Raw genomic sequence first — 144179 nt, 5'->3', positions numbered from 1 at the left:
TATGAGCTCTTTGTGATCTACTTGTATTCCAAGCACCCCGCAGAAGAACTCCATGTACATGGTAGATTTCAATGAATATCACTGAATAAATGATGTGGAATAACTGAACATGACTTTAACAGTGTTTCCATGAATTCATTCATTATCATTTTTTGTACAAATATTTGAGTGCCTACTATGTGCAGAAGAATATCGTGCTATATGGAAATAACAACACAAATGGTGTTTTTTGTTATCTGGAGTGATATATGAATTTAGAATGAGTCAGTATTTCCACTTCTGAGCTTACCCCTTCGGTATAACTCCCACTCTCACCCTCAAGATGTATATTTTAATTTTTTTTGACAAAGTGGAACGAATTACATTGCACATATTTGACTAGGGCTTCAATGTTAATTGAAAGTAATGGTGCAGGGTGCCTGGGCAGCTCAGTGGTTGAATGTCTGCCTTTGGCTCAGGTCATGATCCCGGGGTCCTAGAATTGAGTCCTGCATCAAGCTCCCTGCAGAGAGCCACCTTCTCCCTCTACCTATGTCTTTTCCTCTCTCTGTTGTCTTTCATATTAAATAAATAAATAAATAAATAAATAAATAAATATCAAAAAATAAAAAAAATAAAAGTAACAATGTAGCACCTCCCACCCTGACCTCCTCAGCCCATGGACACCGTTTATTTTATCCAACAATTGATTGGCAGACAGTGAGTTGTTCCTCACCTACCACGGATCAGGCCATCACTGTGCTTAGTGCTTGAGATAGAGCAGAAAACAAGGCAGGTACTATTGCTGATCTTGGACATGTTGCAGTCTAGTGGAAGAAGCAAGTGTTTTACAAATAATTATTTAATTACTATTGTAATTAATATTACAAGAGAGAATAGAATACCCTGAGAACATAAAATATAGAACTGGTCTTATAAAGGAGGTCAAGGTCTTTATGCTATTTCCTGTACTGGGAGGGTTCTTCCCACTGTCATTTGTCCGGTTTAACTTTCAGGTCTTGGCCTAACTGCCACTTTTCAGAAGACTTCTTAAAGTTTCTCCCCAAAATCACCTCAGGCTCATATAAATCAGATTTTTTTTTAAATTTTTCTCTCACGTAGAATTCTGTATACCTTCACACTAGTTGTCATATTTGTGTTATATGTGATCATATGTAATTATTCATTGTTTTTATTACTCACTGGATTATAAGCTCCATGAAAGTGCAAGCCTTATCTCTTATGTTCACATACTCTGTGTTTAACACAGTGCCTGTGCTAGGCATGTGCTCAGTAAACACATACCTATTGCATGAAGGAATAAATAAATAAATGACTGAATTTATGAATGAATGAATGAACTGCTATATAAGATAGGTTCTGAACAAAAATGTGTTGGAAGTAGCCAGGTAGAGAATGGGGCAAGACTCTTCCAGATACAGAAGTCCTTGAATTGCAAGAAAGAGAATTGATGATTTTTGAAGCAATTCCTAAAGATTGGAAGACAGGGGTAAAGAGGAGAGGAGACAAAAATGAGATAGGGGGAGTCAGAACATACCTCATCTTCCAAGGCCTTTTAAGCCCTGGCATGGTGTTTATAGTATATATATTATATATGCAATGTATAATTATATGTATATGCATATATATGATACTTTATTATTATTAAACTATATCATAGCCTCCCACAGAGAAGGAAAACTTCATTCTTCTATATCCCCAAAAGTCAAATGAGTACTTTTAATTCAATAATTTGGAATAGTGTTTTAAAAAGCAGATTGCTACCAGGGACTATAGAGTAGGCAAAATGATTTAGTAAAGAAAAAAACATGGTACACAGTGCATTCAAATTCAGTAAGATCGTCCGTGTGCCTGAAAAGCCTGGTGGGAAATAGCTGTATAATGAGAGGCCAGCGGCTCCTACCCTTCCCCTAGTTTGCTAGAGAAGTGTGGCTTTGTGGTTTTTTGCGTGTGTGTTTTCCCTCATGATTATCCCAAATCAGGAATACTGTTAACAAATAGTAATGATAAACTGGAAATAGAATTTCCCACCTAAGTCTTCACCTAACCAGTTAGCCTCTTTTTCAGAGGGCTTGAATGTATAGTTACATGCATAGCTATACAATTACTTTCAAATACAGATGATATTTGAGATTACATTTTATTGTGTCTAGACCCTGATGTTCAAACTCAGAAAATTATACTTTGGAGTCTAAGTGACTCAGTGAATCAATGATGTTTACAAACACAAACGCATTGGAGTTTGGCCTTAGGCAGGAAATATGCTGTGTTTACACCATCAGCTGCAACTGTGAATGGAGAAATAAACAAAGAAAGGTGATATAAACAAAAGGATTGGCATTTTAGGTTTTCTTCTTTGTACAAGTCAGCTTATGAGCAAGTTCTCATAGGTCATTTTGTTAAGCTGTGAACTTTGTGTTTTTCCTTCTTAAATCAGTCAGAGAATAGGAAGCTTTCTGTTTGGTGACCTCTTGCAAAGAAGCAAACCCCTGGACATCTTGAAGCATCTCTCATTTCATTAGATCCAGTCAGACAAAGGTATGTGTACTCTCAGTGACCTCGCTATCGAGTCTTGTGCCTCCTGGAGCAGTGCTGAAGTACATTTTTTTTCTGGAACGAGGTCCTGCAGATTACAGACTCTCAACACATTCATTGAATATGTCAAAGATCCCTGATATTTTCAGGGCATTACCTTCTTGGTTGTAAATAGTTATTACCCCTGAGGGAAGATATTAGTTGTTCTCAGACCCTGGAACACTCCCAGTTTGTGGTATAATAATAGCTAATACCAACTAGCATTCATAAGAGGCTTGTTTGATCATAGTACTTTTAATATGTGAAATCATTTGTTTCTCACAAAAAACTTTAAAAGTAAGTATAACTGAGGAAACTGAGTCACAGACAGATCATTCACATTCACACAGCTGTGAATCATGGAGGAGCTGGAATCTGGACACAGGCAATGTGACTCAAGGGTTCTCCATCTTAGTGTCTCTGCTATGTTGTTACTTGATGGGGTGAGATATAGCTTTTTACATGACATGCTGATGAACATTTTTTCTCTTATATTCATGTTTAATTATATTAGAAAAATGCAATTTGTACATCAAAGTCACAATTTCATGGATCTTTATTGCTCAGAATAGAGTTACATTTTAAAATGTGAATCTGTTTATATTGATTTTAATATAAATATTTTTATAGTGCAAGTAGCACATAGATTTAAAAAAATCTGTGGCAAAACAAATGACTGAAAATTGTGTAATATGACCCAAATCTACTGACGTACAGGGACCCAGAGAGAATCTGTTTGATTAGGAGCAGTACACACTACACACTACATGGAAGAATCTATGATTTTCTATACTTTGCGGTGCTGGAATTTAGCATATTCTTGTCACTGGGCTTCATGCTCTGTTATTCTTCAACATAATGGCAACCACAGAGGAGATGCATGTTTTACTAAATGTAAGAAAAGTAAAAAAAACTTTCTCGGATGATACAGCTTTCTAATTTTCTACAAGAAAAACATTCATCCTTAGGTTTTTAATATTTCCAGTAACATTGCAATTTGATGAACAACTTATAAATTGAATTATAGATTGTGATGACTGGATACCCTTTGAGGGTAGGGAGACTGGCTTATAAAGCTTTGTACCCCACACCTCACAGAAAGCTTGCAGACTGAGTTGAGTACATGACTTCCTTTTAAAATCTGGCAGTACATTGAATTATTTCTTCTTAACCCAGCTACCATCCCACCACATGAAATATTAAATTCCCTCAGATCCCTATTCCTCCTTCTTTATTGTTTTCTTCCACATTTTTACCAAAGTGTTCCTAATTATGGCAAGTCTTTCCCTAAGTACAGAGCTAATGTCCACTAGTAATAAAATAATTATTTCTTTCCTTTTCTTGCTGTAATTGTCACTATGTAGTGAGTAAATTAAAGGAAAAAAAGAGTTGTTAAAATTTAGATTGTCGGGCTTACTAAAAAGCAGAATGATCTTTTCTGGCTAGAAGAACCGAGTCTGATTTTGAGTCTGCAATATGTCTTATCTGAAAATGGCCCCCAACTGTACCATCGGCATTCATTGGCCAACTCATGTTCCTATTACACTTCCAGAGCTTTGCTTCAAGTTTTCTTCTCCATGAAGCTTAAACATTGGATAAGACTAGTGACTCAGATTGAGCTAGAAGAGCTCTTTGGAGAAGTGCCTGGAAGCTCCTTCCAAAGATTCTCCTCAAATGATGGTCAAGGAATCAGAAATATCTCTGTTACAGATTTATTTCTCCACTTTATGCAATTATGTTTTCCAAAATTCTCTGTCAAAGTAAAAGTGATGCAAGTAACTATACAATCATTCAGATAATACTAATATTTGACTAGGAAGACCTTGATATTTGTGTTGGCCGATGAATGTAAGCCCTTAAGGAAACTGCAAGTTCTTTTAAAAATTATATTTTCTAATCTAAACAAATTTATTTTAGATAGCTAAACTACTTCTAAACAAACAGATAATAATCTTGTTGCCCTTAGTAATTTTCAATATTTGATGTAAACCTTTCTAAACTTATATATGCATTTATCTGTATATTATTGATATTTTTTTCACCTAACAATGTATTTTGAACATCTTGCAGTGACACTTAGTATTATGTTATATTATTTTGTTTCTTGACTATTCCATGTATAATCAGGTCCTCTTTTTGAAATTTAGGTTGTTCCTTATTTTTGCTATGATAAACTACATTGCATTAAGTTCCTTATAATTAACTCTGAATATTATGACAATTTCTTTAGAATAAACTAGAATTGATTATCTACCATTCTGCTACCCTCCAAAATGTTCGTGTTAGGCATAGTAATTTACGAAGAGTGGCAGACCTGGTGGGACTTTAGAATGAATAGAGTCACTGGCAGAGATATATGAAATGATATGAATGATAAACTGCCTTTTTGATGGTTTTATCAAAGAATTTCTTGTCCTTTATAGAGTAGTGTACAGAGTTGAAATTTGCTAACTCTGCTGGACAGTGCTTTCTTTTTAGTGTTCTTTTGACTATTCCACAGTCATTAGTCCATACCCTCCCATTGGACTGTAATCAACTTATGGCCAAAGGTTATTACCAAATAAAGACAATATTTCCAAAAAGGAAACAACATCAGATCTTTTAAGTTAGAATGTTATCTTTACTAGTACTCACAATCAGAAGCTTTTTAAAATCTGAGGCTGCTATATATCAGGAAATTGAATGATTTTTGTCTGCTATTGACCCTTCATTTGGCATGGTGCTAATTTCTAATAATCATTATTACCTTAAAAGGAAGACTAATGTTCTGTGATGGAAAAACACATGCAAAAATAAGTAACATGACTTACATTTTTAAAAAGGGCTTTTGCTTCAACAAATATTTTTGTGACGAGCTGTCATCAGGATATATAATATTTCTGCAAAATGATATAAATCACCAAGAGACCCAAATTAGTGAATGCAAATAGCTCTTTCTTGTGCATTAACAATAACTTGTTAGAAATCTCAAGCCATGGTGCTGACCAATTCTTTGAAATCAAATTAATATAACACTCTGTGCACAATAGGTTTTTAAACACTGTTGAAGAGCTCATCACAGCTGCCCTGATGGGTCAGTCTCAATTTAAGGTGTATGAAATTCCTAGGGGAATTGAGAATCTTAAAGGAATCTAAGACATTGGCTCAAAACTTGCAACCGTATGCCACATCCTTTAATGCAACTTGTTGGCATTGTCTATCTTTATTTTTGAGAGAAAAGTGCTGGGAAGCAATGTGTTTGCAACATAGTCCCAAGGTACAGGTTCAGTTCAATAATTCAAATCTATGAACGAAAAGCAGAGCTCTTTCTTAGTACATTAATTATACTTTCACTAGTCTTTAAAATGGAGGAGTTATGTAGACTTCTTTTCTTAATTCAACAATTTTCTAAGAGGTCACTGAGAGCTTTGTCTTTCCCACAGTATTTTTGAGGGAAAATGTGTTTTAATAAGTAAAATTATTTCTCAAGAGCTTGAGGACTTGACACTGATAGACCAGAGCTGAAGATGCTCAGCACTGCCGAAACCTTTTGCATTAGTTCATATCCTCAGGAGTTTTGGACTGTCAGTGCTGAAGGGTTTGAAATTGGGAAATATATTACTCAAGTTTGCCCATTAAAATATTGGAGGAAAAAAGTACCAAGTTGCAGCCAGCATGACATACAGTATGTGACACTGGAAAAATGCTATGAATTTCAGGTGTTGTCTGAGCATAGAATCATGTGATGTGACAAGTGCAGGCAATATATATACACATATACATATATATATGTATATGTATATATATATATATGTATATATATGAACAGCTGATTTAACAGGAAGAGAAAATTCCTTGGAAAAGCATTAGTGCATAAATTGTTCCTGCCCTGAACTCCAGGCTATTAATTCTTTGATGCCAAGAGTCAAGTTTTGTCAGAAATAGAATATGCTCTGACACTCTCTGCCAAACGGAGAGACACCAAAAAATGACATTAAGTGATATTCATGTTCTAACCAACTTACTAAAGGCTATTCAGAATCATTGTTGGCATGGGACTTTCCTGTTTAAAGTTCAGCAAACTTCATTGTTACAGGCATGTACTTTGCTATTTTGACTATTCATCATCATTTATATTGGAACAAATCATTCTAACATGGTATCCTATTTGGTATTACAAATAGAAAAAAAAAAACCCTAAGCATCCAGAGAGGACAATGATGATAATGGTAATTTCACTTGAGAATAGTTGTAGAATCGGGGAGAATAATAATCCTATTCAAACAGATTCAGTGACTTTTTAATTCACTTAATGTAGAAAGTCATTTAAAAATAACACAAAGCACAGTATCTATTGCCAGGAATCTTGCAGCAGTTCATAAATACCAGGCTCAATTTCCTCCTGTATGTCAGAAAAGGGTAAAGAGCTACTCCACGCCTCTCTTGTATTGTCTTTTAATATCCAGTTGCCTTTGGGCTCTATGAGAAAATCACTAACAGACCAACACCCAGCAAGAAGCCTATACAATTGAGTAGGTGTTCACATATCTTTAAATATTTCCTGAAAGATAAAGCAAAGGTGACACAAGAGATCTAAGAACACACAGTTCTATCCCTAAGAGCATTCTCTGGGAGATTATCTTCTCTTTTATTTATGGACAAAACAAATGTCTTTTCCTTCTGCAATATCCCTAGGAAAGAGTTCCCTTGTTGAATATCGAGTTCCTTACATTTGCAAAGTTCTATAATATTTATAAAGAATGTTCATACATGTTATCTCATTTGATCTTCACAACAATTAAATAGGAAGAGTAGATAATAATACCTCAACCAGAACCCATGTCTCCTGATTCCCAGGGTAGGACTTTCCATCTCACCTCCAAACTTGAAGTCAGAGAATGGGGAAGGTTGTTTCAAATGTCATGGTAGTGCTTCATGGTTGTACTCATCAGACAGTATAATTCAAATTGTCTGCTATCCAGCTCCTGTCAAAAGCCTGGCTGAGATAGTAGGAGAATGGATTTCTGGAGATCAATTTGGCAGAATGTGACAAAAGGTTTAAAAATGCTCCAACACTTTGACATAGCAATTCCACTTCTAGTAATTTATCATAAGTGTGTGCAAAGATATATGTACAATGATGATAAGTACCTAACTATAACAGAGGGAAATTTAAACCTAAAAATCTAAAATTAAGAAACCGATTAAAACACTGTGATATATACCCATGTGGTGGAATATGAGAACTAAAGATTTTGTATGATGCTATTAATTGATTAGAGATAGTGCTTCATATATTTGTAAATGAAAAATCAGACATAAAAATAGCATATATGATATGATAGTATTTTTGTAAATAAAAATGTGCATTTTATGCATAAAAAGTATTAGCTACAAATATGCAACAAGGTGTAAACAGTTATCTCCAGGTGGTAGGGTTAGAGGTGGTTTATTTACCTTTTTATTTATTTGTTTCTGTGTGTGTGTGTGTGTGTGTGTGTGTGTGTGTTCCCACTGGGCATGTGTTACATCTATAATTAAGGTTCATATGTCTATACAAAAAGAAGGCTAAGAGAAGTGATGTTCTTAGCCACAGAAGATGTTCTTAGAAACATGCTGTCTAGCCATTTCTTTAATTCATAGTTCAAACCTTCTGTTAAATTGGAGCACATAAGTTATTAAAAAAATTTAATTTAATTGTGGAAAAGAATTTGTCTTTTAAGTTTGGACTGTTTCCATCTAGGTTCCAGAATATAAAGGGAAGTTGTAGAAACCCATTTTAATTCTTTTTTCCTTTCCAGGTGTGCCAAGAAGATGTACACAACATCTAAAAATAGATCTCAGTACCTATAATTGATCTTGTGGTTAACATACTTTGTTTCTCTTCATCTTTTTTTTTTAATTTCAATTTGTGTAGCATTATTAGATATATACCTTTAATTTTAATCCTTCATATTATTTTTGAAAAAGGTGGTATGAATTATGAAATAAATAATACATCCCAAAGTGAATTAAAGGACCATTCTTTTTACTATCCAAACAAAAAATTGAGAAACAATGCCTAGTTATGTGGCTATTGTGATACAGTGGAAATTTTAGAGGAAAGAAATTAAAGAAATTTAAACTTATTTAAAACGACTGGGACACTGGATGTTATCTCTAGGACACCAGACAAATTGCGGTTTCTCTGGATCTGTGACTTTACCTGAGAAATTTCTATAATAATACGTAGGAGTGGAAGCTGCTGTTGTCTCACCCCTAAGAGCTATTTCTAACCTTTGCCCTTATCTTACCTCCCCCTCAGATGCTATAAAAAGTTAACTGCTCACCTTCCAGTCTCCTTTGTGGCTGGGTGTAGCCATGTGACTGGAATGTCTCTTGGAAGGATTTTTTTCTCCTTTAAGGAGTACTTTACTAAAAGAAGTGAACTCTGCTTGCTACCTTCCCTTCCCAGCATCTATACCAACTATCTGTTCCTGCTTTGTTTTGCCTGGAGCTATGAGAAACATTTTGCAAATACAAAATGAAAGTGTAAGAACATGCCTGGAATGGTGGAGGGAAAAGATGGAAGGAGTTAAGCTCTTGATGGCATCACTGAGCCATGGATGCAATGCCAGCAACTGACTACCTCTGGACTTACTCCTAGAAAGGAATAAACCCCTACTTGATTAAACAGCTGCCATCTAGGCTCTATGTTACCTGGAACTGAATGATCCTAACAGCTAATATCATAGAGTTGTTGTGAGAATTAAATTAAGTAAAATAATGTATGTGCAGTTGCTTTATATACTGTAAATGACTCTACAGATCCGTTGTTATTTAGAGAGGTAATAAAGAAGAGTGGGGGGCAGCCTGGGTGGCTTAGCGGTTTAGCGCCTGCCTTTGGCCCAAGGCGTGATCCTGGAGACCCGGGATCGAGTCCCACATCGGGCTCCCTGCATGGAGCCTGCTTCTCCCTCTGCCTGTGTCTCTGCCTCTCTCTCTGTCTTTCTGTGTCTCTCATGAATAAATAAATAAATAAAATCTTAAAAAAAAAAAAAGAACAGTGGGAAAAGCCCTGGATTTGGACTCAGACAGATTGAGATTTGAATCCCTCGTCTACTTATTAGACTTTATTCACAGGAAAATAACCTAACTCTGTGTGTCACCTCTAAAATGGAAATGCTTGGTATCTCAGAAGGTCATTGGGAAAGCTCTTTGTACAGAGCTTGATACATCTTCCTCAATAAATGTTGGTTTGAGAGAAAAATTAGCAAATGGCAGTGATGTGTGCCAATGAAAAGACTTCCTTTCTCTGTCCCTTGAAATTTATATCGCAATGCAAAGTTTGGGACACTAAGAGATACTTCAGGTTACTCTTTAATCAAAGTAGTAGAAAGAGTTTTATTATCTTGCTAAGTGTGATAAAAGCCGGGCACCATTCAAAGAACCTCACATATATTGACTAATTTAATCTTCACAGAACTCCTCTATGTTATCTTTTCCTTTATTATACAGATGAGGAAAATGCAGTACAAAGAGGTTAAGAAATTCACCCCTGATTACAAACCTAATAAGTGCAGGAATCAGGATTCAAACTCAGGCAGTCTGACTCCAGAACCTGTGCTCTTAAATACTATGTTAAATCTTTTGATAAAATTATTAAGCACATTGCACTGAGCCCTCTGTCTGAATGTGGAAAACTTTGACTCTAAGTGATCCCTGCTTGCAGGTCAGTATTGTACATACAAAAAAAGAGAGTGTAGACCTGCTTCCCGTAGTTGAGCTTTTGGAAAAATATCGGGGGCCATTCCATCCAGGAAATAGAGTAGCATTTCAGTTTCTAGTGCATTGAAATGTCAGAAGGCTCAAAATCCCCTGGGGTTTCATTACATTAGGACTTGCTGGGCAAAAGTCCAAATCCAGCCTTTCTTATTGGGCTTTTAAATAAAAGGATAAACTACTCCCTAAATAGATAGAGAAGCAATAGGGGGAACCCAGAGTAGAAGTTCTAGAATTTGTCTATTAGGCTGTTCATTCTTCTTTCTTATAAGCTTGTAGGTAACTTTAATGGAGAAGACTTGTCGGCATTTTGGCCTCCTCTCCTAGGGAAAGAATGATATCTATTATTGTCCTTTATTCCTATAAAATGAAAATTTCTTTATAGAGATAGGAGTAGTATGAAACTTAAGTTTCCATTAGGATGGCCACAAAATTCCCCAGGGTAAGCAGGCTTCTTAGCTAGGCATAAATCTATGTAAAGTTTTAAGAATCAGAGTAATTAAGGGCTTACTTGAAATGGATGTGATAGTGTCACTCTCCTTCTATTTTGTCTTCCTGCGTTGCAGAAGCTAGGAAATTAAAATATATCATTTCCAGACTTTCTAACTGCTAAAGTTCTGGATGTGAATCAGATTTTGCCAATTAGATACACTTGCATGCTATTGAGAAGGTGAAAATAAGGAAGGGATAATCATCATGCCACTTGATTCATTCTACTGGCTAGTGTGATAATGTATATCGAGGGAGCTGGCAGTGAGACATGTGTGTTCTCACTGCCTGTCCTGGGGACGGATGGCCTTGCAGGTTTCTGGGACTAACTTGAACAGTGAAAACAAAGTAGACTTTGCAGGCTTCATGATTAGGCATAAGGAGGGCCAGATTTAGTCTTCAGTTTTTGTACAGAATGAACCAAACTCAGATGTTTCTACAGGAAAATGTAAGTGTAAGGGCTTGTGGTCTTGCATTGTGCAAAGTAAGGCATATGGCACATAATTCAGCTACAAGGATCTGAGTTGAGATGTTTCAGTAAGGAGATAGATGGAAGCCATGACAGATATTCCAAGTGGTCTACAGAGCCTTCGAGAACCAAGGTACCATATCAAGAGGGAATACAGATGGACCCTAGCTAACTGCAAAAAGAAAAAATGGATCACAGACACAACCCCAGCAAGCTGTAGCATCAGAAGTTGGAGAAGTCCTGAGATAGTGATAGTGCTAGTTTGCCACAGCAGGCATCTAGCCCATGTGGAAACACAGACTGGGCTGCCCTGGCTGACATGAGTGAGGTTACAAAGCATACTGTGGGGCACAGAGCTCCAGATCACTTCTCTTCCACCACTGTGTGCTGTGCATGTCACTCATATCCCAGAAGAGCAGACGAGGGCACTGGAAAACTAGAAGACTGGACATTTTAACCTAAAATGTTTGAGTACTACCTACAGGGAAGATACTTTGTTATCTGCATAAAGGGGGAAGAGTTCTGAGCAGGGAAAGCACAGCAATATTTCAGCTTTCCCTGTTAAGATATGATGATATAGTTTTATTTTTTTTTAAGCCGATGGAATATTCAGGCCCCATTTATTCAGATTTACGTACAAAGACAATAAAGTTGGATCTTCATTGATTTTTTTAAATAAATCTGTGACATGATTCACATGGACAACATGCATAATCAACAGCTCACTGTATATTTCTTAGATGCCCACGCCACCCCCACCATAATCATTGCAGGTGAAGGATTATTGTAAGAGGGCATCTGTGGTTCATTGGCTTGCCTGGAGTGGGTAAACACTAAATGCACATTTTGTCAGCTAACATAACACTCATTCCCTCAGCTTAGTTTCTTTCTTAGCCTCCCAGGTTGGCAGAGTGCAATCTCCTTTTCTCATTATTTATTTTTTAAGAGTTTGTGTAATGCAAATAGATGTGTCTTTTTTCTTAAGGTAACAGTTATTTTTCAGACCAAAAAAAATTTTTTTACCTACTGAGTACAGCAAAACTTGCTAATCCTTTTGCTGCATAACTGTGCTTTAAAATATATATCTTTGTCCTACTTTTTAAAAAATTCAGATAAATACTTATTTCCCAATAGTCAACATATGAATTGTCATTAATGCCATAACTTGTTTTTTGGGGAAGATGGTCACATGTCACTAAAGTTCAAGTTTTCCTTAAGGAAGAATGGGACTTCTATGAGATGGAAGGGCTGAGGGTTGCATTCTCACTTGTTTATTCCTATTTAGTTTATTTCCATTGTTTGGAGTTTATGTGTGTTGGGATTAGTGGATTTGTGGGTTATAATCTCTTAAAGAAAGATTTTTTTACAATGCTTTTTAATAAAACACAAAGTGACCGTGAAGTTTTTTGTTCACCTTGTGCCTTTTGTGAAGCTTCTTCTCAGTCCTTCACTATTTGGGACTGACACAATGATTCTGAGAAATGAAGCCCATCTCCAGCGGGGTATAGGAGCAAACACAACTGGGAATGCAAAGCCATTTCTGACATTAAGAGCAATGAGAGGGCAGCCCAGGTGGCTCAGCGGTTTAGCGCCGCCTTCAGCCCAGGGCCTGATCCTGGAGACCAGGGATTGAGTCCCAGGTCGGGCTCCCTGCATGGAGACTGCTTCTCCCTCTGCCTGTGTCTCTGCCTCTCTTTCTCTCTGTGTCTCTCATGAATAAATAAATAAAAATCTTAAAATAAAAAAAAACAACAAAAAGAAAAGGACAAAAAGAAACCAAAAATATAAATAAATATCAGGATTTTTTACTTTCAACTATCTATCCAGCTATGACAACCATTAAAAACTGTTATCAAAAAAATTGAATTCAGAACTGTATTCTTGAATTCCTGTATCACAAGGATTTAAAGCAAAATTTTTTTTAAAAATGAAGTATGTATTATCACAGTATGATCACAAAAATACTATTTTTGTGACATTTATGAAATTGAAATTCAGGTTTTTGTAAAACAAAATAATTACTTGATAATAATGTTTACTTTCATCTTTATCACATGATTTTAGTTTTATTTTGAATGTGTACACAATGTGCATAAATACTACTATAGTAATAAATGTATGTCATTTATAATTATACAAGTCAACATATATATTAAATATGTGTGAAACATTTTTTTGCTGATAGGGATATGTAATAATAAAAAAACTTTAGAAATGGTTGATATCAATACCTAGAACAAGATGATAAGTGCTACAATAGGCAAGAGGAATAAACAAAGAAGACTTAATTGAAGCCTCAGTGCAGACCAATTAGACTCTGCTCTGAATTTTGGGAAAGATCAGAGAAGGAGATCTTTGAACAAAAGTTCCAAAAAGATGAGAGTGGAATAGCATTTTTAGGGTTTTCTATGTAAGTAAAATATATATTTCTAAATGTACTATAAGGTATAGTAGTGTATGCTATATATAACATAATATATAACATACATATGTATATATATGATATAATGGTACGTTTTTAGACCTAGTACTAATCATATGTGATTGTTTTTATTTTGTAGCATTTACTTTATACTTTGGAGCCTATATTTTAGGTCACAGTTTTTTAGTCATGAAAAAATATCATAGGCCACTAGTCTGTAAAGCCAAATGGACACAAAAGCCTGTAGGCAGAAATAAATTGTAAAGCAACTTGCATCATATAGACTTATGCTGAATATTTTTAAGGAGCAATCAAAGAGATTTAAATAATAGAGAAACATTTTGAAGTTTGTGTTCAGAAGTTTCTGATGGCATGTGAAGTGGCCCATTGGCATATTGGTATAAGGTAACCCATGAGAAAGCTATTAAACTGTTATTCTTAAATTTCCTAATATTCAGAGTATTTTTATTCTATTTTCATTGACTTGTTTTTGTTTGCTTTCTCCACTAGACTGCAAACTTTATATAGTTAGGGACAAACTACATTCATTTTGTCTTTAGTTGTATCCTAGTATAGATCATAGATTCTGGCACCATTGAGTCCCCATGAAGGGACTCAATCAGTATTTGGAGAATAAGTGGATAAGATGGAGAAGGGAGGATGTTTGAGAAACATTTAGGAAATGTAAACTTGTAGATTGTATTTGAGGTCTTTAAGACATTTCTGTTCCTTCTCGCCCAGTCAAGGCCATCAATCATAAGGTAAAAAAACAGGCCATTTTCTATTTCTGTGTCCTGCTTGAGAAGATTTCTATGTAATGTGTGTGTGTGTGTGTGTGTGTGTGTGTGTGTGTGTGTGTGATGCTCAATGTGATGGTCAAAGACTGAAAGACCGTCTTGAAGTTTTGTGACCTTAAGCATGTCCCTTGGCTTCTCAGATTCCTTACCAGTAAAGTAAGATAATAACCATCACTTCAGTGGGGTGTTCTTGAAGAAGATGAAATGCAATTGCATATAGAAAGATTCTTAGCAGATTGTTTGTAGGACATAATTATTAGCTTTAGCTCACCACTGTTCTCTCCAAAGTACATTTAGAACTGTTCTAGATATGGGTTTTTTTTTTTTTTTTTTTTTTTTTGCCCAACTATGATACTTTGGAGAACACAAACTCCTAAACTGGAAAGGACATTGGAACCCAAAGCATAACTGTGATGGTGTGGTCTAGAATATATGGCTATCCTACAGATAAAGGATAATCAATTCAAAAGAACTTCTTCTTATCTAAATTAAGGATACTATGAGTCATCCTATTGATTAGAAAAAAACTGAAAAATCTTTTATGGGTATACCTTATTGAAAATATAATGTGCCAAATATGGAAAAAGGAGACTTTGTGGAGTTATTAATGTTGCAAAAAGAGTAATATATTTAATTTGTTCTTCATAGTAATTGTTACAATTTGTAATTCATATGAATTTGCTTGTGCACCGTGTTTGTTTTCATGGGTCAGGAAGCCCCATGAACACAGGGAGCATGTCCATGTCATTTATCACCGCCAGCTCTATCTACCACAGGTCCTGGTATATAGCAGCATAACCCCAGATAAAAATATAAGGCAAGTGAATAGAAAGAGTCACTATAAGGCTTTTACAAACAGTAATTCTGTCACCTATTGGCTTTGCGATCTTGTGAAATTTCTTAAACTTCCTCAGTCTAATTTTATTCATCTGAAAAATGGAGATAAATGGCCCATCAAGCTCTTGTAGGATTAAATGAAAATAATGTTCAAAACATGTATCCCTAGTGCAGCCACATAGTATGTGTTCAATAAATGTTACCTATAGTAGGACCTGTCTGGGTAAGTCCAATAGAAACCAAAGGAAAGAAATTTACAAAGCATTTATATTAGCAAGGACTTTTCAGGAACATATAGACAACATTGGACAATTGCCTCACTTAGAGTTTGAATTCTGACTTGCTGCTTTTGTACTAGTGACTTTTCTGTAGACTATTCATCAGAGATAAATTACCTTAGACTTTAGTAGGGGCCTCCATAGTAATGGGGATCAATAGATGGGGGTGGCCAGAGGCGTTAGTGCCTGGGCCAATTTAATGGGTCTTGGAAAGAGTTGTATTAAAAGCTTTTAGGGGAAAGCTCCCTGTTGCTGCTTTTTGTACTCTGTCTAGAACCTTAATGAATGCTGCCATAAAAGAGTGTTTTATCTCTGCGTTATGAGCCCAGGTTTGACTGTTTGTGTTCTCAGAAGGATTTTAGCTGTCTTGGGATAAGATTTTATGAAGGGAAGAAAAACTCATATGGAAATATGATTTTTATGATGAGTACTAATCTGAAGAAATTAACGGCTATCACTGGCATTAAATCCCCAAATCAGAGATTTTGGATTGATTAAAAATACACACCATTCAAGCAACAGAATTTCACACCAGATTCTGATAGTATAATTATCTTTATAATATTGTAACATTTTGGGCTGAAGTATGGATTTGTTCTCTAGGATACTAAAAAGAGCTTTGGGATAACAACATAAAATCCTAATAAAGTGTTTTCTTCAAGGTCACTTATATCTTTTAAATCCTAAAGCTAACCCTTTATAATGATCTGTTTCATTGTTGAATATTGATTTAAATTTTTAAAATATGAAGGCAATATTGTACCAAGCATTAATCAACATAACTTGCCTGACTTCTAGAGTGGGATGATGTTCTAAAATAGCAGAGCAGAAGGCACTTCCTTTACATGTATATAAGCTTTCCCTGTCACATATATACTATATAATTTGCTTCTTGAGGATTTTTCTGTCTTGTTTTAGATTTTTTTCTGGGTTGTTTTTGTGACTGTATTTATATATGGAGCCAGCACTTTAGCAGAGATCATTTAGAGCCTCTTTTGATACCCACTTATGATGGAGCTTAGTAAGTCTGGGAAAGGAAGTATAGTATTGAATGCACTGAAAATGTTCCCATTCTTTCCTCTCCTATGAGTTGTTTCAAAAAGCATAAACTGAAGAGCCATTAGCAGAGGCAATGCAGTTAAATTCCTTGGTTGAAATGGATTATAGGGGGATGGTTTATGGGGATATTACTGATAAATTGAAATTCTTCTTAAACTTAGACAAAAATTTTATTTCTATTTGATTTTATTTATAGCCTGTACAATCTAAGTCTTATAAATACATAATTTCTGAAATATTTGATCCACTTTTTAGAATGTCACAATAGTAATGCATTTTAAAACAGTGATTCATTACATTGTTCTTAAAATTATCACGGTCCTCTAGAAATTTGACTATATAACTTCATCACTTAAAAATTTGTTTACTCATTAATTTTATTTGGTTATTGACTTTTATTGGTTATTTATTTTGAGCTTTGATTAAGACCATAAAAATGAATAAAACAATGATTGCTTCTGATAACTCATAGTAGGTGTGGTGAAGAGAAGGTCACTGTAATAGAGAACAGTACCAAAGACTGCTAAATAGTTTGTGTAGCTTCAAGCTACTAGTTTATTGGACTGACTGGATATGTGATTTTTAAAAAGGCAATCTTCATTTTTGTTTTCTGATTATAGACTTACATATCTATTTAGGAAATTCACATAGTATTTTTGTGTATAAGCTTTATCTTATTCACATAAAGTTATAATCTGTAACTGTTTTTACATATTTGGGTACATCTTACTGATTGATTTTTTTCACTTAACACTCTACTGTAAATATTTTTTCATTTCAGTATTTATTATGCTATAATTTTATTTTTAATAACGTTTCACTCCTCCATTACATATATATTATCTATATAATTTATCTATATAATTTATCTTTTTTGCCCATTCTTCACAATTGATTATTTAAGAATTTTTAATATAAATATGAATATTTCGATGAAAATTTTATAATAAATCTGAATACTTTCTTAAGAAGAAATACTGGAGGGATCCCCGGGTGGCGCAGCGGTTTAGCGCCTGCCTTTGGCCCAGGGCACGATCCTGGAGACCCAGGATCGAGTCCCACGTTGGGCTCCCGGCATGGAGCCTGCTTCTCCCTCTGCCTGTGTCTTGCCTCTCTCTCTCTCTGTGTGACTATCATAAATAAATAAAAATTTAAAAAAAATTTAAAAAAAGAAGAAATACTGGAAGTGGGAATACTGAAAATGTTGGTTATAAGTATGTTTTTATTTTAGAAAGAGCAATATCTCAAATGCTCTTCAGAAATTATGCATTATACAAGGTGCCTATGTTTTTTATACTTCACTATCCTTTTTAGTGTTTACTATTTTTGATGAGTGTGAACAAATAACATTTTATTTGGTTAATAATAAGATAGAATTTTCTATTTTTATTTATTATTTGTACTGTTAGTCATTTGTACTCATTAATGCCCTTTTCCTATGTCCTTATTTAATTTGTAAGGTCTCAGAATTATATTTCACAAAATGATTGACTATATTAGCTTTATAAACTTGCCATTTGATATTCAGAATTAAACAAACAAATAAAATGGCTGAACCTATCAAGCATGCAAGAAAGGGAAACCCCATTCACTAGGAGCACAGAAGTAGGTGAGAGACCAAGCAGTGGTCATGTCAGCTAATGATATAGCAGGCCAGATGTAATGGAGATGGTGTACAGGGTACTGTATTGTCACCTACCTTGACTTCTGCTTCCCGTGGCAAGGCTGGTTGTGAATGACTATAATTGAGCTAGCCTTTGTTTTAACTTTGGGTGACATAAAAATCTCTGAGAATTCAAAATCTACAACCTGTGTCTCCAATTACTTGGTGCCCAATTTTACACTATTCAGGTACTTCAAGAAACCCCATGCTGAGAAATAAACATAGAAATTAGTCTCTGGTCATTGACACATCTCTGGTGTCTGTTGGAAGCAAACACAGAGCTCTCTGGAGAGAGATTCCAGAAGCTGAGATGCATGGAATTCCCATAATAGCAACATGCTTTATATAAGATAAGGTAATATAAAAAAAAATACAACACACAAGATGAAACAATTCTTCAGCATAAGATTTAGACAAAAAAGAGAATTAACAAACACCTGCAAATCTTGAGAACATAAAACAGGACTATTAAAGAGATTATAGAATAACTGTATTTAACACTTATGTGATGAAATATAGAAAACAAGATGATAGAAAATGGAATTAAAACAAATAGATGCAGTTTTGAAATACATATTCTAAAAATAGAAAAACATAGTCATTGTAGTTTAAAACTTAATGAATGGCCTTAAAAGGAGATCAGATGTCTCCAGTATGAGAGAATAAGTGAACTGGAAGGGAAATGTGTGTGTGTGTGTGTGTTTTGGGAGGGGGTGTTATGGAATACCACAATGTAGCACAGAGGGACAAAGAGATAGGGAATATGGAAGAATACTTTCAATATCTGTTAATAATACTCCAAGAAGAAGTAAAAAGGATGACTAAGAATTTTCCAGAATGATAAACATCATATATCCCCAAGCCTAAAATGCACAATTTCCAGAAATAATAACAATGATGATAAAATGGTATATCATGCTTAGATGTCATAATTAAGTGAATAACATCAAAGACAAAGAGAAATTTTGATATCAGAAGAATGTTAATTAATTAGAAAGGTGCAAAAATTAGACTAAAAATAGGCCTTCAACCTCAACCACAGAGGCTGGAAAATAGTAAAGTTACAACTTCAAAGTACTAAAGTGAGAAAAACTATCAACATAGAGCCTAAAATTAAATAATCTGCCCTTCAAGAATAAATTCAAAATGACATTTTAGGGAAACAAAGACAAAGCGCCATGCACAGGACTTAGTAGATAAATTATAAAGTACAGTTCTGACTAAGAAAGAGCTTGAACCCTCAAGGAAGAGAGTAAGAATCAAGGGGCAATGATGAGCAAAGTACTGATAAACATGTAGACAAATCTAAGTTGATATCTACTGTATAAATAATAATGATAATACCTCATTTAGGTAGTTACAAATGCGAAAGATCTAAATAATAGGCAACAATTACATAAAAGATGGCAATGAAGAAGATTTTTATTCTAGGGAAGTATGTGAAGGATTAATATTATATCCAACAATATCAAATATATAATGTTAAAAATTTAAGATAAATGGCTGAAAAATATTAGAAGTAGAATGAAAAGTAAAATGGGAGAAAGGATTAAGGAAATGTCATTAATCCAAAAAATTTCAGGAAAGGAAACAAAAAAGCATAGAGAAACTATTGTAAATAAAATCACAGCATAATATAAACTTATATCTAAATATCGCAATCACCCTGATAAATACGAAACCTACTAGTTAAAATAATAAGACTGGCAGGTTGTATTTGTACATGCATATATACAATTATTTGTTATTAACAAGGGATACAATTAAAATATAGTGACTGGAAAGACTGTAAAAGCATGGAAAAAGATTGATAGGGGAAATGTTAATTAGAACAAAGCAGGTGTGGCCATATAAACAAAACAGAAAGAATGAGAATCCAACTCTTTAATAGGAATAAAGAAGTGGGTCACTGAAATATAAATTAATTCATCAGAAAGATGCAACAGTACTAAGCCTATAGGCTTGGCCGCAATATATATAGCCTCAAATATAGAGCATAGATATTCCCTAAATGTTTTTTCAAGGACGCTCATATATGTCCATTAGATTAAGCTTGTTAGTTATGAAAGAAGGAAGGAAGAAAAAAAAAGAGGAAAGCAAATCAAGCATTGAAAGCAATATCTGGTAGCACCCTTCGGTTTCCAACCATGCATATGTTTATTATTTTTTGTCTTGACTAGTCTCAGACATATTCTCCTGACAAACTGTAAGATTATTTTGTTAGGTTCCATATTAAATATTGAGATTATGACTGGAATTACATAACCTGAAACTAATTTGGGGGAAGAATTGATATTTTTCCATGATTAATTGAATTTTCCATTAAGTAACATATTTCAGTATTTATTCGAGTTTTATTTGTGTCTCTTTTTTCTCACTATTTCTAAAAATTTCCCTGAATCTTAATATTTTTCTTAATTCTTTTACTTTTTTTGTTCTGTTAATTTTTTATTGTTTCTTATGATTGATTGTAACAAGAGAAAGCTATTGATTCATATATTTACTCTGTGTCTGGTGACTAATTTCCAATTACTTTTCAGGTAACACTGATGGTTTTTCTAGTTAGGCTGTAATATCATTTGGAAATAGAATGATTCTACTTTATTCTTCCCTACTGTTATATTTTATCTACATTTCCCTTTAATGACACAGTGTTGGGAAATTTTAGAACACTCATAAGCATTGGTAGTATAACGGGCATCCTTCTTGAATAACTAACTTCTTTTTACATTGATGTCAGCTATTGGTCTGAAATATTTATCATTATACTGGGAAATTAATGTTCAATTCATAGCCTACAAAATATTTTTGATAAAACAGGAATAAGTTAATTAAAGTTTCTGATGTTTGCTCACATTTTCTAATTTTGATTTTGAAGATATGGCCAATCAACCTGCTGCTCTGTCCCTCTTCCCAGATCCTAGCATAACATAGAAATGTCTTCTTTTCTCTGTTCTTTAACAAAGGAGATACTATATCTGGTGTGTCCTCTCAATGCTAAAACAATTTAAGTCCATCAACTTAAAGAGAAAAATTTGGTTAGTTATTGATGAACATTCTCAGTTACTGACTCCTTTGTTTTTGTTTTTGTTTTTGTTTTTGATTGTTGGTTACAAAACATAGTATGTGTTTAAAGGGACAAGTAATGGTTTGGGGAAATCATTATTTTAGCAAGTGTTTCAAAATATTTATTATGTGTTACATACTATGCTAGGCTATGCTAGGCACTATGAGGAGCACATACATAAAACACTAAATTGTGAAATGATAGTGAAAATTCTCAGGCTTACTTTGTTTGGCATAATAATCAAAAAGCAGATAGAAGAAAACAAAAACCACATCACTTGCACTGAATTGGACTAAAAATCCTCCTAGCTTTCCTTTAAAATGTGTTTTCTTTATATACTGCACTTGGATTATGAAGGTCTTGTTCCTTATGCAGAGAAAAACAGCAGAGATGATAATTCCAAATATAGCATTGAGTGTCTACTATTTTCTAGAACAAAAAGAATAATACATGAAAATTTTATACAGTGAATTATCTATCTCCTGCTATCATGTCAGTTTCCTGATTTATAAATGTCATTGCTGCTTTTCTGTATAGTAAGGCACGCCTGGCTTTTCTGTGCTTGATTGGTTAATTCATTGTTAAAATACTCCAAGAGGACTGAGTTATGATAAACAGTCTGGAGAGTCTGGTCACTCTCAATGTAATGTCATCCAGTAATGTGAGGAGGATCTCTCCACTTTCTCTCAAACACGTAAAAATTGTTCCTTATTAAAGAATATATTTCCAAGTAAGATATTGAATTAGCATAATAGAATTGTAGAATTATAAGCCATAGTAATGGTCATCATCTTCAACTCCTTCATTTTGAGATGTGGAAACTGAGGTTCAAGGAGGTGAAATAATATCCCTAGGGTGATAGGGATAGAAAGAAGTTTCCCTGAAATTGAAACATCTCCCTCACTGCCTGTCCAGTACTTTTTCCATCACAGCACACTGCAGAATTTAGAGGCAGGCTGTCAACTTTTAACTTAAATTATTATTTCATTATTATTAACATTGTTTTTTAGTTTTCTGTGTCTCTGTACATAACATTCCATTCTGGTGAAACCTGTATAAAATAAGGTTAGGTAAATTACTAGAGAGTACCCAAGCCACTTAAACTTTGTGAAGTGAGAATTTATCTCAGACCTGAATCTATTGAATTTGACAGATGCTTTAAATTTATATTAAAAATTTGGAGAGAGAGTGAAGATATGAGAGACAGAAGGAAGAAAGGAAAGAGGGGAGGGAGGAGGAAGGAAGGGAGAAAAGAAGAGGAAACCTAGCATTATTAGGGAATGGACATTTAGTATAATATTTTACCTCAGAAATCATTAGCGGTTCCTCTAAAACATCCAATAGGGCCCTGTCAAGCCATATTTACTTTAAAATTCATATTTTAATAATTTTGGATTTTTAAAATTTTATTTCTAATTTAGTGTGTTCTCTTTTGTTAGGACATTGCCAATCTGTCTTCATTCTCCTGATATTCATCTATATACTTTCTTGCTTTAAATTCCTATTATTTTCCTGTTAATAATTTTTTTACTTCAAATAAATTTTTTGTCTTGATCTTGACGAATTATTTAAAAATATAAGCATGTTATTAAAATATTCTGGGCTTTTTACACACACATAAATAACTATGTGAGGTGATGAATGTGTTAATTAACCTGATTGTGGTAGTCATTTCTGGACATGTCAAATCATCATGTTGTATACTTTAGATATGGACAATTTTCTTGTCAATTGTACTTCAATAAAGGTGGGAAAAATATAAAAAAATATTCTGCATTTTTTCAAAAAATTTATTCATTTACTTGAGAGAGAGAGAGGGAGAGCACAAGTGGGGAAAGCAGAGAGAGAGAATATCCAAGCAGACTCTCACAGAGCATGGAGCCCTTGGTGGGGCTCGATCCCACAAAGACATGAGGTCAGGACCTGAGCTGAAATTAAGAGTCAGACGTTCAGCTGACTGAGCCACCTGGGTGCCCTTAAAATATTCTGGATTTTTTATGAAATCTGCCGGCATTTATTTATGTAAATGGATCTTGAGTGGTTGAGTATAGATTAGCAGCTTTATTTAATTTTATTTTATTTTATTTTATTTTATTTTATTTTATTTTATTTTTTTGATTAACAGCTTTAAAGGTAAAATATATTTTCTCTCTTTTACTTTCTGTAGAATCTTAGCTGGAAAAGTGTCAGATGGAAACTTTTGGGTTTTCCCTTATGTAGGATAAACCTGTAAAGGAAGTTTAATAAAAGCAGATACTTTTACCTATTCCACAATCTGGAATGAGGTATATCACATAGTAGGAGCTTAAGAAATACTTGTTAAATTAATGAAAAAGAGCATTTGCATATATATTTGTCCCTTCTCAGCTCCGTTCTCCATGCAAAAGCTTGAAGCATAAGTGAGAAGCTGAAGTTCATGCTAAGCCGTGGACATTTGGGCATGAGAGTGAAAAGTTGGGAGAAGCCTGAATCTCAGAGCCACAGAATAGCTCTCCATGGCCTTCAAAGTCTTTCTGACTTTCTTTTTCTTAACATTCAATGTTTTATTGGTTTTAAGGTACAATGTAGTGATTCGACAAGTCCGTATTTATCCAGTGTTCAACATGACAAGTGAACTCCTTAGTTTTCATCACCTATTTAACCCACCCCCTCTCTCTTTCTCCCTCTCTCTTTTTCCCTTTGCTTGTTTTGTTTATTAAGTTCCACATGAGTTATATCATATAGTATTTGTCTTTGACTGACTTATTTCATTTAGCATTATACTCTCTAGCCATTATACTCTCATGTCATTGAAAATGGCAAGATTTCATTATTTTTTATGGCTGAATGATATTCCATTATATATATTTATATAAATTTATACACACACACACACACACACACACACCACATCTTCATTATCCATTCATCAATTGATGGGCACTTGGGCTGCTTCCATAATTTGGCTATTATAAATTTTGCTGCTGTAAACCCAGGAGTGCATGTATCCTTTTAATTTAGTGTTTTTGTATTCTTTGAGTACATACCCAGTAGTGTGGTTGCTGGATCATAGGTAGTTCTATTTTTAATTTTTAATTTTTGAGAAACCTCTATGTTGTTTTCCAGAGTGGCTGCACTAGTTTGCATTCCCACCAATAGTGTACAAGTATTCCTGTCTCTCCACATCCTTACTAACACCTATTCTTTCTTGTATTGTTGATTTTACCCATTCTGACAGGTGTGAGGTGATAGCTCATTGTAGTTTTGATTTGCATTTCTCTGATGGTAAGTGATGATGAACATCTTTTCATGTGTCATATGTCTGTTGACCATCTGTATGTCTTCTTTGGAGGAATGTCCATTCATGTTTTCTGCCCAGTTTTTAATTGGATTATTTGTCTTTTTGGGTGTTGAGTTTTATAAGTTCTTTGTATATTAACCCTTGATCATTGTCATTTGCAAATATATCCCCATTCTGTAGGTTGTCTTTTAGTTTGTTAATTGCTTCCTTTGCTGTGCAGAAGCTTTTTATTTTGATGTAGTACCATTAGTTTATTTTTTTTCTTTTGTTTCCCTTGTGTCAGGAGATATATCTAGAAAAAACTTGCTACAGCTGATGTCAGAGAAATTATTGCCTGTGTTCTCTTATAGAATTTTTATGATTTCAGGTCTCACATTTAGGTCTTTAATCCATTTTTAATTTATTTTTGTGTATGGTGTAAGAAAGTGGTTCAGTTTGCATGTAGCTCTCCAGTTTTCCCCCCACACCATTTGTTGAAGGGATTATTTTTGCCCCTTGGATATTCTTTCTACTTTGTCAAAGCTCAATTAACCATATATTTGTGGGTTTAGTTCTGGGTTTTATATTCTGTTTCATTGATAGTAGTTATTCTTCAGGACTAACCTAATTTGAGATTTTTCTTGCTTCTTGAGGTAGGCCTATATTGCTATAAACTTTCCTCTTAGAACTGCTTTTGCTTCATCCTAAAGACTTTAGACCATTGAGTTTTCACTTTCATTTGTTTCACTTTCCATGTTTCCATTCTAAGTTCTTCTTTGATTTCCTGGTTGATCCATTCACTGTTTAGTAACAGGTTATTTAATTTCTCTGTATTTGTGTTTTTTCCAGATTTTTTCATGTGTTTGACTTCTAGGTTCATTGTCTTGTGGTCAGAAAAATTGTATGGTATGACTTCAATCGTTTTGAATTTGTTGAGGCTTGCTTTGTGACCTAATATGTGATCTCTTCTGGAGAATGTTCTATATGTGCTCGTAAAGAATGGGTATTCTGCTATGTTAGGATGGGATGTTCTGAATACATCTGTTAAATCCATTTGTTCCAGTGTGCCATTCAAAGCCATTGTTTCCTTGTTGATTTTTTGCCTAGATGATCTGTCCATTGATATAAGTGGGATATTTAAATCCCTTACCATTATTACATTATCATCAATTAATTCCTTTATTTTTGTTATGGATTGTTGTATATATTTGGATGTTCCTAATGTTGGGTGCATAAATATTTAAAATTGTTATATCTTCTTTTTGGGTTGTCCCCTTTATTAGTATATAGTGCCCTTCTTTGTCTCTTGTTCCAGTCTTTGTTTAAAAATCTTCTGTCTGATATCAGTATTGCTACTTTGGTTATTTTTGACGTGCATTTACATGATGGATGTTTCTACATTCTTTCACTGAATCTGTAGATGTTTTTAGATCTAAAATGAGTCTCTTGCAGGCCATATATAGATGGATCTTATTTTTTTAAATCCTTTCTATCATTCTATATCTTTTGATTAGAGCATTTAGTCCATTTACATTCAAGTCCATTATTGATAGAAATGCATTTATTATCATTTTAAATTTTGTGTTTTTTTTAAGATTTTATTTATTCATAAGAGACAGAGAGAGAAAAACAGAGACACAGGCAGAGAAAGAATTTGAGCCACGAGACAGTTCCACATCCATGCTCTTCCTTTGGTCAGAAATGAGTTTGATTACACCTGATGAAACTTGTCAATTTTATATTTTCCATATATTTCCAATATTTACATATATTTTATATATTTCTTTCATACATCTTTACATGTATGGATGTATGGGAAGACATCTAGCCCCTCCAACCCCTATTTTTACTTTGGAAACATAACATACTCAGATTGGACTATAGCTAATATTATCTTTGGGATATAAAGATTATATGATTTTAGTTCAATATGTTGCATTGACAACATATGAGATATATTAGTTTAATGATAAAGCATTTCATATAAAGGTGAAAGGCCATTCACATTATCAAACCTTGATTTGTTGTATCAATGGCCACTAGATTCCAGAATGAATGAATAACTTTTTAGCAAGTAATTTAGTGAAAACGACTATGGCCTAACTAAAGAACTGAAAACAACCAATATTACATTCAACAAATTTCACTGAAGCTAGGATGACTAAACTTGTAGATTGAAAAATTCTGTAGACCTAGAGTATTTGGATTTCACCCAGTCACTGGGCAAGCTAATGGAAAAGAGTAAGTAGCAATGAAATAGTAGTATAGAATGGGTGAGGTCACACATATAAGTGAGCTATATCTAAACTATTGATTAGCAGATTAATATAAATCAGAACCAATACCATTGCTTTGTAGTCACATTCCATATACACTTCCACACTGTTCTAATTAGTACAGAAAATAAAAAATTATCTTACACGAGTGATGTTACAAGATTCATAATGTGAGTCCAACTTATGGTTAGAGATGATTTTGTTCTGAAAACATTTTATATTTTTAACTTTAGCATGATGAATAAATAATCTTTTATAGCACATGTCTTCTGAAACAGCAACTTGTATTAAGAGAAAATAATATTTTCCTAAAAAATTTGATGGCAAATTATAAAAAGTAGATTAGAATTCTTTCCTCCTTATAAATTCCACTATTCTTAAAGGTGTAGGTAGCATGATTGCTGACATTGAACACTGGCGACCTGATACCATGTATACATTTTGCCTCTTGAATGTCTTGCTAAGGAAACATATAGAGTAGGTGTACAGGTTGGAAATCATATGAGCTTTTCCTAATTGCTAAAGCTGGTGAATGGCATGTTTCTATAGGGGCTGAAAGAGGGTTGGGCTGTTGCAGACTGATGAATCTTGCTTAGTCTGTTTTGTTTTAGCGACAGGCAGAGAGAGCAACACCGGAGACCTTGAACATTGTCAGCATTGTATAGCACAGGGCAGGCAATTGTCATAATATTTCCAGCTGTCACTGAGAGACTAAGCCAGATTTAGGGATAAACGATCATAATCATAGTCTTATATTTATTCCAGCCCCTTCATTATTAGTTCTGGATATGGCATGTTTATCTCTTAAATTAAGAATGATTTGTTCCCATGTAGTGCCTATCACTTGAGAATTTCAACGTGCTTTATGAGCACTGGGCTGAGTTTTTATCTAGCCCGGAACCTCTGCCGGAGCTCTTCTGAATCCCTCTGGAGCTCTACTGAGTGTGCTACTATTTCCTTAATGGCACTTCTCACTCAGATCATCTCTGTTGGGATGACAGGGAAGTCTGCTGAGGTTTGGAGGAAAATGTGAATTTGAATTTGGAGCACTATCTCTTTAATCCTTTCAGCCCTCTTTGAAGTAGAGAAGTGATGAGAATTATTGCATCCATTTTCTAGACTGGATTTCAAAGTGTTGCCATTGAAACCATTTCTGCAGGGGTGACTTGCAGGCCTTCGGCTGTCCTCTACCATATGCTGTCTCCCTGATATAAACTGAAGTGGGAAGAGAACAGAGAGATTTGGATCCCAGAGCCTGTTTCCATAAAATTAAGTAACATTTGATGTTTAGGCATCTAAAATGGATGACTTAGTTTCTTCTTTGTAAGGTGTATGTATGTAAGGTACTACACAAAATAGTTTGAAAGCAATTGTTTAAACTCTATCCATTTCACTTATCACTGTCAGGTTTCTTGCTTTTAAGAAAAATCTGTTATTATGATTCTCTTATTTTTTCTTTTAAGCCAATTTGTTATGTTACCTTTACTTCATACTTAGATTGTTATTGAATTATTATTTCATAGCCCTCTATTTCTCAACAAACACTGTTGGAACAACAGCATGCAACACACACTGCCCTAGGGACCGCACTGGGTGAGTAAGGGAAGGCAAAAATGATTAATTTATTTATTTTGGAAGCTGAAGCCAATGTATACTTTAAAATAATGCTTTATATGCCATCTCAAAAATGCATCATAAATAAGTTGAGGTTTATATTTCACACACTTTTTCATCTTTGAAAAGATTTCAAATATATCTTCCCAACATAAATACACATGCACACACACACAAAGTTAAAGAAAAAAAAAAAAAGCATTCTTGGAACTCTAGAGATAATCAGCACCAAAATCCTGACATTTTTTCCCACTCTTTCCTTGTGTTAAAAACATACCACTTCTGTCAGTTATTGCTAGATATTTTTTTAAATGCAGACTTATCCTTCTACCAAAATGGAAATGCCATTAAAAAAAAACTTTAAAGTAGTTTTTCAAAAATCAGCATGATGGATTTTTAAATGTTTGTTCATCAATAATATCCCATCACTGAGACTGCACTGAAAAAGCATAAAATTCTATTTGTTTGGGACTGCTGGATGCTATAATGGCCCAATGGCTAATTGCCCCATAAAACCCAGAGGTAGTATTTCTTACACACCTCATTCTCAGAATGCAGAATTTGATTAATTGATGCTGGATGGTTGACTATCATAAGACATGACATTTAGTTCAGACAAATGAAAACTGGTTGAAAAAAATTGTGTGCAAAAGCATTGAAAAATAAGAACTGGAAGGGTCAAAGGGCAACAGGAAAAAAGCCATTTGACAGTTAGCTCATATTTACCTTATAAATTTTCTAATAATGTTTGGTGCATTTTAATCTCTGACTGTCTTACAGTACAAAGTGTAAGTCAGTGTATAAGCTAATTGCAGCAAGCAAAAGTGGTATTTAATGCACTGGACACTTTCACTATCAAAGTATTGCATCTCTAATTAGTGTTTGTAACTGATGTGACAGCAGTTTATAGAGCACCAAAATAGTTCCTAATTTGTCAAGTGGGTCTGAAGCTTATGGCAGCTTTCTGATCATCTCCCTTGCCGCAGGACCTGAAAGCACCTTCAAAAAGCTTTCTCTCATTGATCTTTAGTCAGATGCTGACCGAAAAGCAGACAGCCCTGCCAGAAAGAAGATAGATAGGTGCTGCACTAGCATGAAAAACACCGCACCCTTAATGAAAAAGGTTCTTGCTTATAACTCATGTGTGTGTACAAACACATCCACACAGGGGGTTTCAATGGGGATAGCAGTCCTTGGAAATTAAGGGGGAGTGCATTTGTTATTTATTTTTTCATTCTTCTCACATACAATTGCCCACCATGAATGTCTGGAATGTACTAAGCAGGCTATTTGTTAGTTCCCGCATAGTTTCTTTTTTGTCTCTCACTAAGGTGGAATGCTTTAATGATTAGCATATAATTTTCAGAATGTCAGTGAGCTAATACAGGCACATAAGATAAATACCAAGTTGGGGTTGTTCTCAGAATAAACAAAGGATTATCTGATATAAATTTTAAATTTGTTGTTAGAAAATGTACACTACAGATTAAAATATCATTGGTGTTTTGTGACAATTCCTCTGCTATCCTTCTGATGCAAAGGGATGCTATTGACCATAATATATCATTAATATATTTATATTTTAAAATAGTTCATATATTATGAAAAATATTTAAGAAAAGCTAGCAGTATGCGTTTGTCAACTACTTTTTAATTTGTCAAGTTAAAAAAAATAACAGAATGTATTACTAAAGATAACATCGTGATTATCCCACCCACATCGTATCTCAGCATCAGAGTCCAGGGTAGTACACCTGGAATACGATTTAGCAATTTTAAAAGGGCACAGTCTCAGCAGTGATGGGGACTGGTTCATTGAAAAATGCAATCACCTCATCAATAAGGAGAGAATGTTTTGTGGTTAGCAAGTCCAACCATCAAATTTTGCCATTTGCTAGCCTTGCTACTCAAACATTTTTATGCCTTCTAAACAGATCTTCAGAATTACAAATTGCTACCTGTTAACTCAAGATAATTCAATTGTAGTTTGAGATAAATTATGGGGGAAAACTGCATACAATTTAGCTGACTATAATGGGAAATGCAAGCCAACATGACAAAAACATCATCATCTCTCTCAAATCCCCTTTCTTATCTTCCTGTGTTTTATAGATTGGGAGATGATCTCTTCTTTGACTAGAATCAGAAGCCTGGGAGTATTTCTTGATATTGTGTCTTCCTCCCTTGTGCTTCCCTAATCAACTCATAACCAATCCTTCTCCAAGTCTTAACCAATCCTTCTCCAAGTCTTAGATTTTTCAGGTAATAGTTCTCAAATCTGTTTACTGCTCTCAGTCTCCACTGACACCAGCTTAATTTACCAGCATAGACTGGATACTGCAAGGAGCTCTTAACTGAGTATCCCTTTACCCTACTCTATCTTGCACAAACTATTCTTAATGGATAAATCCAATTATGATACTCTTGCATTTTCCAAAACAAGGAATGGCAAGAGCAGCATTGTTTTACATTTTGTTCATGTTTTAAGGTCTAGAGTAATTGAGAGTAGGTGGGTTCTTATATTCTGCTTCTGCATTCAATCTATTACAATATATCATTTTCATTGAAGCATAAAGAAAATCCTGCATCTGAGAGATAAGTAATTTGAAAAGGGAGGAATATCTTAATAGTCTTTTCAGATAGTCTTTTCGATACTATACTCAAACTTTTGTTCAACAAAATTTTACTTTTTTAAGGAAAAAATGTGCTTTTTGAATTTTTATTACACCAAAATGTTCTTAAAGGTTAGTTGCATTGCAGAATCTGAAAACACACCCATGAACTTTTTGTACTCTGATACATTAAAATTCATTGGTCTTTCTAGTATTATGAATGGATCTTTTACACATGAATGATTTTAAACATCATGCATTCATTTGGAAAATATTAGTTCACTGAGTTATATAGATCTTCCCAATGTTGACACATTTCATTACACAATATCAAAATATCACATTTGTTACTATCACTACAGTATGTATCAAATGTGTTTATGTGTTAGGAACCTGTGAAGCTCATGGTAGTAGATATAAATTTTCCAGAATTCACTTCAGACCTCTAACTGTCATTTATAACAATCAGCATTTTGCTTGAAATGATAGGTTCACTTAGTTCATTTCTGATAAAAAGATTGCCATATACCAAATCTGAATAAACCTGGTTTGTCCACAAGTCTTTCTTTCAAGTAAAAAAAAAAGAAAAGAAAAGAAGAAAAGAAAAGAAAGAAAAGAAAAGAAAAAAAAGAAAAGAAAAGAAAAGAAAAGAAAAGAAAAGAAAAGAAAAGAAAAGAAAAGAAAAATGGTGTTCTGTGAAAAGAGCAGCTAGTTCAGCTTGTAACTCAAATAATTGCGCAAATGCCTTTTCTTGAGACAACTAACATGCTTGGGTATGCATCTGAAGTTCTTTACTTCTCAGTTCATATACAGAATATTTGAAAGATGGATACTTAAAGATTGATATTTAATAGAACCAATACTTTTTATTACTTTACCAGGATATTATTAAGTGAAACTGGCTTTCCTTCCCTCCTCTCCTGGGAATACATTGGAAAATACAATATTAGTATAGTTTGGTGCCACAGCCTTGATTCCTGCTAAGAACTAGTGTTTTTTCTGCCATTGCTTTTTCACAGTCAGTATAAATGTCAGTACAGCTTGTTTCAGATAAACCATAAAATTCATAAGATGTATTCAAGTCTGGAATAAAGCAGTACCACTTGTGTTTGTGGTTGAGAATTCACATAAAATAAATTTTCTTCAATGATTAGCTGGTGTTGATACCACACACACACCCCAAAAAACAACAGTCCAAACACACCTGTGTATTGGTTGACTTATAAGGGAAAAATACAATTCTACAGAACAGATACAAACTCAGTCTTTATGTTTGCAGTGAAGTCTTTAATTCAACATAGTACTGTGTAGTTGGATATTGTCAGTGCCATGACTTCTTTTATTGCCTTGTTCATCCAACAGGTATTCAGCATTGCCAACTTTACAAGGCTTTGTAGTTCTTTTAACTATTGTGTATGTCTTAATCCAATGCAAAATATAACTTGACCTTAAAATGCTTTAGTGACTTGCTCATTTCTGTTATGTAGAGTGGTGAGCCATTTTTGTCTCTCAAAGTTCATTTATCCTATATATAAATATTTAATTCCTTTAAACTCTAAATGATTGATCTCAAAATAATGCCACAATTTTACTGGCATCATAATACTATTCCAGAAATTCTGTTGCAGAAAACACTGTAGAGTAAAATTTTAACATCTATAAGGCTAAGAGAAAGGTAACTTTTGTCAAATTTTCATTTATTTACAATTTTGTTCAGTTTCTTTGGAGCAGACTTTTCTCTTCTGTGAATCAGAGAACTCTGATATGTCAGTTTCATCATTTTTTGGCATCTTTAGACCTAGGTGGTGTAGCTGCAGTTTATACAAGCAAGTCTTCTAAACACTCTTTTGAAGTCAGCGATCCATTCTAAAATATAATAAAAATATAAAAAAACTTATTTTATTTTAGAATAAAATATTTATAAAATAGAAAGGTAGAAAAATCAACAAATTAGAAAAGGTTTGAAAATTTTAAAACATATGTAAAATAAGACATGAAAATATGCTTAGTTCTTTATGTGTTTCTGCACATAAATAAAACTTTAGGATTTCAAAATAAATAATTTGTTGAAAGATAATGAGGTTACAGAATCACAGCCAGTGTAGCCAAAAATAGATGTAAAATCACAGTAGAAATACTGATAATGAATGAATTGAATTAGTCTCTGAGAATATACATATTTACAACTTAAGAAAACACAAAAATACACATGGCTATCCAAAAAATGACAACTTCATAGTCAGTAGCCTATGGAAATATGTACTATATACACTGTTAAAGAAAGGTTGAGTGACAGGTGAGCGGTGTTTTAGAATTATTAGGAAAAGTGTTCTGGCCCCTGGAACCACCTGAAAGAGCCCCAAGGACTTTTAGAGGTCCTCACAGCACGCTGTGCATTACTTATTTAATAGATCTACTCCCAAGATTAAAATCATATTCTTTACACGCTTGGAAAAAACCCTCCAAGATTTTACTTCTCTGTACGGTTCTACCTTCACCTCATACCAGGCTGCACAGATTCCACCCCACATTCTCTCTGGCCCAGGGCCTGACGCCAGGGCTCACTCTGCTTGACACAACGTTCCACGTGCCTACATTGCCCCACCTTCCATCAAGTCCTCACGGTGTGGCTTTCTTTGGCTCTTTGGGCTTTTTTGATTCATAACTATAAGGTCCAAAAGGAACTTTGTGCTCACGATTATACCTTATTTATTATTTTCAGATACCATCTGTGCTTTTCTTGTCATGGTAGATGATGACTTCATATTCTCCTACACACACCAACCTACTCACTTCTCTAGAGTTTGTACTCTAACAATTTTTAGTTAAACCAATAGTGTTTACATTATTTTGTCTATGTAAATATTGTTTACTGCATAGAAGAGTAATGTATTAAGACTAGGTTTCACACCTTACAATTGTTCCCTAAGATTATTAAAAGACTTATTTTTCCACATGTGTACTATGCTATAAATATATATTAGAATATTTTAAATTTCTTTATCAGACCTATCATGCATTTATCACTGAGTTATTTTTTCCAAGTGTTGAAACATGTCATAAATCTATCAGTCCGATTTTTCCCTTTTTTTAAAAAAATATATTTTTACTAAAATCTGTACTGGTTAATTTTTAGGCCTGCTACAACAACTGATATCGTAACTTCCTTTCACCTTAATCCTATGTTGAATCAGCTGCTTCCTGGACCCCATGTTTTCCATTTTCTTGGCGAAAGAGAAATTTTGCTGGGGCACACACTCCAGTAGTTTTCTAAGGAGAGGTATGTAGGGGTATACATACTGAGCCCTTGCATGTTAGAAAATATCTTTATACTCATTTCATATTCAATGGATAGATTGTTGTTTTTTTCTGGAAGTAGTCGAGAAAATGATACTAAGGACTTTTCCATTGGTATGCAGACCTTCATTTGATTCTTTTTTTTTTCTTTCATTTGATTCTTTTGTCAGCCTGAAATTTCTCGTTTATGCCCACCACCTCTAGTGTACCTAAGTCCTGAATGTCTTCAGTTTAAATTATATAAAGACTATACCTTATTTTTTTTTCTGGGGATGTGTTGGAAGGTGGGGAGGGATGCTATTACTTAACTAGGTGGCATGGTAAAGACTGCTTACTGTCAATATATAAACCTTCAGTACTTTCTCCATTCTAAGCCCAGCACCCCAATTCCACCTTGCTTTACCTGGTACCTCAAAGTTCTGATCCTTTCAAGGCATTTCCTTATAGCATCCTCAGCTCTGTTAAAGAAGGAATTATTTCTCAATCTACTTTCTATCTTCTAAAACCTTTTAAAAATATTTTTTCCTGCCTTTGGTGATTTTCTTTATTCCTGTGAAATGTTGCCTTTTAAAATATTTTTTTTAAAAATTTCCTTCCTCACATTTTGGGTCTTGGGAGAGAGAAAAGATAAATTTATCTGGATATTCTGGCATTTTTCTAAAAGATTCTTGACACTAGAAAAATACTTTTGGACATATATGTGTAATATGTAGGTCAGATATAGGGTGACCAGCTGTCTTGGTTTGCTCAGGACTAAGAGGTTTCCTCAGATGCAGGACTTTCAGTGCTAAAACTGGTAAAGTTAAAGGTAAACCAGAACTGTTGATTACTCTAGAAATAGCTTCATGTATGGCGTACTTAGAAATACTGCACTCCATCCTTCTTTTATTTTTAAACAAATATTTTTTTATTTATTTGAGAGAGAAAGAGCATGCAGGGGAAGGGCAGAGAGAGAGGGAGAGAGAAACCCAAGCAGACTCTTCCCTCAGCATGGAGCCCAATGTAGGGCCTTATCTCACAACCCTGAGTTCATGACCTGAGCTGAAAACAAGAGCTTAACCTACTGCAATACCTGGGTGCCCCGGTACCCATTCCTTCTAGCACTTCTGTTATTAAAGTATTCCCCATGGATTTACATATCACCACTGATATATGTTGGGTATTAATACGTATAACACACTACTCCAGGCACTTCAGAAGAAACATATCAAATGTCAACCCTATGAACTGTTCTGATTTTTTAATATATTTTTATATGACATATATACATATGTTATATACATATCAGTTGGGTAAAGGCACACATTCTAGAAAAGGATCTCTCCATCTGTCCCACTATAAGATTTTGTCTTGAGAGTTTTCATCTCTCTCTCTGTCTCTCTTACCCGATGTAGATATAGATATCCTAAAGTGATCCATTTTTTTTCTTTTTATAATTAAATTCTACTAATCTTTACCTTAGATTGTCACAAATTCTGGATTTTGCTGTCACATCCTGAGAGGTCAGGACACTAAACTGTAACCAGCAGACATTGTCTAATACAGGCAGACTGTCAGTGTCACAGTTTGGGGTGGGGGGTAACTATATTCTGTGGAGAAACGAATCAGGCACCACAGGTGTCAGAAACAGGATTGAAACCTCTGGGGTTACAGTTTAAGAGCTTGTTAGGGCCTCAGAAAAGGGGTAGGAGTATAGAACAAGCTCCAGTTCTTTGGGGATAAAAGACTGATAAATGGGAAAATCTGGCAGAAAAACAACTATAGGTACTGAGCTAACATGATTTACTGAGCAATTTGGTGTGGAGGTTTCAAAGGACCATAAGATTAGTGAAGTATGGCTAATTCTTAATCCCATGATCCTGACTGAGATAAACTATTAGTGTCTTGAGCAGTGTGGTCAATAATAACAATAATGTACTTACATATTACCAGGTTCTAGACACTGTTTTTAGTGCTTCATATATATTAACTAATTTAATCTCATGAAAACTCTATGAGGTAGCTAGCTACTATTAATGCTGTTTTTCAAATGAGATGATTGACATTGGTGAAAGCAAGTGAGAGAACAGGGATTTTGCCCAGGGAAGACTGGCTCTGCCCCATAAGGAAATGAAAGGTAGCTGAATGGTCTTGGGAAAGGCAGAGGCCAGCATGGCTAAAAATAGGCATTCTGCCCACAGGAAAAGAGGTAGGCCATGAGATGTCACCTGTTGTTTGACTCCTCTCTCATTTTAGTCTCTTGCTTCAGCATATCAATCTTTTTTTTTTTAAAGAGAATTTTTTTTTAATTTATTTATTCATAGAGACAGAGAGAGAGAGAGAGAGAGAGAGAGAGAGAGGCAGAGGAAGAAACAGGCTCCATGCAGGGAGCCTGACGTGGGACTGGATCCCGGGTCTCCAGGATCACACCCCGGGCTGCAGGCGGCACTAAACCGCTGAGCCACAGGGGCTGCCCTCAGCATTATCAATCTATTCAGAGTTAGCCCATCCAACTTTTGACACTGTGCTCCTATTTATCCACCACCCTACCTTCTTTTTACCAGAAGAGATTTAGTTTTACCCTTGCCATCTCTACTTCGCCTCGCTCAATCTTTCTGAAACTGATTTTACTCTTCATATTTACCTTCAGTACCATTCAGAACATTTTCCCTTGTTGATGTTATCAATGCCTTAATAGCTGTCAAATTCCACAAACATTTATTTTATTTTTTACTATGGAGAACCTTAAAAACATTCAGAGGTGAAGTGAATAATATAATGCACTACTTTTATCAACATACAGACAATCCTGCTTCATCTATGACCTCATGTACTACCCCATCAGACTATTGTAAAGCAGAATCACAAAATACACCATACTGTGTACATAATTAATACTTTTGTGTGAATCCCTAAAAGATAAATACTTTTGAATAATCATAATACCATTATCACATCTAAAATATTTATTTATTTTTTTAAAGACTTTATTTATTCATAGAGACACAGAGAGAGAAAGAAGAGAGAGAGAGAGAGGCAGAGACACAGGCAGAAGGAGAAGCAGGCTCCATGCAGGGAGCCCGACATGGGACTTGATCCCGGGTCTCCAGGATCACACCCTGGGCTGCAGGCAGTGCTAAACAGCTGCACCACTGGGGCTGCCCACATCTAAAAAATTTAATAAAGACTTAATATTATCAAATAACCTAATAACAGATGAACACTTCATCTTTCACATGACATTCTTATCTTTTAACCCTTATCTTTCACTTGACATCTCTGTAGCAATTTACATTAATATTTTAAAATCTCTTTGTGTTACTCTATTTAAAAATTCCAAGTTTTCATTCTGCTTGTTCTGTCCAGTACACCTAGATCAGGCTAGGTGGGACATCTTGCCTTTGTTTTTGTACATTAGAGACCACTTTTTGTGTCTTCCTTTTAATGTGTTCCTCTCTACAGGGGTGAGGGGTGTCAGGACCAAAGGGACACATCCTCTTATCATATCTTCTTTCCCATCCACTTATTATACTCTGGCTACTTGGGCTACCATATTTCTTTTCCCACATGGCTCTGGGCCTGCTTCTGTGACCAAATTGGGCCTCTTCTCTGTGTCTGTCCTCCCCAAGGGATGTCCTACCAGAATACACTCCCTCTATGCCCATATATGCAAAAAGTGGCATATATGGGGGAGGAGGTTTGGATGGAATTTGGATTTGCAGGTTGAGGTATCTGCTATCCACACTCATGCAACATAGCAGGTGGAGCCAAGGATTGAAAGAGAAGGGCGTAAGGTCTTATAGCAACTTATTCTGTACTCTTGTCCTGCAAATGTTAGAGGCAGGCAGTCTTGTCATGACTTGCCATTAGCAGCCCCCTTTTCTCCAACAAATGCATATCTTCCTGTTCCTCAGGACTATGCATATAGCTCTTTTCTCACTAATAAGTTCTCTCTGGATTTTCTTTTCTTATTTGTTCCTAACAATTCCAAGAGCTGTATCTTTACCAGATTCTAACATACAGATATGTTGAGTAAAATTGTTTCTCAGGCTAACCAAGATTTAGATCTCTTTGGGGTACCTCAAAAGTAACTTGCTTCCTCTGTTCTACAATAGCTAACCTAACCAGAAGCCTTAAATGTTCATAAATGTCTGTCCAGGTATTTCTTTTCTTCTATAAATATCCACTCAGTATCCAAATCCAATGTGTCATAACTTTTTAACATCTGTGAAATGTGTCCTAATCCTATGACCTTTTGCCTTCATTTCAGGATCTAATCATTTAATCGTCTGACTTCTGTAGGCTCTTAGCTTATATTGTTTTTAGCCCTTTCCCTTGAAAACTATTTTCCATACTGTCATGACTGATTAAAATCCATCAGTATCTCATCATTCTCCAAATAACATTAAAATTTATCATCATTGTATAAGATACTCTTCAGGATTTCCAAGTCATTTTCCCAACTTGTACCCAATGCTTCTCTTATACAGAACTCTTTCCATGATCCACAAGTCCCCTTTGACTTCATTCTCTCTTTTTTCTCCACCTTTTCTTCCTCCATGCTACTATTTCCTCAATCTTTGAAGACAGTTGGTACATTCTTCATCCCTCCTGAGTTACATCCTCCTCACATGGTGCTCCCTCCTTCATAGCCCCCACCAGACTGTGATGGAAATGGCCTCACTGAATATCTTCCCCTCTAGGCAGGGGTTCTGTCCTGCTTATCTTCACAGTCTCATAACTTAGGATAGTTTCTGTAATTGAATAGTACTCTAACTGAGTAAGCACAACAATGAAGGACAAAATTACAGTCAGGTTGAAAATTAAAACTTCGAATTAATTAGGTTTCTATTAGAATAAATAGCATTTTGGGACAGCTGGGTGGCTCAGTGGTTGAGCATCTGCCATTGGCTCAGGTCATGATCCTGGGATTCAGGATCGAGTCCTGCATCGGGGTCCCTGCGAGGAGCCTGCTTCTCCCTCTGCCTGTGTCTCTGCCTCTCTCTCTCTCAGTCTATGTCTCATGTATAAATAAATAAATCTTTTTAAAAAATAAAATAAAGTAGCATTTTTAGCTGTGTGAGTTGAAATTCCTCATTCTTTCAGATACTCGGTTTCCTCATTGCCAAAAACAGTTGATATGATGAGTGAGTTAGTAAGGCTTAATTGATGGATATGATTTCCCACTGATGTGACTAAAAGACAGAGAAAGTTAAAATTATTTCAATGTTTTGGGGTCTCTGAAAATGGAAGAACTGTTGCTGATTCTACAAGCGCTGGAAGCTCAATACCTAAATTTCGACAACTTTCTATATTAGTCCAAAGACTTCATAGAGAGCTTTCTTCAGTAGTATCTTTGAAGCTGGTTATTTGAGGTAATTCTCTTACTTAGGCCTAAACTTTTGGTTTAGTTAGGCTGAAAATTATCAATGACCCAAAACAAGACAACTGAATACTAATAGTGATAATGCCACTAATAATAAGATTAATGTAACATCTCTAATAAAAATGGTTTTAAATCACTTTGGGACATACTGAAAAACTATTTCCAATCACGTAGTAGCTTTGGGCTTGCAAACAATAGCTTTAGACAGATTTACTTGGTGGTTAGTAATAGAAGGGTAAGGTGATTCATACTGTTGGCAGAAGTTACCTTCCGTGATAAACTTAGCAAATATGGTTAACCTTCCTCTGTGTTTGAAAAGGGTTATTGAGCACATTTAGATGTGCTCAGTTTCCCATCCAGAGACATAGCAATCACTGTCAGTAGCTCTCTCTTCAAATACAAAGGACAGTGATGTCTATAATCATGTTTCTGAAAACTTCAGGTCATGCTTGGATTTATTTGACTGCACATACTCAAAGGAAAACTCCTTTGATGTTGCTGTTAACCTGTAAGGAAGATCTACTTAAATAGGCCCTTTTCTAAAAGTTCAGTTCTTGTGACTAATCTTAACCATTGGTATGTAAGCACAAAATCAAAGAACTTTGGAAATGGGAAGGAACCTCAGTGGGGAGTTAGTGTTTACATGGATGAGGAAATTGAAGCCCAAGAATTTGATGGAACTTGTCTTGGATTGAACAGTTGGTACAAGGGTCAGGATCAAAACTCAGTTCTACTGATTTTCAATTTGTTATAGCTAGGCTGACTCTGACTCCAAAATGTTTTGGAAGTTCCCAGTGAGAGGATGAAGGAAGTTGGTACTTGTCTCAGTAGGAACTTAAGAAAATACTCTTAACAGATGCATAAATCTTTGTAGGGACCAACAGTCCAAGTCAGCAGTCCCAAGGCCAGTAGCAAACTTGACAAAATTCTAGGCTAGAGATGGTCTCCAATGGAGGCCAACCTGAGGAGGGAGGGCAGGCACAACGTTTGGGCTTCTGTTGGATGGCAGATTTCAGCCTCACATTGGTGCCTGAATGGTTGCAAAAACACCAAAAGCAAATACCAGATTGAGAAAAGGAACAAGAGCCAGTCTTCTCTTCTAGTATGGTTTCATTTGATTTCTAGGAGCTAGAGGCCTAGCAGAAGATGTTTGATGGATTAAAAAGATGTGATGGATGTTAGTTTGATGGCCACAGACAAAAAATTCGCAGCCATCAAAGCTTTGTGCAACCCTTGGTATAAAAGGCATCAGGGCAATGGGGCAATTTCCCAATCCTTTAACAGTTATTAGAAGGGGCTCCCAGCCTATTACTGAACAGGGTTTGATTCCATCAAACTGACATAATATGAACCTGAATCCTGTGATGCATACTTTCCACAAATTAATATGAACCCAAAGTTCATAATCTCTTCAGGGAATAAAGTCCACAGTGTGTTGTTTGCTTCTGAACTCTAGACCTGGGTATAATGTAACTTTCACAATCTACTTACTTGGCCTAGTGGCTTTGAATGAAAGTTTATTATGCCATCACAGACATGTTTATGACCAGGTTTAGCCAGTGCAGGCTATAAAGGTACCTCTTTCCCTTGACCCAGTCAGTTAATTTTAAAATGCCCTGGGCCAAAACTCTCTGTGGGAAACAAGCTTCTAGAATCACGAGGTAAATTCTTAGTTTACGTCTTTTTTGTATCATGCTATTTCCCTCCATAAACGATAAATGTGGCTGACTTTTTCACAGAAATAGCTCTTTCTATGTCCTGATTTTCAAAGAACTTGGTACCTTGGATAAAAAGGAATCAAATGTGTTGCTTAATCTTTTGAGTGGCATCAACATGAACTTACTCTTTATTTGAGAATCCTCTAAAAAAGTATCCTTCTCAGAGGTCATTTTACTATGACCGTTTTTCTAAGTCATAGATACAAAGAAAAGAGTTTTAGAATTACTTACCATCTGGTGACTAGTTCCTCCTGAAATGCCTTCCACCCATCCATATTTTAATATCTTTTCTTTCAATCTTGTGAAATACCTCAGCCAAATATATTGGTTTATCAGTTATTTTCCCGGCTTCTCTAAGCGGCATTTGTTATATGAATATTCATTCCCTTTCCTTCTAGGTCTCCCTCTCTTTTTGATGACAGCTCCACAGTTGCTGAATTACTAGGTCTGTATTTTATAGGCAGCACAAAAGGTTCCTGGACGTAACGTCCCCAGAGATCTGCAACCCTCCCTATGTGAGAATCTGAAAGCTCATTTTATGGCTGTTGCTGTGAAATGGCAAAACACCAGACAGACATAGACACCAACCTGGCATTCGAAACCAAATTGACAGCTGTAACCTAAAGAGAAAAAATGTGTAAAACCTTTTTTCTTAGTTAAAAAATTAAAAAAACATATATCTAGATCTCTCTATATATAGATACACACACATAACAAAGTTTGTACATACTTGTGCTGATAAATACATAAACTACACGAACTATAAATGTGAATATCAACCCCAGAAATACCTTTCCACAACCCATGACACAATCACCATGTCTTATATTTGTAGGCACAGGACCAAGGCACAGTTGTAAGGATAATGTCAACCTTTGGTTTCAGCTAACAGCCACCTGCTACTAGAGCTGAGCAATGATCCTGTGCTGTGGCCAACTGTGGCTGTGTGGTTACATGGCAGGTTGTGTGCTTTGGGCACGTAATAGGACACAGTGGAAGTCTTAGCCTTCTAGCTTACCCCAGAGCTGCCGGTCATGCAGCAATCCCCTAGGTTTCATTTTCAGGACAAGTGGATAAATAAAAGGAAATATTAAAAAAGGTATATTTTTTTTAAACAACAACAACAACAACAAAAAAAAACAGAGTTGCTAACACAGATAAGTGAGTTGGCAGTACATTGGACTTGGCATCAAGCTACACATTTCATTATGAGGTTTACACCTGACAAAGCTTTCATTTAATTTTTTGAGTTTCTTGTCTTTAAAAAGAAAACTCAATCTGTATATTTCCACTTTAAAAATTGTAATATATATGTATATATATCGATTCTCTTCTCTCTTTTTTTGTTCTAAAAATATTTATTGAGCTCCTAGGATATAGTCACCATTCCATCAGAAATAAGTGGAAATGCATTTAGAACATCCTTTAAGATCTAGAGCTTATCAAATGTGAATGAGGCCTCTCTGATCCAAATGTCGTTTTACTATCTGTTTAAGAGAAAAAGTGATTCCAGTTATTTCACCTCAGTGTCATTTTTAGTTGCTATGACTTTTTCTTTCTACTATTTTAAATCAGTGGCTTTTTAAAATATTAAAAAGTATAATATTAAGGTTGGCAATGTTTCTAGTAAAGTGTTTCTAAATTCAGCTGTACAAATGTGATTCACCAGAAAGAGGAAGAATGCCAATTACCAAACAGAAGTTGTTGCTCATGTACAAACCACACTCCTGAATATTTGTGTTTATTAAACAGAAATCCAAACATCTCATTTTAGTTTCCAGAGAAAAATAAAAGGAGAAGTTGACTTAAAAGTGGGTCAAACTTTCTAAATTAATTTTAAAAAATGGCTCACAAGAAATGCGTTTAAAACTTAGGAGAAATTAAAACAAAGAGGGCAGAGGTATATCTAAAATTGTAAATTACCATTTACCAAATGTGAATCAAAAAGAAATATATACCAGGAGCCAAATGTTTCCCTTTTTTCTATTTTCTCCTCATGTATACTGATCTACCTTTCACTGGAAATATAGGGTAAATTCAACATTAGTGAAAGACTGAATGGAAACTCTAGGTCTAAGGAAAGAATAGGAGTCTATCAACCACTCTGTCCCTTCGGAAAGTAAAGAGAGACTAGACAGGTTTCCCAGTAGTGGGGTCCCATGAGCCCTAAGCCTAAAACTGCAGCTTCCTCTACCTCACACACCCTCTAAGAGAGGCAAAACTAAATTAATTTTTCCACCTCTGTTCCAAAACTTTTACCCTGGAAACAGCTTTTCTCGGTCTTTCCCTCCTTCTTGCTGCCAACTCCTTCTCCATTCCTCTGGATCAAAATGCAATAAAGCGTTTATATCTTTTAAATAAATATGACTTAGAAACTCCTATGCTGCATTCAGATTTTTGACCTCTGCTCCAGCGAAAATATTCTAAAGAAAAATTTTGTGAGCCTCCCAGAATACTATACAATTTTACATATGTTTCTGCTGTGATAGAAATTGCCATTTGCCCAAGTACTTTTTATATAAATGCCCTCAAATTTCTAAGATGGTACAGTATGTTCCACCCACTTTTGTGACAGATGGAAGAGACATTTGGAGTTGTAAAATGTCTGTATGAAGAGCAGAGCCTTCTAATGTTGTCATTTTACCTCAAACTAATATAGTTTTCTCTACCCCACTAAGGTGCTGAAAAATAAATCAATTTTTTATTGAGTTCCCAAATGCTTATAGCACTTGTGCTTTTTTACTTTAGAAGCCCCCATACTCTTTCAGTGTCCTTTTGTCCTAAGGCACTTTCCAGTGGTCTACTAATAATGTCTTCTAGATTCTACTTTAGCTAAGATCTGATTTCATCTCAGATCTGTCTTCAACCTTGTTATTCTTTTAATAGATCCCACATTTCTTACTGAGTGTGGCAAATTTATACCAATCAAAATATGTCAGAAACAAATTCACCACCCTCTTCATCCTTCGTAACCAAACTGATCCTTGCTACTTTTGATCCCATAGCATACTAATACACATATATTTACATATGCATAACTCTGTAAATATATATACATATACATAATACATGTATATATACACATATATATACATATATATACACATACACACCACACATATTTTTTACTTTATTTTGAGTTCCTCCTTCTGTTGATTTCTAATATCCAACTAATTCCCAAGTCAGATAGAGCTCATAGATATATTTCTTGTATTTTAAATGCTCTATTTTTTGACATTTGCAACTACCACCCCAGTTAAGGCAGGTACCATTTCAGGCCTGGATAGCTACAAAATCTTCAAAGTATTTCTCTCCAATCCTTAAATGCCCAGAATACCACTTTCAGAATAATCTGTCTAAAATAAAAATTTCATCGTTCACTGTGGTGCTCTAAAATATTCAATGGTTCTCCATTAGTTAGCAAAAACCAAACTCTTTACCTACTTCAGGAATTACTGCCCCTTCTGGAATTCTTTATGTCCAGCTCAGCTGGAAGTCCTATAGGGAAGTGGAAGAAGCACTGGAGTGGGAATTAAGGGAACTGGATGATAGTATTTACTTGGTTTCTGACTGGCATACAATCACTGTCAAATCCTGCAATCTCTCTGATTTTTCAGACTTATTCATAATATTGGGCGATGGGATGCTGAGGATAATGGTCATAGTACATGGAATTCCTCCACGGTCTTAAATTCGATGGTTGCAAGACCTAGAGTTCTCATTATTCTAAGAATATCTTATTTATTCTACTTTTACAGAGTGAGATTCACACTACACATAGTATATGCCATCTCTTTCACTTGGAAAGTCTTTCTTTTTTCTTATTTCCTACTTGAATAATGTTTCCCTTTCATGGTCTGCCTCACATTCCAGTGTACCCATACGAAAGCATTTCAGGTTATCACAATGAATTCTCCATTTTCTGAACTTCACCATATTCTATAGCACTTTCTTTTCTTTTTTAAACTAATTTACTTATTTGTTCATGAGAGCCAGACAGGGTCAGAGACATAGGCAGAGGGAGAAGCAGGCTCCCTGTGGGAAGCCCGATGCAGAACTCAATCCCAGGACTCTGGGGATCATGACCTGAGCCAAAGGCACCACTGAGCTCCACTACTGAGCCACCCAGTCGTCCCTAGTACTTATTTTTCTTATCATTGATTTTCAATACCTGTCTCAACTTTAATACATATAATATATAATATTCAATATGTTTCCCATTTTACATAATTTATAGTTGTTAATATCTTGGCCACACCTTAGTACATATCAACCATTACATTTCAGTATTTCAATACTGTTTTATTATTATTCCCATTATCTTGGTAGAGCCCAAATGATGTTTCTTAAGTCTCTTGGTCACTAAGTTTACTTGTCTTCATTTCCAACAAATTTGACCACATTGTGTTGGCCTTGGTCATACTCTTCTATCTAGTTGCACTGCTTTTGTTTTCTTCTTTTTTAGATGGGTTTGAATTCTCAGTAGTGATCATGTATCACATCAGTAGTGATTACTGGAGCTTTGTTAGGAAGGATTCTGAAGTTACCTTCGGGCTCAGCAGGAAAGAGAACCACAGTGGATCAACGTTTTTTCTCTTTTGTAGATGTGGAAAGTGGCACTGTAACTGCCTTCCTTTTTTTTTTTTAATTTTTTTTAATTTATTTATAATAGTCACAGAGAGAGAGAGGCAGAGACACAGGCAGAGGGAGAAGCAGGCTCCATGCACTGGGAGCCCGACGTGGGACTCGATCCCGGGACTCCAGGATCGCGCCCCGGGCCAAAGGCAGGCGCTAAACCGCTGCGCCACCCAGGGATCCCCCGTAACTGCCTTCCTATCCTAGCCCTCGATCCTCAGTGTTCCACTGCCTTATTGTATGGCATTGTCTAGAAGGCAGTGGGACAAAATAAAAAGGTCTTTGGAATTGTAGATTTAGGAGTCTAGCTTGGTTAAGGTGTGGGCTCTCCCATTGCTATTGCTTGACTTTGGCAACTAACAATCTCTCCTCTTCAGTTTCTTGATTATAAAATGGAGATTTCACATACAGTTCTAGACACCCTATAGGATTGTTGAATATCATTTAAAATAATATTTGTGAAACTATTCCATAAACTGATGACATAAAAATATTAGACATTTCTATTTTTGCCTTTTATTTTTATAAAATATATAGAAAACAAGAGAAAGGATCATAATCTTATGATTCCAATAAAGCGATATTAGCATGTTGATTCAGTTTTTTTCCCTTGCTTTCTCATGTATCTTTTACAACCTGGCTAAAATCATATTAAATATATTTTGCCCTTGTTTTTATTTTTATTTTATTATTTTATTTTATTTATTTTTTGCCCTTATTTTTAACACCATTTCATAAGTAGTTTCTCTATTTCCATGTGATTTTTTAAATACAAATCATAATTGTAATGATTGTATAACAATCATTTAGCAGATATGCCACAAATCTCTAAAATCTCTCTGTTCTTCTTATAATTGTAAATATATCTCCTCTCTATTTTTTTTTCCATGTGAAATTAAGCTGGTTACTTGGGACAAATTCACTTGGTTATGGAATGCCACATTCATTCATGGATGCTGCACACATTTATTGACTACTTACTGTCAGGTACTGAGTTACACTGTAGGTATATAGTGAACAGAAAAATTGTGACTTTTGTCTTTACAAAAAATGTATATAGTCTTATGGGAGAAGACAGGGACATATATTTAAAAAGTGAATACCAATTACTATAGAATTTCAGATTGTAATAATGTTTGAGTGAAAAAAATAGTGCTATGAGAAGAAACATTTGAAAAATTGGAGGGTAGTACTTATTTATAATTGGGTTAAGGGAACACTTTTCTCGGAATGTGTCATTTCTGAAGGACTAAAAGAAGACAGAGTAATGAAAATCTGAGAGAATACGATTACAGGCAAAGTGAATTGTATGTGCTAAGGCCTGAAGCAGGAAGAGTTTAAGGAATGAATGAAGCAAGAGGACATCGGTGTGAGTGGAGTTTAGTGAACAAAGAGAGAATGATCAGAGATGAAGCTGGTTTGGGATCATGTGACAACACATGTTATACATTGTGTTGTCATGGATTGTGGATTTTATTTTAGGGGTAACAAGAAGATTTGATAGGTTTTAAAGAGGGCAGAGTCTTGCCCAACTTTGGCTGCCTTTTAGAGAGTAGTTGGAGACCTGTAAGAGTGAAGGCAGAACAGTAAAACCAATTGTAGGAGTCACCAGTGGGAGAAAATGATGGCTTGTTCTAGAAAGTGGAACTAGATATGGAAAGGGAAAGATGAATTCAAAATATGCTTTGAAGGTAGAACTGATACAACTGTGTTAGATTAAAAAAAAGAAAAAAATAACTGTGTTAGATTAGATATGGGGTTGAGTAAAGGACCATGAGAAGAAAGACTCCTTTACAAACTGTCATGACTTTGTAATGTGTCAACTTGGCTCTGCCAAATTCAGTTTCCAGATTCCTCTTTGTGGGTGTCTCTAGCGAGGGTAGGCCACAGAGAAATTCTTGTGAGATACGGAAGGCAGAAAGGAAGTAGCAGTCATTTTGTACTCACTCACACACATTATCATTAATCTGCTGAGTCAACTCCTTGGCATGAGGCAGGGGCTGGGCCTGCATCTTCTCAACTTGCCTATAGATCCTTCTCCAGCTTCTACAACTCTTTAGCCAAGTCTGTAGCAATACGATACAGGGCCCTGGCTTCTGCAGGTCACCTATACCATCAAAATCAAAGGTAACAAGAAATGGTCTGAGCGTTTCCAGCTTATGCCTGATATTGGATGTCACACCCACCTTCCCTTCATGACTGCCTACCCTGTGGACTTATAGCCCTAGCATCAGACACAAAGACAGCAGCCTTATAGAGAATACTTGTCCAGCTCTAACAAATGTATGAGGTTAAATCTCTATTACAGTCCCCCTTATATGTAAAGATATGTGAGATATCTGTATATATAGCCCCTAATGATTCTGCTTCTCTTACTGAATACTGCTTGCCACATATAACAAAATAATTGTTTTCATTTATAGCACATTGCTTTCCTACTAAAAAATTAGTGGGTGTTGAGGGGAACAAATGCACTTTATTTGTAGAAAAAATATGATAATAATGCTTTAAAGATTTTAAGAGAAAACTGGGCTCTTACTAGAGGTATGGGCAGAGTAAAGCCAGGTTCATGGGCCTGTTGTATTCCTGGAAGTTAAGAAAACTTTGCAGTACTAGTATGCTAGCAAAATCTGTGCAAAATGATAGGAATAAAAGTAAAAGAAACGGGAAGGAGAAGGAAGAAAGGGAGGAGAGAGGAAGGGAGGAGTGAGGAGAGGAGGAAAAGATTATTTTGAAAAAGAGCATCATATTTAATAAATAACTAATTTTAAAATATACAAATAACTAGTTGTAAAATATTAAAAAATATTTTGGAGGGAAAGTTTTTTCTATATTATTATTATTATTATTATTATTTAGGGAAGAAGGTATCTTAGAGATTCCAAAAAAAGAAAACACTTTCAATTAACTAACTATTACAATTTGAGCCCTGTTGACTCCACAGGCAGAAATTGTTGCAACTTAGAAGAGAAACAGACCATTAAAGAAAAACACACCATTTCACTAAAATATCATTTCAGTGAATCGGTGTCAAATTTCAAAGGCTTTAAAAGGCATCACTGATGAAAAAGGCCCCAAGATTTTAGTCAAATGATCTTTCTGTCACCAAACTATGACAACTTTACACAATATGTTGGGAAAATGAATGCAGCATGAGTTAGAAGCAAACCAGTTATACTCACTTCCATTGTTACTTTAGCAAATGCACGCACCACATCTGTGCTTAGACTGGATGGTAGAGCCTTCATATTTACAGTCACAGGAGGACAAAACACGTTCCCGCCCGTATTAATTGCAATATCTGAGATTGATAATAATAAAAATTAGTCTTCTCATTGTCTAAAGAGCCAAAGAAATTATTCCTTCATTGTAAAGCACTCATAGCATCTAATATTTCAGCAACTTAATAATGCATTTGCATAATGCTATCTTAGCACCTTTATTGCATATAGAATAGATTAAACAGAAACAGAAAATAATACATCCTGCTAACTTTAGTTCATTCATACAAATACTTATTGAGAACCTGTGTATGCCAGGTATTGCACTAGAGACTAAGAGTTCAAAGATGAACAAATCTACTCCTGGTCCTCAAGTAGCTGATAGATTAGTGTTAGCTAACCGAGCCATTCACTGAGTAATCCTAAAATATCTGCTCTTCTGCCTAAGTCTAATTAACCTGTCTTCAATTTCTCACTAGAATTTTGAAAAATAAATATGATTTAAAATTGCTTGTCAAGGCTTCCATGGAAACTGAAGTATTCATTCTACGTGCAAGGCAGGATTGCATTCCCTGCTCCCTTTAAAGATAGGATTGGTCGTACTTGCTTTCCCTGATAAAGTGGACCCAGTGGTGTCCTGGAGCTTATACTGACTCTTGCCAGCACAAATTTGGTGAACCTATAGATGAAAATATTATTAACAATTAAATTATATAAACCAAGAAATAATTTATAACAAAGATAAATATCCAAAAGCATCACTTCCTAATTATTTCATTACATTTTACTGTCATGTATGTTTTTGAGAGTATTCCTGTCTATTGTCTATGTGGCAAAAATGCTATATGATGGTCTGTTTCTTCCTTACTCCATGGTGATCACGTTGGTAACTTGAAATCAGTCACTGTGGGAGTATTTATAGTCAGTTATTTGCAAACACTGCATATTAGTGTTTTTCCTTTCCTCAAAATCTGGCTGATGAACATTTTCTAGAATACTCCTGAGTGGGAGTGTAATGTGTCATTTCTAGGAAGAACCTTCCTGGCCAGTATGCATCCTCCTCCCTGCTGAGGGAACATGGAAGTATGTGTTGAGTTAGAGCTTTCATCAGCCTGGATCACCGAGTCACTATAAAGAGGAGAACGTGTGCCGTCCAAACCCAATCCCCAGACCCACCCTGGACTTATGACATGAAAAAGAATTAATTTCTTTTTTTTTCCCTTTTGTTACCATAGCTGGCCTTTAAAAAAAAAGATTTTATTTATTTATTCATGAGAGACACAGAAGAGAGGCAGAGACATAGGCAGAGGGAGATGCAGGCTCCATGCAGGAAGCCTGATGTGGGACTCGATCCCAGGTCCGCGGGATCACGCCCTGAGCTGAAGGCAGAACGCTCAACCGCTGAGCCACCCAGGTGTACCCCATAGCTGGTCTTGACTGATAAAAAAAAAACAATAGTAAAGTACTTCCAAAATATTTTTTCCGCAGAAAGTTGTACCATTACAATAGCGTAATACTTACTGCTGTTTCTATAATTGAGCTTCTGCTCCATACTACTCACCTTCATTCTTTCATTGGCAATTGTCATGTATAAGGAGAAGGTATTTGCTAACACAGTAACTTTTCCTAAAAGTTCTATTTTTTTAAGTTCAGCCCACTGAGCTAGTCCTTCAGGTGGTCTCTATTTATCTATTGCTCTGACTGTAAACAACTCATTTTGGGTGCACCTGGATAGCTCAGGTGGCTATTTTACCAATTCTTAGCTCAGATCTTGACCTCAGGGTCATGAGTTCAAGCTCCATGTTGAGCTCCACATTGTGCTCTATGGAGCCTACTTAAAAAAACAAAACAAAAAACTTATTTCGTAAAATCTAACAAGTGGAGTTTGGGTGTTACTTACTTTCTTACTTGTTAGTTTATACTTAACAGAACTCTGTTTGCTCATTAGAAGGCTACTGACTAAGTTGGACATAGTCACCACTACGGAAAAAAATTCGAAATTCCAACATTATCATAGTCCTCGTACCTCTTGTTGAAATTTGAGAGCCAAAAAAATTAAGACAGTTGAAAAATAAGGATGAGACAGGGAGAGGAAAATGGGGAAAAGAGAATAATGTGCTGTCAAGGAAGTTGAGAGTAACAGTAGTAATTCAGAGTTGCATCAGAGATATAAAGTTACTACTATACTATACTACTATACTACTATAAAGTAGTAATTCAGAGTTGCATCAGGTATATAAAGATTTTCCATATTAGAGAGATTTTCTCTTTTCAAAAATGTTTTATTTTTTTTGAAAAATACAGAATTAAGTCTTTTTGGTCAATACTCTTAAAACTAAGAAACTTTCAAGATCTGGAAGCTATCAAGATAGACCTAATTTGACAAAGATTGTGAATATACAAAGATTCCTAAAGCATGCATTCAAGAAGATAGAACCGGAGCTGGTTGGCTGGACAAATGTCCTTTATACACTAGGTATAGAAAAAGGCTGGTCCGGGCTGAAAGTGTAGGAGAAGATGGAGATACTGCCTACAGCACTATTCACTGTTGATATAGGCTTGTATCTCATAACTGATTATAGAATGAAGACAATTATCTAATCAATTCAGGAAAAAATTTTTTTCTAAAATTACCTAAATAAAATTACTATTATATACATGAATAGAAGTCAAAAATTGAGTTATTTGAATTATTTAAAAACAGGAAGTAGAGCCTGACTTGGTCCCAATTAAGCCCAACCTCCTAAATATGACCTTGATGAGCCTTCTGCATTGTTCAAATACATTGTTTTGTTATTGAACTCTACTCTTTGCATAGGTAAATACCTCTCTACTCCCTGGATCCTTTGCTTCTATATTCTCCCTCAAATGTTCAAATCTCCTATAATCCAAATCTTCTACTGGTACTGGGTCCTACAAAGAAATACTGTCTTCTTCTACTGAAGTATCACGGTTTGCCAAGAAGAATTGGACTCTTCTGGTGTTTTCTAATCCTGACTGGATTCAAGTAGCCATTAAGCTCTCTAACAGATTCACAGAGTTGGAGTTGTGGTTCACAAAGTGCAATAGCTAACAAGTTATTGCAAGCGGTTCATTCAACCATTCAGATATCAAACAGTATCTATATATTGACAAAATGACATTTCCCAGTATATGTATACTGTGCTTCCCATGTATGCAGATCTTATCTGATCAAGAAATTAGAGATTTATTTTAAAATATTCCTGAATTTTAACTAATCTTTTGAGCATTTAATCACTCAAAATTTAAAATGTGATTTTTATTATACAGAATTGCTCAATTTAAAAATAGTGCCTTTTTCTTTTAATATAGTTTTTTAAAAAAAAAAACAATGTATGTTATGTAGTTGCTTAGAAAGCTAACTGTTCTAACTGTCCTGTTTCTGCCCCTTATCAGTAATTATTCCTCAAACCACTCTCCATTTTCTAGAATTTAGTAAAATTCTGTCTTTCATTGATACCTTCTTTTTCTTCACTAGGTATTATGGATTTACATCTCTGTCTTATAATAGTTTTAGATGGACTTTTGTCAGGAAAAGGAGATAAACAAATGTTCTCAAGCTACCATATCTAACCAGAGGTCTCTTTAAAAAATTTTTAACGTCAAGAAAGGGTTCTCTTGCTTGGAAACATTAGGAACCACTGATGAAGAGGAAGAACTACAAGGAAGAATCAGGAAATCTGGATCTACCTTGGTTTTTGCTACGTGGGTGCTACATCTGCTACAGGATGACTGTGAGCCAGCTATCTGAGCTTCCTGTGTGCGTTTGGTCCTCCGTGAAATGAACACTCAGGCAACATGGTCTCTAGGTCTCCTATTTGATAGTACTGGACTCTACTTGACAAACAGAATAAGGATGGGCCGGCCTCCTACCTGCATAATATACCATCAAATTGGGAAACAGAAAGAAAGACAAGACTGGGTGCTAAGGAGCTAATCCTGCCCAAGTTGAATGGGGAGGCAGAAAACAAGGTGCTAGTAGAAGAATGGCATCTTGAAGCTGGCAGAGTCCAAAGTTGAGGCATAAATACCAAAGAAGCTTGGGTCAAGATCCAAGGAATACATGGACGTGGTCCCTTGCATGAAAGGAAAATTGACTTGGCAGGAATGATTTAAACTGAAGGAGAAGGAGAAAAGATGGGAAACAAAGGCCAAGAAGTAGGTGGTTATGGTAATTAAAACCGGAAATAATTGAAGCCTGGATATGGATCCTGGCAGGAGAAGAGCAAAAAGAGATGATGTCTCACTTAGAGTTGATAAGGATGAATACAGTCATATTCCTTAATTATTTTTTTTTCTGTAAAATACACTGGTATGTTTCTAATACAGAGAAATCTAAATGTTTCTAATAAAGGGAAATTCTAAAATAGTTTAGTGAGAGATGAGGCTAGCGAGTTGAAATGAGTTCTGAGTGAATGCAGATGAATCTGAAAAACAAAAACAAAAACAAAACAGAAAGAAAACTCTGAAAGGGCTGAGCAAAATAAACAGCGATTTCAACTGGCTGGCTTTCTTCCTTGCGTTTGTGAGTCTAGATAAGAAGCTTTGTGGTGGTGGGAAGGCAGTGAAGCTTTAATTGCCTATTAACTGGCTCCTTCTGTTTATATCCTTTCTCTACTCTGTCGTCTATCCCCTGACTTGGCCACTGCCGCCTATGCTAAATGGATTCTGATCAGCTAAAAATCACACAGTAATTTAAGCTGGAAATTTTAGTTAAATCCAGTCAATTCCCCAACATCTTTTCAAAAGGATGAAGGTTTTAATCAGTACAATACAAGCCATGGGGAATATGGGAGAGATCAGGTCAGAATGTGGGTCAGAAAAACTATAGAGGAAGTGCTAATGGGATAAGGACGCCTGAGCTTTTTATCTTATTAGCGCTTCCCATGTCAAATTAGCAAAATGGTTCAGGCACTAAAGTGTTGAGATAAAATGTTCATATGGTATGTGTTCCCCAGAAGGATTCTCTGTGAGCCTCTTCTAAGGAGATTCAACTTTTCTTCTCTTTTCTTTTTTATCTTCAGAGGTAAGTGCAATTATGTAAGCCCGACACATCTACTTTGTATCCCAGTGACCTCTGTGGAAATACAGCTTCATCAGCAAGACCACTGCATTACAAAATTCCAGGGGGCACCATTCACAAAGAAGCTGACGTGAATGGTGCCCCCTGGAGTTGTGCGGTGCTGTGGCCTTTTATCCAGATAAATTTCCTTGTTGTAAAACGCAGTGAAAGATACATATTCCAGAAGGAGCACCTTGAAAATACACTCATTACTTAGAGTAGTGGTATTTGTTCAAGTAATAAGGGTGCACATCAGTGTCATCTGAGTACCTTTTTTCCTCTTTTTTTTTCTATTGAGGTATGATTGACATGTGATATTCTATTAGTTTCCAGTGTATGATATAATGATTCATTATTTGTATAAGTTGAAAAAGGAACACCGCAGTAAGTCTAGTTAGCATCCTGAATATCTTTTTCAATATTCACATGCCAGGTCCTTTCCAATCCTATCTTTTGCATCACATGGATAAGTAATTAGACTTCAATAGGATGTAGAGAGTTATTTTTAAAATCCATTTATTCAATTAATATATAGTAAGAACTTTTCATGTGCCAGACACACTGGCCTTCTTTAAGTTAAATGAAATCATGGAAGTAAAGCACTTGGAACAGTGTTAGCTCTGAATATTACTATTATTATTCTAGAACATATGAAGCTCCTTCTTACTCCAAGACTTTTTTTTAAAGCTACAGTTTCCCTCTGTTTTAGCATGTTTCTCCCCCTTTCCACACCCTTACCCTCTGTAGCTAAATTCTTTTTACTCTCCAGACCCCACCTTAAAAATCACCGCCTAACTATTCTACCTAAAGTAATTTCTCTCCTCTCTCTTTGTACCTGTCTCAGCCCCACATTGGTTTCCCACATAGCACTTATCACCACTTGTCAGGATCTTATTGATTTATTTACTTATTTATTGTCTGGCTCATCCAAGGATGGGTAATCTACGAGGTGGGGGAAGTGTGTAAATATTGTAGGACCTCAGACAATCTTTATTAAAAGAATACATGAATAACTGATTGATCACATCATTTTATTTTCCCAAGAAAAATTCAGCATTCAGTTCACCTGGAAGTCTACTCATTTTTTTTTCCTGTGGTTTTGAATCAAATTGTGAAACCAGTTTTGATGGGATGCAGTCAGTGTGTTTACTGATTTCTTTTCAAATTTGAGAAAGGCTTGAATTTAAGAGAAATGTGTTGGCATGTAAGTAGCAAATTCTTAATACTTTGTGGGGGTAGTAGCCTCATAAGGCTCTGTTGTGCAAGCTCCTTGTGGTATCACAGCAAACACCCTGAAGCCTAAGATCAAAATATGGAACATTTAATTATTGTATGTGAATGTATTGCTGATTCAATCACACAGTTTGTGTAAAGGACAATATAAATGCCTGTATGTTCTAATTTTTTAGAACGAGATAGTTTCTAGGCTGTCTCCTCTACCAAATTTCATTGACCTAGACATTCTCAGATGCAATAAATAAAAATTATTATGCCCTGTGTAATATATAAAATGTGTACTGTATTGTTTTGCTGTGACAAAAATTAATGACATTCACACTGGTTGAATTTTTACCACTGACTAATAATCAACTCTGACTTCACTGTACTGGCCATGATGGCAGAGTCAAGTGATGAATGTAAAGTTGTCTAATCCAGCCCCTTAGCAGGCAAATGGGGAGAGGAACTGATTCCAAGAGAAGGTTGTGTGGGCAGTCAAATACCTCAAAATCAGTCTTCTCCAGCACACACACAAAAATATCTGTGAAATGAAAATAGGAGCAGAAAACTTGAAGTATCTTTTACAAAAACATAAAATAATGCATTAGGAAAATGCATCTTGCTTCATGTAACTTTTTATCAAAATTCACACTATCTCACTGTATATAAGACTAAGTATATTTCCTTATGTAACACCGCATTCTTTGAATTTATGAAGAGCAACAGTTTTATTCTAAATGATCTTCCTAGTTTTAATTTTTCCTCTGATATATACAGAGGTATGCATGTCTGGGGTAATATGAGGAATGTCATTTCAATTCTACTCTCTTTTCCAGTTTTCAGAATGTCTGTGTCTCCTCAGGCATGATTTCCCTGACTTAAGTTTCACTGGATAACTAAGAATCATTCCTTCCTTGATTATCCTTGGTCCACAGTAAATATCTTTCTTTTTGTCTCCCTTTCTTCTCTTCTACCTTTTCCTTTTATCTTCCAAAAACCCATTATTATTTTCTCTAAACAACAATTCTCAGTTTCTTTTGTAGTTACACAACTGTTGTGAATATTAATGGTATCCTTCAAGGGGTATTATTTATAGCAGGAAATATGGGTCTTTGATCAGTGGTTTTTCTTAAATAGAAACCTCATGCATTGTGGGTAGATTGTATTTCTCTTATGTTGGGCATTTCGTTGCTCATTTCCATCTTTCCTTATATTACAGAGTTGGAGGCCGTTGGAGACTTTTAAGTTGTTCTTTTTAAAAAGCCTTTTTCCCCTTTATTATGTGATCTCTCTAATGCTGGCCTTGTGTATGGTGATGTCTGCCCTGGTTGGAAATCCTTTTGCTACACTCCCTAAAGGCAGCAAGTGATTCAGGGAGGAGTGTGTAATTTGTTTTGTACCGTGGAATTCCTGCCATGCCTATATGTATTTAGACCACAGGCAAACCAATAAAGTTGTCATAGAAACAAAGCATTTCATGAATAAATCAATCCATAACAAACTTGTAAACTTCAAACAACCCACTGTGCCTTAACAACACATCCGTTACATACACAAAATAATCATGTTTGTAATGAGCAATGCACAATATTATTCTTTCCCATACATTTGGTCCTGTTTGCCATCTTATAAATATTCCTTAATGTATTTTTATGCAGCCTGTGGATTCCTACTGAGCTGGAATGAAATAAGTAACTCTAGCTGGGCATGATTATACTGGAAAAGCAGACTTTTAAAAATGTAGCTCATGGTGAACCCCAGTTCAAACAATATGCTTGAAATACCTACTCAGATGACCAGAGGGGATTGAAACCATGGCTAAGCAAAGTTTCCTCATTTTGATCAACTCCAGTATTCTTTTTCACTTTCAGTTTGCCTGTTTGGCTCAGTACCCTGTTCTGCATACAGTGTCTTCAGAGAATGTGGTTGACTGGCGGGGGCAGGAAGGGTAGCGATAAGGGAGCTATTTGAAAAATGACACTGAGTATTTTAAAAAGGACGAATGGTGTCTGCCTGGAACTATCATGACTAGATTGGAGAAAGAGAACACTTTGAGGAGGAAAAGTGAATGTTATTGTGTAAAACTTAAATTCCTTTGCAGATGGTAAAAGGACAAGAAAAAGGCACACATAGAAAAGGAGGTCAGTGTAATACAAGTCCTCTGGGGCTTGCTTTGGCTTCCCGAACACTACAACTTTTCTTATTTTCATTCTGAGTGAAATTTTCTCTGTGGCTACGTTTAGGTCCTGCTTTGCAGACATGGTACACTAGATCGCCTTGTACAGGTGTCTTCTATTCCCATGAGTTCAGTGAAGGTCTTTGACCATGATTTCACGGTGACATCTTAGCCTAATTAGATATTTCCCAAATGCCTGTAATCAGAGGAGCCTTCTGTCAGTATCTTAGGGTGTACATGTGAACTTTATTTTCCAGTAATTAACTTCCACTTTACTATGTTAAGTCTCAATTTTTGCCCCTTTGTGGCATCTGAGAAGATTCCACAACTTTTCAGTCACTGTCAGTTATTAAATTTAATCTATTTCTAACCTTAATCCCATATTTCAGTCAAAGCACTTTCCTCTACCATCTAAGTGAGGAGGATGGCTTTAGTCAGCCCTCTTACTTTCCCTCTCTTACTCCAAGGGTTTATGTAAGACCTCTGGGACATCTCTGTCCCTAAGGTCTACTCAGTTTAGGCAGGAGGATGGATAGGACAGGCCGAAATTTTCCTAAGCTACTAGGCAGGCTCTTCCTCATTCTGGTGTATCTACTGGTGACCTCTACTACCAACTGTTAGTCTTGCATAGGTGATGTGCATGGTGTCCTTGGGTCTTCAGTGCTCATCAGCCACTGATGAAACCCTCATAAATGGGATGCAAGGGTTTTACTGCATGAAATAGTGTCCCCCTGAAATTTGTGTGGATTTGAACCTATGAATGTGACCTTATTTGGAAATAGGGTCTTTGTAGATATAACCAAGTTAAATGAAGTCATACTGGATTAAGGTGGATCCTTACCCAATGACTGGTAACCTTTTAAGACAAGGGAAATTTGGACACAGAGACATAGGAGGGGAGAAGCCATCTGAAGATGGAGGCAGAGATTGGAGTGATGCATCTACAAGGCTAAGACCACTGAGGACTTCTAACAACAACCAGAAGCTAGGAAAAGGCAAGGAACATTTCTCCCCTAGAGCCTTCAGAGAGGAGCATGGCCTGCCCACACATTGATTTCATACTTCTAGTCTCAAAAACTGTGAGAGAACAAATTTCTATTATTTTTAAGCCCCCAGTTTGTTATACTTTGTTCCGGTAGGCCTGGGAAACTAATGCACTCCCTACCTCAGACTCCTGTTTTAGATAGAGAAAAGGAAGCAAGAGCTTCTGAATATCCTTACAAACCTCTTCATCCGTGTTCCAAACCGAAGTCATTCTCTTTCCCTAACTCTGTTCTTCGGTGTGCATCTGTAGCTCAGAGCCTGCAGCTCCCCATCTCTGTGAATCCAGCCTCACCTTTGAAAGTCACCAGTCTACACTTCCCTCTCCCTCACATTCCCTCTCCACATTGTTAATTCTTCACCTCCTTTAGAGTGAAATCCAGTTGCTTGAGGTTTATTATGCCTTCATGGTTCGCCCTGTGGCTACCTCACTGGCTTCACCTGCAACCACATCTGGACATGATACTTTGCTTCTCTTGTCAGACTGCCTGTAGTTCCTCACCCATGCCAGCTAAGGGCATGATCTCTCTCCTCCTCTGGGCCCCAATAGCACCCCATAGAAGGTAATCACTGGCGTATTCTCCTCTGTCTCACTAAATATTGAGGTCAGCAGGGCAGGTTCTTGGCCTTATTTATCTCTGTTCCCCTTAAGAAAACAGGGAATGACTGCTCTGTTTGGAGAAATGGAAGGAGGAAAGGCGCAATATGGGTGGAAGTAGAGCCAAGGGATAAAGCTCAAGAAAAAGGAGATAAAACTAAAGACAGACAGAGTAGGCTATCATAATGGGTTACTTCAACCCTCCTGGAATGTCAGTTTTCCACTAACAGTAAAGGGCTTCACAAGGGGTATTTAATAAATACATGATAAATGGCAGAACAAATGATAACATGCACAGATGGCTTACTATGTATCAGACCTATGCTGAGCACTTAGCCTGCATCTCTCACTTAATCTACATGACAGCCTAATGAGAAATATGTTTCCCTCTTATTAATGAAGCTAATAGGGCTCTGAGACATTAAGTAAATTTTCCAAGGTCACACACTTAGTAAATGGAAATGGGATTTGAACCCAGGTGTGTTTGAATCTGACGATTATGATTTTAACAACTAAGATTGGTTGTCCTATTGTGTTACACAGGTTCTGACCATTATGGAATATTCTTCTACAACTGAGAAAGTGCAGCTACTGAATGCAGTCTTTCCCTTATTGGCACAACATCAATCTAAAGTCGGTAAGGAATATCTTCATTAAGGAATATTCTGCCCAAGTTTCATACCTCAACAATTTATTTAATCTTTGCATCATGGAGAAGTGAGGTAAACGCTTTTAGGATATCATGGAGGAATTTTTAAACATTTATGATACATATTTCCTTAAATGTAAAACAGAATTATTATTGAGGGTTGCTATAAGTATTACATGAAATAATTGAAAATGTTAATTTCCTTGCTTTTCTCCATCTTTCTCTTAAAATAAAAAGATTGAGGAATTTTAGTTATGGCTTGCATATAGTACCTTATAATTTATAAAAAGGCCTACATATCTCCTTAATCTCATTAGAATAAAAAATTCATATTAAGACATCTTTCATGTAAGAACTACTATTAGTAGTAATTCATCTGACCAGCATATCTGGAGGGCTGAAGAGATACAGCTTCTGAGGGGTCCTCTCCATTAAGCTGGGCCAGATGTCCCAGGGCAGGCAATGCCAATTCACTTCTGAGCAGATACTGTGCTCTTGGCATCCCCAGCCACCCAGTGATCACTTAGCAGCTAGCTGTGGACCACTGAGCACATCAGGGTCAACCCCAATCCCCTGGGAAGTCTCATGAGATGAAGATAGTATAAAAAGACTATAAGCTCTGGCTTAACTATAAGCCAGGTCTCAAAGAATCTAACTTAGACTTTAAACTCTTAAAATTCACTGGGTCAAAAGCAAAATCTGTATCAGATTCTTACCCTGAGTACATAGGTACATTTTTTTTCTCAGTAGAATATCCATAGGATTCAATACATTTTCAGAGTGGTTTATGAACCAAAATAGTTTAGGAATATTTTATTTTAGGACTCTTCTGAGGATTCTTACCACTTCCTGGGTCCTAAAGAGTCTGACCCAATGATTCCCTCCTCCCCAGAAGCACTACGAAGGACACTTACGTCTAAAAACCTTTTCGAGTATTTTTGTACAAAGCATTTTTAGGCTTTGTAGTTTTACTACTCTGGATTCATTTTTGCATGATAATTGTGGCTTTTGACTCCTGAATGAGGCTGCAGGTTTTGGGCAGTGCAAAGCAGACATGTAAGCTTATGGAAATTCAAGCTGCTTTGAGGGTCTGTTCATTGAGGCTCTTCCTTCTTGAAATTGCCATATAGCCATCTTTCCCACTTGAATTTCTATAAACACTAAGTTAGAAACAAAATTTACCTATTGAAGAGGGGAGTAAATCTTTCTTCAATTATTCATCTGTTTTGGGGGGGGAATGGTTCAATTTACATATCTAAGACACAATTTTAGGGTTTGTAGCCTGACAGACCCAAGTTCACATTTTGTGTTCTTTACCTACTAGTTTGAATTGAGAGGTAATGATAGTGGAGAGAATAGTAGCTCAGTCTCAGAATTAAAGTGACAGTTAAACAAATAAGACTGAGTGCATGATAGTTTGGTTGCAAGCATTGTACTAAGTGCTTTATGTAAAATATCTCAGGCTGATCCTCAGAATAACCCATGTTAAAGGTGAGGTAGTTAAGGCTCCTGTATGTGATGTAATGGCTCTAGGCCCCCATATGGTCAGTGACAGAGCAGTAGTCGGATCGCCTAGTGCGTTACCTCGCGGACTGCACATGCTTACCACATACTTGGCCTTCATCCTCTCATCAGTTCAGGAGAAATAGAACCCTTGTGGTACAAAGAGTGACTTTCTTTTTGTTTCTCCTGACCCCACCCAACCGTGAGCCAGTCCTTGGGGCCTCACCCCCATGGCTTCCCTTCTTTCCAGCTCTCTATCACAAAGGCGGATAACTTACTGAAAGGCATCTGCAGACATTATCTGGTAATTAGGCTCATTAATTTTATAGGAAATTCTTTAATTTTCTGTGGGGCCATGTTCTTGAAATGCATTATCTCCCTTTTATGACTTTGCTTGCCTTGGTGTCAGTAGAGATTAAAGGTAACATGCCCTGCTGGGAACAAACACAATTTTCCAGCAGCTGCATTTTGTTTTCCTTAATAATTAACAATTGCTGCTGACTAACCCTTGCAGCATAAAATGCCCACCTTATCACGAAGGAGTGGGCATTGGTTTGAGGAACTCACAAGGGATATCAGAAAAAGAAGTGTGATTAAAGCATTAAAGATTTAGAAGTTGACATTAGGATGAAAGGTGGAATTACAGTAAATATAACGCTGTTTAACATTAAATAGAATGTGTTGTACTTGAAACAGTTGTTCATTTCAACATTAATTATTAAAGGAACCTGACAACTCATTTTTAATTCGCAACTAAAGACACAATTTCTTAAGATATAAATACAACAAAGGAGCTCAGAGGGTTGGTGCTTCTTTATCGGTAATGATTCCATGTTTTTTTCTTGATTTAATCTATAAACAAATTAGGATGGAATATGCCTAAACTGTATAAACCAGGCATAAATTTGTGGTGAGCTGATATTATGACACTGGACAAAGAGATTAAGCAGCAAGTTAGGTTATACTGGAAATTGTTTCACATATTTCTCGTTATTTCTATTTGAGGATTTTCTTGGAGATACACAATTTAAAGGGCATTTGAGGCAAACTTTGTACTTTATGTCTTAAATCAATTTTCTTCTGGGGGCAGGGAAAGCATGTTCATCCTTTGCTTTTTAATGAGAGACAAAGAACAGATAATAGTGTGATCAAATATGCATTGCCAGGGTTTCTATGTGAAATTGATAACTATTCAAGTTGGGTTTTAAATCTACCATCCATTAAAATATGCATGCTGTTTGGTGAGTAAAACTTTGGAGGAAGTTCTTGGTGGCTAAATGACAGTGTACAAATGTACTTGCAAGAGAGAGGAAAGCAGCCTAGTGAAGGAATTTATGGTGGGGGAATTCACAAGGGCAATTTCAGTTACTCTTTTTGGTAAAATACAATAAAAGTCAATAGTGCCACTGAGTGATTATGACTTCTTTTTCACTTTAAAGAATGTCTTCGGATGGGTATTAGAGTGTTCAATTTAGCAGGGCTTGGATACCTTTATTCCATGACTGGAAGTTGTAAAATATTTAGGATCATCATTAAGAGTCTTTGAATTTTATCTATTTGAAAATAAACTGAAGTATGAAAAGGACCAACAAGAAGTTACTGACAAACATGTACTTTCCTTAGAATATGTTTCTTTACTTTCCTCTTGTTTGGATTTCTTTCTTATACTATAGTTATTCTATCTGGGCTGCGAGGGAAATATTTCTGATGTGTGGTGGCTCTCAGTCTATTTAACATATCGTCACACACGGTGTCTGTGAGCTTAGGCTAAGTTATACTTCAGTAACAAAAAACCTCAAAATGTAAAGGCTCACATTAATGAAGGTATATTTCTTAGTCATGTTACATCTTCATTGAAAGTTGGCTCTTCACTCTGGGACTCGGGCTTAAGGACCATCTTCAATCTGAGATATTATAAGTGTCATGATTTTGGGAAAAAGACAGAGGGCAGAATCACTGAGAGGTTTAATGGTTCTTAAAGCTTCTGCTTAAAATTGCCATATATCACTTAAGCTTAATTTTTTTTGGTCAAAGGAAGTCACAGAGTCAATTCTTTTTTTTTTTTAATTTTTATTTATTTATGATAGTCACAGAGAGAGAGAGAGAGAGAGACAGAGACACAGGCAGAGGGAGAAGCAGGCTCCATGCACCGGGAGCCTGATGTGGGATTCGATCCCGGGTCTCCAGGATCGCGCCCTGGGCCAAAGGCAGGCGCTAAACCGCTGCGCCACCCAGGGATCCCCACAGAGTCAATTCTGATGTTATTGGGAAGGCAGGAAAGGCAATCACTTTCAGAAACAGTAATGAAATTTGCCTACTCTCCACGTTACACATATCCTGAAGTTTGCCTATGGTTATATAATTTGAGATGTATGAATGAAACTTTTTTGGGGCGATTTAGGTTGAGGGTTTTGCACCTCATCCTTCCCCTGATAATCTTAAATGGAATATTATCACGCTGATTTTTATAGTAGAAAATAATTCAATAAAAATGATTTTTTATTTAGAAAAATCAAGCCTTAATCAGTGTGCTAGGGTTGTTGGGAAAACAAAATTCTATCAATTGACCCTGCCCTCGGGAATATGGATCAGAAAAATTGGATAGGTCCTATCAATTGTAGCATGTGTTTATACTACCACCTTGAAATGGCACATCTAGAATTAAGCATACCCTATGGCTACTAGGTTGGTTGTACTTCTCAGTGTGAGAGTAAGATGAAATAGTTACTGCAAAATATAAGGTCATTACCCTATATAGATAAAGGGGTAACTGCCCCTGAAATGAGTTATGAAAACCTCATTTTACAAAATAGGAAAATAAAGCATATTTATGATGAAAGAGAATAATTTTTAGAATATGTCTTGAATAGTGTTGTAGAGTTTGAAAAGTGCTTTTACAAAAATCATCATTTGAGGTATGCAGGGTATATATTATTAACCTCATTTTCTGTGTAAGAGAACTCGGGTTCCATGAGGTTAAGTAACTTGCCTAAGGAAATGACAGACCTGGGATTCAAACTCAGTCTTTCTGCTCTAAGTCCAATATTCTTTCTACAAACATAAGCACAATGCCATGTCCTACTCACTCTTGTGGGAAGGAACAAAATGAGGACCAAATTGGAAAATACGTTACAATGGAAAAGAACATGGACCTGAGTGTAGGCCTGGTTGTGGTACTTCAGTTGTGTTACACTTTCAGACGGGTCACTTTGGCTTTCTGTGTCTCAGGTTTTTTTCACTGGCAAAATCAGGGGGTTGGATTATATTTTTTCCTCAAGGTCTTGTCTTAATAGTACTATTTTATAAATTTAAAAACTTAACGGCGTCTTGTCATTCACACTGACCCTCAGGATTCAGACACCTACCAAATTAATTAGGAGAATGCATTTTTTCCTGGTGCACTATGTAAAACTGCCCTGATATTGTAGTGATCAGCTTTGTTTTTATTGTTAGCACCAGTAGCTTAACTTAAGCTAAGTAAGCAAAACAAAATAAGACAACAACAAAAACGATTGAGTCATGTAACTGGGAATCCAAGGCAACACAAGCTTCAGACATGACCAAAAGCAGAAATCCAGAAAATGTTCCTCATTCTCTTGCTCTCTCGCATGTGCTCACTCTTTCTCTCATGCTTACTTCCTCCTGTTCTCTCCTTCCTCTCTTCCCTATTTGTCTCTGAACAGCTTTAGTTTTTCTTATGGTTAGCTATCTTTTTTTTTTTTTTCATTTGTTGACATATGGGGTATGTGGTTAATGTTAGCTCCAGAGACATAATTTTCTAGCTTCTAGAACATAAGGTGAAAGGTCTCTTCTCCAGGTCCAAATCCAAAGAGCTCTGGGAAGGACACTGATTGCCTTGGCTTGGACCACCTGCCCTCCACTAGACTAATTATTGGCAAGGTGAATGTAAATTCTGATTTGCCAGGACTGTGTCACTTGTTCAGCCCATAGCTGTACTTAGTAGACCCTGTAGAATCACACAGGATTAAGGAACGGATGCTGATGCGTGAGGAATGGGGGAGGGGCCATGGTGAGAAAAGCACAATCAATATTCACTGCACACAGTAAACACACATCTGAGCTGTCTCACTTGAATCGGATTCCCAAATGAATGGAAGAGAACTTGATAATGAAGCAGAAAATATTAAGCCTTTAGATATGAGAGTATAAACATGATCATGGACTATAACCCAGGTCATACTGCCCAATCCCTCCAATTAACTAAAGAGCATACAGATAATCTATTTTTGACATATTCTTAATTTTAAGAATTGATCACAACATACCTGTACTTCCTTCAGGGTCCCATAAGAAATACCTTGTATATAATTTTATTCATAAGACTGTTTCCCAACACCTGTTTAATGGACTTCTAGTCTTGGAGTTGTGAGAGAAAGGTTCTATGGCTAATTTCTGTTAAGAAATAATCCTTATTATGTCCATCCCTGGGGAGGAACAGACCTCCTAATCTATCTTAGCACATTTAAAGGTATAGTAAAGAGACTTTGCTTAAACCAGCATTTCCCAAACTTGATTGCAGAACACCCCAACCACGAACACAAGAAGGAAAGAATGAAAGAAAGAGAAGAAACAGACACTTAATGGTATCATGGGAAAGTTCCTTGGATGGAATTTTGGAAAATAGTGCCTAACTCAATATTGAAACCACATATATTTGTCTTATATCCTCTGTTAGGACAGAAAATTCTTCTAGTACGTCCCTGTTGTTTACAGTTAACATTTCTTTCAAATTTCATGAGAAGCAAACCAGCTTTCAGTTACTTCTGCATGACAAATATGTTAGAATCTACCAAATCCATAAACTCTTTGATACCGTAAATACAGATCCTGAGATTTAGAGGTGAACATAACTCCAACATTATCACAAACTTATTGCAAAGAAATTATTTATGTGCAAGGGAATGTGTTGGGCATTTGAAATCTGAAGGTGAACAAGACAGATACAATGTCCTTTGGATTGTAAATACTAGCATGTCCTTTCATCTCTGAGCTTCACTCCTCATGTAAAATTGCAATAATATTACATACCTCTCAGAGCTGTTTTGGAAATTACATGAAAGGGCAGTTGTCAAACCAAGCTTAATAATTACTAAAAATGTTAAAATTAATTTCTTCTGAGCATTATTGAGTATCTGTTGAATGCAGGAAACTATTCTAGATGCTGGAATCAGGGGAATTAACAACAAAAAAGAAAAGTTATTGTCTTGAGTAGAAAAATGCTTATAAAAATCTTAGTAAAGAATAGAACTATTAACATAAAGATAAACAATAAAAGGCAGCAAGTGGCAAAGACTAAATGAGGGGCCCTACATTAAATACTACAGAGGCTCAGAAGTGGGGGAAACCAGTATAAGGAAGGTGAGTTCACACAAGGCTTTATGGAGTCTCTGCACACTTGAAGGAAGCAAAGAGGAGGGTGAAGAATGAATTAGGAGAGGAAAATGGCAGAAACAAAGCCATGGAGATGAGAACAATCTGGTTTCAAGGAACAGTGAATAGATGAATGTGATAGTAAGTGGATGCATTTGGCCAGCACAGGTAGCGTATAAAGCTGAGTGTGTAGATTGTCCTGAGAATGAAATGCTTTGAGTACCAGATTGAAGCATGTGCATGGAGGAATTAGAGATTTCTAAGGCAGGAAAGTGGCGTAACAAGGCTAATTTTTCTGGTCAAGTAATATGGCAGTTGTGTGCAAGGATTTCGGATTGGAAGGGAAATTTTAACATTTAAAACTTTCTGGCTAATATACTATTTCTTTTTTCTTTTCTTTTCTTTTTTTTTTTTTTTTTTTTGGCCTATTGAAATGTGGTTTATAATTAAAAACAAGTAGAAACTCAATGTCCCACAATGGGCAATTGGTTAAATAAATGGGTAGAAACTCAATGTCCCATGATGGACAATTGGTTGAATAAATGGAATATGTAATGAAATATAGCACAGCCACAAAAAAAAATGACGTTTTAGAAGAATATAAGAGAAAAATGTTCACTCTACTGAAAGCAAGTTACAAGACCACAATATACAGTGTGATCTCATTTTTAATAATATATGACGATATAATCAGAGAAAAAGAGGTAATACCACATAGCTTACTTTGGGTGGTAGTGTTATGGTTGGTCTTTATTTCTTAGTTTTGCGTATCTACGTTTTCTGAATTCTCCACAGTAAGTCATATTACTTTCACAGTAAGGACAAAATCTATTATGATTTTATAAAAGCTGACCTAGAAAAGACCCTGTGGATTTCTAGACTGTGTGGAGTGTGGGAAGCAGAAAAGGAAGTGGCAAAGGAAGTAGAGACTTCATGTAGGATCAGGAGAGAGTGTAGTGACTCTGTTGCCTAACATGCCTCTTGACCATACAGCCAGCCCCTGAGCTCGGCTCGTTTGGGGTCGGGACACGGCCTCACCAAGCACCTTCTGCGCTGGGCCCCTGCCCTTGTGGTGGATCTCCATCTACACCTTAAACCATCACAAACTCCCTCAGCGTGGCAGATGCCTCCAGAGATTGTTAAATGCAGAATCCTGGGCCCAGTCCCAAACCATCTAAATAAGAGTATCTGGGGAGTCTGCTTTTTAAAAAAGCCTCCAGTGTGATTCTTATGCACAGGCCAGCAGCAGAACCTCTGCGTTAGGGTGTGTGCTAAACACCGTAGATCTGGACACAGAGTCGGAGAGGAATGAACCCGGGAGTTCGTGCAAATGGCATGACTGGGTGTTTTAGTCACGAATCAGTAAGTCCAGGATGGAGAAAATATCTTTTGGAACCCAGCTGACACCACGGCATGTGTCCCGGGAGCCTGCTGGGGCCGAGCAGCAGTCCGCAACCAGAGGGTAAGAAAGGGCTTGGCTCCTGGGAGTGACAATCTGTTGGAAGAAGTTGGCAGTCACGTTTCCCAGGTGGCCTGAGCTAAGAGCCAGTGCAGCTCCCCTACTCACAGGACACCGAGCCGCAAGAACAAAGAAATCAATGCGCTGAGGCTCTCTACCTATGAAGCTAAAAGCTGTTCTAAAGCGGTCAGGGTTAGATGAGCCAGAGCGAGGGGCCTCTTGGAAAGAGGCTAATCAGGATTCAGAGACCAAAGGTTCTTACCGAATCAGGAGAGGGGACCTAAGGGGGCACCCATCCATCCCATTATAAAACCTGTATAAATAAATTGTACTGGATTGTATTATGGCTTCCAGTGATTTGCTATCCCTCTCGAAAGAGCTTTATATTCTCCACCCACTGACATCAGGCTTGCCCACCTGACTTCCTTTGGCCAATTACATCTGGTGGAATTGATGGAAGCCACTGGCTTGCAGAGATGTGGGATCTGTCATCTGGCCCTGCCGTCTCTCCTCTCTGTCCTTCCTGGCAAGCGTCCTTCGGAAGCCTTCTGGGGAATGCATCTCCACCGGGAAGTCCTGCTATCCCTGGCCATTCTGCACTATTCACACACACTGCCAGGAAGGTGCTTGTCTGCTCTACTCTTGTCATTCCCAGGGGGTCTTTTCTAGGTCAGCTCCCCTCTCCTGACACATGGGCGGGGACCGACTGGTTTCCCTTTCTGCCTTTTGCACCGAAGCTAAGGGTCTTTCTGTAAGTGCGGTGACATTCCCAGATTCCTCTGATAGCAGCAGGTGCACATTCTTCAATACAAGGGACAAGGGACATACAACTTGGAATGTCAGAGAAAAGTCTTCAGTTAACTTAATAAAACAATCTACTCTTTGAGATACTGCTCATTTTGAAGCACACGCCTCCAAATACTGCTCCTGGGATCTAATTCCTGAAGTAAGGATGACGAGAATCAAGTCCTCTCTTCACCTCATGTTACCTCTCCAGGTAGAAGAGACTTTTGTTTCATTGCTGAGAGTTGGAAGCAGTGTGATGACTCCCTGGTAGCCAGACATCATCAGAGGCTGTGAAACTTTCACTAAGCTTATGAGGTTGCAATGAGGAAAATAATTAGATTTAAAATAAAAAAGACATCTACTAGCCTTCTTTTACAAATTCCAGAGATGGCTAAGAGCCTTGCAAAAACACCCCATTGCATTCTAGGCCAGTCCCAGGAGTGTCCTGATGATGGCTATTTTTGAACTAGTGGTGCATGCAAGGAAAAATCTGCTTTGAATGTAGATGAGTAAACAACTCCGTACATAGAAATTTGAATTACTAAAGAAACAGTTTCTACATATTTCACCTTTCCTCCCATATTCTCATCTGAAGCCACATGGTTAAGAAAACAATCTGCATCTGAGTACAGATAAGCTAACTGCTCTAAACACATACCAAAAAGAAAGAAGAAATGTAAGAAAAAGATTCTCTGGCTAGAAAGTCTCCAAATTAGGAAATTTTGTAAGACATGTTGCTTTTTTCCCCCTATTTTGCTTTTCTGTCTGTTTATTTTTGTTTGTTTTCACCATGTACCATAAGCACCCCGGCTAGAGGAAAACTATTAAATAAGAGCACCAAATAACAACTCAACTTCCCTTTTTGACATAATTTATAGCAGCCAGCCCATCAAATAAAGGAGAGTGAATGAACTTGGCTTCCCACTGGCCTCTGGAGCCTGACCATTAATGGGAGGCCCTGGTCCATCTTTAAGAGATCCGATCTACTCAGAGGAAGACCATGGCACCACTTTCTCACGCCTAATAGAAAGTGTAGTATAGGAGAAAGACACAGGCTTTGTACCCAGATATTTACAAATTTAAATCCTGGCTCTGATTGTCATGAGCTATGTGAGCCTAGAGAAATTAATTTCCCTGAATCTGTTTGACCATCTACAAAATGTGACTAATGTGTAGTTGTGAAGGTTAAAAATTATATATATTACACATAGGTCAGATCTTGACTTATTAGATGCCCAACAAATGGTACTTATTTCTTTTTGTGGATTATTTTTGTTTTTGTCGACTAAGAACATCTGTTTATCCACCCATCTATCCTTCCATCTATCCAGAAAATCAGAAGACATGTAATACTAAAGCTGCATCTTTGTCTTGTTGCATGTCTCCTAATTACTATGTTTCCTATTTATGGATCAGTGAAATTAAGCACATAATTTTTTTCCTTCTGGAATAAAAATACAGCATAAGCTTTATAAAGCTTGCATATAAGCCTTAAGACCTTCACTTAAATGGACTGTTTTCGAGGCATGCTTATAAATAATAGAAAAAAAAAACACACATACATTCGAGGCAAAAATGTGCTTACCATTGAATTTGTCAAAATTGAAATTCCTATTAAGTTTCTTTCTTGTACTGCTGCACTAACAGTATTTTACATAAGATCATTTGTCTACACAATATGTCCTTATTAAATTTAATTGACAACTGAGAAAAAAATGTGGGTTACCAATTTGAGGGAATTAACACTTAAGCAAATAAGAATCAAACAAAACAAACCAAAAAAAAAATTTTTCCCAAAAAACCCACAGTCAAAACAAGATTATTAAAGTACAAAATGTACTTTGGTTATTTATTTTGACCAGCATTGTTTGGGTTTAATTATTTATGATAATAGTATACTTACAAATGTACTGTAGGCTATTTTGTAGAGTAATGAAGTTTTAGTAATATGAGCAGGCAATGCATTACTCTGCTTGCAAATCTTTTCTGAGAAGCTAGATGTAATACCTAATTTTTATATTTGATAATTATATTTGAGACTTAGTAAGGTTTGAGTGCACACTAGTTTTCCATACTCATATCTCAGTATACTGTATTTATTTCATGCTATCATATTGGTGGATGTGAGTTATGCATAACTAAACAGAATGAAATCTGCCTCAAAGTGTAGATACTCTTGTGATAAAAGGCCTTACTGGCCCACAAATTCACACTGGTCTGTATGTTTCCTGTTACCTCGTAGTGTAGTTTGTTATTTCTATGATCATTCTGTATCTTGGGGAGGAAGTGGGGGAAGTGGACAGACTATCGTTACTCCTTTTCCCAGGCTCCATTAGTACCTGTCACACGTGGATAAAGTGCTGGGTGTCTTCAGGTGTGCATTAAGTGATATCTGTGATATCTTTAGGGAAACACAACTTCATCTTGGTAATGTAATAATTTCTAAACATTACATTATCATTATAGAATGTTTACTGATGTTACTGTTTCCTCATATTTCACAGATTCCCCATGAGCAAAACGTATATTAAGGCCTCCTAGTTTCTGCTTCTTCTGTGAAGTTCTCCCTTCACACACTTTTTCTGCACCCCCCATTCCTATCCTCACCAAACCCCATCAATGTGGACTCCTGTTCTGAAATCTTTTGGGTTTCTGTCAAGTTTAATATTCACTCTTCTCTAGATGCGATAGGAGGGACTTGAAGCATTTTTCAGAAATGTGTACACCAAAGGGATAATGGGAAGGAGGTGAGCAGAAGCCATATTACTGACCTTTATCCACCACTGGGAGATAATACCATAAAGAAAAAAATAAATAAATAAGCTAGGGAGTTTTAGTGTGTAACTTTATTGAGGAATTCCATGATTTACTGTTCAATATAGCAAGGCTTATCGTGTAACTTAGCTGTAGAACTCCCTGATTTACTGTGAAGCACAGTGGGGCTTACCATGTAACTATTATATGAGAGTCTTGGCAAAGACAGGGTTAGGGTTTTGCAGAGCCCGTTAAGAATGACTGACACACTTTTCTCAAACGGACCAAAGCAGGCTCTTGACTAGCAAACACAATCGTTATTCTCAGCATCTGAAATTCCAGTATTTTAACTTTACTCAGCACAGATGTTAAGGGTAACTTACTTACCTCCTTTATCTCTCTCTCATCATTTTACATCTAAGCTTCAGTTTTATAGTAAATAGCTATATGAAGTTTACTGTTTTATGATTCTGATATCCATTTTGCAGAATTTAAATTCTTTTTAAGGGGGCATTAGAGCTAAAGAAGCAGCACATTAAAACACACAAAGCATGGGGCATTTCTAGCTCATGTGAGTCCCAGATGTAGGTCCTTCAAAGTTTCCCATTAGGACGAGATCAAAGCCCCATAGTCATGGTCACAGAATCCCTCAAGTTAAGTCCTTGTCTCCTTTTTGTCTTGGGAAGACCTCTAAGTGGAAATGTGAATATTCTCCAAACAAGGACTGCATCCCCAAACATTGTAATATACTGACTTTTGTTATTCATGAGAAACTAGAGTTAAACAAGGACAATTGAAAAGGTCTTAAGCAATTTATGCTAAAAGACACCATGCCCTTCTAAAGAATTACCTACCCAGAACTTGATTATAAATTTGAGGATAGGGACTCTGTCTTATTCTTCTTTGAATCCTCAATATATAGCACAGTGTATGGCACCTAGGTGGTACTTGATAATTTCGATTGTGAATATGAATATGAATAAAGCTGAACTACCTGGGATTTTTCTAATTCATTGTAATTGTTTATGCTTCCCTATCTTTGCTGACTCCATTGTCTTTGCCAGTATTTTATGTTTCCTCTTCCGCCATCCATCAAATGGCTGACTCCTCTAGAAGTAGGATTGGAAAATTTCATTCGTGTCCCTCCTCTTTTTGATCCCAAAGGATCCAGTGTAGATAGATGTTTATCACTTGTCAAACTAGATTTCAATCACATTTACACCTAACACCCCTTTACACTTTTTTGACTGATGAAGCCTATTACCTAATTTAATTTCTGTCACAAATTGGATAGTCAGTAATTGGTTGTGTTGTGTTTTGTTTTTTTGGATAGTCGGTATTTTTGTTAAATTGGATGAGTGAATGGAGTTAATGAATCATGGTCAATGGGACCCATCTGTTATGACAATCAGTGACAAAAATACAAGAACTCTTTCAAGGAAATCTTTGTTTTAATTAGCAGGTAGAAAGAATTAGGTCAAGAATAATAATAAAAAATAGGAAGCAAATGAAATAATGAAAAACCTGAGAATAATGGTGTCTCGAGACAGCATAGCATGGTAGATAAAAGCTGGTATTTGGGGGCAAGACTATCTGGGTCCAAATCTCACTGTTAGTGAAATCTTAGGCAGATTGCTAAACCCCTTTGCCTAGTTTCTTCATCTGCAAAATACAGATCAAACCTGCCTGTGGAATTATTATAAGATTGTATTAAATATATATAAAACATTAAGAAAGAGGCCAAATATGGAAAACATTATGTAAGTACTAGGTATGATGATGATGATAATAATAATAATAAATACTCTTCCCAAAAGTACCTAACACATAGAAAGCATTATGTAAGTAGTAATAGCTACGATATTATTATTTACATACTTTTCCTAGTATCTTTTAAAATTTGTATTTAGTGATCATGAGTATCCTTGTTTGTGATTTAATGCTTATAGCATTTTCCATGTATTATTATCTTAAAATTCCATTAAGGAAGATATTGAGGATTGGAAATATAGAGGAAAATAGAAAAATATGTAATATTTAGGAAGGGAAAATAGAATTTCATAAAATGAATAGTTAATAGAATTCTTTAAGATGGAAGCTTTTTAAAAAAGATTTTATTTATTCATAAGAGACACAGACAGAGATGCAGAGACATAGGCAGAGGGAGAAGCAGCCTCCCTGTGGGGAGCCTGATGTGGGACTCAATCCTAGGACCCCAGGATCACAACCTGAGCCAAAGGCAGACGTTAATCCTACTGAGCCAACCAGGCACTCCAAGATTGGAGTTTTAAGACTGGAATCCTCTAAATTTTATAGATAGTGATGTTATGTTTGCATCTCTGCCTGGCAAATCTGTTCTCTTTCTGCTCTCTTCATCCAGATTATGGTATCATAGAAAATCAGTGTAGTAGAGCATCCATTTTGTGGAAATTTGCAATTTTTGTGGTGGTAAGCTAGTACTGGCAAACTCCCTGTTAGTAAAAAAAAAAAAAAAAGAAAAAAAAAAGAGGATCAATAGTAAGTTCACTGAAAGTCATAATTTGTCAGAACTCTGAATTCCTTAAGTAAAATGAAGTCCAAGAAATTATGTAACTATGATTAATTGTATGTATTCTAACATTTACAGGTTTGCCAAAATAATGCATACATTCATTTACTTTTCTTTTTTTAAAAAAGATTTTATTTATTTATTCATGAGAGAGAGAGAGAGAGAGGCAGAGACACAGGTAGAGGGAGAAGCAGGCTCCATGCAGGGAGCCTGACATGGGACTGGATCCCGGGTCTCCAGGATCATGCCCTGAAGGCGGCGCTAAACCGCTGAGCTACCCAGCTGCCCAAGGATGCAGTTTTTGTCTCTTTTATTCATTGCTATATCCCCAATACCTAGAAGAGTGTCTAGTCACATTATAAGCATACAATAACTAACCTTTGGTTTAATCAGCCAAGAAAAAGAAATCAAACTGTAGCATAACATCATAGATTTAATTACATATTTATTTACTTATTTATATTTATGTTTATTTATTATATTTGTTTATTTACTTATTTATGTTAAAGTTTAAAAAATATTGTAGATAGCCAAATCTGTGGTTTCCTGTTCATGCTATAGAATCTACACTATAGACTGTATGCTATAAAGTTGTTACTACAGTGCGGCTGCCCAACCAGGGACTATAAGTCCCAGCCCCTCTTGTATCCAGGTATGGCCAAGTGATGAGTTCTTATCAATGGAATTTATATGTGTCACTTCTAGTCAGGGATTTTAAGAGGCAGGCAATGCCTTTTCTTCATTCCTTTTTCTCTTTTTCTTCCTTCCCACGTGGAACCACTTGCATAGAGTGACAAATACAGTTTTACAATAGCAGGATATTTTCACTTTCAGTTCATTATTAGCTATGTACTTGGGGGTGTCTAAATATAGTGCAAGGAGGTTTTAGTTTGAGGCGTAGGGACCTTTTTCTTTTCTTGAAGGAACAATGAGAAAAAATAAGCAAAGGAGATAAATTTTAGGACCCAATGAGGAGGTAATGAGAGGTTTGGAATATGACTGCCAAAAACAGCACCTCTTTTCTGGTTATGAATTTTTACTTATCTCGTGTCTGTCTTGAAGAAATACAAAAAAAAAAAAAAAAGGAGATAACAAGTGTATGATCTGAAAAGAGGTGTCCACGTGTTAGGTAACCATTGCTGAGAGATAAAACCAAGAAAACCAATTAGATCTCTAAGCTTTAGAGAAAAGGTCTTGTCCAAAGATTTAATATTTCTAACTTTAGCCCCTAGTGCCTTCCCTTTCTTATTGATCTCTGATAGTCTCAGGCTCACTTTCTTTAACAGTCACCCTAGCAACCCTATATCCCAGCAGATCTAAGAATTCTCTTTATGTTTTACACATAACTTAGTTGGGGAAAACAAGGCAGCTGGGATTTCTAACATGAAGAGATTTTCTTTCATAAGGGCTAGTTCCACTCTTTAGAACAAAGATATTGGACTCAGGATGGAGGTCAATAAAAATTGTAACCTACTTGTAAAAATCGCTTTTCCTCTTTGGGGTTTCCAAACATTTGCTGTACTTCCAGGTATTATGAAGTGCACTGACAACAATGTTTCTGCCATCTTTATCAGATTGTGTCCACTGCATATGCCATAATATTTGTCAAGGTTATTATTGACTTTGAGGTTCAATAAATGAAGGAAGAGAAAAGCAGGGATTGGTTTGGGGAGAGGGAGGTAGGATTTCATTGAAGTCTGTAAGTCATTTTTAGTAATTTTAAAGTAATATCCAGGAGACTTGAGGCGGAAATTAATCAGGCAGTTGAAATACTCTGGGTAATATTATATTTTGCAATAATAAACAACAGAATGAAATGAAATATTATTCCATAGAGCTTAAGTTATGAGATGAAAACTTAAAATACAAGACAAATGCCTGAAAATATGAAATCCTGGACAAGACTAGGAAGAAAAGAGAAAAGTACCTTGTAATTTCTCTGCAATTACAATCCCCAGATGATCTATTACTTTCTATTTCCCGGAATTGATAATGAGTATAGGGATTGTGCAGCCCTAGCCACTTCTACTTAATTGATAAGCTGCCATTTTGCTTTCCAACTAGTTGTTTAGTTAATTGTGAAGTCACAGTCTGATGTCTGTTATTCGAATATGGAGGTCTTTGTGTTCTCCATCGTTCTTTGTTTCATTTCCCTCGTAAACCCAATAAGCTTCGCAATAGGATTTGAGTTGGAAAAAATTAGAACTTGCACTTTTAATCCCTAGGTTTTCTCCCTCAAGTTTAATTTGTACAATATACCCTGATTTTTTATGTTTTATGGGGGAAAGTACTTTCAGACCTGTAGAGTGTGGCATATGTGGATGGAGAAAAGTTGGGGGAAAAAAAAGGAAATGGGAGTAAAAGAAAAAATAGAAAATAGAGAGGTCTAGAGGAAAGGTTTTATTGACAATCTCTGGTTTCAATAAACCCAGGCTCAACCCAGTTTATGAGCTGTTTGCTCTTGGTAAGTTACTTGTCATTTATAAGCCAGAATTTGTCATAATAAGTTGGATCATAATACACTGTGAATGTAAAATTATATAACGTATGTTAAGTAATTGCTATAGTTTTACAATTAATTTAAATTATTGCTATTTCGCTATTACTGTGATGAAAAGTAGAATAGAGAAAAATGTATTGCACCGTTCATACATAGATGCATGCTGCCAAATTTAAAAATATAAGAAGCGAATGCACTTTCCTTCATACTCTTTTTTCTCCTATGTTCTCTACATTCAACATTCTACCTCCTTTTTTCCCTCAAGCCCCCAAAGGCCGTGATAACACAGCTTTAAGGTCTGTCGCTGTTCATTTCTGCTCTTTGAATTATGTATACATCCACTAAATTGCCAAAATTATGTTTTATCTTTTTAATATACACTTTCTTCTCTATTTTCAAATCCTTAAGAAATTCCCAGATTATTGTATCCCCTTGATATTATCTGGATTTTACTTGGTTTAAAATGCCATAGTTGGAATTGCCTTCAGTTCCCTGCGGATCTATCATTCCTTTATTCAGAATTACCCAGTGATTCATCATGTGATGTCAGATCTTCTCATGAGGAAGCTAAGGCTCTAAGATGTTATTTCTATTCAGTTTTCAATTTTTCTTTTTCTTTTTTTCAACACCATCTTTGTTAATTAGTTTACTTAGCTTCTTCTGTGGGTGTGGAATCTTAGATTGTTGTTATTCATTTTTTTCCTTTAAGATTTTATTTATTTATTCATGAGAGACACACAGAGAGAGACATAGGAAGAGGGAGAAGAAGCAGGCTCCATGTGGAGAGCCTGATGCGGAACTCGATCCCAGAACCCAGGGATCATGCCCTGAGCCAAAGGCAGACACTCCACTGCTGAGCCACGCAGGTGTCCCAGATTGTTGTTATTCTTTCATCCTCTACCACTTCAGTACTTTACACCAATCTTCTGTAATAACCATGGCCATTGTGTTACCTCGTCAGCCTAGACAGAGTCTCTTTTTAATGCTGAAACTTCATGACATTCCTCATGTGAAATCATGCTCAAATTCTTTTAAAAAAAATTTCAATCAAAGTTTGCCATCTGGTCAATCTTATATTGTACATACCTGGCTAATGTAGTGTAACAAATACAGTACTGCTTACTAAATATTCCATGCGCTCCCTGCTTTTCCCAGCACCCCTTGAAATTAGCTTGACGTTGGATGATGAGTTCTGGCTGGCAGTAGAAATGACATGGGTCTGAGGTACTTAGTGGCAGGCCCTGGGAGCTACTTGTTGTGATGGAAGCATCACCAGATATTGGCAAGAGTGTCAGCCTGAGTCCCTGAGCAGTCCACTGCCCACCCATCCCCAACCAGGCCTGTACATGGAGCATGAGTGAGAAGTATATGCTCTTTGTGTAAAGGATTAAGATCTCTGAGTAAATATATTTCTCCAGCATGTCCTAGCCTACCCTAACTAATGTCCTTGGCTAATTAGACACAGTAGTAATTAACTCAATAGGACTAAGCCAACAATACAGGTGGTAGCACGGATTAACTGGCTATAGGCCTACATTTCTCAAGCAGTAAAATTGTTTCTAGAAATGGTGACTTTAGCAACAGAGTCAGAAGAAACATTAATAAAAGTGATGATAATTGTATGCAACTTTCCAGTATTACATAGCAGTGCATAGCACATTATTGCCAATTGTGAAATGGTGCCATTGATGGCTTTTGAACACTTGTAATTTTAAGGCCAATAACACATATATTGACTGGTGTTTTTTTCCCATTTACTTGTTAATGCACTACTATATTTTGTATTAGTTTCATTTTTTCATACCATACTTACAGAGTTTTTCACATTTGACCTAAGTTCTAAATAAAAATGTGTGATTTGCAGATGCTACTGTATCGTTTTCATCTTTGAGTGTGCTGCCTACTTTTTCACTTCAGAAAAAAATGAAATCAACTCTCTTTTCTTTGATTCTTCAAGCTTAATTGGAATGAAGCGCTCTTGCTCAAATTAAGGGGCTTTCACTTAACTATTCTGCCTCATTTAAGAAAAAAAAAAAAAGCCTTGTTAGCTAAGCTAAGACATGGTATTTGTGAATCCATAACTAGGAAAGCATGTATCACACAGCTGCAAAGCACAATAGGTATTTTGGTAAAGTTATATCTGTCTTAGGAATCTGCAGTGTGAGAAAAGAAGATACAAAAATAGGATCCACTAAATACAAACCAACCTTTGGCTAACTACACCTTTCCTTTCTTTCTTACTTTTCACAGGCACAAATAAGCTACTAGAACTTTGGTTAATATGAAAAATCTCACCAAATACTGAAAAGTGTGGTCACATTAAGTAGCGCTGTCTCTCAAGTCCATGAAGTATATCTGGTTATCAAAAATATTTAATTATCATAGGAAGGAGTATATCTCAAATACAGGACAATTACGTGATTTTGACAAGGTTTTAACTGTATCTCAGGGCAATTTTGTATTGATTTCTGTCTCAGTAACCCATGTTTTAGAAAATTCTTGAAGGGAAATGGTTCTGATTTTAAAAGGTAGATATTGCAAACAAGAAGGAGAGAAAGAATCTTTCCTTGTAAGCCTAGTTGAGCAGGTTGCTGGATTAGCTCTAAGTGAAACTCTATTTTGAAGCAGAAACGTTTATGGTTATGTTATAATGGAAAGAGTTTGCATTTGTAAATAGATGCACCAAGTCCTTGACTCTTGGCTAGTTACCTTATCCTCACATCTGAGTGTCATCCTTGACACCTTGGTTTCCTTCATGCCTCATATGTCATCTCTTCTATCCTCCACATAAGTTTTCTAATTTATACACGTCTTCCTGTTATAGTCATGAGCTTGTCTCACCTGGATGCTGACAAAAGTTCTTTAATAAAAAGCATTCATTATGACTTTCACTCTGATAATACTCTCCAAATTGGAGTCACGAGGAGTATCACTGTGTCACAACACAGATGTAAACCACCCGGTGGCTTTTTATTTCTTTTAGAATAAAGTAAAAGTGCTTTAATGAACTTACAGACACAAGGTGGCCCCTGCACATTCTGACCATGTCTCTACTCAGTCTTCCTCTCATTCTCTTTACCCCAGCCAGAATGGCCATTCTCAAGAGTCTTCTGTGTTCTGCATGCTTTCTTCCACCACAGGGCCTTAGGACACACTATCCCTGTTCTGTACTGTCTATCACATCCATCTCCCAGCCCACCACACCATGCACACACTTCCTTTCATTCGCTCTCACTCTTTTGCCTCAAAACCTGGTTTTGCTACGGCTTTTTCATTGCACGTAGTGCATACCTTGCCTCTCTTGGATGTCATTAATCACTATTGCCATTCTGCATTTCTTCGTGTGAATAATTAATATATGTCTCCCAATGAAAGCCCATACTACATGAGGGTAAAACCTGCCTGCTTTTTCATTTAGTACTGGCACATAGTAGGTAGGCAATAAATATATGTTGAATAAGTTGATGAGTCCTTAGAAATAAGCCTCAGCTTACTTCTTTGTAAACCCCTCAAGTCTGTTATAGAGATGAAATGAAATGTGGTTCATAAAGTGCTTTACCACATGGAATACCCTGTGATCTCAATAAATTATAGCTATGGTGATAACAAAAGCACAACGACTGTAGATAATTTTTCCGCTTTTAAATAGCAGCAAAGAGCCTATAGAGAAAATGATTGTTGTTTTGTCTTCTTTCTTTCTTTCTTTCTTTCTTTCTTTCTTTCTTTCTTTCTTTCTTCTTCTTCTTTCTCTTGAATTTTTAGTGAACTAATGGCTCAACTCTCTTTTATTCAGGAAAGGTTCTGAGGTAACAGAGAGGAAGGCAGGTGGAACTAAAATTATCATCTTCCCTACTGATAAAGCAGGTAGTGGAGAGTGTAGTTTAATTTCAAGGCAATAATAGACTTTGCGGCACTCAACTTCAGAATGAGGCTGACACTCTCCCTGGTCAGAGTCCACACCAGACAACCGCAGGCCTTCCAGCATCTTCAGGGGTGGGACCTCTACATCAACTTTCCAGTGTAGCACCAAGCTGCCCAGAGAACTTTCTGCAAACAGGCAGGTCATCAAAAAATGTGGAGATGTAGCTGAGCCTCATATTGCCCAGTCCCTTCATCCACATTTACCTATCAGATAAGTCATCCTCTTTCCATGGGTATCAGTAAGTGAGAAAATTGGGAGAAAGGCAAAAACTGTGATTCTAATGGAAATCCTTCTACTGAAAGGAGAATCAGGATATGGAGACTAAGAATTTGATTTCTTGCCTTAATGTATTATATAGATGCACCTTCTTAGAATCCCTCAATTGCCTCTCTTTCCCTAACTTTTAAAAAATTGCTATAACCATACCAAGTGGGATCTCCCCTTTCAAGAGGCCAGATGACAAAATTTCCAAGTTCAGGAGCATTAGCTCCCAGTGGGTTAAACTTTGACTATTGGAAAGTGAGAAAAGGGCAGGAAACAGGTGGATAATATTTCTTTGCTTTCCCCATTGTGCGCTGCTTTGAGATGCAATTTCTCCTTGTCAGTCCTGCATAATGAAAAAATAATACATGTTGAGCCATAGTAATGCATAAAATCAACATTGCTTTGACGTTTTCCTTGCCTCATTCCCCATTCTTGTTTCGCCCTCAACACTCTCAGTCAGGACATTCCAATCCAAGCATTGGCACTTTAATCCTTACCCTGGGCTTTACTTTCTGGATGACGTATTCTAAAAACAGGTATGTTATTTAAAATGAAATTTTACAATAGACTTTTTAAAAGTCCTTGTATATAAATGGGAGATGGCTAGTTGTTCCTCCATTATCAGTCTGTTCTCCCCATACTCACTCTATCCTAATAGGACCTGAGCTGAACAGATTTCCCAAACTCCTTTTAAATTGGCAGTAGCCTTGTGGCAAGGTTCTGGCCAATGGAGTGTGAACAGAAGTGATACTTATAACTGTTGATTCTCATCCTTAAAAAGAAGAATCTGTCTTCTCATTCCTTTTTCCTCTTCTCATTAGCTGGAATTTGAATATGATGACTGAACTGGATCACTTCTCTTATATCATAAGATGGGAAGCCCTGTGTTAAAGATGGCATAGGGCAGAGTAAAAGGAATCTAGTTCCAACTCCATTGAGCCATCCATCAATCAGACCTGGACTATTAAAGCTCTGACTGCTAAATGAGAAAAACAAACTCATTTTGCTTAAATCACAGTTATTTTGGTCACAGTAGAGCAACCTAACCTGTAGCCAATCCTAGATGTATATGTTAAATATTTTAATTGCTTTTTAAAGCAAAGTAATTAGAGTTACAAACTCTGCTGCTGTTCCTCCTCTTCCCCTTCCCTTTCCCTCTCTTTCTTTTTCTTTTAAGAATTCTAACCCATGGAGCTGAATGGGAGCATTTAGGAGAAGGTCAAGCAAAGTTCTTTCTCAGGAGACATACAAAAAATTGCTCAAAGTTCTTGTTCGTGAAACAGTTCTAAGCCAGTTTTACATGCTGCAGGTAGAGGATGGAGCACATGGACCATGTCCTATGCAATTCTGAGACTGTATAAACTTGTGATTGTAATTTTGTGCAGATTCATAATTAACACCTGCAATAAGTCAAAATACCATGAAAATGAAATTTTCATTGTGGGGAAAAATATGATCATGTTTTCTATGCTATGGGTACAATTGAGAGGGTATACAGAGCAAATCAAGAAAGAAGAAAATCTCATGCCTTAGGAAGAAGCAGTATGCTTGTGTACTAAATATTGAAAAGCTAATTCCTAGGGAGTTATTAGAAAAACATCTTTAATTTTTCTATCAGTAACCCTTTCAGCATCCTCAGTGTGAGCTGTCCTCTCCTTGCCATAGAAACATGGACAGTCTCGGGACACCTGGGTGGCTCAGTGGTTGAGCATTTGCCTTTGGCTCAGATTGTGATCCTGGGGTCCTGGATCAAGTCCCACATCAGGCTCCCTGTGGAGCAGCCTTCTTCTCTTTCTGCCTGTGTCTCTGCCTTTCTCTCTCTCTGTGTGTGTGTGTGTCTCTCATGAATAAATAGATAAAATCTTAAAAAAAAAAAAAAGAAACACAGACAATTTCTTAAGTTTTCCATTAATATCCTGGTAACAAAAAGCCCTGTTGTTTAAGTATAGTCTCAATTCAGTAATTTTAAATGTCTACTCCAGTATATTAATCAACATTTAACCTCTAGGTTCTTTCCCTGACCCTGCCCGGGGGACTGGCCAAGCTGCAGGCCTTCTAGGAGGAGGGCGTGGTTGGCCTCCTCACTTCTTCCCTCTCCTCAGCCCTTCACACTAGCTGCTCTCTCCTACAACATGGTTCTGCCGTGCTGACCAGGAAACCACTTCATTTTTGAGAAGTGCTATTCTAAGATGACCTCATGCACTCTGGACTTGGCTGACATTTAATATTAACTCTTTTATAGAAGCTTTTGTGATTTCACTGGAGGCATCTTTAGTGCCCTCCCCAGTTGTGATTCTCAAGATGGCCAGTGGTTCTCCTATAGCTGACTGTCCTGGTCCACCTTTAGTGATTACCCTCTGATAATAAAAATGACAGCTTCTTGCTCCTAGAGTCTTTGGAAGTGACTAAAGCCAGCGCCCTTTTAATATAACCACTGAGGGTCAATCTCCAGGGTTTACCTTAATACAGATAAGGAATGCTTCTTCATCCTTATCTTACTCTAGGATCAAATATTTTAAATGGAATATAATAAATTCAATAGCTCTTTGTTAAATGAATGAATGATTGAATAAAAAGCTTATTCTTCTAAAATACAATCTTCCAGAACTCTGACCTTCTATAATATAGTTTCTTTGTTCATCCATAAATCTATTAGCCTTTCTCCTATTTCATTGATAGGACCAATCAACAATCAATCAACCAACAAGTATATGGTCAGCATGTGCTTTTTAGAATCAATTTCCTAGATGTTTAAAAAAATACGGAGTATGCCTCTGTAGTGTTTTACTAGTATAATTAATTTACAGTTTAACTTGGCAACCGAGACTACCCTGCACAGATTATGTAAGAACCATGCTGTGTATGAAAGGTGTTGAACTCACTGTATACAGGATATTCCTCACAAGGCATAAGTGAGAACGCTGCTGTTTTTCCCCAAGAACTCCAATTTTATTTTTTATTAGTTGCCTTCCTTCTTTATTCATACTCCTGATTTTATACTTATTTATTTTTTTAAAGATTTTATTTATTTATTCATGAGAAACACAGAGAGAGAGAGAGAGAGAGAGAGGGAGGGAGGGAGGCAGAGACACAGGCAGAGGGAGAAGCAGGCTCCATGCAGGGAGCCCGATGTGGGACTAGATCCCAGGGTCTCCAGGATCAGGCCCTGGGCTGAAGTCAGTGCTAAACCGCTGAGCCACCCGGGCTGCCCTATACTTATTTCTTAATTATGCCCCACTCATGTGTGGAGGCAGAATCAAAGAGTAAGAGAAAGAAGGAGAAAATAAAAGAAGGAAGAGAAGAAGGAGTGGTCATGGCTATGCTAATTTAAAAGGAATTTGAGAAAAGTGCTCAACTAAAGTCTAGTTAGCATAGAGGGAGGACAAGATGGAAGTGGAGAGAAGGAGGACTGCAAGAGAGAGGACTATTTATTAATTAGAGACGGAGAGAGAGAGAGAGAGAGAGAGAGAGAGAGAGGCAGAGACACAGGCAGAGGGAGAAGCAGCAGGCTCCATGCAGGGAGCCCGATGTGGGACTCGATCCTGGGTCTCCAGGACCAGGCCCTGGGCTGAAGGCGGCGCTAAATTGCTGAGCCACTGGGGCTGTCCCCTAAGAGAGAGGACTATTGATTGCCATTTATCATTTGTCAGAACCTTGGTGCACTGCATTGTGCGTGTGTGTGTGCATGTGTGTGTGTGTATAAGCTAACATTTCCAAAATAAGACTGAAGTGCTGTTCCTTATTTGCTTCTACCATTTGTAAACATGGAGCAAGATTCATTTTTAAGAACTTTCAAATGAAAATGGTTGAGTGGGAGAGTAAATAATGCTCAAAATTCATCCCTGATCACTGTTATAAGAACATCATAGAAAATGTTTTGCTTGTGTAATTTTTCTTCTTTTCCCTTTGATATAGTAATCACTGTTGCTAACTGAGGCTCTTCTAAGACAATGTACTTTTGTCTTATGGGGCAACAAGTCTCACAATAACATAAGGACCTGTTTCCTGCTACTAACTGGGGTCAGGGAAAGGTGACCTAGGCTGTGGTCACCTCTTTTCATTTTCTGTGACTTTTTTTCTTCCTCATTCATTACATCTTCTACCACAACTCATGCAGATTAAAGTTTAGGACTCCCTGGAGTCTACGTACTCAACACCTCCAAACATGTTTTAAAAAATTAGTAGAAACATGATAGAAAAAAAACTTCTCAAAATTCCTTTTTAAGAAAAATAATTTATTTATACTGATTTATCATTTAAAATATGACTGCTTGGGCAGCCCAGGTGGCTCAGCAGTTTAGCGTGGCCTTCAGCCCAGGGCCTGATCCTGGAGACCCGGGGTCGAGTCCCATGTCAGGCTCCCTGCATAGAGCCTGCTTCTCCCTCTGCCTGTATCTTTGCCTCTCTCTCTCTGTGTCTCTCATGAATAAATAAATAAAATCTTAAAAAAATAAAATAAAATATGACTGCTTGAGTCAAACTTAGGCAGGAAGAGATAGAGTGTGCTTAAGTTTGGAATTTCATTTTCTTTTGTGTTTTGGGCTTGGGCTTTGAAGAGTAAGTTTGGCCTGCTAAGGTGGAGGTTTGGTGAGAACACTCTCAGTGGAAGGAACTCTGACTCTCCAACACTGGGGAGATATTTGGAGGACAGACATAAGGAAGGAGGGTATATATTGGCCAGCAATAACCACTAATAAGATTTCACCTTCTCTGGCTTTAGTGGCAGGCAAAAAGCTAGCACTTGGTTGCAAGTTACTACTACTCTATGCCATATTAAGTACCAAGAATATGCTGTTAACAGTTCCTGGTGGCATTTGAAGAGAGAAGAGACATTTATACACTGGAGCACAGTCCTGTGAATTTTTCCTTATAACTTGATGAGGAAGCATAGAAATGTATAAGGGTTGCTAGCCTGAATAGAAAGAGCATGAAAACAAGGTCTCACCTCCATATGACAGTCTCCCCAATCATCAGATGAAAGTGTTACTGTACCTGTTTTTTCCTCATCACCTACACATACACGTAGAGACACATACATACACACATGATTTCCCTGAGTATGGTAAATTCTCCTCAGCAGTTTAATCACGCTTGCATCTGCCAGTCAATTTTCGTCTGGTAGCAGGGAAAACTGATTCTGGCCAACTTCCAGGAAAAGGGGATATTCTTGAGGGATAGTAGAAGCTCACAGAATCTTTAGAAAGGCCAGATACCAGGCTTGGGAGTGGATCTGTGCTGCAGTGTTCAACTTCCAGGAAAAGGGGATATTCTTGAAGGATAGTAGAAGCTCACAGAATCTTTAAAAAGGCCAGATACCAGGCTTGGGAATGGATCTGTGCTGCAGTGTTTCCAGGGGCTATGAAGCTGCAAATATGGGAAAGGTCTCACAGCAAAACTGTCGGCCCAAGGCCTGCTGCTGGGACCATATAACAAATGACTCTACCATCATTTCTCTCATGTGGCATGGACTCCTGTTCTCCTTCTATTTTTTTTTTTTAGATTTTTTATTTATTTATTCATGAAACACACAGAGAGAGAGAGAAAGAGAGAGAGACAGATGCAGAGACACAGGCAGAGGGAGAAGCAGGCTCCATGCAGGGAGCCCGATGTGGGACTCGATCCTGGGTCTCCAGGATCACACCCTGGGCTGAAGGCAGCGCTAAACCACTGTGCCACCGGGGCTGCCCTCCTGTTCTTCTTCTAAACCAGAGCAATTTGAGAGACCTAGCTTGTGTCAAGTGGCTGCCTCCAGGTTAGGACGTGACTGATTTCATCCACACTGGAATACATCCCTTGGAAAGAGGCTGCTCCCTACCAAGTCAGTGAAAGTGCTGATAAAAAAGGAAAGAGGGAAGCCAGGAGACTCAATTGATAAAGTTCTAACACACTGGATTGAAGAGGGAGAGCAGGCGAGAGGAGACCAGCCTGTATAACCGTCAGGGACACCATGCTCCAATGCTGCCATTCTTGCTGCTGAGGTGAGTGGCTGTCCCAGGGAAGTGCTTGTGACCTGTGGGAGCAGTTTTGATTTGGGAACTTTAGGAACTGTTGGTCTTCCTTCTCCTCTCATTGCTCTGAGCCTTTTGGCTCAGCAGCCTGTGTGTTCTATGGTGTCTTCCTCAGCTATCATCTTACAGAGAAAGGCTCTAGGGTGTGGACGAAGAGTAATACCTGATCATATGATGGCTTGTCTCCTTCCAATCCTTATCTTGAGTGGATGAAGACAGTTGGGCTCCTCTTTGCTAAAGTAGTCAGACTCCATTATTAAAAATTGTAGGTAATGGCAAAATGCTGTGAAGAGTTCATTAAGGTGTGTTTAGGATGAAGAGTAATGTGCTGTTCATGCGAAAGTGCAGCCATTTGAAGATAGGAAAGGAATATATAACAGGCAAGGTTTTAAAACCAAAATGGAGACTCTCTGAGCAATATTTGTTGTATAATTTATGTGGCAGACATTTTGAGCTACCTAATTGAACCATTTCAAAATGTCATGTAATCAATGCTTTCTGAGTGGTGTAGAGATACAGACAGAACACATGCACACATTTGGCAAAACTTGTCAAAGTGTAACCTATATTTCTGGAGGAAAAATAGATTTCTATATTGGAAGTTTGAACTTTATCTACTCCACATCCCACTTTGTGAAATTTACTTTCTGATGAGGAGGATTACAGATAATGTTTTCAATCCTTGTCTCACTTGAGACTTTGGAACTATATGTCTCTCGCTCTTTGTGGTGATTGTTGTGGCAATCTTCTCCCGGCCTCATCTTCTCTTTAAGTCACATCGTACTTCTTCCAAGCTGACTACAAATTGCCTTTGTATTCGAGCCTCTATCTCCTTGCTCTTTTTGTTTCCCCATCCCCAGAATCTATCTGAAGTTGACTTCTTAAGTAGAATTCTTCACTGATGATTTAGAAGCAGCTTATCCTAGAAATTGTGTGGGTGATATACACTTTCCTACTAGGACCTTATGCTTAAACTCCCAGAGGCTGGAAATACCATAAAATTCTAGCAGTCTGACGCAGGGGAAGGAGTTAATTATTGGCCAGGGCTGGACCTAGCCACATCTCATTAAAATGTTTTGTAATACATTCAGGGCATCAAGGAAGAAATGAAAAGAAAACATCAGAAGGCGAAGATGAAAGGAGAGCAATACAATAATAAGAGAGGGCTTCTAATTTCTCAACTGTTATAATTTTTTTTTCATTAAAGAACCTCCCTCTCTTTTGGTTTTAAGTCTGCTTTGTTGAAGAGCTATTAGTGTGCTGAGCCACAAGTCGTTCATTGACAACAGCAATCAGAGTGGAATCAAGAAACACGAGGCCAAATTGGGTCTTAGTCACATTGGTGGTTATTTCCCAAGTATTGGACAAAGAAGTGATATGACTTCAAAGTAGATAAAGAGAAAGGTACAAACCAGTTGGAGTATGCACGCACACATGCACGTACGCATATACACACATACATTCACACACACACAATTCTAAAATGAGCAGAGACAACAGAGGGTTTTATTTTTAACAACCTGAACTTTTAGTTTCTACTAATTCTGTGCATATACAATCCCTTGACAAGAAGATAGGGGATAGAAAGCATATTGTGATAAGGAAAGAACATGCAGAAATCCATAAAGGAAAGGCAGGGGGAATATTCAGGATATAGCAAATTGTCCAGGAAAACTGCAACCTAGGGTACTTGCAGGGGACCATTGAAAGAAGTGAAAGGTAATGCAAAGAAGAAAAGTAGAATCTATGAAAGAATCAAAAAATACCATGGGGAAATTTTTATTAACCTGCTTTATGATGCTGTTGTGAAGATTCATATAACATATATATAGAGAGAGAGAGAGAGAGAGAATCACTATATATATTCATATGAAATGCTTTAAAAATGAGTCACGCTGTATTAATATTAGCTAGTATTAGAATTATTAAGAAGTAAGCAATAGTGGTCCATCAGAAGTTTCTTTAAAATAAGTAAATGTTATAATGAAAGGGGATGAGTATAGTAATAAATATTTTAATAAAAGGTGGTGGATGCAATAAGGGAGAGTAGAAGATTTACTACATGGTTTTAATCTAGATTAGAGCAAACACAGGTCCACGAGTCAAATCTACCCATTGCCTAAATATTTACTGGAACATGATTGTACCCATTTGTTTAGGGATTGTCTGTGACTGCTTTTGCACTACAATGGAAGAGTCAAGCAGTTGCAGCAGAGACCATATGGCGTGCAGGGTCCAAGATATTTACTATCTTGCCCATTACAGAAAAGTTTGCTGATCCCTGATCTAGATGATCAGAAAAAATATAATTCGCTAACAATTACCATATGCCAGTCACTGTTCTAATGTTACATGGTTTCAGTCCGTGAACAGCCCTATTAGGAAAATACTGTTTTATACCCCTTTAACAGAAGAACTGAGTAACTTGCCACGGTTAGATATTGGTGGTAGAATGAGGATTGCCAAATCTAGCAAATTAAAATACAGGGCATCTACTTTAATTTTAATGTCAGATAAAACATGAATAATTTCCTTGTGTAAATATGTCCTTTGCAATATTTTGGACATACTTATACTAAAAATTACTTATCATTTTTCCTGTGTTTTATCTGGCAACCCCAACCCAATCCAAATGGCTCTAGAGTCCACCCTTAACAAATATTATACTGTCTCCCTCTTAGAAAGATGGTGGGCTTGTTTTAACATTAATGGGGAGTCTCAAAGGACATAGGAGGTGTTTTCTAGCTAGTGAGTGACAGAGTTAATCTGTAATTTGAAAGGCAGAATTGGTTTTCTTCCCAGGAACATCTTAAAGATGTGCAGTTTGACTTTGGGAAGAGATTAAATCAGTTCTACATTAGTTTCTTTATGGTATTGCCCAAATTTAGTCTAGTGCTTAGAGAGTAATTAGGACTAGACACATAGCTTGAGTCACCTGAATGCAAGAGGTAGTAGAAATAAATGACTTATGTAAGGAGTTCAGAGGTGGGTGTTGGCTTAAATCACACTTGAAAGATTCTTCCAGGTCTTTTAACAGTGCCAAGCTGCTAGTACTTAGCAGAGCTTTCAAAATCCATTTCATTTCCATAGCAGAGGCCCAGCCAGAATAACACCATAATTTCTCATCAGTACATAAGAAAAAAAAAAAAACTAATAGAAAAGAAAAGCTCAATACTTTCTCACAATCTCAAAGGTTCTAAAATTTTTAGGTCTGACTAGACTGAAAATAACATTTCTGAATAAGAAAGTAAGCACTGCATATCCTTTCTGTTCTTAGAGATGAAGCCACAGATGTGGGATGCAGGATATTGAATAGTGCAGCCCATCGGGAGCAATAAAATTCAGCATGGTCAACAACTCACAGTTGACTTAGAGGTGTGGTATGTTGCTGTTGGATCTCTAAGCCTGCTCTAATGGGTTACTTTGCACAAAGCAGCTTGAACCCAGTAAATGTTAGGTATCGTTATTGTGGTTGTTACAGGCAATAGTCCATGAGTCCAATTATATACAGGCAGTGCCCCAGACGCTGATTTCACTAATTGCCACCCCTCATACTTGGAATTCACTTATATCCCAGTTGCATGTTTTTTAATGAAAGAATGAGATTTATATGGAAGAGACTGAAATGCTGATGCTTCGTGACATAACTGGTTAGATTATGAGCCAGTTGTTGATTTTGAGGGTATAGCAATGTGAAAAAAAAAAGTGAAATTATATTATTTGAAGTTACAGATCCATGTTTTATAACCTGTATCTACAGTCTGTGTTTTGTATCCCAGGTAAGAATCAATGATTTCTGACAATTCTATTACATATCAGGGATGTGCTATGTAATGAAGACACACAAATGAGTAGGATTTGTTTCTAATCACTAGGAATTCAGTTTAAAACCAGGGGCAAAAAAAAAAAAAAAAAAAAAAAACCAGGGGCAGAAATTTACATGAGTGTCATTGATTGTGATCCATCATCGTATAACAGAACCATTAGCTGGGTGGGAGCTCAAAGGACAGAAAGGCAGTGCATTTTGAGGGGGTGAAGAAATATTTCATAAAGAAATAGGCTAATCAAACTGAGTCTTAAGAGTCATTAAAGTATTTAGTGATGAAAAAGGAAGGGCTGACTGGTTGCAACAGAGACCATATGGTCCACAAGTGCTGAAATATTTCTTATCTAGCCTTTTATCAAAAAAAATTTCTAACCCCTACAATACAGCATCAGCCCCTATTTTTTAAAAATTGCTTTGATAATAAATTAGTGTGTTCAATAAGTCAGTCAGATTCACTGTGTGTCTCCCATGTGCTAGGCAACTGTCACCATGAATATGAATGAATGACTTAATCCCAAACTTTAGGTATTGCCAATGTAAAAGGGGAAAAAGACATTAGATAAATAGCTGCATAATGGCCATGATTAAGAAAAAATACAAAGAATAGGGACATCGCAAAAGAGGAAGTAATTCTCTGCTTTAGAAAATGGACCAGGGCAACAATTGGGCCTTAAAGAATGAGTAGGAGTACTTAACACAGAAAAACTACACTTGCTCTATTTCTGTAATATGACTCCATCATTGATTTTTTTCTACATTAACACTTAATCTCACACTTTTGAAATATATTTTGTGTTATTTTGGATACCCTGAAACATGGTACCGAGTAGGCTTATACTATTCTTTTGCCTATGGTCTTTCTCCAACATATATTATTTAAACTCAGAGCTGTATACTACAATCAAAGAAAAACCAGTAGTATTTAGAGATTTGAGTATTGCACATTGCCAATATTGAAGGTCTTTTTTTCCCATTGCTCCCAGTCATAAACATGCTAGTAATAACCTGACATGTCTAGAACAGCTGGCAGAGTATATTTAGTCTTTTAAGTCTTAGAAAACCTTTTTCATTTTGACAAGAATTAGTTGTGCTAGTGTCAGTGAGGATCTTATCATAGAACTCTCCTGATTCAACCTGTGGAATTTACTTAGCAAAAAGATTCTCCAAATATAGGCACTAGAGACAAACTGCAGAGATAGTTGCCCAAGACTACATGATAGCAAAGATAGAGCCTGAAACAATATACAGGATTCTCATTTGTGAATCAGTTTCCTTAAGGACGAGACCATTATCTGAATCTCTCTAATGAAGAAGTGGGTTTCTTTACCATATATTAAATTTAAATGTAAAGTTTGGCTTCAATTGTCATAATAAAGTAATACAGCTGCATGGAAATATATCCAGAATGTACCAAGTTAGACACCCCAGGGGCTAAAGAGTCTCCAGTAAAAACATACACATACTGCATTAAAAAAAGAGTTTCAATAAAATACAAATACTTCAGTGTCGTATATCCTCATGCACTGAGTAGCTGGATATTGTATTAGAATATATGTCTTTAAAAAGGAGATGTTTCAAATGTTCATCATGAGGCTTATATATATTTTTAAGATGATGTTATATGGTTCAATTCATACACACATGGTTTTTTTTTTTCAGTGAAATATCCAGATCACCTGGGCTGAGAACTTACTGTGCAATCTTTAAATAATGACCTGTGTTAGTGGCTTACCTCTAATTCCTTTAATAAATACCATACTGCACTGGTAATTTTTGCTTTCTCAGTAATACTTTAAAAATCACTTGTACAGTTTAAAAATAAGATGTGATCTTGCAATTTAGATTTTTCTCTTTATCCACATTATGATCAGTGAAATCATATGATACAGCTCTTACATGGCCATTCCTTACAAATTAATGGGGCAAGCCCATTTAATAACAGCAGGATGGAACATATAGGAGGAGGCTGAGAACTGGCACTTGATCCACACTCTGGGGAAAATTATAGTTTATGCTGACTCTGATCTTCAGCTTCCCACTTGGGATAGGATTCATTAGACTGCTTTCATCTCCACTAGGCAAAACCCCAACAGACTCACCTTGGTACAGGCCATGTGGGCTGTGTCCACCTTGGGAAGACTAGTGGTCAACTGATCTTAGGAATGCTTTCAATAATTGATTCGTTCAAAAATATTTTTTGACTGCCTACTCTGTGACTGGCACTATCCTAGAAACTGGAGAAACGAGGACACTGAGGAACTGTGGGACAAAGTCACTGTCCTCACGAAATAGAGATTCTAGTTGACTGAATTCTTAACTGCAGTCTTTGTCCATTTGATCATAATGGAACTGCGGGAGTGCAAGATACAAAGTGAAGAAATGAGAAAAGGGTAGTAATCACAGTTTATTTGGAATGTGGATATTAAAAAGGCATGATTTCTAAATACATTCAGAATAGCAACAAAACCAGAAAACATGAACTATAAATGGGAAAGTTTAGTAAACTAAGTTTGTCTTAAATAGCATACAATTTCAGCAAATAAATAGAACCTGAACCTGTTTCAAAATAAAATAAACATTAAGGAAATTGTTTCTAAAACAGTTTACAGAGGATTGTTTATAAATATATATATTTTATATAAACAAATATATTTTAGATTTTAAATAAATATATATATTTATATAATATATATTATATATAAATTATATAAAATATAGTTCATAGAGAGTTATTTATAAAGCAGTTTACAAAGAAAATGTAAACATTTACGTAAGAAGGTATAGTTGATAAGAAACATATTAAAGGAAAATAAACTTAGTAATATATAGGTCATATTGTATAGGTTATATTATTTTATGTCTTATTTCATTATGAAAAATCTGTAGAACATCATATATTTTTAACTCAGATTCAGTGTCAGAAGAAATCAAACATGGCAAAGTATAGACATAATGAATACAATGCAATCAAAAGAATAAGGTGACTTCAAGTGGCATGATTTTGTATGAATATTGTTCCATTCCCATAGACCACTAGATCTCCTTAACACAGTTACCGTATTTATCTTTGCATTTTGTATTTAAAACAGAGTTTCCCAGTGCAGCCCTCAAAGAAGAGTTTCCCTGCAAGATTCTTTTTGTTGAACTTTCAAGGAATATTAATACATATATATTTCTACTTAAATGGCCAAACTTCTTTCTACTTTCTCAGTATAAAGCTTTCTGTACACAATCATTTCTTACCAAACTCCCATGTCCCATGTCACCGGTCTTAGTTCAGCCAAATATCCCACACCCCCTACAGGGAACACCAGGAATCCCTGGTGGTACTTTGGTAGTGCTTTAGATCCTCATTGCCATCTTTTCTTTCTGTGAGATAAGCACTTTTATTGAATTGAGTGTGGAAGAATGGCATGTTTGCACTTTTGATTTATGATTTGATTCCACTGCCTTTAAGTTAAGACAAAAATTTCCAAAACCATCTTAAATTTTGCAGGAGGGTTTGTTTGTTTGGTTTGCCATAGCTTTAACTAGATTAAAAAGCATATATGGTTTTATTAGTTTAAAGAAACTGGAGTTCTAACAATCAAAGCTCAGCTTTCCAAACTCATGAATCACCCCCATTATATCTGGGGTCCTCTGGCCTGGAGATAACAATAAAGAAAGATAAGCCTGATGAGAATATATGTCCTCATTCCTGAGCCAGAATGGGGGCATTTAGAGAGTAGAGAGAGCAGCTTTTGTCACACAGTATGCCACCTTAGAATCACCTTAGGCAACTTCTTTTCAGAACTCCAATATTTGCCATTAGTATAGTTCCCAAAGATTTTGATATATTGATATTAGGAGCTTTAGGTGGATTTGTGGAAATGTTTTTGTAATGTCCAAGTACCATGATTTGAAAAAAAATCATTTGAATGCAATCATCTTAAGACCACTGTGTTTGCAAGCAGCACCCCTAGTTCAATGGAATAATTTTTCTCTGTTTATTCCCTTAAAGGTTCACAGAAATAGAAAAACCATGTGAGATTTCTTGGTGCAATTTCTTCAAATATTGAAGTCTCAAATTTAGGAGACAATATAAAAGGAAGAAAAGGAGGAATATGTTGTGCTGATTAGGTAACAAATTGAAAAACCATGGGGCATTTCTGCTTTGGAGAATGAAGCTGTAGCAGTGGGAAATAAAGCCTTATGTAAATCACTGATGGAATTAATACATTTTAAAGGTTATCAGAGCAAAACTGCTGAATCCTATAGTTTGTCATCAGTAAATTAAATGCAAAATCACTAATTTAATTTGTATGAATTACCAGTTGACTTCTAATGTATGGAATAATAAGAACTAATGCTACTTTATGAGCCGGAAATAAGATTTTTTATTTTCAAAAGAGCAAAAAGACAAGAAATAAAGTTGATTCAGAGCCCAAACAATCTTTTATTTATAATAATGTGTTGACTTCTAACAAAAAAATTCTTCCTGGGTTTTATTTGTGACTTTTTTTTCCATTCAAATATAACTCAGATGAAATGTAGGAAGGCAATTGACTTCCTCTCAAAACTGGTCTGGTTCTGACCCAAGAGAAGAGGATTCCAAACCAGGGCAACGTGGGCTCAGTGCAGTTTACCCAGGAGAACCATCTGCACTCTAGTTTCTTATCCTTAAACTCGATTGAGAGGAATAAACGTTGGGGTTTTTTTCCATATGTTTTCATTGAGCATGAGATTCTGAGCTATATGAAATTGACTTTAACAAAAGAGACTTTGTGGCAATATCTGGGATAGCAGAATAAATGCAAATTCTGAACTCTAGCAAAAATCAGAGTTATAGGATATTAGAACTACAGGAATTTAAGAGATTATTTTTTCCAGCTACTCCTTTTGTAGATAATGAAACAGAGACTCAGAGAGATGAGCTTATGGGAAGCTGTGTAGCTAGTAAAGAGCAGAACCTGAACTTAAAGACATGGTTTGAAGCCAGGGCTCCTGACCTTTAATTAATTGCAAATTTAAGAGAGGAAAGTTACCCTTTTCTGCATACACTTAACTGTCCCTTACACACACAAGCACACACACTTCCTCATTCCTACTTCTGGGGGTTGCTTGGGTAATATTTACAACCAGGATCTTATACCTATGGTGGCTGGTAAGAAACATTCCATGTAACAAAGGCTGCTTTCTCTTGGAGTCATATTTGTCCCTGAATGCATCCCTTGAGACACAATGTGTTTAGTATCTTCCTTAGCTGAGGTGGAAGGGGGGGCTCCCCTTCAGAGAAATGAGCTACAAAGTGGCTTCCCTCTGCCTGCTTGGACACCTGAAGGATGTAGCTGAGCAGCTCTGGAAAGTAACTTTATTTATCTAACTGGCAAAAGAAGTAAAGGATAAAAACCCAAGAGGGCCAAACAAAGGATGAAAAGTGATTTTATAAATTGCTCCCGTAATGAACTGATTTAGAAAGTGATGGTGGATTCATTTAAAATACACTGATAAACAGGGTCATTTGCATTTCTGGTAGGTGGAAGGCAGCCTTGCACTTCCCTGGTCACTTCCGTGGTATGGGGCTTTTCGTTGTTGTTGTTGTTGTTCACCTTTTGCAAATGGATTTTTAGGCATCAGAAATACAATGATTCCTTTTCCCATTGAGTTTATAAAGCTCGTTTGGACACCTTCTGACTATGGTCTCTTCAACAAAATTTGAAGAGACCATAGTCAGAAGAGAGGACCAAAATCAGAAGAGACCATAGTGAACATCAGAATTAAACACCATCCTTCATTTTGTAGGTGGGGAAATAGTCGCAGTGACCAAGACAAAGCTCTCTTGCTTGATTAAAATAAGCAGGAATGAGAATCCAGGTTTCCCAGTGTCTATATTTCCCTGTGCTTTAAACCAATTATCTGGTGACAGGAATGGTATGTTGAATGGTATTCAGGCTCTGGCATCTGGGATTCTCTGATGAAATCCCAGCTCTGATTCTTGTAAGTAGTATCCTGGTGAAGTTACTTACTTTCTCTGTGCTATAGTGCCTTCATTGTATTGTAGAAATAAAATAGTTCTATCACATTAGGTTATATGAGGATTAACGGTTTTAGTTCAGTGGCTGGCTTGACATAGGAGCACAATAACTGTTAGCTCTTAGGAAGAAGAAGTCCTGGACCAGTAGCGGAGAATGCTGGAAAGGAAATCTCTAGTCAAGAGTCATCTACCTATACAAGAATTTTTCCTAGAAGTCTGTCATAATATGATCATAATAATAACAACAACAAAATATTAAGTCACTTAATCTCTCTAACATTAAAATTTATTTTATTAAGTTGAAGTGTGTATTGTTACCACCCAGAGCATTTATTCACTCAGCAAACATTTATTAAACACCTACCAAAGAATCAAAGGTACATAAAACGTGGTATCTCTGTTCTCAAAATTATTCACAATTCTGCAGAGAAATAAAGTCCCAAAGGAAAAACAATCAGAATGTGTGGCAAGAGCTATGTTAGGATACAATGAGAGCAAGCAGTACAAGTACTGAGTCCATATTGCAGGAAGGGGACAAAGTGAGATTAGGTTTCTTGGGAAAGACAATCCAGACCTTGCAACATGAGTAGGCATAACCAAGGAGAAGAAGTGAGGGGACGGGGGCATTCTGAGTAGTGAGGATAACATGTACAGAGGAAGAATGGTATAACGTAACATCACATGTTGGGAGAAGTACAGGTATTTCAACATGGCTAAAATTTGAAGCTTAAAAGGAGAAATGGAATAAGGTATGACAAATGGAAGTCAAGTCCAGATCATAGAGTGTCTTGAATGTTATACTAGGGACTACCAATCTTTTCCTGAAGGCATTGATAAGTCATTGAGGAATTTGTATGCAAAAGGACATGGACCTTATTTGATCAGATATTTACATAAGAAAGGTAATTCTAGATGTCAAATGAAGCATCAATTGGAAAAAGTGATGAATTGGAAGAATGGAGAAAAGTTAGAGAAAATAAAACCATATGAGGAAGGAATGGTGAGAATGGAAGAGAAAAGGTGGAGTCTAGTGACTCCAACATGTTAAGAAAAGGTTACTGGTGAGGTAGAGAGGAGTCAAGAATGACTGCTTTCTGATTTGGGGTTCTTAGATTTATGAAGGTGCCACTCACGAAAGAAAGAAAGAAAGAAAGAAAGAAAGAAAGAAAGAAAGAAAGAGAAAAAGAAAGAAATCCTTTTTTTTTTTTTAATTTTTATTTATTTATGATAGTCACAGAGAGAGAGAGAGGCACAGAGACACAGGCAGAGGGAGAAGCAGGCTCCATGCACCGGGAGCCCGATGTGGGATTCGATCCCGGGTCTCCAGGATCGCGCCCTGGGCCAAAGGCAGGCGCCAAACCGCTGCGCCACCCAGGGATCCCATAAAGAAAGAAAGAAATCCTGTAGGAGAAGCACCTGAGTGTGGCAGTTGGTTAGGTGTCTCACTCTTGCTTTCAGCTCAGGTCCTAATCTCAGGGTTATGAGATTGAGCCCCAACATTGGGCTCTGCACTCTGCTTGAGATTCTCTCTTCCTCTCGCTCTGCGCTTCCTGCTCATTCTCTCTCTCGCTCTCTCACTCTCACTCTCTGTCTCTATAATGAATAAATAAATCTTAAAAAAAAAGAAAGAAAGAAATCCTGTAGGAGGAGCAGATCTTGGGAGTAGAAGGATAGAAAAGAGACTGAATTTAATGTTGCATATGTTTAGTATAAAAAGCCTATGAGACATCTGTTTAAAATGTCCTATAGATACTTTGGACCCAGAAGAAGGGCTGAATGGTAAGCATAAATTTGGAAGTTTTTGGGATTTGGGTAGAAAGCCAGTCATATTCTATGTACCTGTGGGGATTGTGGTTTTCTTTTGCATCCTCTGATTTGTATGTTTTAAGTCTTGTTTATAGTAATTTGTTACAGTAGCTGTAGACAGCTACAGTAGCTATAGTAGCTTTTTGCTGTTTGACAGCACACAAAAAGACTGGATGGCACAACTCCACATGCAGGTGTTGATGCCCATGAGGAACTTTGGCCAACTGGGAAAGGAACTAGTGGACACATTCTTTTTCCTGCTCTCCACAGTCTGTTCTGAAACATATAGGATTTTATATGTTTTTTTTTTTTTGAAGCCCACAGTGAGAGGGGGAAGTCAGCTGTGTTTTACACAAAACTGAAGCAGCTATATTCTTATATTCTTACTCCTCACTCACTTCCCTTTGTGATCATTCATGCTTCTCTGAGGTTGCACTTCCTAAGAAAGTAGTAGTACGTAAGGATTTGCCAAACCCAGGCTGCTTTCTAGTGACTGCTCCCAGGCATTTAGGTGAGGCCAGCTAGAAAGTGTGTGCAGAGTGATCAGAAGAAGGATGCAAGGAGCCTGAAGGAAGCTACGGACAGGGCAGAGAGAAAGAGAGAGAAGTAGGAGCCATCAGTGTTTTAAACCCAGGGGAAGAGAAAATCTGAGATAAGAGGAGCCATCAATGAAATTAGAGATATGGTGGCTGCCAGTGTGCTCAAATAAGGAAAGAAATGACATTTTAAAATTAACCCCTGGGAGGTCATTGCTGACTTTGGCCAAAAGTAGAGACAAAGCCAGGTTACTGGGGATTGAGGAAGGAATTGGAAGAGATGAAATATAAGCAGCTGGTGTAGACAGTTTCTTAAGAATGATGGTTATGAAAGAAAGAAGAAGTGGTATCGCTTGAAAATTATATTGGGTGGAAGGAAAGATTTTAAATTTCTATTTCCTTTTGTTTTTGTTTTAAGATTGGAGAAACCTGAACATGTTTATATCCTGAAGGAAATGAGCCAGCAGAGAGGACTGTTTAAAGATTCCCACAATAAACAGGGAAACCACACAGATCTACATCTACTAAAAGAATGAAGCATTTTTCTGTTACTTCTCTCGAATTCTGACCCAAATGCAGAATGTGTTTCCCTCCTCCAAACTAGCATCAGAAATTTGGACACTGTGTTTGTTTGAGGAGGCTGGAAGTTCTGTTTCTCAGTGAGTCACAGGAGACCAGCATGGGCCTCTGTGGGCTGTTCTGGAGAGCAGTATAGTCAGCGGACTTGCTCCTTTAGCCTTCTGACTTGAAACAAAATTTAATCTCTGCACCCAGTGTAATGACTTGAAACCCACAGAAGTCAGGGTATACCTATACTTCTAGAATGGAAAGGAATTCTTATTTGTAAACCCTTCAGAATTCTCCTGTAGGTTATTCTGAGAGGAACACAGCCACCAAGTGTGATGAATTCTAGGCTAGGACAGTTCAGGAACCTTCTTTCCATGAATGCCACCTGAAACACACACACACACACACACACACACACACACGAAGAAGCAAATGAAGAGAGAGGTTGTACAATTCTCTCTTTTTAAGAATCACAGATTTTTAGTGCTTGGAGGACATTTTTAGAATGATTTAGTTCAATACTCTCATTTTACAGTTGAAGAAATTGAGGCATAATAAAAACATAATAATAACAGCATAACGATAATAAATTATAGTTATAATGTGCTCTCACATAAATGAACTCATTTGATCCTCAGAGAGTCTTTGAAAGAAAGGGAACAAAACAAAACCAAAACAGAATGGATTGAAATTGCACCTTAAACATTATTTTTTAATCCTCTCACTTTTATAAGATGGCAGCATTTATCTCCCTCTTCCTCCTGCTATAAATTAGTAACATTATTTCCATTTTGCAAGTAAGGAAATAAGGTTAAGAGACATAAAAGGATATGCTTGATTGCAGACAAATTTCCTGGGTCTAGAACTCAACAGACCTCAGGATTCTTTGATTTCAGAGATTTTAGAAATATATATTTTTATAACATTTTATGCTCATCAAAATAGTTTCACTTACACAGTCTAATTAGTCATTATGACAACCCCGTATGATGGATGAAACCACAAAGAAATTGAAAGACTTGTTCAGTCTCATAAGTTAGTTAGCTGTGTGCTGGCAGCAAAGCAACAATTGGGCTCTGAAGTTTCTTTCTCCCATATACCAGTTGTTCTCATTCCTGCCTGCAAATTGGAATTATCCAGAGAGCTTTAAAAAAAATACAAGCGTCTGGGCCCTGCCCCAGACTAATTGAATCAGCATCCCTGGTGGATGAGCCCTGGGTGTCTGTATTTTTTTTTAAAGCTTTCCAAGTGATTCTTAGGCCTAGGTTGAGAATCACTGCAACATATACATTTAAAGTTATCTTTTGTTCCACACAGCCTGATTTCCTCTTCTGCAGCAATAGCTAACATTTTGGTAACTGTTCTGGAGGGAATGTGAGATTCATTGTATTTTAGCTCTCCACTGAACAGAAACAGTGCTACTGTGTGTGCAAGCATCTTGTAACATAGGTTACCAAAGTCCTATGGAATTAAAAAAAAAAAAAAAGAAAAAGAAAAAGAAAAAAAAAGTCTTCAACCTATGCTACTTTAAGGCAGTCAAACACTTTCTCAATTCATATGGCCCTGGATGAAAAACATCACATTGCATGGGTAAAATACAGAGGAATAAACACTGGAAGCATAATACCTTTGTTTTAATTGCTGCTGATGGTGGCTACAGGATGAGCAGAAACTCCACTGCAGGATGAGACTCAGAGCGCAGATGAGCACAGAGCTTGCTGCCTCTTATGCCGGAGCCCCTTGTGTATTATTGCTGGTATCCATGTGTAACAGATAGTATTGTGCACTGAGCTGGAAGATAATAAATAGATGTGAGATGATGATTTACAGAAGGGTGCTTAGAACTCCTTGAACCAGCAGGAGAAGAAACCGGTGCCGGTGCAAGGTTGTACTGTCAAACTCAAAATCCTTCTTTTCTTTTTTCCTTTTCTCCAGAGGGCAGTTTCTGTAAGACATAACTTGCTTTCTGCTTTAGCATCTGGAAATTTGGTGGTTAATTACTAAAATGTCTGATCCACAAACCTCTGTCATATTTTTTCTTCTTTTTGGTTGACTTTCTTAAAAGAATGTCTCATTTTATTTTTATTTTTTAAAGATTTTATTTATTTATTCAAGAGAGATGCAGAGAGAGGGGCAGAGACATAGACAGAGGGAGAAGCAGGTTACCCACAAGGAGCCTGAGGTGGGACTCGATCCCAGGACTGTGGGATCATGACGACCTGAGCTGAAGGCAGACGCTTAACCATTGAGCCACCCAGGTGCCCCAAGAATGTCTCATTTTGAATGAAATACTTCTCATTGAAACTACCAGTATTTGGGGGTTCTTATACAACTACTTCCACTTCCTATTAGAATCCTCCTTATTTAAGCTAGTGTGGCTTAATGAAATTGTATGTTTAAGTGAGATCTTAAAAATAGCAACCAAGAAAAAAAAAAAACCTTGAAATGGAAATAGTGGATTCTTTGCATGATTTCTTATGACACAATTGTTTTATTTCCTATGTTTCTTCTCGACAGAGAAAGAAACAATTCTAGAGAACGTGATGGTGATAGATATATTAAGGTGATTAATGACATTGTTAGCTTGATGGCTCATCTGTATCAAATGAAAAATAGATTATTTATCTAAGACTCTGCTCCTTTTTTAAAAAAATCATTCTAATATTAAATATAATCACAAGATGAAAACACTAACTAACATTGCCAGAAATGGAAAGTGATTTATTTAAGAGCTCATCTTATACCAGATGTTCCATGGAAAAATGAGTTGCTGTTAAAGGTGAGTTTTATATATAGGCTGAATAAACCAGCCCTTGCCTCTCTCTCATAGTGGTTTAGTTTAACATAATGATTAAGCATCCTGTCTTTCTAGTCACACGAGTACAGATTGCAGCTCCACCACTTGCTAGCTGTGTGACTGGGGCAAATAATCAAACTCCATCATGCCTCAGTTTCCTCATTTGTAAAAATAAGAATAAAAACAGTCCCCATTTCACAGAGTTGTCGTGAGGCTTCAAGCGACTAACACTAGGTGTGTGTTCCATAAATGTAAGCTGTTATTATGATCATCAATCTGGTGTGTTCCTTTGTCAGTTATTTTGTATTCAGAAGGCTTCTGATAAGATATATACCTTCGTGGGAAAACATGAGCATGATCTACCTGATTCATTTCTCTGATAATTCAATCAATTCATCACCCAGGATAGGGGGTATCAGGGTAGAGAAAAAGTGAGCCAAGATGTGTTGAAGCAAGAGTTTGAGTCACTGTCTGCAGGGCTTTGCTATATAGAAAGCAGTATGGTGCAGGTGAGAGCATGGGTTTTCCACCAACATGCATTTGAGAATAAGCTCTGATTCTTGGGCTGTGATCTTCAAAAGTTGTTTAATATCTCTAAGTCTTTAAAGTAAAAAGGTCTAAAGATTTAAATGTGATCATGTATGTGAAATACTTAGCTACATGTTAGTGCTCACTTATCATTACTGTTATTATTTTTAATTTAGGAGAGAAGATAGATAGAGTAGGGATCCAAGACAGCTGGGATAGGGAGAGGGTAGGAGCCATTGGATGAGGACAGGGGACAGATTTGGGACAGTTTACAAAAAGGAAAGCAGTCAAGATCTTTGACCTCCTCATTCTACGTCCCTCCCAGTGAACTGTCCCACCATCATTCAAACAAGTACTGGTGAAAGCTCTGTGCACTGGGCATTTTTCTAGGTGCTGACTTTAAAGTAGTGAACATGACAGGCAACTGAATAAGCAGTAAGCTCTTAGGGAGCTCTTGTTCTGTGCACACTTACAGCAAACAGGTAAACAATTGAGGCAGATAATTTCAGATCATGAAAAGACAATAGGCAGAGAATGCTATGGGCAAGGACACCGTAGCTGGAGGCTAAAAAAGACCAGCTGAAGTAAAATTTAACAGGGCTGGAAGGAAGAGGAGCCAGCCATGTCAAGACCTGGGCAAAAAGCATGCTAGTCAAAGGGTCTTGCACATAAAAGGCCTTGAAGTGGAAATGATCTTGGACCATTCCCACCCTAGTATACCTATTGCACATACTGAGTCATACTGGAGAGAGCAGCAGAGCCCAGGCTGTGGAAAGACTTGCTGGCCATGCAAAGAGCCTGGCTTACCAAGTGTCTGTGTGAAGCCATGGGAGGCCCCTATGGGAAGCAGAGGAACGAGATGATGGATTTACCATACAGGCTCTTGCCTCGAGCTCAAAGATGCCATCAGCATGTAGCCATGTAGAATTTACAAGACTCGGGATCCCTGGGTGGCGCAGCGGTTTGGCGCCTGCCTTTGGCCCAGGGCACGATCCTGGAGACCCGGGATCGAATCCCACATCGGGCTCCCAGTGCATGGAGCCTGCTTCTCCCTCTGCCTATGTCTCTGCCTCTCTCTCTCTCTCTGTGACTATCATAAATAAATAAATTAATTAAAAAAAAAAAGAATTTACAAGACTCATCTCTGATCATTTGTTCATGACAACAAATGAGTTGAGGAGACTGAAGTAGAGATTTTATTCTCCCGGTTTAGAAATAAGAAAACGAAGGTTCCAAATGCCCCACTGCCTCCAGCTAGATGCCTCATCAAGGCAGAGTAAAATCATTGGCAGAGCTGTGTGGTCCAGTTTAGGTTTGGGGATTCCAATCTTGAGCTGAATCTCCTATAAGGAATTCAGATCCCGCTTGGCTTAGCAATCAGATTTATTCTATTAAATATTTTTTTTAGGTTTTGATTATTTTCATCCTGTTTGTTTTTCACACCTTGTGATTTCTATTTGATTTCCCATTAGGTCCTGCCAACTAAGGGTAAACTCCTTGGATGTATGTGTTAGGCTTCTGTGAGTGGTAATAACCACAGTGCTGCAAGAATCACTAAATGCATAAATATGACATGACTTTCTTTTCACCATTTCCTTCGTGGCAGCACAGACTGGGCATAACAGGAAGCCTTGTGAAGAGTTCAGATGGGTCTGTAGACAGAACCATTTCATCGACATCCATGAAGGTTTCATTGGCCCACTCAGACCGCAAACTGCTCTCACAAACTGTGCCTTTCATTAAAATAGTAGGCACAATAATTTATACTATATGCTAATTCCAGCATTTGTGATTCAATATTTGAAGTATTTACAGTTTTCCATATTACTGACAAAAAATGCACACAACCCAGAATGACAGCAGTCAAAGATAGCTTTACATATGTGCTTGCTCTGACCAGGAAAATAAAAGGAATTTCTTTAGAATTTAATGAGAAGCAGAAAGAAAACACTGGTTCCTTCGAAACTGTAGGATTGGCAATACTGGTGATGGCACTTGTAGTGACTTAGCAACATAAGATATATATACTTGTTACAAAGGTAAAGAGTTAGGAAAATTAAGCTGTATTAATGAAACAAAGTAAAGAAAAATTTCATTAACTGCATAGTTCGTAAGCATCTTTTTTTTTTTTTTTTTTTTTTTTACTGTTTGTTAAGAAGATGGTTGGAGGCATGCACTGGAAACACTAATTCTAATTATTACTGTAAGTAGGAGTTTTTGGCATAAGGTCAAGAAATAATAGGAGAATGTGTGACTCTCACTATTGAGCTGCAGTAAGCCTAATCATTTGAATAAAGCCAGTTGTTTTTTCTTGGACCGTCTCTGGGCTGTTCAGTGTTCTGGATGAATCTAACACAATCAGGCTGTTCTCTGGTGTATAACCACTTCCTGCTGACTCAGGGCAACTTGCTTCCTCTGTCGTTTATTAAAATGAAGTATTCATATTAAAACCCCATTTTTTAGTGATGACCAAATATACATTAGTAATGACATTATTAAAACTATTTTGTTTAAAATGAACTTTCACAGTAACGTGTTGCAAAGCGGCACAAACAAATCTATCTAATTTCGCTGGAGATGGTTTTATAAAGCTTGCAGATCTTTCTGGCACTATTACAGAAGGGGATTTGATGTGTGTTTCAGGAGACAATCTAAGTTTTTATGGCCATAAAAAATGAATACTGTTTCCACTACTCTACACAGCAAATAATGTATAATTCATGATTTTTCATTAACATGCAAATGTGAAATAGTGTCTTCTATGTTTGCATCTACTAATAATCTATTAAATATTTAGAAGCATAGTAAAGAATACTAAAAATATTTGGTCTGGCTACTGTTTAAGTAGTTTTTCTCCTCATTTTTTATTTGTCCATATATTTACACATGTAAAAATGTTAAGAGACACAGACAAGCAAATAATCAATTCAGTATCTGGCATTTGTAAAATAAGACAACAACCCTAATATTTATACAGTTCTTAGTTCTTTTAATAGCATTTTCACATAGAGTGTCTTGGCCAAGCATAACAACAAACACGTGAGGCTAACATTATTCCCATTTCATGGATCCAAACACTAAGACGGTGATTTCCTGGCTTTTTTGGGTAAATATTTGACCACCCAGCCAAAACAATAGGCCAAGTCTCTTGATTTGTAATTTGTTGCACCTCAGGAGCTCAATAGAATCTCAGGTATTAAATCAGACTTCCAAGTGCTTGATAAATATATTTGGCTAAGACAATTACATATAGTTCTCATTGGCTGAAGCATCTAAAATTTTCAGTATTCTTTCTAGGCTGCCAAGCTTCTTCATTGGTTCATTCTACAAATGAATGTTTGAATAAAATACTATGCTCCTGTGTGCTCAGCATTCTTCTAGGGGCCCGATGGGAGCTGGAGACACAGGCATGCCATCAAGGATAGAACTGTAGAGTCCAAGAGACACGCTAATGACATGATAGAGCCCATGCCTTCTTTAGTCACTGTACTGGAGAGGTGAAATTAAAGGTGAGGCTACCTTTTAGCAGTATCTCTCCTCTAAATACAAACCTGTTCAGGCATTCCTTCTACCAGTCAGGAGATTGACTTCCATTATTAATCTTAAGCATATTAGAAACAATCTATCAAGCTGAAATTTAGAAAAGGAATAGGGGGAAATAGCTGCAAAGATTACATAAAAAGTGACAACTATGGCTTAAAGTCATCTCAGACTATTTTATGAATATGCTTCAAAGACAGAGTACTTGGGCAAGGTTGGAAAGCACAAGCATGGACCATATAATCCTTCTTACCTGGATGGTGTTGCCATTCCAGCAGGTCCACTACCCCGTCTCCTGTTGTTGAGATGCTTTCTAGTAGAACTCTGGCTCTGAGGGTGTCATTTGCTCTTTTCTGGTGAATAATTTTATGCTCCAGTATATTTTTACTGAGTACATTTTTAATACTTTCGCCTCCAAGCTTTAGTGAGGCTTCCATGCTGTATTACTCCTCCTAGGTGTTGTATCGCATCCAAGGCACCAGGTAGTATTTTGCATGGAGGCTTAGGAATTTCTCCTTCAGTCTGGCAAGTGTTTGTTCTGCTCACTAGCCTAAGTATAGATAGGTGAGTTCTTAGTATCTGTATAAAAGTAGTCATTTTCTTTTCCTGCTGAGGTAATTTCTGTATAGTCAGTGATTGATTCCTTTTGTGTAAAATTAGTGTCTCTCCCTGTTGAAGTGAGCTCTTAACCTTTATAGAATTTTCTAGGGGGCCACACCCTGTTTATCTGGGGTCATATAATTGCAATAGACTGTTACAATGAAGTATTTATTGTATGAAGTTATTTTTATCTTTTATTTTAAAAATTTGTACTTTGCTAGTTTGATAATAATATCAAGAACTTCTGTGTGTTTCATTAAAATATTCCAGTTATTTTTGCTTTGGGATTTACTTGTATCACTAATTCTCAATCTTACATGAGATGTAAGATGTAAGATCCACATGAGTGGGTCATTCAGTGTTCAGCCAGAGAAGCAGAACACCTTTAGGGTGCCTGGTATAGAGTAAGCTCCTGGCAAATAATCACTTAATACTGAATAAATGATCCTCTGATACTTATAAACCAAAATAGATTGCTAATTTCTGTGACCAGAAAAATAATAGGAAAATCATCACAAAATGAATTTATGAGTATAATTACCATCTGCCATACCCATACCAAACATATCAAATATCCTTTCATGACAGAGTGAAGTCCTACAAAATGAACAGGAAACTCAGCGATAAGCTACCTTGACTTTACCAAAGGATTGACATTTTGTCCGGCACAATTTCCTTTTCTTTCAAACAGAATAAGTGTAGTTTAAACAGCAGTTCTCACATGCAAATTGGCAGACAGGAGCTGTGCTGTGTAGAGAGGAAATTTGTCTAAAACATGTTTTAATTGTTAACAATTTTCTCGTCTGAGAATTGTTCCCCCTCCCATTGCAACAACAATGCTAGGTATGTGCTAGGATATGGCCCATAAGAGACATTATTTTTGTATGTTGTATATAAAGGTTGGAGGGAAGAAACTATGGCTATTATAGCCATATTAATAAAGAATTGTTTTTATAGACCAACTTGGAGTTTGTGAAAAAAGCTTTTTATATGGGAGCCCTTACCATCACAATATTTCTGTTGCGGAGCAACTTAGCAGCCCAGGACACAGAGGGATGTCACAGAGGAGCGTTAGGAGAAGCAGGAATACCTGCCCAGTGGCAGGGGATGTCAGTGAATGTTTTTAAGCCTGATTACGTTAACATGTTAGAAAACCTTCAGTATCAAAGCAGAGGAGATATGACAAACAGTACTTCCAAAGAAAATTGAGATGTAGCAATAGATATAAAAGAGGAAAGTGATAGCTCAGTGGTGACTAGTAATTAGTGTAGATTCTACAGTAAGATACAATAATACCAGAGAAATGGGAATTTGGTGTGTTTTAGTTTTTTGTTTTGGGGTGTAGTTTGGTGTTTTGTGTGAGAGAGAGACTAGTTAGAGGCCAAAAATGATCTCTTGCTTGGCCAAGAGCAAAAAACAACCAACTAAAAAAACAAAACAAACAAACAAACAAAAAACAATAGAAGGTAAGCTGTTGGCATAAAGAAGAGAATGAACTGCAAGAGTTCAGGCATTCTTTTGCTCTGTGAAGTCTATACTATGTGCAGGATCCATGTAGTAAAGAGAGCAGACACAGCTAAGGCTATTCTAAGGCAGCTTCAAGTCCCCAGAAAGCCGAGAAAACTGGAATATATGCCTAGGATGACTTAGAGCACTCCTACAATAAGGAGTATGAATATCAAAGAGCACTATGTTGAAGAATCTCGGGGAAACGTCTCAAAGACAGATCATTTCTCTCATGCATAGATATGGTGAGTGAGGTGAGGGACATCCTAACTACTGGCAGTCAGGTGCAGGCAATAGGACAAGAGACTGCCTTGCTTAACAACTTTCACCTAACTTACTGTTATGAAATAGATTTTCTCTGCATTTAATTCCATTACATAACACCATGCTAAGTGTACTTCAAAAAGGGTGAAAAAAGACCTCTACATGGTTCTGGGTATTGCTCTTACTAGTTAAACATAAATAGAGGTGGTGTTCATAAAAATCACAATTTTGCCCTTTGTGGCAGTGAAATGATCATAGTGATTATATGAGAACTACTAATGACCATTCAGACATGGAGGTACCAGCTACCAAAAACCATTTCTCAGGTATTAGCTAGTAGATAAGTTGAAAAATACTTCCATTCTCTCTCTAGACTTTCTCATTCTGCATCTCTATGATAACTTATCTAATAGCCAGCCAGCCATAAATACCAGTAGTACAGCACTGATGCTTTGAGGCACAGTGTTGCTTAAACTCTTACTTTCAAAGAGCATAATTTCTTCCAGACCTGACCTGATTTTTTTTCTTTTTCTTTTTCTTTTTTTTTTTTCTTTAGTTCTTAGCCTAGAACTTGTCCTGATTTACATATCTCTACTAGCTGAATCACATCTGTTTCTTAGGTCCAATTTTCAAGTTCCAGGCATTAGCAGTGTGACCACAAAGATCCCTGATCTGATCCTTTATTTGATTTTTATGTGTTTGTTTTAATGGAAGAGTAGAAAAGGAGGGAAGAAGGGAGGGGGAATATTTGATTTGCTGTCTAGCCAACACAATTCTAAAAAGCATTAAGCTGAAACTGCTACAAGTGTTTATTTTCTAACTCTTTCTTGTATAATGGGAACAGTCAAGATCTGAACACGAGTCAATACAAGGTTTGTGGTTTTATGATAAGCATATCAGCCAGTGGATAGAATAAACCCCAGTGACAGCTGTGATGGTTCTTGGAATCAGACATCCTTCAATAACATGTCCCCCCATAGCTTATAGACACTGTTGTAGAATAGGGTCAAGGCTTATGGCAGATGTTGAATATCTCTGAGCTATGTGAAATTTCTCTCTATGGATCCGTGCCTAACAACCATTACATCAAACCACAGGTACAACGAAGCCTATTTCCCTCCTTGACATGCTATTGTCGTTACTCTAGAGGCAAAGCCTTATGCTATCGCTAGCTGAAAAAGACACCTCTCTAAAAGCTGAACGAGTACAGACACAGAATTGGGAACACTTGGGCTACTTCAGCCATCAGAATATAAAGCAATGATTTCATCCAGCACAAACCCCATAGCTCATTATAGTCTGATGTCTTGGGATGATACTGGAAATAACAATGACAATACAAAAATAATAAATTTTGTGGAAATTTCTGTGATGTTAAAAGACTTCATAGCTGTAATATTTGTTATAACGGTAAATATGTGTTCTTTTCATAGAGAAAATTGTGTCACTGATTGATCCATCGAATGAAATATTGTCATTGAGCAGTCAGGCCAGGTTTGCTATCAGCATCTGATAAAAGGCTAGGAAGCATGTAATTAGCATGCGTCTGATAGCTTCCAAATGTCAGTGAATTTTCATAATACTTGTTGAACTGCTTTTCTTTTTTTAAAGATTTTATTTATTTATTCATGAGACACAGAAGAGAGAGAGAAAGAGAGAGAGAGGCAGAGACACAGACGGAGGGAGAAGCAGGCTCCATGCAGGGAGCCTGATGTGGGACTCGATCCTGGGGCCCCAGGATCACACCCTGGGCTGAAGGCAGGTGCTAAACCACTGAGCCACCCAGGGATCCCCAGAACTGCTTTTCATTTGCCAAGAAATGCTGAGTGAACAAAAATTCTCTCTAGGCACTATGGAGAAAGTTAAAGGAAGAAAAAGTAAAGTTTTTATACTCACAAGATATTCTTGGAGAAACTAAATATATTTTAAGATTAGTGGCAGGAAATATGCAAGAAATAAAATTATGGGAGTAATCCCAAATACTAATAATTTTAATACACGAAGCTAGCACCTTAATAGCCTACAGAGAATAGAGGCACCTGGGTGGCTCAGTCAGTTAAGTATCTGCCTTTGCCACAGGTCAAGATCCCAGGGTCCCGGGATGGAGCTCCTCATGAAGTCCCACTCACAGAGCAGCCTGCTTCTCCCTCTCCCTCTGCCTGCCTCTCTGCCTTCTTGTACACTCTCTCTGTGTCACATAAATGAGTAAAATCTTTAAAAAATTTTATTTACAAAGAATATTATATTTCATCTCATTTGATAGTCAAAATAATATGTCATTCTTATAGTGAACTGTGATGCTGGACTGTGATGTCTTCTCCTACCCCGACTCCTTCCACTTCCCCCCACAAATCCTTCCACTCCCGCCCCCCTTGGGGTACTCTTCTTTTCATAGTTTTCTGTTGGTGAGCTGCAGAGCAAATTTAAAAAGTGCTGTAGAAGAATGTGCTTGAATTTGGTGACAGTTTGTAAACACCTTTGACCTTGAATATCAGATATCATTCATTCTTCAACAATTATTGACCTTTAGGTGGGAAACATTCTACTAAAACTTATAAAGAAAATTAGTCTGGAGAGTTCAAGATTATCATCCAGGGTCTCCTGAAAAGAGCATTAAGACACCCAAGTTCTTGAGTTTTGTGGTTCATTAGGACTACTTCAAGGATGAAGAAGAGCGTTCCTGTCTAGATGCCCCAATCCACAGAAGACCCTTTGTAAGTTGGTCTCCGTATTTCCTACATGGAAGGAAGTCATCATCATGTATTCTCAAACTACCATCTTTTCAGTTTGCAAGATATGTCACAATAGCTATCAAGAAAAAAGAAATGTATATCTTAGAAGCCACACAGAGTGTATATCTTAATAATGCAAGTACTTTGCATGATATATTTGTTTTAGTTTTTCTTGGTTCTGCAGAGTCACAAAACACATACATCCCTGTGTCTGTTCTCATTGTCCCAGAAGCATTTTTTTAATCCGATTCATCTGAGCAGAAAGGAATTTCTAGTTTTCTTTATCAATCTGTTTACATTTTAATTTTCTTTGTATTTATTTTTCTAAGCATTTGTCATTTTGAGTATGGCATTCTGGGAATGAATCCTTACAAAGCACTACCTTTGAATAGTTTAGCAACATTAACCAGTTACCTCAAAATATTATTCTAAACTTAATTTTTATGTGACCATTTAAAAAAGAACTATGCATTTAAAGCTACTCACACGAGGCACTCTATTTAGGTCTGTTATATTCCCATTAGCCAAGTTTTCTAATTCTGGAAATTAATTGACTTCAAAAATGGCCTAAAATTTTGTTCCCTTTTTAAAATCATGATATTACATATATAAAACTTTTATCATAATTCATCTAGTTAGCTAAGCAGAATGTTTTAATATCTGTGGTTTCATGACTTGTAACATGATAATTTGGGATAGAATTAGTCTGTACAAAATCCAATTGGTTTTTTATCATTTTTTTTTTTCAGTAAGACTCCTTTCCTCTGAGGTATATTTTATATCATCTTCCCAGGGATGATACCTAAGGAAAAAGACTCTCCCCATTCAGACAATGAGTATACAAAAAGCAAAATGGAAGTTCAACATACATCTCATTAATTTGATCTATGCAAACATCATAGAAAAAGAACTCAATCTGAAGTATCCACATGATTTCCATATGTTCCACACTTCCTTTTTTTTTTTTTAAAAAAGATTTTATTTATTTATTCATGAGGGACACAGAAAGAGAGAGGCAGAGACATAGGCAGAGGGAGAAGCAGGCTCCATGCAGGGAGCCCGATGTAAGACACGATCCCGGGACTCCAGGATCATGCCCTGAGCTGAAGGCAGACGCTCAACTGCTGAGCCACCTGGGCATCCCATGTTTCATGTTTCTTAAAGACACATAAATATGAAGTATAATGCCAGATAAAGTCACATACCTCCTCTACTATGGAATTAAATTGAGTTGGTTATCTACACAAACTCAATTAATGGCCAATTGAAGATGAAAGTAATTAAAGAGTTGCTGGGAATTATTTTATTATTAGGAATGGCATACTCATCTGCCTAAAAGAGAAATCATGGTAGAGGTCTAAATTTTGATGCCCATAAACATAGAGGTGGAAAGGAAGATAAAATGGGGAGAAGTGTGTGATCATCATTTAAACATGTGTTTATTTTCATTTGTTCATTCAACAAACGTGTTGCATGCCTACGAGGGTCAGACACCATGCTAATCACTGAGAATACAGAAATGAAAAAGTTAAAGTCTCTCTGATCATGGTGCTCATATTAATTGTAGATTCCAGAAAATATATGGTAATGGTAGAGTGTTATGAGAGATATAAAATAGGTATTATGGGAAAAGCATGGAGAAACAGCCCTAAATCGCCTGGAGAGGCTTAGGAAATGCTTCCAAAGAAAATAAAGCTTGCTCTACTCATGAAGGACAGCGTCCTTATCTGATTGCCTCTGACTGAAGAGAACTCCAGGTGGAAGGAATAAGCAATGTTTACAAGAAAGAAGATATGTTAGAATGTGGCATATTTTGTGAAATGCTAATAAGAGTGCCTGTGCGCTGGTCCTAACACAGGAAACCAGTAAGTTAAGAGGTAGATTGTAAAGAAAAATCAATGTCCAGCTTTGAATTTTATGCTGGAGAGAATGAGAAGAGGTCATAGAAGGATTTTATGATGCAGAATGACATGGTTAGATTTCAGAATTGACATCTAGTGCATACACATAAGTCTCTTTGTAGTAGGTCTACTTTACTGTTGCTGATGGGATTTTTTGTTTTATACGGTAAAGAAGGTGATGATATGGTATAGTGGGAAAGTCTTGCCTCAAAGTACCCATGGGACCCTGGATAATGCTCCCAAACTCTCCAGAGTAATTTTCTTCATTGCAAATTAAGAGATTAACTAATTCATCTTTCAGGTCTCTTAGGTTTGAAATTTCTGCGTTCACTTTCTTCGTTTTGAACTCTACTACTTTATAAATATAATTAATGATACACTGCTCTTACCCTACCTCAATACTGAAGAGAGGGATGGCAAGTCACATGACTCAACGAGCCAATTACCAAGTTAGGTTTGGTGGTATTATTCACTTAACGAGGCATTCTTGGAGGCAGAATTCTGATTATAAAACCCCACAGTGTACTGATTTGTGACAGAAGCCACAAGAGGATGGTACACATGGGAGGAAAATAATTAATTTCCACACCTCCTACTTAAGCAGGAGTCCAGCTATGTAGAATAAGAATAAAAATGAAATATTATAAGTCCATCTGTAGATTTTGTTTTTTTACTGAAGTGGGCCAATAAATTTTAACATCACTGCCAACTCAACTTTTACTTTAAAACATTCAAGTAAAACATTCACAATTCTAGCTTTGTGGTGGTTTCAATTAAAAAAAGAGGAGGAATGGGGGAGTGAAGGACGGTTCTAGCCTCTGTGAGGGTGAGGTTTATTTAAATAGAATTGACAGTTTATCTGATTTGAAACGAAGACACATCAATGCAATGATAATGCAAGGTAATTTCAATTCTGCATTCACAGGGGTATTCAGGGCACTTCTAACTATGGTTTGGCACTTTGACAGGGAGCCTTTTGAAGCTCCTATACCGGCAAATAGCCATTTCACATTAATCGTAAAAGGCTTTCTGGAAAGTTAGGATCTTTGCTTTTTAAAGGACAATTTCAAAAGAGTTATGTACCACAGTTAAACTATGAAGTGATCTAGTAAATTCAAATGGAAGAAGAACTATTGTCCACAGAACGAGCTAACATTTTAAAAGCAAGAGAAAATAAACCAAGATGTATTTGAATAAGCATTTCAGTTAGAACTAAGGAGAACTCTCAAATACAAGAAGTGCATCATATGAGTTACTCAGAGATACCCACACAACACAAGTAACAAAAAGGGAACTAGTGTAGAGGAGGATGGATCAGTTAACTCTCAAACTACTACATCCTATATAGTCTAGAATGCTCTTAGAAAAGGAAGCGATAGTGCATCTTCAGGTCATAAGGATGATATAGGGACATAAGTCAAAATTGATTCTGCTATCTGTTCATATTAAAATGGCTGACAGAATTAGAAACTATGGAACAAAAAAAAATCTTGAGATGATCTGGAGTAAATAAAATCTGCTTCATTTAAGACTTTTAGATAGTTTGAGTGTACAATACAATCCAGTCTTAATTCTCATCTCAGTTATCCATCAGTTTAAAGATTTATCTTGATCATGATGTGGTCAAAGCAATAAGTGTAGCTTTCTTATACTTGCTTGTAACAAAGTCACTGGTTGTTTCAAGTCCTATCATTAAGTAGATGGGCTCCAGACTCTCATATGCTTTTGTCAACATAACTCTGAGAAGTTCTGGTAAAAAAAAAAAAAAAAAAAAAGACTAAAATCTAATTGAAATTTTTTTTAATAAAAACAGTTTCATTTCATTACAGTGATATTTCAACTCTGTCTCTTTCTTTTTCTGTTTTCTCTCTTTTACACACAATAACACACAATTAGCATTGAAAACCAGGGAGGACGTATGTATTTAAAGACAGTATTTAGAATATACTGTTAGAACTCTGCTATAATCAATAAGCATAATCTTTTTGTTTTTAGCATACTAAAAGATTCATTTTTAGTTATGAGTATAGCAAAGGAGTTAACTCTCTGTGTACCTGAATCTATGATCCATTCACTTTTTTAGCAAATTTTATCAAGTATCTATTATGTGCCATATATTATTCTATCTTTTGGAGATATTATAACATTAGATTTCATGTTTTTGCCATCACAAAGAATTCAATAATAAGATAATACAATTGTAGTGGAATCATCCATATAAGATATTTTTTAAATAAAGTAAGAGCTAATTGAAACAAAGTGGTTATTTAATCAATCATCTTATCCTGCTTTCTCAGAGAATGATCTGTGTGCTGATGTTTATTCATGGATTTGTTATTTAATATACAATTATTGAGTGCCTGTTATGTAATAGATGTTTTTTTAGAGCATGGGTAATGGAGTATATCTGTGAACAAACCCATCAAAATCCCTTCCTTCACAGAGTTTATGTTCTAGTGGAAGAGAGACAATAAATTTTATAGTTGTTAATGGTGGCAGTGCTGTGGGGAAAAATAGAGCAGATTGAAAATGAGATGCAGGGATAGGTGTGGAAGTGGCAATTTAGAATCAAGGGTAGGTGTAGACCTTACTGAGTTGATACTTTAGCAGTAACAGTATCACTGATTGACTTCATTACATTTACACTTGATTACGTGGTTAAAATATTCACTATTGAACAATTGGATAGATACTATTTGTGGTAGACTTCCAGAGATCTTCACAATCTAATCTCCAGAACCTATGAATATTACTTCAGAAGGCAAGTGACACTTGGCAGATGCTATTAAGTTGAGTAAGTTGAGGATGTTGGCAAGAGCAGTTTATCCTGGATTATCAAGATGGGCCTAATATAACCAGGAGGCTCCTTATAAGAGGGATGTCGGAGGGTCAGAGTCAGAGACAGAAGATACTATCCACTGATTTTGAAGATGAAGGAGCCACAAGCCAAGGAATACACTGGGCCTCTATATGCTAGAAAAGACAACAGAATGAATTCTTTCCTGGAGACTCCAAAGAGAACTAGTCTTGCTGACCCCTTGATTTTAGTCCCATAAAATTCATTCTAGAATGTTGAGTCCCCAGAACTGTAAAAGAATAACTTGGTGCTGTTTTAAGTCACTAATTTGAGGTAATTTGTTATAACAACAATAGGAAACAAGTACACTATTTATGATTATTCAAATACAAGAGTCTCCCAGACAGGTTATGTCTTCTAAATACAACATAATATATTGGTTAAGAACAGGGACTCTAGAGCTCTAATACCTGGGTTTGGATCCAAGCTGTGCCACTTGCTATTCATGAGACTTTGTGCAGTATGACCTCTCTGTACCTCACTTTCTCACCTATAAAATGATGATGATAGTAGTCCTTATGGTGCAGAGATTTCACAAAGAACGAATATTTGTAAAATTTTAGTAGAGTTTTTAAAAGATAGCAAATGTTAAATAAACTGGGTTTAGAGGCAAACATTGAACTTAACGCTATAGTTATGACATTTTATAGCTCAGTAAATGTGGACAAATCCTATAACTTCCACGAGAGCTTGTTTTTATTATCTGGCAGTAATACAATACATTGCAAGGCTGTCCTGAGCAACACAAAAGAAAATGTATGAAAAACTTCCACCGGCTTCATTCATTTATTTATTCATTTAAAAATATCTAAGGATCATCTACCATGTGTCAATCACTCCTGTGAATCCTAGAACATGGTGAGGACTGTCACAGACATACTTCTTTTCCTTATAGAAGTCTTATTCTCATTTAAGAGACAAAATAAACGAGTACATGAGTAAATTCTAACACTGATGAGTATGTTATGAAGAAGGGGGGAAATGGAAGGCATCTCTGATGACCTGAATATTGAAATGAAGCTAATCATATCAGTATGTGAGAAGGTGGGTTTCAGCAGAGAGGACAGCTAGTTCAATGACTTTGGTGTCAACTTTAGTGTTCAAAAAAAAAAAATCAAAAGGCCAGTTTGGTAGTGAACAAAGGAGAGAATGGTAAAGTATGAAATCAGAGTTAGACAGGTCCCAGACTTTGAATTTTATTCTACTTGTAATGGGAAATCATAGAAGGGTTTTAATCATAGATTCTGATTTTTCTTTTTTTAAGTTTTGCTGGATGTGGCGTGGAGTATATTTGGGGCAAAGATGTGTTCTTTATTTTTAAGAGGAGTCTATACTCCTCCATCATTCTCAGAGTGTATTTATAGACAACCTCAGAAATAGGTTGGTATGTTGCTTATCTGAGGAAAAAAGATTTATATCAATAACTATTCATCTCTTTATCTATCTATTGCTACCTTTCCATCTAGAACATGCATAGACAAATTATAGCCTCTAGCCAAATGTATATGGAACCTCTTTTTATAAATAAAATTTAATTAGAATACAGCTATGCCCATTCATTTATACACTTTATTTGGCTGGCAAAGTGGAGTAGTTAAAACAGTGACTATATAACATTCAAAGCCCCAAATATTTACCATCTAGCATAATTTGCAGAAAAACAAAACAAAACAATAACCAGCCAGCCCCTGATTATATATTTTGTTCATTTGTACCTAGATTCTAGTTTCCCACAAATATAAGTCATCACTTGTCTTGTTCTAGCCTCCTGGCCTATCTTCTCCCTGTTGCTCAGTTACTGTCAAACTTGACTTCAGTATTCCCTCATCTTGTCAGTGCCTCTGTTTTAGTTTCTATACCTTGACCTTTTTGGGTGGTTGATATCCATATTCTAACTTTGTCTGGTGATTCTTCTGACATATTCTAATTAATAGGTTTCCCTGGAACAATGTATATTGAATTAGATATGCAAACACAGTGGGACTCCATTCTGCCTTTTAACTTCATGGATTTTCAATATTTGAGTAGATTCTAAATGCAAATAAAGTATTTTCTACCCCCCCCCCTTCATTTTCTACTTCATATAAGCCCTTTAACGTTTACATTGAGGATAAGACGATCACATAGCTGGCGAGCTAGCGCAGAGATCTCTTTTATTGGCAGCCATAGCATAGCATGGTCTCAGAAAGAATAACTGCTGCTTCCTTCACTGGTATTTCCCACATCTTCTTTTCACATCCCTAATTTTAAATAATCAATATCACGATTTCCCTTTGTTCTGTTATCAATCATTCCTCTGCATGGTTATGAAAGAAGAGATGTGTTACTTAATTCTTCTGGATCTTAGTTTCCTGTCACAAAATGAGTAAAATCAAATTGTCTCAAATTCCTTTTGACTCACACATTCTCTAATATATTTATAAGTCCTTCTAAAATTATGTCTTTACCAAAAAAAAACCTGATCCTTGAGCAAATATATAGTGAATATTAAATTAGCTTACTTCTTTTCCAAGCTCCTGGACAAGATAAAATGTCTGCATCAACCCTCTCATGCCGGTGACACAAAGCTGCTGTTTTTAGTGGTTGTTGAATATAGATTCCCTGTCTTGATCTCTTTGGCTAGTTCTGTTAGGCACACGTGCTTAGAAGTAGCTGGAATCACATCTCACGATTGTGATCCTTTCGGAAATGAAAAATGTTCACACCCTGAAACGGCTCCTTTTTCTTTCTGACAGAACAGCTAGGTCTCTGTAAATTCAGGAAGTTATCTAGTGTGCCTGCCAAGAGGTAGGGGATTTTGGAAATATTCTAAGTCAGATGATATTTTCTCACAAATATGGAAAATAAAATTCTTAGTTTATATAATATGTTGTCTAGAAAGGTGGAGGAAAAATAGATCCAAATGAAAAAGTGGCCTTAAGAAAATCAAAACAACAGCAAAGCAGCCTTTGAGAATCACTGGATTCATCTTTCTACTTTGCCATAGATTTCTTTAATCAGATGAATGTAACAAGTTGATTAGGCTTTACAAGCTTTAAGAAAAGTCAGAACCACTTATACTGAAAAATAGGACTCAGGATGTAAATTATTCACAGTTCATTAGACTAAGACAAGCATTTCTCAAACATTTCTCTATGCTTGAGAAAAGCGACATATTGAACTCTATTTTACTGTGAGGCTCAAAATGGCAATTAACAGTCTTAAGCTGCATATAAAACCCAATATGAACCGCATTTACAAGAAAATTGTGTGAGAATCAAATTATGTTATCTTTGGTTTGAAGAACTAAGAAATAATTGCCAATAAGTATTCATGTATAGGACCAATTTTTTTGAAACAAGTTATTTTAATTACTACTAGTGTCAGGAGTACGTGAGGGTGATTTTATTAGATTTAATGTGTTTAGTGAAGCTGTGCCTGACTGTAGCTGCTATTCTTGACAAGACATTAGAATTTGTTTTATACTTGCATTGATCATTGCAGACCAATGCTATCATAAAGCTATATTTTATTTTAAGCTTATCTCTCACGTTGCAGTACTTTTAAAAACTTCGGCTAAAAAAAACAGAGCTGAATGATGAATTGCATAATATTATGTTTAAAGGCTGCAGGACATCTACTGATACTAGTAAGAAGCAAATACATGAATTTAAAGACTGTGAACTCTTCCGTATATTTGTATTAGATAATGCCTGCTCGTGTTAGATGGCTTGATGGGGTCTCCCTGTTGTTTCTGCACATACTGGCTGCTTTGACATGGCTTCTAGTCATTTGAAACTTCCTGACCCTTTAAGAATACTTCTCCCTGCTGAAAGTCCCTACCCATATATGGCAGACAAACGCACAAAAGTGTGTCAAAGAAAAATGAAACAAAACTCAAAGTGTACATCAAGCTACTGAAAGCAAACAAAAGAAACTGGAAACTCTCTTTCACCATATGCTAAGTTCTCTGGAAATTCACCCAGGAAGAGGCTATCATTCTTTGAGGAGAGCAAATTGAAAATTCAGTATATCGGAGGTTGACATATGTGGGCTTCTTTTCACCCCATCTAAAAGTTAACTGCTTTCTCACTCAGGGTTATTTTCTCTTTTCAGTCCTTGTAAATTTTCTTCACTCTGAACACCTAAAGGCTTGGCAAACATGTCTAGATTAATGTATTTACTTGCAGCCGTGAATAGAGCAAAACTCAGAGGAGAATATATCTCAATGTTTATATTAACATCATGTGATATAAATTAACACTTTACAAGGTTTCCATTGACTATTAATTTGCAGTTATTCTACAATGAAAGTGCTTTCAGATGGTCTGGGGAAGAAGTCAGAACCTGAAATAGAAGTGAACTGTAGTTATAAAAATAAATCTCGAAGAAGAAGAGAAGAGAAAGAAGAGGAATGTTCTAATCTTACCTTCATCATAATCTTATTAGCATTTCTAGTGAGTAGTTCAAGTATCAGTCTATAGTCTTATGACTCTGTCTCATAAATATGTCAAGAGCAAAGTATAGTTATTTTAATAGTCTGTGTTGGTGGACCATCATGGATTTAATTAAGAGACAACTAGTGTATGAAATATGACACAAAAGCACAAGACTTAATGGAGAAATGTTTTACTGCAGATTTAAATCAGGGCCACAGACTTAATGATGATCCAGGCTCAGAAATCCTACTTAAATTTAATTAATGCAGACTAGTGCAGACCTGTTCATATAAGAGGAAAAAACACAGGCATAAAAAACATTAGTGATTTAAGATTCTCAAAGTACACTGCCTTATTTATAAGGTTATGTGAACACAGGTTATTAATAGCTTATTGTTTTGAATTTTACTATATGAGATATTTAGAATGTAAGCTGTATAAAAGTCTTTTAAAACATTATTTCTAGCGTCTTCATTTTTTTTGATGAAGTGCCATCTCCTTTACTTCTTAGCAAAAATGCCAAAAAACACAGAATGCAATTTTAGCCATTTTGATCAGATAATGACTGAAGGAAATGTGATTTGATTCTGCATCCTCTCAAAAGGAGTATAGATGTCACTTCTTTAGCTTAGCCTCATATGTGAACATGAGCAGAGGCTGGACAAAATAATAGATGATATTCATATTTCACTAAGCAGTCCCTCTTTTTTACATTAAAACACAGAATTGGGGACAGCTGCATGTCTCAGTCATTGAGCGTCTGCCTTTGTCTCTGGGTGCGATCCTGGGGTCCTGGGATTGAGTCCTGCATTTGGGTCCTGGCAAAGAGCCTGCTTCTCCCTCTGCCTAGATCTCTGCCTCTCTCTCTCTCTCTTTTTCTCTCTCTCACATAAAAAAAGAAAATATTTAAAAAAATAAAACACTGGGTTGAAAAATCTGACATCTGTTCTGTCGATAACTACTATTTTCCCAGGGAGAAACCATCACCCAAAACTTTATAAATCTATTGAGAAGATACAATCCTTATTATTCTTAAGAACTTAACTTATGCGGCATAGCCTCATAAAATTTACTTTTTCTTAGCCGATTTACACTAAGCCATACCTAGGATTATTTGTCTCCATTCTGAAGCCAGTTTTATATTTTATGTTCTGTTTTTGCTTTTTAATTCCTCTAAAGCATGTCTTGTTCTTAAAACTATTTTAAGAATAATTTTAAGGGACTCTGAAAATGATCGTAAGTTCTTTATGAAGTCTTCATAATCGGTGGCATCCAGATCTGCAAATTGATGCATATTCAAGTTGTCTCAACATTTCCCCTGCATTTCTTTTGTCAATGATCCTTTCTGAGGAATCTGTATAATTCTCAGTGAACCGAATTGTCTCTTTCTTAATTCAGAATATTAACCACTAAGGGTATTATTTTTTTCATGTCTCTATTCACTAACAGTATATATTTTACCTTTTGCTAATCTCATCATTTCCCTTGATATATCTGGAGAGAAAGTTCTCATTCACTTTATGTTTCTACAAGTAACTCATTGTGCTTTATGTCTTTGCTTATTTTATTTGTACACCTTAGTTGAAAGAACCTATCCTCACTTGACTTTCGTTTCTGGTGCACTGTTCTTTGTTTTTTTTTGTTTTTTTTTTTTAATTTTTATTTTTATTTTTATTTTTATTTTTATTTTTTTTTGGTGCACTGTTCTTTGTGAGGAGAATGGTTATTTATTCTTTTTCTTTTGTAAAATGTATTGTTGGATTATGCTTCTTTAGAATGTGCTGTACAATTTGCATACAGGAACATTCTGTTTTATTTTTTTAATAAAAAAGATGATCTTGGGTGACTTTATAAGTAATATCCATATTCAAACCTTTAGCATTCATTTGTCTGATCTTGAGCTCTTCTAAGATCCAAATGCCACCAGATATGTCAAGTTTTCACTGTTGATTTGAGCAGCTTTTTGAGATTTTGATTAGGATAACCTTTAAGAGGTTGGTTGTTTTATAAGGCAGTTAAACAAAATAATCATAGGTTGTACTAACCTTCTATTACTTTAAGGAATAGTCATTGCAGTGGGACCTTAGTAATTAGAGAACAAGTTTTTAGTAGAACCCACCTTCCGGGCATGAAACAACCAGAAACTAATTATTCTGCATCATTAGATATCTAATCAAAGCTATAAAATAATACAGAGTGAGTTTGGATGAATATTTTTAAGTGATCTAAACATTTACAAGGCAAATATCAATGATTGTAATTCAGATACAAACACACACACACACACACGGAGTTTTAAAGTATATTTTAAAATGCAGTGATCAAAAGTATAGTAGATCTCCTCTAATGTAACCCTGTTTTAGAAAATATTCAAGCTATAGGTTTCTAACATGTTTGTATGAGATCTATTTCTCTGTCATTTGGGTAAATTATCTAAAAGTTAATTGTATCTTTATTTCATTTCTTCATTTTTTTTTCTTTTTTGTATGTGTCATTAAAGTGAATCCTAAAGTCACTTAAAATGACCAAAATCTATTCCATATGAAAATATTTGACTGAATCTGTATCAGTACAACTTATTTTATAATAGACACAAAAAATGCTTAATGGGATGAATTTAAGTATGAATACTATGGATTTTAAGATTCTTTTCCTTAGTTGAAGAATTCTGTTTCCTACAACAGAGTACACTGAAACTGCATGCCCAAAAACATGTAAACACACTAGATAAAGTATAAAACATCCTTTTAAACAAATGTATGGAATTGTAAGAAATTCGGTGAAATCATTTGCGGCCAGCAACATACTGGGAGGACAAACTCCTGGAGGTAAGCCAGTGCTGAAGACTGAATACTCACAGAGTGTACAGTCCCTGACAGTCAGTCTTGCTATTCAGTGCTGCTTCTAAAGCAGTATCGGCATCACCTGGGTGCTCCTTGGAAGTGCAGTCTTAGGTTCCACCACAGACCTGTTTACGAGAGTTTGTCCTTTAACAAAATGCCCAAGCACTGAGGGGGGGCACTTGATGGAATGAGCATTGGGTGTTATTCTATATTTTGGCAAATTGAACACCAATAAAAAATAAATTTATTAAAAAAATAAAAAAATAAAAAAGATGTTATAAAAATCTTAAATTTATTTTCCAAATATGTGTTTTCCAGTGGAATAATTTTGCTCCAAAGTGTCCACATTGCTTAAGAAAGTAGCTACACACACACACACACACACACACACACACACACAAAGTAGCTACATATCACACTAGTGTATTCAATGACTTGACACTCTGGAATATATGGGATTCATTTTATTACAAATGAACAAAAATGTATGTGAAAAGTTTTTTCCTATGATTGTTTGTTTGGTTAATAAAGATTTCTTTTAGCTGAGAAAAAAAAATGCCCAAGCAAGCTGTGTAAATACTAAATTTGAGAAGTAAAGTTTGAGAAGCCTAAACCACGGTTTCAATTACTGTGTATGACCAGTAGCAAAAGACAAAGCCTTTGGGCTTTCACAGTGTTCAGGGGTCATATCAGAGACCTTTCCCACCAATAAAGTTAGGATTCCAGAAAGGCTACACCTCACGAAGGAATAAACTGAGGTGGTTAGGAGAGCATCTCTCGGGGATAAACATCAAGAGAGCTTATTGCCTTCAGCTTTGGTTCTGAGAGGAAAGGTGGAAAAAGTATATCTATGAGAAGCCATCGCCTTTAGTAGGCCTGTTTGTGGTTTAAAAGTTTGAATCCTTTTTAATTTTGCAATTTGAATAAACACAGTCAAGAATTTTATTAAAATCAACAGAGGTTGGTAGTGCAAGATATCTGGCAAAAATGAACAGAAATCATTCAAACCTAAAACTGATATAACATTGTGTGTCAACTATGCTCAAATTAAAAAAGCTTTAAAAATAATTTAAGAACATAAGGAATGAGTAAAAAGTATAAATAGGCTGTAGGAGACTATCAAAATGACCAGGTAACTTTGAAGCCAAAAAAATCAAGCACAGCTTCTAAAAATGGAAAATACCATAATTAAAAACTCAACAGAAGGATTAAAGAACAGGTTGGACATTATGAAAGGGTAAATTAGTGAGCTAGAAGGTACATATGAAGAAATTATACAAAATTGTGGCTAGAGAGACAAAGTAATAGGTAAGATGAAATTAAGCATATGAGACCTGAGGGAAGTTTTGAGGCATCAAAATTTCCAGAAGTTATAATGGAGCGAATGGAAGATACATGTAGCTGGAGGAAAAAAAAATCTAGAAATAATTCTAGCAATCTTCAAATTTAGGAAGCAAAGAAATACCACACAACAATAAAAAAAAACCTCATGTATATAATATTCAAAATATAGAACATAAGCAAATTGTGTAAAAAGGAACAATAATAATATTAATAATTGGTAGAAATAGAAGTAGAAAACAGTGGAATAGTATTTTTAGAGTACTCTAAAAAAACCACATTCAACTTACAATGGTATACTGGGTGAAATAAAGACAATTACAGATAGCTTTTCTCATTTTAACCAGTAGACTGCCACTTATAAATAATGTCCTTCAATAAATGAGGAAAAACATAAAATATGAGATAGAAAACTTAAAATTATAGAAATGAACCAATCTGTATTAGTGATGAAAATAAGTAAACTAAATGCTCCATTAAAAAAACATGGTTTCAGAAACAAGTCAGCCAGTTGGGGTGTAAGATTCAAATTCACAAATAAAACATAAGAAAAAAAGAACAATTCAAGTAAAAAAAGATACTAGGAAAACAATATAGTAAAGGTGATCCAGTAATTTTTAATAGTATACATTTTTCTTTAGGGTAAAAAGCATTTGTAGTTATAAATGAATGGTAAAGTTTCAGTTTATCAGATGCATATAATACTAACCCAAGGTACCTGTTAACATTATTTTTAAATCTATAAATCAAAAATTGACAGGAGGAGGAATTAATAATCTAGAATTTGTTCACTTAGTCAATATTCATTGGATATCTACTAAGGACTAGACACAATTTAACTTGCATGAATCCTGGAATAAAACAAAAAAAAATGCAGTCCTTATGAAAATTACTTATATAAAGATATTAGAAACTGAACTCAACAAATGTTGAATATACATTATTTTCAAACAAAGGGAATGTTTACCAAAATTGAGCAAAGAGTCTCCAAATTTCAAAGAATTAGTATCCTACAAATCAGTTTCTTTTTTTTTTTTACCAAAATGCAAGTAAGTTGGAAATTAGTAACAAAGAGAAAACTAACAAACTATACATTTCAAAATTAAAAACACATATTCAAAAATATTATAATGAAGTATGACAGAACAAAACAAAACTGCTCTAAAAAATTAAGACTATTAATTTAAAAGAGCAAACAGAAAATACTTTATTTCACAGTTGCAATTCCTAGAAGAAAAGTATAACCTTAAAAACTCTTACTAGAAAATGGTCGGATTAGCAAGCCAAGAATGCACTTAGAAAGTTAGAAAAAGAAATCATGAAGATAAGAAAGATAAGGATGATAAATCAGAAGAAAAGTTAATAAGTAGCAGACATTGATGTGATTAAAAACCAAAGATATAATAGAGATGATGAGATAAAATATAAGAATTTGTCGAAAAATACAATTTGCTAAAACTGACTCAAGAAGAAATAAAAAATCTATTTACACAACCATGAAAAAGGAACACTGCATTGGTAAGTGAATTTTTAAAATTGAGATATAATTGATATACAATATTAGATTTAGGTGTGCAGCATAGTAATTTGACATCTGTATACATTGCAAAATGGGCACCACAGTAAGTCTGGCTACCATCTGTCACCTTACAAAGTCAATACAATATTATTGACTATACTCCTCATGCTGTACAGTACATCCCCAGGACTAATTTTGGAAGTTTGTACTTCTTTTCTTTTAAAGATTCATGTATTTTTTTTTTTTTAGATTCATGTATTTATATGAAAGAGAGGGACAGGTGGGGCAGAGAGAAAAGGAGAGAGAGACAATCTCAGATTCCCTGTTGAGCGCAATGCCCAACGCAGGGCTTGATCTCACCCCTGAGATCATGACCTGGGCCAAAATCAAGAGTTGGATGCTTAACCTACTGAGCCACCCAGGCACCTCAGAAGTTTGTACCTCTTAATCCTCTTTAGCCATTTTGCCCTCCCCATCTCCCTCCCCTCTGACAGTCACCAATCTCTTCTCTGTATATATAAGTCTAGTTTTTGTTTTATTTTGTTTGTTTGCTTTGTTTTTTAGACGCCACATATAAGTGAAATAATATGGTATTTATCTTTCTCTATCTGACTTATTTCCCTTAGACCATCAAGGTCCATCCATGTTGTTGCAAATGACGACATTTCCTTCTTTTAATAGCTGAGTAGTATTCCAGTGTGCATGCATGTGTGTGTGTGTGTTGTATCACATCTTTATCCATTCATCTATCTGTGGAAACTTAAGTTTCCATATCTTGGCTATTATAAATAATGCTTGAACATAGGGGTACATATATCTTCTCCAATTATTGTTTTCATATTCTTTGGATAGGTATCCAGTAGTGGAATTGCAGGATCATATTATAGCTCTATTTTTAACTATTTGAGGAAACTTCATACTGTTTTCCATAGGGGCTACACAAATTTACATTCCCACCAAGAGTGCGTGAGAATTCCCTTTTCTCCACATCCTTGCCAAAACTTATTTGTCTTTTTGATAATAGCCATTCTGACGGGTGTAAGGTGATAATGTACTATGGTTTTGATATGCATTTCCCTGATGATTAGTGACATTGAGCATCTTTTCATGTACCTGTTGGCCATCTGTTATGTCATTTTGGAAAAATGTCTATTCAGATTCTCTGCCCAAAAATGTCTATTCTGATTCTCTGCCCATTTTATAACTGATTGCTTTTGGTTTTGGTTTTGATTTTTTGTAATTCAGTTGTATGAGTTCTTTATATATTTTGGATAGTAACAACTTATCAGATTCATGAATTGCAAATATCTTATCCCAATAAGTAGACTGTCTTTTGTTTTGTTGATGGTTTCTAAGCTGTGCAGATGTTTTTAGTCTGTTGTAGTCCCAATTGTTTATTTTAGCTTCATTTCCCTTGCCTTTGAGTTAGATCCAGAAAAAAAAAAAAAAATCATCACTAAGACTGATGTCGAAGAGCTTACCACCTATGTTTTCTTTTAGGATTTTTGTGGGTTTAGGTCTGTAAAGTCTTTTAATCAATTTTGAGTTAATGTTTGTATATAGTGTAATATAGTGGTCCAATTTCATTCTTTTGCATATAACTCTTCAGTTTTCCCAACATCATCTATTGAAGAGACTGTCATTTCCCTACTGTATATTCTCATCTCCTTTGTTGTCAGTTAATTGACCATATATACGTGGGTTTATCTCTGGGCTCTCTATTCTTTTCCATTGATCTACGTCTCTGTTTTATGCCAATGCCATACTATTTTATTAATATAGTTTCATAGTATAGTTTAAAATAAAGGAAAATGATAACTTCAGCTTTGTTCTTGGTCAGAATTTCCTGGCTATTTGGGATCTTTTGTTCTATACCAATTTTAGAATTTATTCTATTTCTGTGAAGAAAAGTCATTGGAATTTTAGGATTGCATTGATTCTGTATATTGCTTTTGGTAATATGGACATTTTAATATTAATTCTTTTAGTCCATGAGTGCATAATATTCTTCTTTTTACTTCTGTCTTCTTAATTTTTTCATCATTTTTTCATCTATAGTTTTCAGTGTACAGGCCTTTCATCTCTTTAATTTTATTATTTATGATGCAAGTGTGAATGGGATTATTTTCTTGATTTCTCTTTCTGAAGTTTCATTATGAGTGTAGAGAAATGCAACAAACTTTGTATGCTATACTAATACTAAATTTGCAACTTTATTGAATTTACTATTAGTTCTAACATATTTTTGGTGAAATCTTTAGGGTTTTCCATATATAGTATTATGTAATCTGCAAATAGTGACAATTTTATTTATTTATTTTTTTCAAATGTGACAATTTTAAAATTTTACTTCTTCCTTTCCACTTTGGATGTCTTTTATTCCTTTTCTTGTCTAATTGCTGTGGCAAGGACTTACAGTGCAATGATGAATAAAAGTGGCAAGGGAGGACATCTTATCTTGTTCCTGATTTTAAAGGAAACACTTTCAGCTTGTCATCATTCAGTATGATATTACTGTGGCATTGACTATGTTGAGGTATATTTCCTCTATATCCACTTTCTTGACAGTTTTTATCATAAAAGGATTTTTAATTTTTTTTTATGTCTCAATGAGATGACTATATGATTTTTACCTTTCATTTTGTTAATCACATTGATTTGCAGATGTTGAACTATCCTTACATTCTTGGAATAAATCCCAGTGATCAAATGTACAATCTTTTTAATGTATTCTTGAATTGATTTGCTAATATTTTGTTGAGGATTTTTGTATGCATTCATCAGGAATTGGCTAATAATTTTCTTTTTTTGTGGTGTCCTTGTCTGGTTTTAGTATCAGGATAATGCTGGCCTATTAAAATGAGTTTGAAGCTTTCTCTTCTCTTTGATACTTTGGAAGAGTTTACGAATACATATTAGGTCTTCTTTGAATGTTTGTTAGATTTCATCAGTGAAGCTATCTGGTATTGGATTTTTATGATGGTAAATGAAAAAAAAATAGGAAATCAAAGAGGCTTAGAGGGGAAATGCAAATAAAATATATATGTGCATAAATAGTTAATTTCATTAAAATGTTAGCAATAAATTACTAAGAAGTCTAATTTTAAGCCACCTGTTACTGAGACTAGCCTTTTACTTTCCTTATCTCATTTACCTGTTACCTCACTGAATCTTCACCATAGCTCAGGGCCAGCCCTGATAAAAGAGGATGAGCAGTGTTTGATTAAAACATTTTTTCTTTTTTTTTTTTAAAGATTTTACTTATTTATTTGAGAGAGAGCATGAGTGAGAGGGAGAGCAGAGAGAGAGAGAGAAGCAGACTCCCCACCGAGCAGGGAGCCCAATGTGGGGCTCTACCCTAGGACTTTACAATCATGAAGGCAGATGCTTAACTGTCTCAGCCACCTAGGCACTTTCTGATAAAACACTTTCAACAATGATGAAATCAGAAAATAGTGTTGAATCTTCCACCAAAGGTCATAAAGTGATGAGAAATTAATAGTTCCATTCAGCAAAGAGGAATATTAACAAACAAATAAATAAATCAGCTTCCTGGTAATCAAGTTAAACATTAATTAAAATTATTTGTCACCATGTGACCAAATTTTTTAAAGTAATAAAATCCAACGTTGATAGGGGTCCTAGAAACAGATAGTTTCATGTACTGCTTAGGACATTTAATTGGAAAACATTTTTGATGACAATCTTAAAAATGCTTGATTTATATTTTGAGCTAGGAATTCCACTTTGTAAAATGTATGTTAAGGGAATAATAAAAAATGTGAACAAATATAAAAATATTTTATATATATTATAATTATATATATAATATATATAATTATTATATTATATAATATATATATATATTATTATATATATATTATAATATATATAAAATATCTAAATATAAGAATTTTCCCCAATAGGGATGCCTGGGTGGCTCAGCGGTTGAGTATCTGTCTTCAGCTCAGGGCGTGATCCTGGGGTCCAGGATTAAGTCCCACACTGGGCTCCCTGTGATGAGCGTGCTTCTCCCTCTGCCTATGTGTCTGCCTCTCTCTCTCTCTGTGTGTCTCTCATGAATAAATAAATAAAATATTTTAAAAAAAGAGTTTTCCCCAATAGTATATTTGTTATATTGTATAATATCAAACCATGAAAATAGCCTAAAAGTCCAAAAATATGCTACAAATGATTAAAAATTATTATATATATTTATTTCAATGCTATTTCAAATTATTTAAATTAATGGTAATAGTACAAAAGTTATTAATGATTTAAAATTAAGTTCAAAAGGAAGTTGAAAATTAATATATATTTTGTAATACATTTTGTAAATATATGTAGATAATTATAAATATAAGACTGAAAGGAGGGATCCCTGGGTGGCGCAGCGGTTTGGCGCCTGCCTTTGGCAGAGGGCGCGATCTTGGAGACCCGGGATCGAATCCCACGTTGGGCTCTCAGTGCATGGAGCCTGCTTCTCCCTCTGCCTATGTCTCTGCCTCTCTCTCTCTCTCTCTCTGTGACTATCATAAATAAATAAAAATTTTAAAAAATCATTAAAAAAAAAGACTGAAAGGAGGCTTATGAATATATCACCTATTATGGAATAGTGGGAGAAATTTGTTGCTTATTTAAAATTTTGACATTTTCAATAATAAGCATATATGATTTTTGGAATAAGGAAAAAATCATAAGAGTTAAAAAAAAAGATAAGCCAGTTTGTTTTACAGAAGATTAAAGCCCTATCAGATGAATTGTTATAACAGACAATGAAAATTGTTATAGGTTGAAATAGGTAAGGAGACCATTCATAGGGCAAAGATCCAAACCACTGCATCTCTTTTCAGGATTTTATTGGGAAACGAAAAGTGACACTGTTTAGAATCAGTATGCAAATTCCAAACACAAACAACAGAGTAGTTGAGTTTATAGAAATTATGGTCATGTCCATGTAACATGAATATTTTCAAATTATAGTCAATTTTCCCTTTCAAACCACTGTGGAGCTTAGCTCTGTAAGGCTACATTAGATTCTCACTGTGAGTCAAGTGTTAATGCTCACTCCTAGAAACTTGATGAGGTCTTTGCTTTCAAGAAGCTCCCCATTAGAGTTGGCATGAGAATCTTCGTGTTTCTACAAGTGTGTTCCATTGCCAACTTTGTCAGTATCACCTGGGTAGTGCTTCTTAAAAATGCAAGGCCTCAGAATATTAACTATACTGGAATTTAAATTTTCAAAAATAATAAGAATGAAAAAAATGCACGACCTCACTCCGTAGATTTGCTGCTTGGGACAGGGACCTGCATTCATAAGAATTTCTTTAGATGCCTCTTATGTTTACTGAGTTTTGAGAACTACTTGTGTGGAGAAAAAAAAAAAAACTATGAACTTTTCAAATCAATTCGGTCTAGATTTCCAATCCTTACTTCTTTATATACTGCCTTTTTATAATACAGTTTAGATTCTTCCCCCAACATGAAACTAAAACTATACAATAATTATGGCTCTTAGCTTTCATTTCTCTTGCCTTGATTTTCTTGACTTTCCTTTCCTTCTTGTAATTCTTTTTTTTATTTCTGAGACCAAACACCATTTATAGTTCTCCTCTTGTCTCACTGATCATATCTTCTTTCTTTGTTATTTATTAATTAACTTTAAGGGTAAATTAATTAACTCACTGAGCCTGAGTATCTTCATTTGTTAAACAAACACTACCACCACCAACAAAATTGTCTCATAGATTTTTTGAAGTTTAAGTGAGATAACGTACATCAAGAGCTGTGCCTGTCACACAGCTAAGAATCAATAAATGTTAGCTCTTGTTATTATAAGAGCTATAGTGGAAATAAACACAAGATGCTATTGGAACCTTTGGGAAAACTGGCAGTAAAATGATAAGAAGATTGGTCCATGGCCTCGTGAGTGATGTCACCTTTAGCTGGTTCAGTCTTAAGTAAGTAAAAGTCAGGCAAGAGAAAGATTTCTACAAATCAAACTGGGTTAATATTTTTACTAAATTAACCAACCAATCTAATTAAATCATTGGTTGATTTTCAGAAACAATTAGTTGACCCAGTTAAGTCATTTAACTGATTTATTATTCCACATTTTCTTCAAGTAAAAATACTATATTTGTTTTCTCTTGATTTAAATTTTTAGATTTAGATTCATGGAGTCACTTTCCTGTGAAAAGAAAATGATATGAACTGTAATATTACATTTAACTGAATATAAAAATAGCTGTTTTAAACAACTGAATACATTAAATTGGTGTAGATGGAAAATAATGGAAATTGCTTTACAAAGAACACTTTATCTCAAACCATTATCAGCTACTGGAAGATTTCTTGAACTGCATTTTAAATAATAATCATAAAAAGAATTGCAATAAAATGTTTATTGTGTTCTATACTCCTTTCTACATGAAGTGGAGCAAAATATCTCCATTACCTTAGAAAAGTCTGGAGAAATAATTTCCTCACTTAAGTTTTCCTATACAGCTGTGTGTGTGCTGATTTTCCAGTGATCTATTAGCTAGCCTCTTTCCTTGGGTTAATTCTATCATTTGACAGCCGTAGGCTAGGAGTCATTTTCTTATTTCTCCTTGAGATTATTTAGGATACCTGAGATGTGTTTAGAAGCACAAAGTATTTCAAATGAAATTTAGCTTCTCTTAGTCATACAAACAATCCAGATAATTTTGTGAAGACCTACCATTTAAATCTTAGTCTAACTGGAGCTTTGTATCATGCATTAATTAAGAAGCTTAAAGTTGAAGGTGATATAAAATCCATCCTAAACTGACTCAAACAAAACAGGTAATTTTTTAGTTCTCATAACTGGGAATTATCAAAATAACTCCTTTCGGGTGAGGCTTGATCTGGTAGCTTAATTACTTTAACTCTATGTTCTATTATATATGCTTGGAAAAAAAAAACCCTGAAAGATAAAGTTTTATGTATCTTAATACTCCAAATGATCCATAATAAACACCTGGATAGACCATTTCTAAGAAAAATCACCAAATGGGATCCATAATCTCCCTAATCCTACTATGTAATATTTTCTCTTCTAATTGAAAGAGAAGCTACTACAATATCGCAATCACTGTCTTTTACTGGACCTTCCCCTGTATTAGATTAATAGGTGTTCCCCAAGCGAAACAAAAATATGTGCTTATCAGAATCCTGTCCAGTTGTAAAAGTATTCATACTTAAAATATCTACTTTTAAAAATTGTTTAATTGCAGTAGAATAGAATAAAGGATATTAAGACTTAGAATATTTGTAAATAGATTTTGCCATTCAGTTGCTTCAAGAAAGTTTGTAGGAAAAAAAATCAGAAATTCCTTCTTGTTTGCTGAAACAGTTGTATGAACATTTATGGAAAAACTCAGCTATAGGTGTCAGCCATTTTTTGATGTCTGTGCTCATTCAATTAAAGGCTATGAACCTCTTGGCAAGTGAAGGGTCCTATCTATGGGTAGAGAGCTCAAAGTGCTATAAGTAATAGCTAAATGATGTTTGAATATTGTGTATATAAGGGAATAAAAAATGTGAACTTTGTACACAGTTTTCTTATTTTATTGTTAGAAGAGAATGACAGTATTTCCATTTTTGAAAATCCCTCTTAAGCTGGTATTAGTGGAAGAGTCAACAAACTCATTCTAATTTTTGGAAGATTAAGACAAATACTCAGGTTAACTTTCAAAAGTTAGTTTAGTTTGTTCAGTTAACTTTTAGAGGTCTGGAAACTCCTTCTAATAACATTAAGGCATGACAGACAAGTTATTATGAACATAATCATTCCAATACAGATAGTAGCAACTGGACCACATCAAGTGACACACCATTACTTTTGCTACATTCTACTCTTTAGAAGTCTAGCTCATACTCAAGAAGAGAAGAAATAAGCAACACTTCTTGAGAGGAGGAGTATATAATAATTTGTGGAGGTATTTTTTAACCAATAAAAAGGAAACACAAAAGAAAAAGGATATAGAAAATGAGCATCAGTACATAGAAGCGAAAGTCTATATGACATAGAAGTATATGAAGAAGTGATTGAACTTACTAGTCATCTGAGGAATGCAAATTAAAACAAAGAATTTTACCTCGATTCCTGTTATGCAATACAACATATGAATCTTGCAACAACCATGATAAAAAATACGAATCATGACTAAAGGAAAGAAAAAACACAACTGAGGTGACAATTAAGTATTACAACGAAATTCACATATGACACAGATTTTGGAATTATCAAACAGGGAATTTTAAATAATTGTGAGTAATATGATAAAGATTTTAAAGGAAAAAGTAGACAACATATAAGAATTGATGGGTAATGTAAGCATAGAAGTGGAAAATATAAGAATCAAAAGGAAACAAATGCTAGAAATTTAAAAAATATATTTCCATAAGAGAAACGGGGGGGGGGAGTATTTTATAGTCTTATTAGTATACTCAACGTGGTTGAGGAAAGAATCAGTGAACTTAAAAATAGGTCAACAGAAACTTCTCAAACTGAAATGCAAAGTAGAAAAAAGAATGAAAAGCAAAACAAAATGTTCACAAATTGTGGAATATTTCAAAAGGTGTAATGTGTAATTGGAATATTAGAAGGAGAAAAAAGAGAAAATAAAGCAAAATAAAATGTGATGTAATCAAGAGTTTTCAAAATTAAGGACAGACACCAAACAAAAGGATCCAGGAAGCTCAGAGAATACCAAACATAAAAAAAAAATACCAAAAAGAAAAAAAGTTCCTCAAGGCATATCACATTCAAACTGCAGAAAACAAAAGACAGAGAGTATATCTTGTAAAATAGAGAAATAACACAAACACAAAAAGATGAACATTGATAAGAATTACAGAAGACTTACTGTCGGAAACCACAAAAAAAAAAAAAAAAAAAAGAAGACAATGGGGTAATGCATTTAAAGCACTGAAAGAAACACTCAACTTAGAATTCAACATCCAGCAAATTATCCTTCAAAAGTGAAATAGAAATAATTTCTCAGACACAAAAAACCTAAGAGAATTCATTGCCAATAGATTTTCTCTACAAGAAATGTTTAAAAAGATTTTCTTTAGGTAGAAGGAAAATTATACAGGTCAGAAACATGGATTTATATTTTAAAAAAGGGAAAGTGTGAGAGAACAAAATAAATGAAGGTAAATAAATATATTTTTTAAAGATATATTTATTTGAGAGAGAGAGAGCAGGGGGAGGCGCAGAGAGAGAATCCTGAAGCTGACTCTGCTGAGAGGGGAGCCTGACACAGGGCTTGATCCCAGGACCCTGGGATCATGACCTGAGCTGAAACCAAGAGCCGGTTACTTAACCGACTGAGCCAGCCAGGCACCCACAATATTTTTCTTATCCTATTTTCTTGATATCAACTTTAATTATAAAAGCCAACGTTTTGAATTATAATGGGTAATTAAAGTTATGTTTATTTTCATTCACTAAAATGCTTTGATTTTTTTTTAATTTTTAGGAAGTTATTTATTTTTCATTGGATGGTTGTTTTACTTATTTATTTTTATTTTTTTATTGAGGTATAATTGACATACAACATTATGTTAGTTTCAGGTGTGTGACATAATGTACTGTGAAATGATCACCACAATAGGTCTATTTATCATCTGTCTCTATACAACGTTACAAATTTTGTGTGTGTGTGATGAGAAATTTAAAGATTTACTCTCTTAGCAACTGTAAAATATGCAATGCAATCATTTTACTACTGTCACCTTGTTCAACATTATAATCCCAGGATTTATTTATTTAATATCCAGAAGTTTCTACCTCTTGACTCCCTTGACCATCTTACCCACCCTGCAACTCCCCTCCCCTCTGGTAACCACCAAACTATTCTCTGTATCGATGAGTTTTGTTTTTTAGATTCCACATATAAGTGAAATAATAGGATAGTTATCTTTCTTTCTATGACTTATTTTACTTAATGTAATACCATTAAGATTCATCCATGTTGTTGAAAAGGGCAAGATTTCTGTCTTTTTATGACTGAATAGTATTCCATGGTGTAAATATACCACATTTATCCATCTATGGACACCTAGATAGTTTACATATATTGTCTATTGCAAATAATATTGCAGCTAAAACAGGGGTTCATATATCTTTTCAAATTACTACTCTAGTTTTCTTTAGATAAATACCCAGAAGTGGAATTATGGAATCCTATGCTGGTTCTATTTTTAATTTTTTGAGGAATCTCCCTACTGTTTTGCATAGTGGCAGCACCAATTTACATTCCTACCAACAGTACATGAGGCTTCCTTTTCCCACCATCCTTACCAAAATCTGTTATCTTCTCTCTTTGCTAATAGCCTTTCTGACAGGTGTGAGGTGATATGTCATTATGATATTTGATTTGTGTTTCCATGATGATTAGTGATGTTGAGCATCTTTTTGTGTGCCTGTTGGTTATCTGAATATCTTCTTTGGAAAAATGTCTATTCAGATTCTCTGCCCATTTTTTAATTGGACCATTTGTAGTGGTGATGGTGGTTGTTGTTGAGTTTTGTGTGTTCTTCATATATTTTGGATATAAAACCCTTTATCAGATATATGATTGATAAATATTTTCTCCCACTCACTAGGTTACCTTTTCATTTTGTTCATGCTTTCTTTCACTATGCAAAAGCTTTTAGTTTGATGAAGTCCCATTTGTTTATTTTTGTTTTTGCTTGCTTTGCCTTAGGAGTCAGATCCAAAACATCATTGCAAGAGTGATGTCTAGGGGTTTACTGCCTATGTTTTCCTTTAGGGGTTTTATGTTTTCAAATCTAAAGTTCCTTGAATCTTTAATCAGTTTGGAGTTAATTTTTGTGTATGGTAGAAGGTATTATTCTAATTTTATTCTCTTGCATGTAGCCGTGCAGTCTTCCCAACACCATTTCTTGAAGAGACTGTTCTTTCACTATTGTATATACTGCCTCATTTGTCATAAATTAATTGATCATATATGCATGAGTATATTTCTGGGCTGTATTCTGTTCCATTGGTCTATGCGTCTGTCATGATGCCAATACCATACTGTTTTGAATACTATAGCTCTCTAATACAGGTTGAAATCAGAGAGCATGATGCATTTCAGGTTTTTTTTTTTTTCTTTCTCAAGATTGCTTTTGTGGTTCCATACAAATTTTAGGATTGTGAAAAATTCTATTGGAATTTTGATAAGGATTTTATTAAGCTTGAGATGGCTGTAGGTAGTATGGACATTTTAACAGTATTAATTTTTAAATCCAAGAATGTGTAATGTCTTTATATTTATTTGGGTCTTCAATTTTTAAATTAATATCCATAGTTGTCAGTGTACAGGACCTTCACCTCCTTGATTAAACTTTTTCATAGACATTTGATTCTTTTTGATGAACTTGTAAATGAGATTTTTTTTTAAGTTTTCTTTCTGAGAGTTCATCCTTAGGGTATAGAAAAACAAGGTTTTTTGCATCTTGATGTTGTACCCTGAAATTTCCCTGATTCATTAATTAGTTTAACAGTTTTTCTGATGGAGTCTTGAGAATTTTCTATATATAAACTCATGCCATCCACATATAGTGACTATTTACTTCTTCCTTTCCAATTATATGCCTTTTATTTCCTTTTCTTCCCTAATTGCTCTGGCTAGGACTTCCACTACTATGTTGAATAAAAGTGGAGAAATTGGGCATCTTTGTCTTATTCCTGATCTTCCAAGAAAGACTTTCAGCTTTTCGCTATTGAGTATGATGTTAGCTGTGGGCTTGTAATAGATAGCCTTTACTATGTTGAGGTAAACTCTTTCTATATCCACTCAATTGAGAATTTTTATCATAAAAAAATGTTAAATTTTATAAAGTGCTTTCTCTGCATCTATTGAAATGATTATATCAATTTTATTCTTTATTTTGTTAATATGATGTACCATGTTGATTGCTTTATATATGTTGAATTATCTTTGCATCCCTGGAATAAATCACACATCATAATATGATCTATAATCCTTTCAAAGTGTTGTTAAATTTGATTTGCTATTACTTTTTTGAGGATTTTTGCATCAGTGTGTCTCAAGGATATTGGTCCATAATTTTCCTTTTTTTGTGGTGTACTTGTCTGGTTTAGGTATCAAAATAATGCTGGCCTTGTAAAGTGAGTTAGCCTTGTAAAATGTCCAATTTATTTGTGTATATTTGTTGATAGTAGTTCTTATATTCCTTTGTACTTTTATGGTTTCAGTTGTAACTTCTCCTCTTTCATTTTTGACTTTATTTGAGCCTTCTTTCTCTTTTTTTTCTTAGTGAATCTAACTAAAGGTTTGTCAATTTTATTTATCTTTTCAAAGAAACAGCTTAGTTTCATTGATCTTTTCTATTGTCTTTTTGGTCTTCATTTTATTTATTTCCAATTTTATCTTTATTATTTACTTCCTTTTACTAACTTTGGACTTCATTTGTTCTTTTTCTAGTTCCTCTAGGTATAAATTTAGAATGTTTATTTGAGATTTGTTTTATTTCTTAATGCAGTTCTGTATCTCTATGAACTTATACCTTAGAACAGATTTTACTCCAACATATAGATTTTAGTATGTTGTATTTCCATTTTCATTTGTTTGAAGGTGTTTTTTTTGAGTTCTTCTTTGATATCTCAATGACCTATTGGTTTTTCTGTAGCATGTTGCTTTGTTTCAACATACATGTGATTTCTTCAGTTTTCTTCTTGTCTCTATTTCTACTTATATGAATTTTTTTCTCCATCCCTTCACTTATAGTCTGTGTGCATCCTTACATCTAAAGTGGGTTTCTTCTAGTTAACTTACAGATGAGTCTTTTTTTGTTTTAATATTTATTTATTTATTTGAGCTAATGCTTTTCTGAAAGATTCTATCTCTCCTTCAATTCTGAATGATAACCTTGCAAGGTAGAGTATTCTTGGTTAGAAGTTTTTGTTTATTTGTTTGTTTATTTTTCCTTTCAGCACTTTGACAATGTCAGGCTACTTTCTTCTGGCCTGCAAAGTTTCTGCTGAGAAATCTGCTTATAGTTTCCCTTGCTTATCTCTGGCTGCTTCTAAGATTCTCTCTTTATTTTTAACTTGTGGCATTTTAACTATAATGTGTTTAGTGTAGCTCTCTTTGGGTTCATCTTTTTTGTAACTCTCTCAGCTTTCTGGATCTGACTATTTGTTTCCTTCCCCAGGTGAGGGAAGTTGTCAGCCATTATACTTTCAAGTAAATTTTTTGCACTGTTTTCTCTTTTTTTCCTTCTGGGACCCTTATAATGCAAATGCTAATCTACTAGATGTTACCTTATAGATCCCTTAAGCTATATTCATTTTAAAATTATTTTTTTCTTTTTGCTACTCTGTTTGGGTAAGTTCCACTGCTCTGTCTTCGAATCACTTCTGCTTCATCAAATCTGCTGTTAATCCTCTCTAGTGTATTTTTCACTTCAGTTGTATTCTTCAGCTCTGTGACTTTAGAAATTTTAAAATATTTTCTGTCTCTTTGTTGAAGTCCTCATTGAGTTCATTCAGTCTTCTCCTGAGTCTGGTGACCTTCTTTATCACCATTACCTTGTGCTCTTTGTCAGGTAGATTACTTATCTCCATACTGTTAAGGTCTTTTTCTGAGGCTTTGTCTTGTTCTTTCCTTTGGAACATATTTCTTTGTTTCCTCATTTTGCTTAACTTATGGTGTTTATTTTCATGTTTTAGGTGAAAGAGCTACCTCTCAGTCTTGATGGAGTGGCCTTTTGTAGGAAATGAAATTTACTCTTAGTCTTGCCCTAGCTCTTACTTTTCCCTCAAACCTTTGTTATTGCTTAAGTAGCCTCATTTATTCTTAAAGATCCAACTTGTTGTATGCCAAGACCTGTCAATGATCCAAAAGGAGAGATCTCAGTCACCACCTAGTTTCAGGCTGATTGAAAGCCTTGGCAGCAGTCTTTAATAATACATAAAACTGCACAGCCCTATGGCATCCCAATTGTGAATCCTGCTGGCTTCAGACCAAGTGATCTGGAGATGTCCCATTGGTGACAGTTGCAAATATAATTGTCTGAGGCTCCAGACAATTGTTTAAGTTCCTTTCTGGGAAGTTTCATCAAACTGTAGTGAAGACAAATTAAAGGGTTAATATGTCATTGCCTCCCCCACCCCCACCCCCCACCTCTGTTCCCTGAGAGTACCTCCTTAGCTTCTGGATAAAGTAGCGGACTTGAAGCCTATTCATCAGGCTAAACCTCTAGGACAAGTAAATAGGCCTTATTCACAGGAAGACTGGAGTCGTGTTTCAGTCTGCTGTCTGTGTCATGTTCTGGGGTGGTGGCCTGCTGAGAAATGTCTCTCAGATTGTTTTAGTTTAGAAACACAAACTCCACTGGCCACCAGAACCAGGACTCAAGGGGAGTTCCTTGTAGAGACTGCACGTGACAGCCAGTGTTAGCAAGGGAGAGGAAGGATTCAGGGTCAGGGCACATTGAGAATTTTAGAAGGGGAATGGAAGAATACAGGACCAGGGTACCCCTGCCAGCTTAGTGAGAACAGTGGTGGACTACAGGGCCAGGTGTGCTTGCTGGTTTTGAGAAATCAGTAGGAGGACACAGTATTCTTCCTATATTTAACTGATCTAAAAGATAACAGTTTACAACATGCTGGATAACTATAGAATATGGATAAATTAAATGAATGACAGCAATGTTATAAGAGATGGAAGGACAGATTGGGTAATACTCTTAAAAAATTACCTTCACAACACATGAAGTGAAATTGTTATTTGAAGGTGGATATTCCATTTGGTTATGGATTAGAACTGTAGACATTAGTGTGAATTCACATTTAGCTTACTGTAGATACAGATAGTTATATATAGAACTATTTACAGATATGTGCATATACATGGTTAATACACATGTAAAAACAAATATATCTCCTTGTTTTTTCAGCTGACAGGACATAGAAATAATGACATCCCAGTAGCAGTAACAACACCTAATGCCCAATTCTTAGTTTTAATACTAATTTCAAAGGAAAGGCAATCAGGGATTATTGGAAAAATAGTTGATTCTAAGGCAAGGTAAGAAATATGAAGTCCATCTGATGCATCTGGTAGTGCCAGAAAGTATTGAAAACAAATGAACAAACAAAATCCACAGTAATGAGGGTATATCTAAGGGGTAAAGGAGTCCATGAAAGAATTCTCAATGGCCAAAGTAGGGAAAAGTTAATTAAGTAAATAAATAAATATATTGGATTATATCCCAAAAAATAAAATAAATGCCCATGAGTTTATGTGCTAAAAATAAGCAATTGAATAAATAAATACTATTGTATTATATCCAAAGTATAAAATAAATATGTATGAATCCATACATTGAAAATAAACAGCTGGATAAATAAAAAAGGGGAAAACAGACAAATCTCCCATACATGGGATATTATCGCCCAAATCATATATATAGATTCTCTGCCCTACAGAAAATAGATCATAACTCCTCACTCCTTAAGTTTGTGCTTCATACTCACTTGCTTCCCAAAAAGCCAGTATGGAAAAAGAAAAATAAACAAGTGACTTGACAGTAGAGAAATCTGATGAACACTACCTTAAGCTGAGTGATCAAGGTTAATATCAATAGTGATAAGTCAAGTTGATAGTATGTACCCTTGATATGATGTGTTAAGATTGGGACCTCACCTCTGTGATGATCTTCCCCAAAACACATTACCCAGTCTAATCATGAGAAAAACATCAGACAAATCACAGTTGAGGGACATTCTACAAAATACTTAACAGGTAATCCTCAAAACTGTCAGAGTCATCAAAAATAAGAAATGTTTAAGAAACTGTCACAACCAAGAGGTATATTAAGTAGACATGACTACTGAGTGTAATGTGTTTTCCTGGATGGGATTCTGGGACAGAAAAAAGTGTTTAGAGAAAAACCAAGAAAACTGAATAAAATATTGACCTTAATTAATGAAAATTTACCAATATTAGCTCATTAATTGTGATAAATAAACCATACAAATATAAGAATTAATAATAGAGGAAACTGAGTATGGGGTCTAGAGGATCTCTCCAGAGTACACTTGCCATAATTCTTTAAATCTGAAACTTTTTTTTTTTAATTTATAATAGCCACACAGAGAGAGAGAGAGAGGCAGAGACACAGGCAGAGGGAGAAGCAGGCTCCATGCACCGGGAGCCCGATATGGGATTCGATCCCGGGTCTCCAGGATCGCGCCCTGGGCCAAAGGCAGGCGCCAAACTGCTGCGCCACCCAGGGATCCTTGAAACTATTTTAAAATAAAAAAGTTTTATTTAAGAATTAACCAATATTTCTAGAATTTTTAAATCATTTATTATTTTGGAATCTAGAATGATAAAACTGCTGGAAAAATTAATAGTTTAGGGTTTTTTACAGGAGATTAAAGGGAAAATTTTTTCAAAACTGTGTTTTACATATAATAAAAGGTCTATAGTAGGTTGCTGAGGTTTTCTAGGTATTCATGGTGTGGTATACAAAGGGAGAGAAGGGTAGCTGCAGGATGTGATGAAACATAGGAAAAGTAAGTGAGAGAATATCAATATAAAGTTTAATAAATAGTGGGGCACCTGGGTGGCTTAGTCGATTAAGCGTCTGCCTGCAGCTTGGGTCATGATCCCAGGGTCCTGGGATCAAGCCCTGCATTGGGCTCCCTGCTCAGTGGGGAGCATGCTTCTCCCTCTCCCTGTGTCTGCTGTTCTGCCTGCTTGTGCATGCTCTCTCTCTCTCTCTCTCTCTCTCTCCCTCCCTCTCTAAGAAATCAACAAAAAATCTTAAAAAAAAAAAAAAAAGAAATGAGAATTAGTATAGTGAAAACTTTACTGATTGGAGTTTGGAATTTGTGATCTGGTTGTAACAATGATTACATCTATGACTTTGTACAAGAAATGTAATTTCATGGACTGGAGATTTCTTTGTAGCATAATCTTCATATCAAAGGACAAATGGGTGATGCAGATGAAATACCTCTAATAAAGCACTGAAGTAAATAGTAAAGATTATACCATTAGCAGGAATAGCGACTGTTACATAAATACATGTTAAATACTGGCATGTTACATGTATTCCTTTTATTCTCATAAGTTTCCTTTTGAGAATGGTAGGTATCACTGCTCCCATTTTTTGATGGGAAAACTTATGTTTAGAAAATACCAAAGTCACACAGTTAGCAAATGCAGAGCCAATTGAGATCTGTCTGGCTTCCAAATCTGAGTACTTTTCATGATAC

At 35.9% G+C, this 144179-nt stretch overlaps 1 long non-coding RNA gene across 3 annotated transcripts; it reads left to right on the top strand.

The window, feature by feature from the left end:
* Window positions 1–41413: 41413 nt before the first annotated feature.
* On the top strand, window positions 41414–102137 carry LOC112640795 (uncharacterized). 3 transcript variants are annotated; one of them, XR_007411427.1, is made up of 5 exons: window positions 41414–41479; window positions 41935–41981; window positions 47072–47158; window positions 60052–60145; window positions 99892–102137. It is a non-coding gene; the product is annotated as an uncharacterized LOC112640795 (long non-coding RNA). The 3 variants fall into 3 exon arrangements; XR_003124236.3 differs by lacking the exon at window positions 47072–47158 and having other exon boundaries at window positions 41462–41479; window positions 99892–102136; XR_007411428.1 differs by lacking the exons at window positions 41935–41981; window positions 47072–47158 and having other exon boundaries at window positions 41434–41479; window positions 99892–102134.
* Window positions 102138–144179: the final 42042 nt, after the last annotated feature.

Source organism: Canis lupus, chromosome 6 (assembly GCF_003254725.2).
Source record: "Canis lupus dingo isolate Sandy chromosome 6, ASM325472v2, whole genome shotgun sequence".
Lineage (NCBI taxonomy): Eukaryota > Metazoa > Chordata > Mammalia > Carnivora > Canidae > Canis > Canis lupus.
The sequence above is the reverse complement of the archived record's forward strand: the minus strand, read 5'-3'. Positions and strand labels throughout refer to the sequence as shown.